Source organism: Peromyscus californicus, unplaced genomic scaffold (genome assembly GCF_007827085.1).
Source record: "Peromyscus californicus insignis strain IS unplaced genomic scaffold, ASM782708v3 Scaffold_4__1_contigs__length_199733344, whole genome shotgun sequence".
In the NCBI taxonomy this organism is placed as follows: Eukaryota; Metazoa; Chordata; class Mammalia; order Rodentia; family Cricetidae; genus Peromyscus; species Peromyscus californicus.
The window spans coordinates 61,996,576-62,113,768 of NW_026294562.1; the positions used below are offsets into that span (position 1 = coordinate 61,996,576).

General features: G+C 49.6%; 5 protein-coding genes, 1 long non-coding RNA gene and 1 other non-coding gene across 11 annotated transcripts; 3 read left to right on the forward strand and 4 right to left on the reverse strand.

Moving 5' to 3' along the window:
• Positions 1-32,874: 32,874 nt before the first annotated feature.
• Positions 32,875-58,423, reverse strand: Eps8l2 (EPS8 like 2). The gene is made up of 22 exons (XM_052762169.1): positions 58,331-58,423; positions 57,656-57,819; positions 54,553-54,676; positions 54,301-54,356; positions 53,396-53,460; positions 42,148-42,309; positions 41,463-41,612; positions 41,313-41,392; positions 41,041-41,189; positions 40,894-40,964; positions 40,624-40,750; positions 40,360-40,448; positions 40,183-40,257; positions 39,802-39,950; positions 39,573-39,705; positions 39,148-39,260; positions 36,609-36,714; positions 35,914-36,033; positions 35,590-35,662; positions 35,309-35,489; positions 35,092-35,224; positions 32,875-34,953 (listed from the first exon to the last, which is right to left on the reverse strand). The coding sequence occupies exons 3-22, from the start codon at positions 54,594-54,596 to the stop codon at positions 34,879-34,881; spliced, it is 2,151 nt and encodes a 716-aa protein (XP_052618129.1). The 5' UTR covers positions 54,597-54,676; positions 57,656-57,819; positions 58,331-58,423; the 3' UTR covers positions 32,875-34,878.
• On the reverse strand, positions 43,287-43,390 carry LOC128095736 (U6 spliceosomal RNA). Its single transcript, XR_008213348.1, has one exon. It is a non-coding gene; the product is annotated as a U6 spliceosomal RNA (small nuclear RNA).
• Positions 58,424-59,626: 1,203 nt separating the features above from the next.
• On the reverse strand, positions 59,627-67,972 carry Tmem80 (transmembrane protein 80). Its single transcript, XM_052714525.1, has 5 exons — positions 67,854-67,972; positions 63,780-63,799; positions 62,975-63,068; positions 62,800-62,892; positions 59,627-61,182 (listed from the first exon to the last, which is right to left on the reverse strand). The coding sequence occupies exons 1-5, from the start codon at positions 67,870-67,872 to the stop codon at positions 60,977-60,979; spliced, it is 432 nt and encodes a 143-aa protein (XP_052570485.1). The 5' UTR covers positions 67,873-67,972; the 3' UTR covers positions 59,627-60,976.
• A 492-nt stretch (positions 67,973-68,464) lies between these two features.
• Positions 68,465-100,278, forward strand: Deaf1 (DEAF1 transcription factor). Of its 4 annotated transcripts, none has more exons than XM_052714521.1 (13): positions 68,834-68,848; positions 71,744-71,833; positions 72,198-72,295; positions 73,202-73,331; positions 73,582-73,728; positions 74,224-74,363; positions 75,172-75,237; positions 79,566-79,692; positions 80,094-80,222; positions 80,674-80,802; positions 84,978-85,225; positions 94,295-94,384; positions 99,836-100,278. In XM_052714521.1, the coding sequence occupies exons 2-13, from the start codon at positions 71,818-71,820 to the stop codon at positions 99,938-99,940; spliced, it is 1,425 nt and encodes a 474-aa protein (XP_052570481.1). In that variant the 5' UTR covers positions 68,834-68,848; positions 71,744-71,817; the 3' UTR covers positions 99,941-100,278. The 4 variants fall into 4 exon arrangements, with proteins under 4 accessions (XP_052570479.1, XP_052570481.1, XP_052570483.1 ...); XM_052714523.1 differs by lacking the exon at positions 68,834-68,848 and adding an exon at positions 68,878-69,569; XM_052714519.1 differs by lacking the exon at positions 71,744-71,833 and having other exon boundaries at positions 68,465-68,848.
• LOC128095508 (uncharacterized) lies at positions 94,391-96,372 on the forward strand. The gene is made up of 2 exons (XR_008213257.1): positions 94,391-95,778; positions 95,880-96,372. It is a non-coding gene; the product is annotated as an uncharacterized LOC128095508 (long non-coding RNA).
• A 2,737-nt stretch (positions 100,279-103,015) lies between the features above and the next one.
• Positions 103,016-106,764, reverse strand: Drd4 (dopamine receptor D4). Its single transcript, XM_052714524.1, has 4 exons — positions 105,757-106,764; positions 104,155-104,267; positions 103,490-104,067; positions 103,016-103,311 (listed from the first exon to the last, which is right to left on the reverse strand). The coding sequence occupies exons 1-4, from the start codon at positions 106,030-106,032 to the stop codon at positions 103,109-103,111; spliced, it is 1,170 nt and encodes a 389-aa protein (XP_052570484.1). The 5' UTR covers positions 106,033-106,764; the 3' UTR covers positions 103,016-103,108.
• A 3,406-nt stretch (positions 106,765-110,170) lies between these two features.
• On the forward strand, positions 110,171-116,932 carry Sct (secretin). 2 transcript variants are annotated; one of them, XM_052714527.1, is made up of 5 exons: positions 110,171-116,190; positions 116,283-116,384; positions 116,513-116,617; positions 116,670-116,671; positions 116,722-116,932. In XM_052714527.1, exons 1-5 carry the CDS (start codon positions 116,117-116,119, stop codon positions 116,844-116,846), a joined length of 408 nt encoding a protein of 135 aa, XP_052570487.1. In that variant the 5' UTR covers positions 110,171-116,116; the 3' UTR covers positions 116,847-116,932. The 2 variants fall into 2 exon arrangements, with proteins under 2 accessions (XP_052570487.1, XP_052570486.1); XM_052714526.1 differs by lacking the exon at positions 116,670-116,671 and having other exon boundaries at positions 110,189-116,190; positions 116,738-116,932.
• Positions 116,933-117,193: the final 261 nt, after the last annotated feature.

Consider the following 117,193-nt stretch of genomic DNA (forward strand, 5'->3'; position numbering starts at 1 on the left):
AAATGGTCATTACATCTAGAAGTCAGAACAGATGTGATTTTCTGCAGAGGACCCTCACAAGATTGGGACTATTAACAGCCACTCGTGAGGGAAAGGTCATAAGACCCTCACTTGATCCTATAGCTTTTCATTCTCCCTTCTGCCTCTCCCAGCCGCATTGGTCTCAGAAGGTGCGACAGAGGTGGTTCTTAACATTTGGGTCACAACCCCCCAAGGGGATCAAATGACCTTTTCACGGGTGTTGCTTAAGACTATTGGTAAACACAGATATTTACATTAAGATTGATAACAGTAGCAAAATTATAGTTGTGAAGTAGCAACGAAAATAATTTATGGTTGGGGCTCACCACAACATGAGAAACTGTATTAAAGGGTCACAGCATTAGGAAGGTTGAGAACCACTGTGTTGGAGGGTTAGGTTAAATAAAGGGATACTCCACCGATAGAACTTTCAGGAAGTCATCACCTATGCAGGGGTTGGCTGTCCTGGAACTTGCTTTGTAGACCAGGCTGGTCTCGAACTCACAGAGATCGGCCTGCGACTGCCTCCGGAGTGCTGGGATTAAAGGCGTGCACCACCACTGCCTGGCATCATTGGGCTTTCTTACAGAGCCTATCAAAGAGGTTACTGACAAGAGTCAAACCCAAGTAGCCACACTGGAAAGTCTGCACCCCTCATGGATGATGGCTCTCCCATGGCTTGCACAGATGGAGTTCTCTCTCTAGTCCTACCTAACCTGTATACTCTAACCCCCTTTGAGACCCCAGACCTGAGGCCCGTGTAGTTAGAGAATTGTGTACAACTGGTTGGGAAGAGTGGTTGGCTATTCAGGTGAGTGTCTCATGCATGACCCTCTCCACCTCCTCCTCCTATAAAGGAACATCAGCAGTCAACAAGCATAACCAGAACTGGCAAAGATGGTGGCAGTTTGGCTCAGAGGACAGTGCTGTCAAAGAGAGATCACACAACACTTACTATCCAAATAGGCAGAACAGCAGCTACACTGAGTTTGGAAGGACCAGATGCAGTTCTTGCTGTGGGGGTGTTACCATTCCATCCTTCAGGGAAGCTCACTAAGACGAGAAGTAAACAACTCAGAATAGCTTCAGGAAGTCCCTGAAACTGAGCGGTTTTACTAGGGAGGGTAGTTTATAAGCAGTGAAGACTGTCTCTATCTCACAATCCCAGCTGCTTGGAAGAAGCAGAGGGCTAGAAGACACAAAGACCAGCAGAGCTTTCTGGAAGAGGCCCAGACCAACCAAGCCACCTGGAAAGGACATTCTTCAGCCTGTTGAGTTTCTTGCAGGCTGTGCAGTGTCCTCCAGATCCCCAGCTTTTATGTCTTATCACCCATGCCAGGGTGACTTTAGAGATATAGCTGTCTTTGAGTCATTTCTGCTTCTGTAAGGAACCACAATAAAACCGAATTGGACTTTAGAGGTATCTGTACTTTGATCTGTTATCATTTCCAAATCTGGGGTAAGTAGACATCTGTTTACATCTCTTCAGGATCAGTCTCACAAAGAGGGAAGAGGGAATGAGACATGTAACTGAACCTAAACCATCTGAGAGTGAACTCTGGAAACTGGGGAGCAATCCTGAAGAGGCGGGCCATTTTACTGTATGTAGTATGGGGCAGCATGCCTCTGTGCTGTCCAGTGGTTGCTTTAGCCCTGCCATGGATGATAAAACACTGAAGTAGAAAAAAAAGATAAGCTAGGCATGGTGGCTCATACCTGTAATCTCAATGCTTAGCAGGCTAAGGCAGGAGTATTACCACAAGTTTAAGGCCCGTCTGTGCTATATATGGATTCCTAAGCTGTTATGTGAGGACAGCAGTCTTCCTCTTTTTCTTTTTTTCTTAGTTTTCCAAGATGGTTTCTCCATGTAGCCCTGGCTGTCCTGGAACTCCCTCTGTAGACCAGGCTGGCCTCAAACTCAAAGATCTGCGTGCCTCTGCCTCCTGAGTGCTAGGATTAAAGGCTAGGTGAGCGGCCACCACCACCACCACCACCACCACCACCAGGCATGCCTTCTTAATAATGAATGGGGTCCACCACACCAATGTGAGAATGTTCCCAAACTCCTGATGGAATAGAAGATATATTACAGTCTCTAAAATAGTGTGTAAGTATGCTGGCTAGTTTTAAGTCAATTTGACACAAACTGTAGTCATTTGAGAGAAGGGAGCCTCAATTGAGGAAATGCCTCCTTAAGACTGGACTGCAGGCAAAGCTGTAGGACATTTTCTTATTGATTGATGTAGGAGGGCCCAGTCCTTTGTGGGTGGGGCTACCCTTGGGGCTCGTGGTCCTCGGTTCTATAAGAAAGCAGGCTGAGAAAGCCAGCAGGAACAAGCCAGTAAGCAGTACCCCTCCATGGCCTCTGCATCAGCTCCTACCTCCAGGTTCCAGCCCTGCTTGATGGAGTTTCTTACCTCACTGATTTTGATGATGAACTGAGGACTTGTGAGTAGAATAAACTCTTTCTTCCCCAAATTGCTTTTGGTTATGGTGTTTCATCACAGCTGTTGTAACCCTAACACAGTAAGGGCCAGAACAAGGAGCAGGCTGTGGCACTGCTTGTGTGGCCTTGGCTGTAGAACTGATAAAATACGAAACTGCGCCAGGCGGTGGTGCACACCTTTAATTGCAGCACTAGGAAGGCAGAGGCAGGAGGATCTCCGTGAGATCAGGGCCAGCCTGGTCTACAGAGTGAGATCCAGAGCAGCTAGGGCTACATGTTAGGGTCCTGGAGAAATCCCACAAAAGACCACCATCCTATTATGCAATCAGCAAGAACGATTATTATATCAGCATGCTGGGGACATCCATCCTACACAAAAGCAAGATGGCAATGACCAGAGAGAAGCTCGCAGGCTCCTTTTAAGCCCAGCTAAGGGGAGTTCCCAGGACAGTTAGGTCATCTCAGATATGATTGGCTTAAGTAAGTGGCAATCATATTAGTACATTCTAATTGGCTAGAGCTAGTCAGGGAATGGTTAAGGCTACAACTTTTCCATTTGGGGGCAGGTCTGGACAAGTCCCAGGCTTCGTCTTTATTTGGTTATTACCTTGAGCAATTGACTGTGGGGGCTGGCTCAGGCCTGGCATGCGCAATTAGGGGTGTTGAAGATGGATTGTCCTTTGTTCTTGGCTTCCTCAGAAACTGTCAGTCTCAGGAAACTGAAATTGAGGCCTGATCTCTGACAGAAGACTGAGCAACCTGTAATGGTATCTGCTCGGTCCTCTCACTACACAGTGATACTCTGTCCCCAAAAAACAAAGCAAATGAAAAAAGATATGAAACTGAGACTCAGCTGTCTGCACAGAAAGGATTCTGCTATGTAAGGCAGAAATCCTGGGGGAATGATAACGGATGCTCTCTTCCACACTAGCCACTGAGTTGGTCTGAAAGTGGGGAGGAGGAGGACGACATGAGCTGAAGGTGTTGGCTCTGCTTCATGTGAGAGGGGTGTCGCAGTGGAAAGGCAGTGCAAATGAACTCTCCTAAAGTGCTCCTCCTGGGAAGAGTTAGTGGGAAACGGAGAGAACAAGCTAGAAGTCATAGAAGAAGTCAGAGAAGACATCCCTCAGGCCCCAGGGGATTCTATGACTCAGCGTTTAGATGGGGGTCCTTAATTATGCTCGATATAGGAAACCTATAATCAGGGAATATTCTGCATCTGAAATACCTGAATTGGGGAACGCCTTCTATTTTTTTTTTTTTTTTTTTTTTTTTTTGGTCTTTCAAGACAGGGTTTCTCTATGTAGTTTTGGAGCCTGTCCTGGATTTCATTCTGTAGACCAGGCTGGCCTTGAACTCACAGAGATCTGCCTGTCTCTGCCTTCCAAGTGCTGGGATTAAAGGTGTGCACCACCACCGCCTGGCTGGGGAAAGACTCATTAAATAAGGAAAGAGGGACTGAAGAGATGGGTCAGCAGTGAAGAGCATTTACTGCTTTTGCAGAGGACCTGGGTTTGGTTGCCAGCATTCACATGGTGGTTCACAGCTGTAACTCCAGTTCCAGTTCTTCTGACCTCTGCAGGCTCCAGGCACACATGCTGCAAAAGCATTCGTACACGTAAAAATAAAATTTTAAATATTAATTAAATTTAAAATAAATTAACAAGAAGTTTTTAAGAAGCAATGAGAGAGCCTCCCACAGCTTGGCTTGTGAGTCTATGGGTGTTGGGTGGGGGGTGGGATCAGTCTGGAGGGTATTATTGGGTGAGGGGATGGGCCCATTCTGAATGCCGTGAAAGCAGGGACTGAGTGATATTTCTACTCCTCCCTCCTTGAGATAAAGGCTGCATAATCTGAGGCCATACAAGAATGATTGGTTTCTGAAGGACTGGTTTATAGACGTCATTAGGGACACTTGATCGTCACTAGCTGAGGTCCCCATGAATATCAGAGACTGAAGGACAATAGAGGGAGGATGTTACCGAGGAAATCAGGCATGGCAGTTCACCAAGCCAGAACTGGATGGTGTGCAATGCCCAAGTCACCAAGCCAGATGGAACCATGTTCAGTGGAGAGTTAAGAAAGAAGTTGACTCAGCAGGGACCTGAGGACTAGTCTGACAGAGCCCTATTGTGGGACATGATCTTTACAGAGAGGAAAAGCCCTGTTGGATTTGAATGACTTAGACAAGAATGTAAATCAGCTTTGGATGGTGCTAAAGAACTCAAGAGGAAACGAAAGGGGGAAAAGTAATAGTTACTGTGTAGGTCCAGTGAAAGCGAATGTGCGAAGATTCGTGTTGAGCTAGAGTCATAGGGCGAAAATTGACAGGAAGTCAAATGCTTGTGACCTTCCACCAAAGATGTGCTGGTGATTCCTGCAGTGCTTACTGCTTTGGAGGAAGACTTTGTTGGGTGGCTCTGTCCCAGCAGCTTTCCTAAGAGGGTGGCTAAAGTGACCTGCAGGTGAGGACCTTGAAGGACATCCAGAGGCTGTATGTCAAGGTGAAGACTTTCTGGTTCCATATTACTGTGCAGATTATTTAGACTTGAGTGAATGCTGAGGCTGTTTGGTTTGGATTGGTTCCTAGCAGCCTCCAAAAGTATCTGGGCAAGAGGGAAGGGAAGACAGACAAGGAGATAGGAGCAGATGAAAAGAACTGCGTTTGTCCTCCAGGTGGGCCATTATCTCCCCAGAATATCTTTGTTCCTTTCTCCCCCAGGCTTGGAGATTGGTGGCTCAGCCTGGGGGGGTCCTTTCAGTAGTCATGTGTGGCTCACAGTGTCCTCGACTAGAGCTTGTCAGATCTAGGGAATCTGAGTGGTTGCAGCAGGCCAGAGCATGGCCCCAGACAGAGCAGCAATAATCCACCCTGACAGATCCCTCAAAGGTAGAAAGATGCACAGTGCTCCAGCATGAGGATGCAGGATGGCTCTCAGGAAGCAATTATGTATTGCAGAGAGCTAAATAAGTAGTGTCTCACCCCCATCCCTCACCCCCCACCCCCTCCTCCACCACACACACTTTATAGCAATTGATGGGGAAAAAAAGGATCTTTTGTGCTTTATTGGCCCTTGCTCTCTCATCACTTTGAGGCAAGCAGAGCTAACAAGTAGGTGTGTCCAGCTCAGTTCTCACTCACCCCCCCTCCCACCTGTTTTTTGAGACAGGGACTCGGATGTTTCAGGCTAGCCTCAAACTTGCTGTATAGCTGAGGGTGATCTTGAACTCCTGACAGACCTGCCTCCACCTCCCAAGTGCTTGGACAAATCTGTGCTACCACACTTGGCCCTTGGTTCCCCTTTGTCGAAGGAGGCTGAGGTGCTGTGTCAGAGGGGAAGAGGAATCTTGCTGGGTGAGTCAGCCTGTCACTCAGAAACTGGCCAGGTCAGGGTTGGACTGGATAGAAGAGAGAAGTGCCTTGGGACTTTGAACCTGACCCCTTTGTTGACTCAAGGAGCCACCAGAGTCATTCCTTTCTTGTGCAGCCTACTGTGAAGGAACCTTGACACTCCCTAGAACTCTAGAAGTTGCTGGAGCAGGTGACAGATCTGGGTTTCCAAAGGTGACACTTCTGACCTCCTGCCTAAAAGAATGAAGGGGAGCTTCCTAGGTACTTAGCACATTGCCTGGCACAGATCCTGTCCCTTGGCAATCCACACTGCCTGCTACACAGTGCCAGCCACCAAAAAGATGATTCTAGAGAAGAAAGAGTTTATTCACAGGCAGCCTGTGTGGAGCTGGGAGAGCTGCTTGTTAGAGTCCTGCACGCTGTCTTCTTTGTTTTGTTTTGATTTTGTTTTTGTTTTTCCAGACAGGGTTTCTCTGTATAGCCCTGGCTGTCCTGGAACTCACCCTGTAGGGCAGGCTGACCTCAAATGCGGAGATCTGCCTGGCTCTGCCTCTCAAGTGCTGGGTTTAAAGGTGTACACCACCACCACCCAGCTGCATGTTTTCTTTTGACCTCCACATTTGCACTGTGAAGGGCCCCAAAACAGCTTGACCACACAGCTTGACCACACAGCCTAGACACAGCTTCTGTGACAGGCTTACTGGCAGGCAACACCCAGATCCAGGAAAAGCCTTAAGCTGATACCACCCAGGGATCCACCCATGGATGAGGAAGTACCTGACACCCCAAACATTCTAACCATTAGATAAGGTGGCCAAATGCCCTTGAGCCTAGCACACACCTATTTTTGTTTTACAGATACCACTAGACAATTGTCAGCCAATCAGGGTCCTGGACCCTGGGAAATCCCCTCACCCCAACCTCTGCTATGATAAAAACTCTGCCCCACCTGAGCTCAGGGCTCTCTCCTCTCACTGCTGTGTCAGACAGACAGGGGACCAAGCTCCAGAGCTTGAAATAAAGGCTCTTTGCTTTTACATGCGAGATTCAGTCTCAGTGGTGGTCTTTTGGGGGTCCCCGCGATCTGGGCATAATAGCACCATGGCACAAGCACATGCACACATGCACACACGCACGCGCACGCACGCACTACCTCTTGAAATGGGTTAGCTGGCAAGACGGCTCAGCGGGTAATGTCACTTACCATGAAGTCTGATGACCTGAGGTCAATGCCTTGGATTCACATGGCCAAAGGAAAGAATTAACTCCTTCAAGTTGTCCTCTGACTGCCCCCTCTCCTCTCTCTCTCTCTCTCTCTAAATATATGTATGGCACAGATGCCCTCTCACCATGTACACATACAAAATAAAGAAGCCATGCATTAGGGGCTGGAGAGATGGCTCAGAGGTTAAGAACACTGACTACTCTTTGAGAGAACCCGGGTTCAATTCCCAGTACACACATGGCAGCTCACAACTGTCTGTAACTCCAGTTCCATGGGACACAACACCCATGGCAAAACACCAATGCACATTAAAAAAAAAATCTCCGGACGGTGGTGGCACACGCCTTTAATCCCAGCACTTGGGAGGCAGAGGCAGGCAGATCTTTGTGAGTTCAAGGCCAGCCTGGGCTACAGAGTGAGATCCAGGAAAGGCACAAAGTTACACGGAGAAACCCTGTCTCGAAAAACAAAAACAACAACAACAACAACAAAAATTCAGGCATGGTGATGCATTTTTTTAATCCTATCACTCAGGAGACAGAGGCAGGTGGATCTCTGAGTTTGAGGCCGGCCTGGTCTACACAGTGAGTTCCAGGACAGCCAGGGCCACACAGAAAATCCTTGTCTTGAAAAACCAAAATAATAATAATAATAATAATAATAATAATAATAATAATAATAATAAATAAATCTAATAAAAAGAAAATGTAAAAAAGTTTAAACATAATAAACTGAGTCTTCAGGGAATCTCTAGTACAGTGTAGCTGGACTGGAAAATATTAAACCCTACTTAAATTGACAATGGGAAGTAGATGGGTAATATTACAAATTGACTTGTGTTGGACATCCATTTCTCATTAAGATTTATTTTATTTTATATATTTTATGTATGAGTGCTCTATCAATATGTGTACCAGCATGCCAGAGGAGGGCATCGAATCCCATGATAGATGGTTGTGAACCACTGTGGGTGCTGGGAATTGAACTCAGAACCTCTTGAAGAGCCGTCTACACTCTTAACCACTGAAGCATCTTTCCAGCTCATCTCTTTCTGATTGTCAAATAATGTGATTTGTTTATAATCTATGCAATCCTGTTTTCTTATAAGACTCTATATATGCCATTAATAACTTTGGTACATGGGGAAAGTGTTAGGTCTCAGAAACCTGGATACATGGCTAACTGAGGAGTCTATTAACATATCAGAGCAGACACTGGTCTGCTCTTGCAGCATCACTCAGTACCTGTGCCTCCTCCCAGCACTTCTCACCCCGCCCCCTACCCTAAACTTCTTCCTCCCAGGGGCTGGGCTTCCGATTTCCTTCCCCCAGACTGATCCCTATATAAATCAGCCATTTTGGTTACATTGGTCTCTAGGTCTCCTGACCTTGGCCACCTCTCTTGGTTGAGGGTCATCTCTTGCTCTCCCTCCCGTCTCTCTTCTCATGATCCTGTTTAGTTGGTTGGCCATGTTCAGCCTGGACTCTTCCTTCTGCCTGCTTCTTTTCTTGTATCTATAATAAAAATCTTCTCCATACTTTAGGAGAGGCCATATCCTCTTCCTCTTATTTCATTTTTGAGACAAGGTCTCTCTACATAACCCTAACTGTCCTCAAAGTCACTATGTAGGCCAGGCTGACCTTGGACTCAGAGATCTGTCTCTGGGCATACTGGGATTAAAGGCATGTGCTACCATGACTGGCCTGGGAAAGAATTTAAATGGTAGTGTGTTGGGGCTCAGTTGATAAAGTGCTTGGTATACAAGTATATGGATCTGAGTTGGGATCGCCAGCATCCATGTAAAAATTCCAGAACAGAGTGGGTAGAGATGGACAGATTCCTCTGTGGTCAGCACCATTCCCTAGGCAGGAGTCCTGAACTGTGGCGAAATAGAGTTGAGCCCAAGCAAGAAAGACTGCGTGTGCTTATATCTCTTTGCTTTTGGTGTGGATATGATAGTCATTTGAAATAAACCTAACAGCTATACTGTTCTCTTGGTTATTTTAACTGTAGGTATGATATACTCCTGTTTTATATCCACGTAAATGTTACATCAGATGCAGATGGTGGAGAAGAATGAGGCTAGAATGGATCATGGTGACTGATAATGTTACTACTGTTCGGGTCCTCGAGAAGTCCCATAGAAGACCACCAGTCACATATGCAATCAACAATAGCATTTAATAAAAAATTCCAGCATGCAGAGGTCAACCATCTGACACAGTGGCAAATGGTGACCCCAAGAGAAGCTCAAAGGCTCCTTTTAAGCAGGATTAGGGGAGTTCCAGCTGTGGTTAAGTGGACTTTGAAGTGATTGGGTATAGACCCTTCTGGTACAGGAATCTTCTTATGATTGGCTCATGACTTCTGGTCAGCAACTGTGGTTGCAGTGTCAGAGGTCTGTCTGCTGTGTCAGGGGTCTGTCTGTCTGCTGTGTCAGGGGTCTGTCTGTCTGCAGTGTCAGGGGTCTGTCTGTCCGCTGTGTCAGGGGTCTGTCTGTCTGCTGTGTCAGGGATCTGTCTGTCTGCAGTGTCAGGGGTCTGTCTGTCTGCTGTGTCAGGGGTCTGTCTGTCTGCTGTGTCAGGGGTCTGTCTGCTGTGTCAGGGGTCTGTCTGCAGTGTTAGGGTTCTGTCTGTCTGCAGTGTTAGGGTTCTGTTTGTCTGCAGTGTTAGGGGTCTGTCTGCTGTGTCAGGGGTCTGTGTGCTGTGTCCAGGGTCTGCTTGACTGAAAATAGCAAGAACAGTTCCTGCTTGTGGCCGGGTAGGACCTTGATTGGCTACCAGACTGGACATACTTCCTGAGGGTCTGATTGAAGCTAGACATGAGTCAGCATAGGATGGTGGGGTAATATTGGGCAGAGGTCTTAGCAAACTGGCCCCTGGAAAACCAACAAGCAAACAAAACAACTGGCCCTGTTGAGGTCAGTCCTGTCAAAAGAGGGGACAGTTGCTTCACTACCTTCCAGGAGCTTCTTCCTTAATGGCTTTTATGGTTATTTCTCGCTCCTGAAGACTGTTCTTCTGCCTTCTCAGCTTCATCTTTATGAGATCCCAGGAATGAGCGAGCCTTCCTGGTACCATTTAGCCCTTGCATGTTAAAATGTGATGCTTGGGGCCTAGCCAGGCGGTGGTGGCACACACCTTTAATCCCAGTACTCAGGAAGTAGAGACAGAAGGATCTCTGAGTTTGAAAGACAAAACAAACAAACAAAAAGTGATGCTTGGTCAACTGGGGGAACTATGAACTCAAGTTCCCGTAGGTGAGGGTTGGGGCAAGGGCTGGAATCCAATGCTTCTATTGAAAATTCTACAAGGCTGATGATCTAGTTAGATCTTTGCTTGTTTTTCTTTTTATGGAGTTTGAGACAGGCTGTCCTGGAACTCCCTATGCAGGGCCAAGGCTGGACTTGAACTCACAGAGATCTGTCTGCCTCTGCCTCCCAAATGCTAAGAATAAAGGCATGTGCCACCACATCTAGCTGATCTTTTCTTTTTTTGGTATTTCAAGACAGAGTTTCTCTGTGTAATCCTGGCTGTCCTGGAACTCACTCTGTAGACCAGGCTGGCCTCAAACTCAGAGATCCACTTGCCTCTGCCTACTGCATGCTGGGATTTAATGCTTGAGCTACCACCATGCTTAGATCTTTATGGTTTGTGGAGAGCTAGAATGTTTCAGTTCCAGAGCAGAATCATCTTGATCTTTCTTTTTTTTTTTTTTTTTTGGTTTTTCGAGACAGGGTTTCTCTGTGTAGTTTTGCGCCTTTCCTGGGACTCACTTGGTAGCCCAGGCTGGCCTCGAACTCACAGAGATCCGCCTGGCTCTGCCTCCCGAGTGCTGGGATTAAAGGCGTGCGCCACTACCGCCCGGCTTGATCTTTCTTTAGATCCCTGAATAGTCATTCATTGCCCACATGTAGGTATGACCTAACATCTTTTTTTTTAGGTTAAACCTTTTGAGTGTGTGTGTGTGTGTGTGTGTGTGTGTGTGTGCTTAAATGGTGTATGTGTGTGGCTATGTATGTGATTACCTGTCACATATGGAGGAAGAGGTTGACATCAGGATGTCTTCCTCAATGGCTTCTCTACCTTATTTTTTGAAATGAGGTCTTTCACTGAACCTAGATTTTCTTTCTGTCCCCCCCCCCCCCGCCCGCCCCTACCCCACACCCCCACCCCCGGGTAGGGTTACAGGTATAAATTGTCCTACTGACTTTTTCCATATGTGCTGCTGGAGACCTGAACTCGGGTCCTTATCCTTCAGTAGAAAGCCCTTCACCCACTGCCATCTCCCTAGCTCTGTTTGTTTTGGGGGACAGTCTCTTGCGTTTCAGTCTGGCCTAGACTTTGTAGCTGAAGATGAACTTGAACTTTTGATCCTCCTTCCTCTACTTCTGGAGTGCTGGGATTCCAAGCCTGTGCCACCACACCTAGTTTAAGGTTTACTGGAGATTAAACAAAGTGCTTGTGAATGCTGGGCAAGCACTCCACCAGCTGGGCTATAACTCCAGCCTTGGAATCTGTTCTTTCTTTACTTTTAGATTTTGTTTTTATTTGTGTGTATGTAAGCTGTGTGTGTGTGTGTGTGTGTGTGTGTGTGTTTTCATTGGTGGAATTCAGAACACCATGTCAGATCCCCCTGGAGCTGTTGTGGGGCACCTCATGTGGTGTTTGGAGCTGAAGTTGGGTCTTCTGGAAGAGCAGGAAGTGCTCTTAACTGCTGAGCCATCTCTGCAGTGACTTTTGTCCTCTGACTAGGAAGATTCCTGTAACCAATCTACCTTGGACTATATCCAGAAATCCTGAAACGCTCATATTTGGCTAGGAGTAAATTCTCTATTATTCCCTTTCACATGAGAGCTGTGTTTTTGTTTTTGTTTTTGTTTTTTTTGTTTTTTTCGAGACAGGGTTTCTCTGTGTAGCTTTGCGCCTTTCCTGGAACTCGCTTTGGAGACCAGGCTGGCCTCGAACTCACAGAGATCCGCCTGGCTCTGCCTCCCGAGTGCTGGGATTAAAGGCGTGCGCCACCACCGCCCGGCTGAGAGCTGTGTTTTATGTTACTTGTAAATGCAAGGTGAAGAGTAAATGAGGGCACCACTACCTTCATTTTGTGTTTGTCTCCTTCACCATGAGTCACCTGCTTACCTCTGCTGTCAGCCTGTAATCACTCAGGAGTCTCCTGCTGACCCATCTCATCCTCTTCAAGACAGAAGGCCCAGAGATAAGTCATTGCCAAACCCGCAGTATGGGGAGTGAGTGTACCCTTGTGTGAGTGAGTGTTGTTGACATGAGCACAGTCATGTCAAGGGCACTGATGCCTCAGTCTTCAGATGCAAGGCCTTCCCTGGGTCAGGCTCAGGAGTGGCAAGGCCTTCCTCTAGTCTGAGTAAGATGTTGACAGTGTGTGCAGAAAGTACTAGCCACAGCTTCCTCTTCCCTGATGACTGGGGCCTGAGGCTGTTCCTTTATAGATGACCCCTACAGAGCTATTAGCTAACCTCCTTCCTCCTTTGGCTGTATATAATAAATGTATTGAGTTTCTAGGCAGCTGGTGTATCTCCATCAAAGCATACAACCTACCTGATCCCAGCTTTTCTGTGTGTGTGTGTGTGTGTGCGTGTGTGTGTGTGTGTGTGTGTGTGTATGTGTGTGAAAGCATATAGCCTACCTGATCCCAGCTTCTCTCCCCCCACCCCCCTACCCCGTGTGTTTGTGTGTGTGTGTGTGTGTGTGTGTGTGTGTGTGTGTGTTGTGTCTTCATTCCTCATTGGCCATTGCACTCACCTTAGATTCCAGGAAGAGTGAAACTTGCCAAGATAGGCACCAGTTGAGAGCAATTATCCCTGAAGGCCAGGCTGCACCCTCAAGTTGAAGTGGTGGAGAACCATTTTATTCCCTTAAGCAGGACTTGTTCAGACTACCTTGCCAAGCCAGAGCTGAGAGTGATAGGCAGGACCACACAGAGACCAGGACTGCTTAATTACAAATGCTTCTTGCCCCATTTTTCTCTTCTACTTCAACCTATAGCTGCTATGGATATTGTTCTGTATAAATAAATCACTGATTGGCCAGTGGCCAGGCAGGAAGTATAGGCGGGACAAGGAGAGAGGAGAATTCTGGGAAGTGGAAGGCTGAGTGGGAGACACTGCCAGCCGCCGCCATGACAAGTAGCATGTGAAGATGCCGGTAAGCCACAAGCCATGTGGCAAGGTATAGATTTATAGAAATGAATTAATTTAAGATATAAGAACAGTTAGCAAGAAGCCTGCCACGGCCATACAGTTTGTAAGCAATATAAGTCTCTGTGTTTACTTGGTTGGGTCTGAGCGGCTGTGGGACTGGCGGGTGACAGAGATTTGTCCTGACTGTGGGCCAGGCAGGAAAACTCTAGCTACATATAGCTCTTCAGTGCCTGGAAGATAGACTTGGGGTAACTGTCCCCTTTGTGTGTTCCTCTTCCTAATGTGGTCACACTGAACATATGTCCCTCTTTTTCACCATTATTCTGTCTTTGATCTGCATATTGGGGTGCTGGCAGAACCTAGCCTCTTGGGGTTAACAAAACAGGAGCCTGTGTGTTCTGAAGATGGTTGTTATAGAATTAATATGTGAGAAATATGTGGAGTGAGAAATCACTCCACACTGAGATTAATAAGAAAAGAACTCTTTTTTTTAAAGATTTATTTATGTTCTGCCTGAATGTCTGCCTGCACACCAGAAGAGGGCACCATATCTCATTATAGGTAGTTGTGAGCCACCATGTGGTTGCTGGGAATTGAACTCAGGACTTCTGTCAATGCTCTCAACCTCTGAGCCATCTCTCTAGCCCCCAGGCATGAGCTCTTTAATAATAGCACATAACTGATTCTGGCTGGTGCACAAAAGAGAACCAGCCTGGAACAGAAAAGGTTGGTTTTTTTGTTTGGTTTGGTTTTTTGAGACAAGGTTTCTCTGTGTAGTTTTTTTTTTTTTTTTGTTTTTCGAGACAGGGTTTCTCTGTGTAGCTTTGCGCCTTTCCTGGAACTCGCTTTGGAGACCAGGCTGGCCTCGAACTCACAGAGATCCGCCTGGCTCTGCCTCCCGAGTGCTGGGATTAAAGGCGTGCGCCACCACCGCCCGGCCTCTGTGTAGTTTTGGTGCCTGTCCTGGATCTTGCTCTGTAGACCAGGCTGGGCTGGAACTCACAGAGATCTGCCTGGCTCTGCCTTTGAGCCATCTCTCCAGCTCTCATTTTGATTTTTTTTTTTTAAGACAAGATCTCACTATGTAGCTTTGGCTGTCCTGAACTCACTATATAGATGAGGTTTGCCTCAAACTCACAGAGTCCACCTGCCTCTGCCTGGGATTAAAGGTGGGCACCACCACACCCAGCTACTGGAACAGAAAGCTTTAACTATTTATATAGGCCTTAGATGTATGCATTCTACCTACACAGTCATCCTTAAGTCTCTTAGGTCCCGGCTCCAGGTCACACTTAGAACGATTTAAAGAGAGACAGGAGACTGCAAGTCTGGACACTTGGGCAGATGGGAGATTTACACAGCAAAGATATTGCCAGGATTATTTTTTAAGTACACCTGTGTTGTTCTTTTCTGGTAGTTGTTACCCAGGGCCATCTTGCCCACCTGGCAGAATTATGATTTCCTGATAATGACTCAGGGGTCTTAAAGGCAGACCAGGACTTAAATGATGGTTGTGATCCTGCCTGCCCCCTTGAGCTGCCCCTTGGAGGCATGTTCTTAGATAAGGGGATGGTTATAAGTCAGGGCTGTCTCCTTTCTTTATGGGGATGGGACATAATTGCAGGTCAGTCTTGGTGAACAAACATTAGCAGAAACTTTCTCAGCACCCTAGACTTCAATTATGGCACCAATGTTCTTCCCTACAGTTAGTTTCTAACAAGCCCGGTTAGTGTACTACTAGCTTCCAGAGGTATTGGAGGTGGCGCTCCTTTAGCAAAATTCTATTTTGTATAACTTGATAGTTTTTAATTGAGTTTAGCAGCAAACCCTCTCTCTATAGCATCAATTTTACTAATTCAAGCTTTTCTTGCCTCGGGTTAAAGGCCTTCCAGGGTGGAGTTTGTCACTCTGCTACCAAAGGTCACCGAGTCGCCTATGAAGGGGGGTGTTTTCATTCCATCTGAGATAGACAAAAGTGGCCTCCAGCTTCCTGAATCAATGTTGACAGCCATACCAAGGTATCAGTTGTCATTGTGTCCCCTGTGACAGAGGGTGACAGAGGTGTGGTCTGTGGCAACACTATCGGGAGTGAACTGCTGAGTAGGTGACCTCTAACACTGGATGAAAGTCAGCAGAGCAGAGGGCTAACCAAGGTTCCCCGTTTCAACCTGCAACTGGAGTTTGGGGGCAGAAGCGGTGGTAGCTTCAACAGGCTAGGCTTGGCCACCTATCCCAGGGCCAATTAAAGAGACAAGGGCCAGGCGGTGGTGGCACATGTTTACTCCCAGCACTCAGGAGGCAGAGGCAGGTGGATCTCTGCGTTTAAGGCCAGCCTGGTCTACAGAGCAAGTTCCAGGACAGCTAGGGCCACACAGAGAAACCCTCTCTAAAAAAAAAAAGGAGACAAGGAATTTGGTGAAAAGCAGAAAGAGGTTCATCCATGCGGCCACGTTAGGGAGAGCAGTAGAGGTATTCACTTGTTACTGAATTGATAGGATCAGAGCCTGGATCATGACAACTCTTAACAAGCTCGGCAACCAATCCTCAACAGGTTAATTAAAGAGACAAAAAAATAGTAAAAAAAGCAGAAAAAAGAGATTGATACCAAGTGGTTATGTGGGCAAGAGGGACAAAGGGGTCCAGTGACCTCCCCAATCCATCTTCAGTGTCCTGACCTGAGGTGTAGGTTTAAGTAATGGCCCAGGGGTGGTTCTGCCCATCATTGCTTTGATTCCAGTCTTTTTTGTAAGGTAGTTTGACAAGTGATTGTAAAATTTCTTTCCAGGAGATGTAAGAAATATTAAATATAAAAAAGTCTTTTTTTTTTTTTTAAGATTTATTTATTTATTATGTATACGGAAGAGGGCGCCAGATCTCATTACAGATGGTTGTCAGCCACCATGTGGGTGCTGGGAATTGAACTCAGGACCTCTGGAAGAGCAGTGGGTGCTCTTAACCTCTGAGCCATCTCTCCAGCCCTAAAAAGTCTTTTTAAACAAGATTTATTTTTATTTTTATGTGAATGTGTGTTTTGCCTGCGTACCACATGCATGCCTGGTGCCCAGGGAATCCCGAAAGGGTTTCAGATCCCTTGACAGTGGAGTTACAGACAGTTGTAAGTCAGCATGTGCTAGGAATTGAACCTGAGCCCTCTGGAAGATCAGACAGTGCTGTTAACCACTGACCCATCTTTCCAGCCCCTTAAATATGAGTCTTTTCTTTCAAATACTGTAAAACTTGTGTTTAGGACAAGGAATTCAAATCTTTTATCCCCCACTCCATCACCTTGTAAGACTTCTATGCAAATGTTTGAATCCCTTGTAAAACCTTTGTTTCCACAAAGCCCCACCCCATTCCAAGGAATTTGATGGTCTGGAGCAGAGACCCCTCCCATTCCTCCTTTATTTCCTGTGTTCCGACTCTTTTCAGACTAGCCAATCAAGGAAGACTGTGCGGTGGGATCCTAGCCATTGGGGAGAGACAGTCACCATCTGAGTTAGAATAAAAACAAAAGCACTGTGTCAGCTCTTCCAAGCACACCCTCTTGATTGAGAGTGACGTCTTCCTTCTTTCCTTTCTTTCTTCCTTTCTGTGTTTTTCCATACAGGGTTTCTTTGTGTAGCCCTGGCTGTCTTAGAACTCCCTCTGTAGACTAGGCTGGCCTTGAACTCAGAGATCCACCTGCCTCCCAAATGCACCACCACCACCACCACTGCCGCCGTTGCTGCCGCCGCCGCCGCCGCCGCCGCCGCCGCCGCCACCACCACCTGGCCAGCAACCCCAAACATTTCTGACAGAGGTAAGCTCCCTCTTCCTGGCACCTGGGCACTAGACTTTTCCTTCTCCCACCCTGGGATTCCAGGGGAAACGCCAGTCTCTTAGAACCCACTGTTTCAATAGTGAAACCGACAAAGGGGGGCGGGGCGTGGACAAGGGTCTCTTTACAGGTATGCTTTCTTTTCAGGATGGTTACACTCCATCCTCTAGTCTGTTTTCAGAGCACTGATAGGAGCTTTAGGTTTTTAATCTCTGTCACTGTCATCTATGGAGGGGACTAATCAGGTTCCTATAAGAAAGTCTGACTTGCCGGTCGGTGATGGCTCATGCCTTTAATCCCAGCACTCTGGAGACAGAGCCAGAAGGATCTCTGTGAGTTCGAGGCCAACCTGGTCTACAGAGTGAGGTCCAGGACAGGCACCAAAACTACAAAGAGAAACCTGTCTCAAAAAACAAACAACAACAAAAAACAATCTGTCTGAGGTTGAACCTCGCCATCCTGAGTAATTGCCACCCCGCACCCCATGCTTATTGCATCCTCAGGCCGACTGTTGCCTGAGAGATAGTTTCAGTCCAATCATTGAGAATTTTATCAGTCAGTTGGGTCCTGAAATCCAGAGTGACTCAGGAGGAAGCATTCAGGACAATGCCTTCCACCTGGAAGAGGGGTGGAGCATGTCCGAGACAGCATGTCAGAGACAGTCCGTGGGATTAACAAGCCCGTGCAGAGGCCAGCAGGAGTCTGAGTCAATGTTAAGGAGCCAGACACAAAATGAAGGTGGAAGTTGTAGCCAGGAGCTTTGATCTGTAAATCCCATGGCCTTAGTTTCCTTCAGTTATTTAGGAGGCCCAGGAGAGCAGGGAGGCACATGTCTGGAGGCCAGAGGTCAATTTGGAGTGTCTTTTGTATGTGATGGGGTGCAGTAAAGAATCTGCTGGCCTGACTGTCCCCTTAGGGGAAGCTTTTTATTGTAAGAGAGAGAGACTATCCAGAGACATCTGGAAGAGTCGAGCAGAGAGAAAGGGAAGTCGGTTGGTCACAGCCAGGGCTGTCTGCCAGAGAGAAAACTGAGAGCAAAGGCTAGAGAGCCGGGGGAGAGTAGCTCAGGGTAGACAAACCATGCCAGTTACATGTGTCAGATGCAAAGGGAACCCCAGGTCCCCAAACTCCAAAAGGCAGTCCAAATATCCACATGAGCTCAATTTGGGTTATAGGAAGATTTCTGGTAGTTAAATAAAAGCCAACATTCCTCAGCAACTTGTGAAACTGGTTCCCATCTACCAAAAGGAGTCATTTCCCTTACTTCTGGCAGAAGGGACATATGGCTACCCGTGGTGCCTATTAACATATCAAAGCACATGTTGGCTCCTCCCTCAGTATCACAAATACCTGTTACACATTTCTTTTCTTTTTTTTTTTTTGGTTTTGTTTTTCGAGACAGGGTTTCTCTGTGTAGCTTTGCGCCTTTCCTGTATCTTGTTCTGTAGAACAGGCTGGCCCTGTTACACCTTTCAAAGTCCATGCTAACATCTTAGCCATTCTCCCTTCCTCCCTACCCTAAACTCCCTAGGCTCATAGGCTTCCCTTCCACCCCACCCCCATCTAGTCTCTCTCTCTCTCTCTCTCTCTCTCTCTCTCTCTCTCTTTTTTTTTTTTAGTTTTTTCGAGACAGGGTTTCTCTGCATAGTTTTCCTGGATCTTGCTCTGTAGACCAGGCTGGCCTCGAACTTTCAGAGATCCGCCTGGCTCTGCCTCCTGAGTGCTGGGATTAAAGGCGTGCGCCACCACCGCCCGGCCCCTATTCTCCTTATAACCCTGCTATTTCAGCTGTGCTCTCTCTCCTCCCCCTTCTTGCTCTGCTCCTGCTTCTCTCACTGTGCTTTCTCTTTTCTCTGTCCCCTGCTGTTCTCCCCTCCCTCATAGATAACCCTGGCCATGTCCAGTCTGAGGACCATGTTCAGTCAACTGACTTTCTCTCTCTGCTCCGGACTCTTCCAAATGCCTTTGACTGTTTTTTCTCTCATATCTACAATAAAAATATTCATGTCATTAGTTTAAACAATAAGGACCAGTATTTGAGGGATTACTTTTGGGACTGATAAACCTATTTCACAAGTTCCTGAGAAATGCTGGCTTTTATCTAACCACCAGAAATCCTTCTATAGTCCAGTTTGAGTTCATTTCTAGATACAGCCTGGTCTACAGAATGAATTCTAAGACAGCCAGGACTACATAAAGAGAAACATTGCTGTGAAACAACCACAAAATGATCTGATCATTTCTTTGTTACTCTTAAAGACTTTTTGTTTTGTTTTGTTTTTCTAAACAGGGTTTCTCTGTGTAATCTTGACGGTCCTAGAACTTGCTTTGTAGACCAGGCTGGCCTCGAACACACAGAGATCTGCCTGGCTCTGCTACCTGAGTGCTGGGATTAAAGGCATGTGCCATCACTGCCTGGCTCTGAAGGCTTATTTTTTTTAAAGATTTATTTATTTATTATGTATACAGAAGAGGGTGCCAGATCTCATTACAGATGGTTGTGAGCCACCATGTGGTTGCTGGGAATTGAACTCAGGACCTCTGGAAGAGCAGTCAGTGCTCTTAACCTCTGAGCCATCTCTCCAGCCCCAAGGCTTATTTTTGACTGGACTTAGAAGTAGAAGCTCTCAGCCTACTTCTGTCTTTTCTCAATCTGTTTCTGGTGTTTTGCTTTGGTTTCCTTCATTCTCTTGATCAAGATTTTAGCATATTCTGCAGCCTCCACCATATTTTTCTTAGTCCATTTCTTCTCATTGGTATTTCCTGCAGGACATGGGGAGTAAAAGGATGCTGAGCCTTGGGTGTACTGGGAACAGGAAAAAGCACCTTGTCCTAAGTGAGAGGGCCAGGCAAATATTATGACAGGCCCCTAATGTAAGGATTCAGTCCTTAATTACATCATCAGCCTGCGATGGCGTCCCAGCCTAAAAAGCAGGTGGGCCCTCTGTGCATCCCTCTCTTTCCTTCCTGCTCCTTCCTTCTGTCTGCCCCCCTCCCTCTCTCTCTCTCCTCTCCCCCCAATAAAGCTTTAAAAAGGTAACTCTCACGTGCATACAGACAGGGCCCTGATCTTTGCCTTGTCCCTAATTCCAAAAACAATAACTTCTCATGCACCACAAGCTTTTCTCTTCCCAGTTCCCTGTTCTAACTCACTGTTCAGCCAATGATACAGGACCACCACAGAACTTAGTTCAGAGATCAACAAGTAAGAAACTGTAACAGACTTTAATAAACATCTATTACTATGAAATGCTCTTAACAATTGATCACCTGTCTCCTAGATGCTGAACTAGTAAAGGAAACAGGTGCCTTAAAATAATCTGTCTCTGATAAAGCTTAACATGTTTCAAAATCCATCTGGACAGGCTGGATCTACCAACATAAAATAGTAATGATTATTTTCTCTCTAAGTTTTTTTTCTGTGTCACCAGCATCTTGTCAAACAAAAAGTTCCCAGCCACAGCCAAGAGGGATACATGTCTCCAGAGCAAACGGATGACAAACAGCATTCCACAACACCTGTCTACCTCGGAAAACTCCCCTTCTCCATTCCCCCAGAGCCAACTGACATCCAAAAGTCAGCTGGAAGCAGTTTTTGAGAGGAACGACACCCCTAGTCCCATCTGTTAGTTATTCGGCTGCTCTGTGTTCTTACCCTGCACGGAAATGTCACGAAACACGACAGAATCCGCTAATAAGAGTTTTATTAAAGATAAAGGGACAGAGAGTGAACAGGCCTGCGGGAAACATGTGTGTAGAGAAGAAGAAGAAGGAGGAGGAGGAGGAGGAGGAGGAGGAGGAGGAGGAGGAGGAGGAGGAGGAGGAGGAGGAGGAGGAGGAGGAACCGGGAACATGGCGCCGGATTTTAAAGGCTAGGTGTGGACAGATCAACGTCACTACTACACACAATCGCGTAGATCACATGGTCACGTTGCGTGCCTCCGTAGCCAATGGAACGTCAGGGATCTTGGTCACGTGAGATGCCCACCCGGAAATGGCTATCCTGACCTGGAACTGGCTAGGCGGAAGTGTCCGTCGGGCATATGCAAACGCGCCCGACCGTGGGGGCGTGTTGTAAACCCTTCACCATCTACCTGCCTTTTTTATAATAAGTAAAAGTCTGAGATGTAAGGATTCAGTCCTTAATTATGTCATCAGCCTGCAATGGTATCCCAGCTGAAAAAGCAGGTGGGCCCTCTGTGAGTCCCTCTCTTTCCTTTCTGCTCCTTCCTTCTGTCTGTCCTCCCTCTCCCTCTCTCTCTCTCTCCTCCCAATAAAGCTCTAAAAGGTAACCATGGCCTATGATTCTTCTGACCAGCACTCTCCCCCGCCGGCATGGCTGCTGCGGGCGGCGGCCAGCCACAAGGAGCAGTGTGCCACCGTTTAACCAACACAACTCTGTTAATAACTAGGCCTCAGTTCACAAACAAAAGGCAATCGATCACCAATACCCCTGACAGTAAGGAGAAGAAGAATTGCACTTATGCCTGAGCGAACTTCCCCCGCTCCACAGGTACCTCAAAGCAATAACCAAATAAGGCTAAGGCCTGGGACTTGTCCAGACTTGCCCAAGAATGGAAAAGCTATAGCCTTAATCCACCCCTGCTAGCCCTAACCAATTAGAAATGTACTAAAGTGATTGCCACTTGCATAAGCCAATCCTAGGTAGAATGATCACACTGCTTTAGAATTCCTTTAGTTATATATAAAAGAGCCTGCAAACTTTTCTTGGGGATTATCATTTTTGCCTTTTTGTTGAATGCATGGCCCCAGCATACTGGTACCTTCTTGAGATAATAAATGCTCTTGTTGATTGTAAACATGGTTGGTGGTCTTTTTTGGGGACTTCTCCAGGACCCTAACACTGAGTACTGCCATTTTGAATTCAGGAGAGTAAAAAAAAAGTTCAAGTTCCCAGGCCCCGGTAAGCCTTGTAGCTTGGATGGAAAGGTATCCTGGCAGTTGGGAGTCAAGGAATACCACAAATTCACTATAAGTGCAGCAGCTTATAGTCCTGCCCCAGGGAAATTTTTCACCAATGCAAGTGTAACAAATGTGCTCCCACACGGGAGGGTTTCCCCAGGGAAGTTGCTACAGCTCTGCTCTGCTCTGGAGAAAAGTATTACAACTCTGCTCCACTAGGGGAATGTTTCCCCAGGGAAAGGGTTACAGTTCAGCTTTGCTCAGGCTGGGGAAAAAGTTGTTACAGCTGGGCTCTGGTCCAGCGAAAATGTCACACCACACAACAAACCTCACTCAAGAGATTTATTGGGAAGGAAAAATCCAGGAGGGTGGCTGCTTTTAGGGTGAGAAGTAGCAGCAAACTGAACAGTACAGAGCTTATATAGGGTGGTGGTGGGGGGCATACTTCTCCAGGGTGGCTTGCGATTGGTGGGCTTTTGTAGCCTCAGGGATTGGTAGGATTTCAAGCCCTGTCCTGGGGTCAAGTCAAGGTGTTTTTTCCTTGGCCCAGGTCTTGGGTCAAGTCAGGGGCAGGGCTGGCCCTTTTTAACCTACACCTGGGGAATCTGGGGACTTTCCAACAGTGGACCAACTTCCTCCTTAAACAATAGAAATAGATTGTTATGCATCTTTAGTTCTCCAAAATGTTATGGCTGTTCTTAACAATAAAAAGGAACAAATGAGGGCCTGGAGAGATGGCTCAGTGGTTAAGAGCATCTGTCTGTTCTTCCAGAGGTCCTGAGTTCAATTCCCAGCAACCACATGGTCGCTCACAACCATCTGTAATGAGATCTGGCACCCTCTTCTGGCCTGTAGGCATACATGCCAGCAGAACTCTTTACATAACAAATAAACAAACAAAACAAAATAAATGAATCTGATTGATTGGACTGAAAAGCTTACATTCTGTCTCATTTGACAGTGATGGAACACATAGGGAAAGCCCTTATCTTTGAATACTGATTGGTGGGAAAATGTAACACAGATGTTTTCGGGTTTTGTGCTTGCTGAAATGAACATTTGGGGACACAGCTCCTAAGTCTGTAGTGTTGTTCCTGACTGGTCAGTTTCTGTCATGCTATCCAGTAATAAATCTTGCTTTGTGGAACTTCTGTGTCTGCTTTGGTTAATTTGGAGCTCAGACGCACAACAGGGGCTTTGGTCCTGGGATTCTTACCTTCTTGAAGGGCTTTCGGAAAACATATTGGCAGACATCATCTTTAGAGAGATTGAAAAGCTTTCAGATTCTGCTAGCTTCTTCCAGTCCCAGCTGCCAACGCACAGTAGTTATCTGTCAGTCCAGGAGTACCCTTCTCTTGTTTTTTGTTTTTGTTTTTGTTTTTACAATAACCACATTGTGATTATTCAGACCAGCATCCACAATGCATCCCTGAACGAACTTGTGCTTTCTCTCTGCAGTTCTCCTCGGTCTATAACAAGAATGACCCTGACTCAACAGCCTTGCTCCATGGGAAAGCCTTGTTTGTGGTTCCCACCACTGAGTTAGACCACATAATCCTCCCACTCTTCAACCAGAGAGAGCATCAACGACGACTTGGAGCTTATGCTCCTTGTCCACTTTGATGGGTTTCTGATAGCCGGGGGCAAGAAGATAGTCAGCTTCATCTAGACTAAAGCCTGTCACATCGGAGGTGCCATGGGAAAGAGCTCCTTTATTAAAATTTTTATTTATTTATTTATTTTGAGATTGGGTCTTTCTTTCACTGAACTGGGACTAGTCCACATAGTTAGGCTGGCTGGCAGGGGAGCCCAGGAGTCCACCTATCTCTGCCTCCTTGGAAGTTTGCACCACCACACCAGGCTTGGTTGAAGTAGAGCGAGGAGGGGGAGATTCTGTCCCATGAGGCAGTAGATTTGATTCCTATGTGATCCATGTTACAGTCTAACTCACTGATGGTGGCCGTGTGTGTGTGTGTGTGTGTGTGTGTGTGTGTGTGTGTGTGTGTGGCTGGTTTCATATATATGGTTAATACGAGAGGGTGGAGATGCCCAGCATTCGTGAAGCTTTGGGTTTGAACCTCTGCAATGCATAAAGCCTTGCATTCTGGTACATGTGTGTAATAATACCAGCACTTGGAAGGTGAGGCAGGAGGATCAGGAATTCAAGGTTATCCTTGATGATATAGAATTCAAACAACCTAGGCTACATGAGACTCAAGGCAGGAAAGACATGGCCTTTTCTTTTCCTCTGTCTCTCTTTCATATGCTGGTCAGAACCTAATTATACTGTTTTTTTTTTCTGGTACTCTGGGCTTCCTGACTACCTCTAAAGCCTCTCTCCCAGGCATGTGACTAACCTCCTCTCCTCCACCCCTCCAGACAGCTGCTGAGGTTTGTAGCTGGCCTGCCCTGGTGTTTTTCTTTTCAACTCTAATAAAATTATTCTTGAGCTTCTGTGTGAGTTCATTTTTTTGTTTGTTTGTTCTTTGTTTTGTTTCGTTTTTGAGAGACAGGGTTTCTTTGTGTAGCCCTGGATGTCCTGGAACTTGCTCTGTAGACCAGGCTGCCCTTGAACTCACAGAGATCTGCCTGCCTCTGCCTCCTGAGTGCTGGGATTAAAGGCGTGCGCCGCCGCCGCCGCCGCCGCCGCCGCCGCCGCCGCCACCACCACCACCACCATGAGTCCATTCTTAAATTATTTTATTAATGAGACTAAGAACCACAAGAGGGAGCCCTGATTTCTCCGGTGTCATCTGGGTAAGAAAGATACCAAATGTCAACTAACCTCTTTGCTTTCAGCACACACTTATTGCACACGTGTACACACATGCACACACACAGAGACACAGGAATACCATGCATACATACACTATCAACAAAGAAAATAAAGATTTTGGCAGGGAGGATCAACAAAAAACAAATTATGTTTGATAATTCCATAATAAATTAATAATTTCTATGTTAAATGCTAAATAAAACTATTTTTTTTTTTTTTGGTTTTTCGAGACAGGGTTTCTCTGTGTAGCTTTTTTGTGCCTTTCCTGGATCTCGCTCTGTAGACCAGGCTGGCCTCGAACTCACAAAGATCCACCTGCCTCTGCCTCCCGAGTGCTGGGATTAAAGGCGTGCACCACCACCGCCCGGCTATAAAACTACTTTTAAAAGGTCTTAATTTTCAACCCTGGAATTGTTACAGGAGGGGATTGTCTCAGGGGTCTTCCATGACATGTTCTTCGTGTCTTGAGCAGAGAATTGAGCATGACGTAGAATAACTATGAAAAGTGAAAGTGTGACAGGGCAAGAAAGTGCAGCGCTTTCTGTTTGGTTGGAGCCTCAGCAAGGTCTTGTCCAGAAAGCACCATTTCTCCCTCTGTCTCTGTCTATGTCTCTGTCTCTCTCCAAACCCCTCCTGCTCAGAGAGTCTCTGAACAGAGGAAAGGCACCAAAAGTCCAGTTCGGAGATCTTGGTGACAGCTACACCTTCCTCCCCTGATGCCGCCAGCCGCCGGAGTCCCCAGCTAAGCGCTCAGCTTTTGACCACACTTGGGCACAAACCCAGCTTGTGGGGGACACGTCATCACTCCTTGCCTAATCTATACAATCTCCCTGCCTTAGTTTGGTGTGCAACTTCTTTGGCCTTGATCTCTGAGACCAGTGAACCCGCCCAGGAGTTGCTTTGCTCAATATACCTGTTGTTATGGTTTTTCAGTTTGGTTTGATCTGGGTTACTGTGTCGGAGGAGAAACTTATTGGGGTGGGGGAAGGTGGAGAAAACCTATTAGTACCTCTATCTTGTCTTCTTTCTGAGGCCATTTAGGTTTAACTAGAGTTTGAGCTCCTTGATGGAGAATCCCATGGAAAATCATTCAGCTCTATTCTAGGACCCAAGGCCAAGATGCCCCAGCCAGCTTAGTTTCTGTTAAACTGCCTGCTTGCACAAACCTCCCCATGCAGAGGCTGAGGGAGATTCCAGGACTTTTTTTTTTTTTTCTGTTAAAAGCCTCTTAGTCTAAATGCTTGGGGCTAGTTAGATTCCCAAATACCTGAGTGTAAGCCCAGCTGGCTGAGATAAAGACTTTCTTTTGTTGGTTGTTTTTTTGAGACAGGGTCTCTCTGTGTAGCCTTTGCTGTCCTGGAACTCGCTCTGTGGATCAGGCTGGCCTTGAACTCATAGTGATCCACCTGTCTCTGCCTCTGGAGTGCTCAGAATAAAGGTGTATGCCACCACTGCTGGCCTAGGAACTTACTCTTTTTTTTTTTTTTAAAGATTTATTTATTATATATACAGTGTTCTGCCTGCATGTGTCCCTGCAGGCCAGAAGAGGCACCAGATCTCATTACAGATGGTTATGAGCCATGATGTGGTTGCTGGGAATTGAACTCAGGACCTCTGGAAGAGCAGTCAGTGCTCTTAACCACTGAGCCATCTCTCCAGCCTGGAACTTACTCTTAATTACATATAGAAACCTTAACTTACAAGGACTTAACATAGGACGAACCAGGAACTGACTCTTAACTGTCTTAACTGCAAACAGAACCTTTAACCTGCAAGGTATATTGTGCCTGTTTTGGTCTCCCACCTTCCCCAGTTAATCACTAATTAAGACAATACTCTCTACAGGTTTGCTTAAAGCCCCGTAGTATGGAGGCGTTTTCTCAATCGAGGCTTCCCCCTCTCAGATAACTATCCCTTGTGTCAAGGTGACACAAGACTAGCCAGAACATGGCGTAAGGGAACTTGAGGGAACCTCTGAAGTCCTGGTGTTACTCAGAGAAGAGGAGGTTCTTTGTCTTCCAGGAAGAGATTTCTGCAGTTCTGACAATTTCTCAGACCATAGTTTCAACCTAAACCTCCAGTCAGTTCCCTGAAGATAAAGATGGACATGAGGGGGGGCGGTGGTGGCACACGTCTTTAATCCCAGCACTTGGGAGGCAGAGTCAGGTGGATCTCTGTGAGTTCGAGGCCAGCCTGGTCTCCAAAGTAAGTTCCAGGAAAGGCGCAAAGCTACACAGAGAAACCCTGTCTGATAGACATGAGGGTCTGGTCTGTTTTACTTATGATTCTTAATGTAGCCACATTGAACTAAATCTCCTTTGTTCTGCTTTCGGACTAGTACTGTCTCTCTAATTGGTGTATTTAGACCCAGTGGCCAGGCCCAGCTTGTTGGGGCCAAGGCCCTGGCTTTGACCCTAAAAACCCCAGTAACAAGGAAGCAAAACAGAGTTAAAGAGTTGTTTTGAAGTTACATTCCTTGCAAGCATACAGAGAAACTGGAGGCTTCCGGTTACTTTTGTGCAAGACCCATCTTCCTCTTCCCGCCACTGAGGCGGCCTGACTGGTAGGGCAGCCGACTTTCTGATCCTGGTTCCCCACAGGCCCAGTGTGAACTTTACCTGAGTGGGCTCTTTGAGTTTAGCTTGGTTTCCTGGGGCCCAGTGTAGGAACTTCCCCATCACTGCTCTTTTCTAACTGTGTTTACCAGAAGGAAGAGGGGTAGCCGAAGCCTGCGGCTGTAGGAAGAAAGGGAGCTTTGCAAGGAGGAAGCAGGAAGGGAGGGAGAACCAAGACTTGCTGCCTGCCTGACCTGTGTCCTCGATCACAGGTACTGCTGCAATAGGCCCTGCTCAGCCTGCATCTGTACCGTCTCCTCCAGGGCACCTTAGTCTTGAACCCTGGCTGCTAGTTAGTTGACTAGCTGGGACCTTGCCACATAGGTCAGCTGGGAGGTCACATAAGGGGTGAGCAGCCTCAGCAGTTGAGAGGATTGTCCTAGTGAGCAGGTAGGCTTGTGAGGGAGGCTGGTATCCAGCCTCAAGAGCCCAGGATGTTATCTACCTTCAGGAATGCACAGGGAACCCCATCCTGACAAGAGGTCTGACTGGGCTGAGAATGTAACTCAGTTGGTAGAAGGCTTGCTTAGCACGCAGGATGCCTGGGGCTTGAGCTTCAGAATTCACAAAAACCACGAGGACCTGAGTTCAGATCCTCAGCATCCATGTAAAAACTGGGAGAAGCAGCCAGGCATGGTGGCACATGCCTTTAATCCCAGCACTCTGAGGAGGCAGAGGCAGCTGGATTTCTGTGAGTTCAAGGCCAGACTGGTCTAGAGAGTAAGTTCCAGGACAGCCCAGGGCTGTAACACAGAGAAACCCTGTTTTGAAAAACCAAACCAAACCAAAACAAGTGAGGCATCTGTAACCAGGGCATACTCTCACCCAACAGTGGGAATACAGAGACAGGTGGATCCCAAGGGTTCACTGCCAGCCAACAACCACCGAAATCAGGTCCAGTTTTAGTGAGAGATCTGAACTCAAAAAAGTATGGTGGACAGGGCTGGGGATCCAGCACAGTGGTAGAGTGCTGGGTTAGTGTCTAGGTCTCTAACACTGTGATAAAACACTATGACCAAAAGCAATTTTGGGAGGACAGGGCTCATTTGCTTTCAGGTTATGATCCACGATCAGCTAGGTATCCAAGTTAGGGTTTCTCTTGTTGTGAAGACACACTATGACCACAATAACTGTTTGTTTGTTTTTTCCAGACAGGGTTTCTCTGTGTAACTCTGGCTGTCCTAGAACACACGTTATAGACCAGGCTGGCCTCAAGAGATCCACCTGCCTCTGCCTCTGGAGTGCTGGAATTAAAGGCATGAGACCCCACACCCTGCCACAGCAACTCTTACAAAGGAAAACAATTCATTGGGGCTGGCTTATAGTTTCAGTAGTTTAGTCCATTAGCGTCATGGCTGGAAGCATGGCAGTGTGCAGATAGACATGGTGCTAGAGAAGGAGCTGTTTTTTACAGGCAGCAGGAAGTAACAGTGACACATTGGCCAGGCTTGAGCATCTGAGACCCAAAGCCCACCCCCAAGTGATGCACTTCCTCCAGCAAGGCCACACCCACTTCAACAAAGCAACACCTCCTAATAGTGCCACTCCCTATGGACCTATGGTGGCCATTTTTATTGAAAACCACCACACTAAGGCAGGAACTAAAGAAGAAACAACTGAGGAGTGCTGCTTGATGACTTGTTCCTCATGGCTTGCTCAGCCTCCTTTCTTTCTATCTTTTTTCTTTCTTTTTCTTTTTCTCTTTCTTTTTTTTTGGTTTTTTGAGACAGAGTTTCTCTGTGTAGCTTTGGTCCCTGTCCTGGATCTCACTCTGTAGCCCAGGCTGGTCTTGAACTCACAGAGATCCGCCTGCCTCTGCCTCCCGAGTGCTGGGATTAAAGGTGTGTGCCACCACCACCTGGCTCTTCTTTCTTTTTTTAAGATTTGTTTATTTTACTTTGTATGTGAATGTTTTGCCTACATGCATATATGTATACCATGTCTATCTATGCCTGATGGATTCCTTAAAACTGGGGTCACAGATATTTGTAATCCACCGTGTGGGTGCTGGGAATCAAACCTGGGTCTTCTGCAAGAGCAACACTGTAAGGATTCTGTAAATTTGCAGCTGGGGTCTCATCTGGCGCCTTATTACATCATCAGCAGGTGACTGCGTCCCAGCCAAAAGGCCGGTTGTGCACCCCCATGCTCTCTCTCGGTCTCTGTCTCTCTCTGGACTCTCTGTGCCCCTCTCTTTCTGTTTCCTCTCCGCCAGGCCTGGCTTCTCCTGTCCTGTCCCCTCTTCTCTCTAATACAGCCCATTCTAACTCTGGTAACCGTGGCTTCTGATTCTTCCAATCGTGACTCTTCCACCGTAGACCAAACCAGCTCCGCGTTGCCGATCTAGCGCTGACCAACCAGTGCTAGCCAAACCATCGCCGTATACCATTTCAAACACGTGTTCTTTTTTTTTTTTAATAAGATTGATTGATTATGTATATAGTGTTCTGCCTGCATATATGCCTGCATGCCAGAAGAGGGCACCAGATCTTATTATAGATGGCTGTGAGCCACCATGTGGTTGCTGGGAATTGAACTCAGGACCTCTGGAAGAGCAGTCAGTGCTCTTAACCTCTGACTATCTCTCCAGCCTGCAACAAGTGTTCTTAACCCCTGACCCATCTCTGCAGCCCCTTCCCCGCTTCTTGAGACAAGATCTGACTATACAAGATCTGATGGCACCTCTCACATCAATCATTTATTAAGAAGATGTCCCACTGGGTGGTGGTGGCACACACTTAATCCCAGCACTCAGGAGACAGAGGCAGGTGATCTCTGTGAGAGCTAGCGCCAGGACAGCCAAGGCTACACAAAGAACCCTGTCTCGAAAAACCAAAAAGAAAAGAAAATGTTCCATGAGTTTGCCCACAGGTCAATCTTGTGGAACACTTGCTCAGTTGAGGTTTTCTCTTTCCAAATGACTCTGGCTCTGGTCAACTTGTCAAAAAGACTAAACGGGACACTTAGCATGCACAAAGGTCTAGGTTCAATCTCCAGTGTCACCACCCCACAAATGTAAAGATAGAAAAAAATCAATGACCTCTGGCCTCCACATGTGAGCTTACACACACACACACACACACACACACACACACACACACACACACACACACACACACTTCTCTGTTGCACTCATAGCAGGAAGATGGTTTCAAACACTTTGTTTGGGAAGTTATTGAAAGGTGTTCATTTTGTTTTTGAGGCAGTTGTGAGCTGCCATGTGGGTGCTAGGAACTGAACCCGGGTCCTCTTGAAGAACAGCCAGTGCCCTTAACCACTGAGCCATCTCGCCAGGCCCTCAGAAAGTTCTTGTTCAGAACCTGTAAGTGGACAGATGAGCAGGATTCTCTGAGTTTTGAACTCATTTTAGTTATGTGTCCATTTATGAATGAATTATGCTTCCTGTATGCCGAGTCCTAAGCAAGCATCCAAAGATCCTCTTGGGCTACACCCCAACCTTCTCCCCAGCCCCCACTAGTCCCCTTTACCTCAAACCCTGAAACACTTAAGCAGATGTCTTCCCAAAATACCAGGCATGGTGAGGTGTGCACTCCAGACCACTCAGTGTGTGACGTGTCTCTTGATGGCACTGTGAGGAGCGGTGCTCACCAAAAGAAGCTTGGGTTTTGGTTGTTTTTTGAGGCAGGGTATCACTGCAAGCCCTTGCTGGCCTCAAACTCATGGTAAACCTTCTGCTTCAGCATGCCAAGTGCTAAAATTATAGGCACGAGTCACCAGGCCTGGTAAAGGACCCTCTCTACTTTTTGCATGCTCAGACGTAGCAGCACATGGTCCCTGAAACCACAGTTCTCTCTTCTGGCTTGAGCACAGATCTTCCACTGCCTTGTCACAGGTCTCCATACTTTCTCCCAGGCACTTGACAGTTTCCCTTGACGTGTTACACCCAATATTTCTAGGGACACATTCACTTTTAGGGGGCAGGGGAGATCCTTTCCTTTTCTCCACACACAAAGCATTTTCTCAGCACCACTTTTCCCCCCAAGAGTCCCTTCCTGGGACTTGTAGGGTCACTTTGGCTAAGTGTCACTCTCCCTAGGTAACACGTACATCTTGGCGCTGGATCATGAGGGACATCTCACCATCTGCGGCAACTTTTTTTTTTTTTTTTTTGGATAGGGTTTCTCTGTGTAACAGCCCTGGAGAGAAGGTAACTATTTTATAATTCATTTTCTAAGAAGGAAGGGAAAGCCCTTTCTGAGTGGTGTGGGAAGCCCTGTGTCTTGCTTGGCTTGAGTAGCTGCAGGCGTCCATGGCCTGCGGTGGGTGGTTGGGGGTTGGCAGACCACAAAGACATGCTTGTCCCTGGACAGAGAAGGGCCTTGTTCATGGAAATATTTGCTGGTGGCGGAGCTAGGCACAGAGCAGTAGCCACCAGCAGTCCCGTACACAGAGAGAGCTTATTGGCTGAGCGGCTCGGAAACTGTCCCTGGGTTGGGGGTCTTAAGGACATTCTCCAGTCTATGGCCAGGCCCTCTTCAGCTGGGGTCCCATGGGGAGTGCCAACCTTCCCTCTCCCCAGCTGACTTGTTGGGTAGGGATCGGGGTGTAGGCGTGTTGCAATTAGGAAAGTTCCACTTGAACCCCAGCCCAGGTGACCTGGCCTCTTTGTGTCTCATTCTTGGTCTAGGCCTCTATCTTAAGTTGTGACTGAGGCCTCCCGATGCTGAGGATAGCGCTTGGGGCATGGTTATAATGTTATCCTTCATTAGCAGGCCATGAATGAGAAGACGGGGCCTGGGCTGACTCACCCTGCCTGACATGGTGGCACTTGGATCTCTATCTCATTGCCAGGCAGCTGGGTTTGGTGGTCCTTTGCTATCTTTTTTTTTTTTTAATTTTTTTTAAGGTTTATTTATTATGTATACAGTATTCTGCCTGCATGTGTCCCTGCAGGCCAGAAGAGGGCACCAGATCTCATTACAGATGGTTGTGAGCCACCATGTGGTTGCTGGGAATTGAACTCAGGACCTCTGGAAGAGCAGTCAGTGCTCTTAACCACTGAGCCATCTGTCCAGCCCCCCCTTTGCTATCTTTTTAAAACGGTCCTGAGGGTTGAGGATGTAACTCTGTTGGCATAGTGTTTGCCTCTCTGCCCAGTACCACATAAAACTGGGTACATGCCTATAATCCCAACACTTGAGAGGTAGAGGCATTAGGGAGTCAAGACCATCCTCAGCCACATCGAAGTTTGAGGTCAGATTGTGCCTCAAAAGAATTAAAAAGGAGAGCTGTCTCAGTCTTTGGGAATACTTCCTGCTGCAGAGGACCAGGGTCTGGTTTCCAGCATCCACAGCTACCCAAAACTCCATTCCAGAGGATCTGATATCCTCTCTGGCCTTTGTGGACATCAGGCACATATGTGGTGTACATACATACATATACAAGCAAACATTCATACACATAAAATAAAACAAGAAAATCTAAAAAAACATTTAAAAGTAAACATTTTTACTTTCTTTTTTTTTTGAGACAAGGTCTTACTATGTAACCCTGGCTAGCCTGGAACTTGCTGTGTAGATCAGAAATCCTCCTGCCTCTATTTCCTAATTACTGAGATTAATGGTGTGTGCCACCACACCTAGCTCTCTCTGTTTTAAAGGTTCTAGAGGTGGTGAAAGGCCCTTGAGAGAAGCAGGGACAACTCCTGAGAACCCAGCAGCCTGAGCCTACTGTCCAGTTGGGGCCAGCGCACATGGGAGTGAGGATCTGGCAGCTTCTGGGATAGGGGAGACTGCTTTATTGGTCTGGGGCCTCTTCAGCTCTCTGGCCGCAGCATTAAGTGTCTGAGAAGAGGTGCCTCAGGGAGGTGGAAGTAGAGCTAGCTGAGGAGGCAGATACAGGATCTGGAGACCCCTTACCATCTTGGAGCGAAGACTGTTGGAAAGACTGGGCCATGGACTTGTCTGAGCTGGGAGGCTGGAGGGTCTGAGAGCTGGGGGCCAAGCCTGGCTGGGTGGTGGATTAGCTGAAGAACAGAGTCTGTGCAGCTCACTCTGCACAGTACATTGAGGACTCAGATGACCCTCACCAGGATTTGGTTCGCCTGCAATATTAGAATGCAAGACAGTCCCCACCCAAACCAGGTGCAAGGTATCTAGCCCTCACCCGAGATGCATAAACAGTAGCCAGCAGATGGCACCAAAGGCCTGCTCCAAAGGTGAGTCTCTGGCCGGTTAGGCAGGTGCCTTTGAAGTGCCCCCTGATAACTTGTCAGTGGGGTCTTTCAGGCCCAAGCCCTCTTTTGACATCCCCCTCATCTCTAAACTGTGCCTCTACCTCCCCTCTGGCTCATGCTCCCGGGTCTGTTGGACTTCGCTTCTATTCAGAATGGGCTCCTTGAAAGCCAGCTGATGGAAGGCTTCAGGCCATCTAGACACCCTCTGGAGTCTCTCCCAGAAATATCCCTAGGGCTATTTTGGATGGGTGTGGAGGTGAGAGATGTCCCCTGGCATGACCACAGCACCACCTGTGAACGGGCTGCTTTCTGCTGGACAGCTCTTTGAAGGGGCATGGCCAAGCTAGGTGATACACACGAGGAATCCCAGCACAGGAGGCTGTGGGGGGATGGCTCAAAGTTCAAGGCCAATGTACTATCTCAGAAGAAAAAGAGGAGGAAGAAGAGGAGTCAGTTTGAAGACTAAGGACAGAGCACTGCTACGCCAAGAGACAGACATGTAAGTTGCTAGGAGACAACTGGTTTATTGACATAGCTGTGGAGTCCCCACTCTCATCTGTGGTTCTGAGTCTCCAGCCAGTGCTGGGAAACTCACCAGCCACCAGCACGAAGGCTGGCGGACACAGCCAGCAGAGACAGTTGTTGACCCGGGCTGTTTAGGTGGGATAGGACATCTGAAGTCAGTACCTATGTCTAGTCCATGCTTAGATCATGAAAGAGTAAAGAATACAACATACTCTATACCAGCAGGGCACCCAAGGCCTCCTGTCCCGGAGCCCCTGACCAGGCTGTTCTTGGGGTGCTAGCAGCGTGGGCAAGGGAGTGGGCAAGGTCATCAAGCTGGCCAGCTGGGAGCTCAGGCCCATCCTGCAGTTCGTGCACAGTGGATGCAGGGGCAGGAGGATGTAGAAGCAAGCAACACAAGGGAGTTGTGTGGAGTTGGGGCCCAGCATCATAAGGGACAGGAGCCTCCATGTGCACGAGGAAGGCCAGGGAAAGAGGCCTTGTCCACCTGCAGAGTGCTGGGGCCTTGGCAGCAGGTTGGGGGGCGGGGACTGGCACTGCCAGATACAGGTTTGGCTGAGGCTGGTTTGGAGAGGAGAGTATGGGTTGGGGCTGGGGCTGGGGTGGCAAAGGAGCCACCCGCAAGTGTAGCTGGGCCTGTGCACAGTACCCTGCCTGGAGACAGGTGACCCAGCTACACCCAGCCCATCTGTGTCCTTGGTATAAAATAATACACATATAAAAATAATACTCCATCATACATTAGGGTTGGGCCTGCGACAGATGCAGCCTCCCCTCTGCCTCTGGCGAAGTTTGCTGGTTGGTCTAGCTGTCCTCCGCCCTCCTCTGGTTCTTGGTATGAATCTTGTTCATAAGCACCTCCAGCTCCGACCCACTTTGCTGTTTTTAGGAAAGAGATTGGATCTCAGCCGGGAGGTGGAGGGATAGGGTGTACAGGTTAGGGCTGTTTTCTGCTTTCCCAGTGACCCCAGGAGCAGGTTCACGTGCTAATGAAGGAAGTAGGCAGGAGCCGCTCACCTCTAGGAAGGCCTTCTGAACCATGAGCTGGCTGTACACGCGACTGCCCTCTTCCCCGCACACCTTTTTCAGCTCCTCCTTGTTGAGGGAGAAGAGCTGGGGCCCGGTCAAGATTCCCAGGTTCTCCACGATCCTAGGGGCAGGTGGGCGTGAGGGCAGGGCTGTGGGCGTGGCGGTGTCCTGGCCCTGCCCCTCCGGCTGTGTACACACGGCTCACCTGCCACTGAAGGCCTTGGCTTCCAGCCAGGCTCGGACCTCGTCGGGACCTGACTGGAAGGTAAGCGGCAGGTGCACTGGCTGGCTGCGCTCCACGCGGAAGTGGCGCTGCGGCTGTGCCTTGATGTGGCTGATCTTTTTCATGAGCTCCTCATTGACCTCGTCCATATGGTGGATTAGCTCTGTGGGGCACAAGCTCTAAGCCCCTCCAGTTCTTCTCGTCTCACCAACACCCCCCCCCGCCCCGCCCCGCACTTCTGACCCCAAAATGGTTCTACTTACCTTCTTTGTTCCCTGCGAAAATTGGGGGCACTTTGTGGGTGGGACTGGCAGGACCCCAGTATTTCTGGCCAGACTGCAAAGGGTGGGGAAGAGGTGAGGGGTAAGGTGAGGGACTGTTAGGGCTTACCCAAGACCCCAGGTGTGTAGGCCAGCCCTTCCTTCCCTTGAGTAAGACCCCAGGAACCCACACCAGCCCTGGGCCCAGCTTGGGGGCAGCAGGTTTCCAGGGCTCAGGTTCAAACGTCACATTGAGACCAGCTGCACCCCTGACCTTAGGGGCTCTGACTGTGTTGGAGACAGAATGGAGCCGTGGCAGGCGATCACCTGTTCCAAGGGGGCACCCACGTCTTCCTGCCGCGCCTCAGCCAGGATGTTGCAGGGCACGTAGCCAGCCTGGCCACTGCGATTTCGCAGTTTCCACCACTGCCGGCCATCCTCCAGCACCTGCCAAGGTATCAGAATGTCCGTGAGACCCACCAACACCCGTGTGCAGACCCCTAGACATACTAGAGTCAGATGCTGGGACCCCTTGCCAGACCCTTTACAGAGGGGCAGAGAGTCCTCCAGGTGTCTCCTGAAGCCCAGCTCTTCATCCTCTGGGCACCGTCTTGGCCTAGTGGGCTACTCCACGCCTGCCTGGCCTCCCCAGTCCTGGGGATAGGGTGCCTTTTAACCTGATTCTCTGAATGTAGAACTTCCCTCATCCTGCTCCACTTTCTGTCCCTCGGTGGGTGGCCTGGATTCATGTTTGGCACAAAGAAGCTGGTCTACTGTAGTGCTCTTGGGTGGGCATGAGTGACAAGACCCTGCTGGTTTCTATTGAAAGGCCACCCACCATTGTAGACCTTCAGGGATCCCCCAGACACCAGAAGGCAGCTCAGTGACTCAGCCAGATTGTGGTGGGGGGCCAGAGAGGCCCCTGTGGGCCCAGGTCAAGAACCCTGGGAAGATGGGTGGATTACACAACCTGGTCCCAGAGTACGCCCGCCCCACTTCCCCCGGATAGCCCAAGTCCTCACCTCTAGGACCTCATCCTTGAGCACGGACAGCTCATTGGCGTTGCGTGCTGTGAAGTCATAGAGGATCTTCACATACTTGGCCATGGCTGGTGTCGGCTGGTAGCCCCTGCAGGACCAGGAAAGGTTAGGGCCCAGGGCTGGACAGGGGTCTCTTCCAGCTTCCCAGCTGCGGCTGCCTCTCGCTCTGCTGCCCAGGTTGCAGTGGAGAGAGGCTGTGCTCATTAGCTGGGAACGGAAACTGTGACACCCCAGCAGGCTGGAGGGGGCAGAACAGATTCCAAGAGGCTGGCCCAGCCCAAACCGTCTCAGGGAGTCTCTCTTGCTCTGCTCCTCAGAGGGACTAGAGACCGAGGTGTGCCTGGGGAGTGACAGGGTCACACTTTCCCAGCTGACCACAAGGTTAAGATAGTTTCAGAGTCATAGTCCCTTAGAGGCAACTATGTGTCCTCCGGAAGCCCTCCAGCATCCCTGGGGCAGGGTGGGCTCTGGCTGTTGGTTTACCCCTCAGCCAGGTCACATTCCTGGTTAGCGAGGCCCTGCTATAGGGCAATGCCCTATTCAGGAGCGCTGGAGAGGAAGGAGGACTCGGGGATTCAGGTGTGTGCCCAGTGTACTGACAGGCTGAGAATGATCCTGACATGTGGTCCTAGCAGGGACACTGTAAACAAGCTAAAGAAGGCCAAGGAAAGGGGCTTGCTTGCTGGAAATTCCTGTGGCTAGCTCTTGAAAGGGAGCCCCGGGACCACCAGGTAGACCCTGAACAGGAGTAAGAAGCAGAGGAGGGAGAGACAGGAGGGGCACCCCCGTTTCTTGGGCCTGTGTTTTATTCACTGTGAGATGTAGGATGCACAGCAGGGGAGGGGACAACCTGGGACCCTCGCTCTGTGTCCCAGCAGCACCACAGTGGGCAGCGCTTGCTAGAGCAGCTGCCGTTCAGTACGTCTGTTTCTTTTTTTCCTTTTTTAGTTCAGTAAGTTTCTAACCCTGATTTTAATTAATTGATTTTTTTTTAATTTTTATTTATTTTTTTTTTTGGTTTTTCGAGACAGGGTTTCTCTGTGTAGCTTTGCGCCTTTCCAGGATCTCGCGCTGTAGCCCAGGCTGGCCTCGAACACACAGAGATCCGCCTGGCTCTGCCTCCCGAGTGCTGGGATTAAAGGCGTGCACCACCACCGCCAGGCTAATTGATTTTTTTTGAGACAGGGTCTCACTGTTCAGTCATTGGCTGCCTGGGACTCACAGAGATCTCCTCTGAGTGCTGGGATTAAAGGTGGGCACCATTATGCCCTGGCCTTATTTAGGGGAGGGAAGAACAGGTTCTCACCATGTAGCCTAGGGTAGCTTGGGACTCTATGTAGCCCAGGTAGTTCAGGTTGGCCGTGGAGTCTGAGCAAACCTCTTGCTTCAGTCTCCCTAAGTGCTAGGAAAAGAGCCCTCACACCTGGCGTTTTTGCTATTTGTGTTTTGAGACAGGGTCTCATAAAGCAGCCTTGGCTGTCCTGGAGCTCACTATGTAGACTCAGAGATCTGCCTGCTTCTGCCTCCTGTGTGCAACACCACCCCCAGCCTCCATCCCTTTCTAACCTTGGTTGTAAAACCAGAAAGTACAGGAGGAACTGATGTGAATTAAGGTTGTAAAAGCATACGTGACTTGAAATTTTCCCTTCAATTGCATGTTACAAGGTTAAGAAGAAAATCGGCCGCTAACACAAAACAAACTCAGTGGTGTATTTGTAGGGTTTTTGTTACATAATGCTTTGTTTTTGTTACATTTGTAGGGTTTTTGTTACATAATGCTTTGCCTGGGCTCCCCGCCCCTTACAGGTTTTTTGCTTATGTATTGTAGAAGTTTCCACTTTTGTGTTTTGATGGGATTTCTGTGTGTGTGTGAGTGTGTGTGTGCTCACGTTTCTGTGTCTGTACGTTTCTTTTTGTTTGTTTGTTTGTTTGTTTGTTTTCGAGACAGGGTGTCTCTGTGTAGCTTTGCACCTTTCCTGGATCTCGCTCTGTAGCCCAGGCTGGCCTCGAACTCACAGAGATCCGCCTGGCTCTGCCTCCCGAGTGCTGGAATTAAAGGCGTGCGCCACCACCGCCCCGGCTGTATGTTTCTTAGAGACGTTTCCGATTCTGTGTTTTGATGGGATTTCTCTGTGTGTGCGCGTGTGTGTGTGTGTGTGTCTGTACGTCTCTTCTTATGCTGTTCCTTTGGCTCTCTTCTTCTGCTTGTTTGTTTGTTTTGTCCTGTTCTGGTTTGTTTGTGGGTTTTTTTTTGTTGTTTGTTGTTGTTGTGAGAGAGAGAAATAAAGGGTGTGGATTTGGGTGTGTGGGGAGGATCTGAGAGGAGTTAGGGGGGAGGAAGCCATAATCAGAATATATTAAATGAAAAATTATTTTCAGTAATAATTATATAAAAAAGAATAAAATTGGATTCCCGTTTGGAAAATAAATATTTTACACCAGAACAAGGAATTTGCCACGTGTGATGGCAAGCATACTGGCCACTTGCCACTGCATGTGGCTCTCACTCCAGGGGGCTTACCTGTTAGTATGTGGGGCGCTGCCTGGCGGTACAATGTCTTCTGGGACCGGGGTCTCAGAAGAGAGGCTGTGCTTCGGGGAGTGCCGTACAGACACTTGCCTCGCAGGGGTCAGCTGTGGAGAAAGCAGGGAGCCTGGGCTTGAAGTGGGGTACAAGCTGGACTAGAGGGACCATGATGAGTCTCAGGACCAGGGACACAGGGGAGGAGCTTGATGAATGTGTTGTGACCTAGCTGTGACCTAACACCATTGAGGACAAAGGGTCAAATACCCAGGTGAGCCAAGGTGGCCTGACATTGCAGGGGTTAAGGCAGGCTGTCCATGTTGCTTTGGGGCCGTCAGGGTGACAGCACACAGGTGGGCTGAGGAGGTGAGCTCTGGGGAGGGGTGGCCATAGGCGGGGTGGGGCTGGGCTGGAGTTCTGACCTGGTCACTGGGCACAGATGCTAGTCCCTCCACTTCCCAGGGAGCCTCCTGTAGGACGTCCAGGGGTGGTTCCCAGCCGCTGTGGAACTTGGGTACATAAAGTGGCACCTGTGGCTCCCGGGGCCACTCAGAGCTGTGGTTGGCAGTCCAGAAAGTCAGTCACATACCCTGCTGGGACCAACCCACCAGGGACCTCCATCTTAGTTCATATCTTGTCCCTTCTCCATACCGAGGCCTCATCCAGGTCTCCCCCAATGATTCCCACAGTGTCATCTCTTTGGGGACCAGGTGGCCACGCAGGAAGCTCACAGCTTCAGTGGACAGCAGAGGACTGGAGACAGAGCGCGCAATGTCTGGGCCGCCACAGGTGTTGACAATCTGGACACAGAGTGAGTTTCAGTGGGGGGCGCCCAGCCCACCAAACCTACCAGACCCAGCCTACCACCCACCTGCCACAGCTCTACAGGCTGGCCCTCAGAGAGGGACTGTGGCCTCCTGGGAACCTAGACACAGCTTGAATATGCTAAGGTGGGCACTTGTTCCCTCCGCCCCAAACCCACGGTGTGTCATTCTGTCATCCCTGATCCCACCCTGCCCCAGCCCTAGTCACCAGATCCAGAGGCCCAAAGAGGAAGTGCACCAGCTCAGCTGCACTGGGGTTTTGGATATGCTTTTGCAGCTTCGCCTGGGGGGGTGGGAAGAACAAGCAGGTGACAGACGGCATGTGCGTGTGTGAGCCTGTGTGACACCCCACCCTCACGACCAGCACAGGGCGGGGCTGACTCACCAGCAAGTTGATGGCTAGCTTGGTTTTCTGGAAACAGTCCACAAACTCTCCTTCTGACGGGGGCCGGGCTCGAAGCGTGAGGACGCCCTCTGGCAAAAGGTGGACCGCTGTGAGCCTTGGACCCCACAGAGTGGCTGGTGGGTCCAACCCCGCCTGTTGTTGGATACTGTCCCCATCCAGACTCGACTGTCCTCCAGCTCCGCGTGTGCTTGCCAGGTCTTGCCCCAGGGTTGTCCATCCCTCCCCCGTTACTCCTGCCAGTACCTGCTGGCGCCTTCTTGCCCTTCTTCTTCCCCTTCTTCCGCTGGCTCAATTGCTTGAAAGCCTCAGCCGCCTTCTGTAGCCGGGCCACAAACCATTCGATGTCGTCCAGGGCACAGTTGAGGATTTGCTGAGGTTAGAAGAGGGGCCAGGGGTCAAGCCACCGTCATCCCCACCTGCTGTGGGGACACTTTGGCAGCAGGACGAGCCAGGCCCAGTGCCAACGGGAAGCGGGCAAGGATGGCCACGAGTCTTGGAAAGCTGGGCACCCACCGTTTCCTTTTCTATTCTCCGAGCCAGCACGGCCCGTGGCTCCTCATCCTGGGATTCCCTGCGGCGATAACCTGTTGGGGGATGGCGCAGGTGCTGAAGGGCTCTCCATAAACCCCAAGGGGAGTCCCCACCCACCCCTTAGCCTACCTGGCTCACTGAATGGCACTGGCAATGGCAGGCCCACACGGTTCTTGGCCTGAGGGGAATCTCCAGCCTGTCTCTGGAAGGGAATGGGGGCCGGGCTCTGAGGAGGAGGCAGGATAGACTGCCGCTGACGGATCTTCTCCTGGTGTCCCCTAGAGGGGAGGGAAAGGCACAGCTCAGCCCGGCCACCCTGCAGCCCTCACTACCCAGGCTACTGGGCCCCAAGCGGAAGGGCGAGATCCTTCACTTTCCACACCCCCAGGGCAAGGCCCTACTTTAGGGTCTGTGGCCGTATCTTCTTCCCCAGTCGGTGGTCAGCCAGGGCACTCTCAATGTCCTCCTGCACCAGCTCCGCCTGGGGACACAGAGGTGTCAGGCCAGCTTGGCCCCCTGGCCCCCTGCCCACCCCTGGCTGCCTGCCTCACCTCCACCTCATCACAGTGGAAGAAGTGGATGTCTGGCTTGCTCTGGTCCGAGTCCTGGCACACGAGCAGCAGCACGGAGGAGTAGCGGAGCTGGTTTAGCACGGTCTGGCTGTGCTGCACGGTGGGTAGCGGGAAGTTCTCCAGCTCCTCCTGTGGGAGGGTGTATGATGGGTCAGCCGAGCCTGACAGGCCCTGGGTATGGCTGGAGGCTGCCGTCCTGAGCACAGATAACACTGTGTGCCGCTGAGGAGGGGACCCCAGCCGTGGACAGATAGTTCTGGCCCTCGTGTGTGGAATATGCTCCACAGATAGAAACACATGTGTAGCTCACAGGTACAAAACAGGAACCCAGCCCAGACTTGGCCCATAGGCAGGGACAGACACGAATGGGGATGCCCCAGAGCATAGGCCCCTGAGGCACAGCCAGGTCTGGCGTGATGCAGCCAGCCAGGCTCTTGCAGAGAACAGTGCTGCCCTGGTTGCTCAGCAACCTAGCAGATGCAGATCTAAGCCAGCCTAGGTTGCCAAAAGTGGCCTAGACTCTCAGCTAGATCCGTTTTCCCCTACCCACCCCCAGCCCCATTCCCTTCCACAGACAAGCATGGCCACACACATCTGGGTGAACTGCACGTCTGGCCCTGCCTCTGCCCATCAACTCCCGGGACCTGCTCTTGCCAACTAGTACCTGAGACTCCACGTCCAGCAGTCGCAGTGACTTGTCGTTCACCTGCAGCAGCACTTCCTGGGCCCAGACCTTTTCCTTGGAGCTCAGCTGCACCAGCTTCCGGATGGCATCATCCACTGAGGCAATAGCCTCGCTCTTGTCCATGATGAATGTGGCCAGGTGCTAAGGGAAGGGTCAGAGGTCAGTGCTGGGCACACAGCTCTTCTACTACTTAAACCCTGGGCACAAAGGAAGGCTTCAGCCATCTGGGGACCCTGAGGGAGCCACAGCTATACCTCAGGTGGGAGGAACTGCCCTTCTGCTCTGGTGTGTGTCTTTGTGGTTCATGATTGCTGACTAAAGTCCTCAAAAACTGTCAGACTGGGGCAGGAGAGATGGCTCAGTGGTTAAGAACAGTAGCTGCTCTTTCAGAAGACTGGGGTTCAGTTCTCAGCACTCACATAGCTGCTCACAACCCTCTGTAGCTCCAGTTCCAGGGGTTCTGATGCCCTCTTCTGCCCTCTACAGCCTCGAGTCACACATGTGGTGTACAGACCCATACATGCAGGCAAAACACCCATACATATGAAAAAATAATTAAACCGTTTTCCAGACTGCCTGGATATGGTGGGACATGCTTTTAATCCCGGCATTCAGGATTTAATCCCATCTGCAGAGGCAGGCAGATCTCTGTGAGGTTGAGGCCAGCCTGGTCTACACAGTAAGTTTCAGGCCACCCGCAGTAAGACCCTGCCTCAAGAAATGTACATAAACAAGCAAGCAAACAAACAAGTAAGTGACCAGACTACTGCACAGCCTTGTGCCACTCCTCTTGTGTCTCATGACACTGTGATGGAGGGACAGTGGCATTTAGGAGCCTCGGCCTTCGCCCCCACTGTCCTGGCCTCCCTTCTCTCATAGACGGCGCCTTCCTTATTGCTTTGGTTCTTATTTCTTCTGTCTTTTTGAGACAGGGGATCATTTATCCCAGGCTGGTCTCAAACTGAAACTCTGCTATGTAGCTGAGGATGACCTTGAACTCCTGATTCTCCGGCCCCGTCTCCTAAGCACTATGATTGCAGGTTTGTGCCATCATATCTGTACAAATCTGTGGTATTCAGGGTATTGAGCATCAAACCAAGGATTTGTGCATTTTTTTTTTTAATATGGAACGCTTCACGAATTTGCGTGTCATCCTTGCACAGGGGCCATGCTAATCTCTGTATCGTTCCAATTTTAGTGTATGTGCTGCTGAAGCGAGCACTTGTTTGGTTTTTGAGACAGGGTTTCTCCATGTAGTTTTGGTGCCTGTCCTGGATCTCACTCTGTAGACCAGGCTGGCCTCAAACTCACAGAGATCCGCCTGACTCTGCCTCCCAAGTGCTGGGATTAAAAGCGTGTGCCACCGCCCGACTTATAAATAGCCTTTTTTTTTTTTTTTGCTTATTTTGAGACAGGGTCTCATTTTTGCCCTGGCTAACCTGGAACTCACCAAGATCTACCTGCCTCTGCCTTCCAAGTGCTGGAATGAAAGGCGTGTGCTACCACACCCAGCTATTTTATTTGGTTTTATAGACGGGATCTCACTATGTAGCTCTGACTTTCCTGGAATTCATTATACAGACCAGGCTGGCCTTGAACTCATAGAGATCTGCCTTCTTCTGCATATGGAGCTCTGGAATTAAAGGTATACACCACTATGCCAGGACTTATTTTTTATTTGTTTCATCAGAATGAATGGAGCTTTATTAAGGCAAGTGAGAAAAAAAATCCTGATTCTAAAGGAGGAATAGTCTCTTTTTGTTTGTTTGTTTGTGTTTGTTGTTTGTTTGTTTTGACAGGGTATTGCTATGTAGTCCAGGCTGGCTTTGAACTTGTGGCAAGATTCTCTTATTTCTATCTTCTAAGTGTTTCTGGAATTACAGGCATGAGACATAACACACACACACACACACACACACACACTGTGTGTGTATATATATGTATATACACATATACACATACATAGTGTTACAGACATGTGACACAATACTATATATATACATATATATGTAGTGTACAGACATGTGACACAATACTATATATACATACACACACACACACATATATATATATATATATGCACGCATATGTAGTGTATGAGCGTTTGCCTACATGTGTGAATGTGCACCAGTGTCTGCTGCCCATGGGTTTCAGAAGAGGGCATCAGATCCCCTGGAACTAGTTAGGGATCGTTGCAAACCACCATGTGAATGCTAGGAATCAAACCCAGGTCCTATGCTCTGAGCCATCTCTCCAGTCCCTGATGTAACTTAAAAGCCTGTCTCTGCCTCCCAAGTGCTGAGATTAAAGACACGTACCACCACGCCCCGACCCAATGTAACTTTTTGACAAAGTGAACTAGATGAAGTCTGACTAAATTAAAAAAAAATGCAAACTGACACTCTTAAGAGACTATTATTTCAGGATTGAGATGGCCATTGACTTTTTCACCTATCCGACTCGCCCGTGAGCTACACTTGTGTGTTCAGACCCAGAGAAGCAGCTAGCTGCTCTCATCCTGCCCAGCCTCTCCACTGACAAACTGGTGGCATCTTGAAAAGCAAATGCTTGCATCTTCCCCTTCTGAGTCTATTGCAGGTAACCTGCACAGATGCAGTCTATTGCAGGTAACCTGCACAGATGCAGTCTATTGCAGGTGACCTGCACAGATGCAGTCTATTGCAGGTGACCTGCACAGATGCAGTCTATTGCAGGTGACCTGCACAGATGCAGTCTATTGCAGGTAACCTGATCAGATGCAGTCTATTGCAGGTACCCTGCACAGATGTAGTCTATTGCAGGTACCCTGCACAGATGCAGTCTATTGCAGGTAACCTGCACAGATGCAGTCTATTGCAGGTAACCTGCACAGATGCAGTCTATTACAGGTGACCTGCACAGATGCAGTCTATTGCAGGTGACCTGCACAGATGCAGTCTATTGCAGGTGACCTGCACAGATGCAGTCTATTGCAGGTGACCTGCACAGATGCAGTCTATTGCAGGTGACCTGCACAGATGCAGTCTATTGCAGGTAACCTGATCAGATGCAGTCTATTGCAGGTAACCTGATCAGATGCAGTCTATTGCAGGTACCCTGCACAGATGTAGTCTATTGCAGGTACCCTGTACAGATGCAGTCTATTGCAGGTAACCTGATCAGATGCAGTCTATTGCAGGTACCCTGCACAGATGTAGTCTATTGCAGGTACCCTGCACAGATGCAGTCTATTGCAGGTAACCTGCACAGATGCAGGTTTAGTTCAGGTTGGTGGCTGCAGACAGGTTCAGCAATGAGTAGCCAGTGGGATAGGAGACCAGTCTTCCATTTCTGTGAGGCAGAGGAAACACGGAAACCAAATCCAGCCACACAACTAACCAAACAAAATCATGCTGCTAGGTGATGAAACAAGACTCAGGAAACACCAGAAGACTGAATCACAGAATTCGTTGACCTTAGGGGAATGAGAGTAGAAATCAGTACTAAAAACTTCAGCAGGGCGTGGTGGGGCAAAGCTGTAATCTCAACACTTGGAAGGTACAAGACAGGAGAGCAGGGGTTCAAAGTCCTCTTCATCTATGTAGTGTTCCAGACTAGCTGGTCTGGGAGCTATGGGGCCCTGTCTCAAAAACCATCAAATAAGCCGGGCGGTGGTGGCGCACGCCTTTAATCCCAGCACTCGGGAGGCAGAGCCAGGCGGATCTCTGTGAGTTCGAGGCCAGCCTGGGCTACCAAGTGAGTCCCAGGAAAGGCGCAAAGCTACTCAGAGAAACCCTGTCTCGAAAAACCAAAAAAAAAAAAAAAAAAAAAAAAAATCAAATAAATAAATTAAAACTAAGCTGGCCATGGGGATAGATGCTAGTAATCCTCACACTTGGGAGCAGTGGGATCAGGAGTTCCAGGCCAGTTTGGGCTACAGAGTGAAACCCTGCCTCAAAAACATATGAATGAATGAATGAATGAATGAATGCATGAATGGCATTAGTAAATAACTTATGGGTCAAAAATGAAGTCACAGCCAGGCAAATGTCAGTGACTCATGCCTTTAGTCCCAGTAATCAGAAGACAGAGGGAGGTGGCGCTCTATGAATTCCAGGCCAGCCTGGTCTATGAGTTGCAGGTCAGCCAGGGATACATAGTATGACCTTGTCTTAAAAAGAAAAGAAAAGAAAAAAAAAGCCAGGCAGTGGTGGTGCATGCCTTTAATCCCAGCACTCAGGAGGTGGAGGTAGGTGGATCTTTGTGAGTTCAAGGCCAGCCTGGGCTACAGAGTGGGTTCCAGGAAAGGCTCCAAAGCTACGCAGAGAAACCCTGTCTCAACAAACAAAAAGGAAAAAAAAAAGGAAGAAAGAAAAAAGAAAAACAAAATAAAAAATGAAGCCACAAAGTCACAATGTACTTCCATATCACAATTTGTGAAATAAACTAATGTTTCAGCAAAACTTTTAGCTTTCAATGAATATACTAGTTTTTTTTTTTTTTTAAGCATTTAAGATCAATTATCTAAGCTTTTACCTTAATAAACTAGAAAAACCTGCTGGGTGTGTGGTTCAGTGGTAGAATCTTGTCTGGCATGTACAAGGCCCTGGTTTCCATCACTAGCCCTGAAACTAAACAAACAAAGCAAGCAAAACACAATAAAACAAGACCCAAAGTATATAGAAGGAAGGAAATTAAGGACAGAAATCCACAAACTAGTGAACAATCAACCAGAAAATTAAGTCAAAAATTTAATGAAGTCCAAAGTTAGCCCCTCAGCAAGGGTAATTAGAGGCAACACTGATATCCAAGCAGGACGTGGTGATGATGTATACCTGCTATCACAACACTCTGGGGGCAGAGGCAGGTGGAAGCAGGAGGGTCACTGCAAATTCAAAGCCAGCATGGTCTACATAGCAAGTTCTAGGCTAGCTAGGGCTAATTTGAAAGACTTTGCTACACACACACACAAAAAAAAAAAAAAAAAGAAAGAAAAGAAACAACTACAATAATAATAATTAAAAAACAAAAACAAACAAACAAAAAAAACAAATGAACAAATAAAAATACCCTGATGATTTTCAAAAGCCAAAAGAAAAGAAGAGACATTATTACAAATCATACAGACATGAGAATGTAACTTGTATACAAAGGAAATCTCGAAGGCCAGGCATGGTGGCGCACGCCTTTGATCCCAGCAGTCAGGAGGCCTAGGCAGGTGGATCTCTTGAGATCTGGTCTACAGTTCCAGAACAGTCAAGGCTACACAGAGAAACTCTGTCTCAAAAAGACCAAAACAAAACATGTCATGGTTATCATATAGAAAATTGAGATAAATATCTCTAAGGGACATTTGTTTAAAAAAAAAAAGTCTTCAGGGCTGGCAAACTAGCTCAGTGGTTAAGAGCACATACTGTTCTTGTAGAGGACCGGAGTCTAATTCCCAGCACTCACATCAGGAAGCTGACAGGTGCCTGGAGCTCTAGCTTCAGGGAGCCGACACCTCTCTGACCTCCTTGGGCACATACACAGACACATACACACACATGAATGTTGTGGAATATTCCTGTACACTGTGTGAAGATGTATTGCTGTGATAGGTCTAATAAAGAGCTGAATGGCCAATAGCCAGGCAGGAGGTGTAGGCAGGGCTTCAGGGCATAGAGAGAGCTCTGGGAAGAAGGCGGAGTCGCCAACCAGCCAGAGAGGAAGCAGTATGGGAAGCACAGTGTAAAGGTAACTGAGCCACATAAAAAAATATATCGGTTGGGGATGGAGAGATGGCTCAATGGTTAAGAGCACTGACTGCTCTTCCAGAGGACCTACGTTCAATTCCCAGCACCTACATGGCAGCTGACAACTGTCTGTAACTCCAAGATCTGACACCCTCACACAGACATACATGCAGGCAAAACACCAATGCACATAAAATAAAAATAAATTATTTTTAAAAATCGATTAAAAAATGTGGGTTGTTATAAAACTAGTTAGTAACAAGCCTTAGCAAAGGCTGAGCTTCCATAATTGATAATAAGTCTTCATGTTTTTTTTCTTTTTTTGTGAGCTGGCAGTCCAAAGAAAAATCCATTTACACATAAATAAATAATAAAAAATTTAAAAGTCTTCAATGAAATTTTAGCAAATCAGCCTATGAACACATCTAAAGTATCTTTTTTGTTTCTGCAGTACCAAGGATTGAATCCAGGGCCTCATGTATGCTAGGCAGCTACTCTACCACTGAACCATATCCTCAGTTCCATTAAAAATTATTTATTTCAGGGCTGGGCATGGTGGTGTACTCTTTTAATCTCAACACTCAGAAGGCAGAGGCAGGTGGATCTCTGAGTTCAAGGCCAGTCTTGTCTACATAGCAAGGTCCAGGACAGCCTGAACCTCTCTGAAAAAAACAAAATTTAATTTTTAAATTAATTAATTAGCTAATTAATTAATCCATCCATCCATTTGTTTGTTTATGTATTGTCCTGTGTGTGTGTGTGTGTGTGTGTGTGTGTGGGTGTGTGGGTGTGTTTGCCCTTCCATGTGCCATGTGCATGCAGCAGCCCATGGAGGCCAGAAGAGGGCACTAGTTCCCTTGGCGCTGAAGTTGCTAGTGCTAGTGAGCTGCCGTGTGGGCGCTGAGAATTGAACTCAGGTCCACTACAAGAACAGTAAGTGCTTTTAGCCACTGAGCCATCACTCCAGCCTCAAACCATTTTTAAAGATGTTTTAAAAATTATTTTTAATTATGTGTAGGTGTGTGTGGGTATGTGCACATGAGTGCAGGTGCCTGTGGAGGCTGGAAGCACAATTAGCTGGCCTTGAACTCCTAATCCTCCTGTTTCCACCGGCTAAGTGCTAAGAGATTATAGGCTGTGCCGCCATATTCAGCAGGCTAATACATTTTGTTTGCTTCTTCTTTTTTGTTAAGAGACAGGGTTTCTCTATATAGCCCTGGCTGTCCTGGAAATCACTATGTGGGTCAGGCTGGCTTTGAACTCCCAGAGATCTTTCTACCTCTGCCTCCCAAGTGCTGAGAACAAAGGAGTGTGCAACCGTGCCCAGCTGTTTGCTCATTTATTTATTTACCCCCCCCCAGCGCCCCCCGAGCTGAGGACCAAACCCAGGGCTTTGCACTGACTAGGCAAGTGCTCTACTACTGAGCTAAATCCCCAACCCTTATTGTTTTTTTTTTTTTGAGACAGGGATTTCTCTGTACATAGACTTGGCTGTCCTGGAACTCACTCTGTAGACCAAGCTGGCCTCTAACTCACAGGGATCCACCTGCCTCTGCCTCCTTAAACAGCAGGTAACTGGAAGGCAAAAGAACAACACTGTGGTGCAGGTTCCTTGGTGGTCACCACAGCTCTCTACTGGGCTTAAGATCCTATTAACAGGAGGGAAGTCATGCCTGGTAGGGAAAACCTGGCCATCTACCCAGGACTAGTAAAGTCGTGGATCTTGGAGGAGAAACTACAACCGCCACTTTATTACATCTGCATAATCCCTAACTACATTCTAAATATTTGTCCTTGTACCCACAGATAAGTGTAGTCCTCACCCTTCAACAAGGAAAGTTCTCTCTGCAACAAAAGAAGACCATTACAGAAAAACCACAACCAATCAAAACGCAGAGCTGTGGCACCCAGTCCCATCGACAAATCTACAAGACCACGCCCACACCTAAAGCTCAGGGAACACTGCAGAAGAGCAGGAGAGGGATTGTAAGAGCCGAGGATGGGGCGTTTGCTGTGAGACTGTCTCCTAGTAACGTCAGAAGCTACACTCAGAAAGTCTCACCAACATGACTGCCCAAACATGAACGTAACCAGGATGACACCAGTGGACATGCCGAAGAGGATGGGGGAACCCCCAGGCCTGCACCTCAATCCCTCACAGAGAACTACAGGCAACCCAGGAACACTGAGAGCAGGAGAAAAGAGCCTTCCCCAGGGAAGGGCACACTAACTGGTTATCCAGCACCAAATGGTCAGCCCTGAAAACATACATACAAGCAACATTGTATAGACTGAGCAGGTTGTATATTTAGGAGTATATATGTATATACATGTATATGTGTATATGTAACAACAATTAACGAAAAAAAGTAGCCCTGGATTTGAAAGAGAGCTAGAACAGGTAAATGGGAGGATTTGGAGGAAGCAAAGGGAAGGGGAAATGGTGTAATTATAATTTCAAAAAAATCAGCCAGGTGGTGGTGGTGGTGGTGGTGGTGGCGGCGGCGGCGGCGGCGGCGGCGGCGGCGGCGGCGGCGGCGGCGGCGGCGGCGGCGGCGGCGGCGGCGGCGGCGGCACACACCTTTAATCCCAGGACTTGGGAGGCAGAGCCAGGATGATCTCTGTGAGTTCGAGGCCAGCCTTGTCTACAGAGTGACAGGACAGCCAGGACTATACAGAGAAAGCTTGTCTTGAAAAACCAAAAAAATAGGGGTTGGGGATTTAGCTCAGTGGTAGAGTGCTTGCCTAGCAAGCGCAAGGCCCTGTGTTTGGTCCTCAGCTCTGAATAAACAAACAAACAAATAAAATAAATAATAAAATAAAAGGGGCTGGAGATATAGCTCACTTGTTGAGAGTACCTTTTGTTCTTGCAGAGGACCCTGGTTCAGTTTCCAGCACCCACATGGCAGCTCACTACTGTCTGAAACTATAGTCCCAGGGAATTTGATGCCCTCCAATGGGAGCAGACATACATTTGCTACACATACATACATACAGGCAAAATACTATAAAATAAATAAATCTAAAAAATTAAAACAACAACAAAAGTAACAAAACAAAACAAAACCAATACTATTTGTGCCAGATGTGGTGGTACATGCCTTCAATCCCAGCACAAGGAGAGTGGGGGAAGGTGGATCTCTATCAAAACCACCCTGGTCTAAATAGCAAGCTCCAGATCAATCAGGGCTAGAGAGTGAAACCCTGTCCCAAATCAAAACCAAAACCAAACAACAATGAACCCTGGCATGATGATTTATGTGATAAACATAACGTAATAACCATGGCACTAGGGGAACCTCTCACAACACCATTGGTAAACTAATGAATTTAAAAATAAATACGACGCCCACAATAAAAGCCAGAAAACACTGTTAAAAAAACCTAAAGAAATCTTCCCAGGCAGGCAGATCTCCGAGTTTGAGGCCAGCCTGGTCTACAGAGCAAGTTCTAGGACAGTCCTGGCTGTTACACAGAGAATCTTGTCTTGAAAAATGAAAAAAATTAAAGATGCCTTAATAAATGGAGAAACATCCCATATCTGTGGATGGGAACACAAAATATTGTTAAGATGCCAGTTCTCCTTAACCGATTAACAGATTTGACTCAATACCAATCAAATGCTAGCAATGTGCTTATTTATTTAGAGACAGGGTCTCAAAAAATAAAATAATAAAGCTGATCATGAGCCTAGATGCAAAAGAGTACTCTACCATGAAAACACAGGAAGGGTTCTTCATTGTTAGACAAGAGCTCTTGGGAGATTAATCAATAACCAGAAAAGAAAAATGGGCATATAACTAGATGTCTCCAAAATCAAATATGTCTGCTCACCAAAAGACCATGACACACTTTCGTTAACAAATTACCTAATGGAGGAAGATTTTTTTTTTTTTAAGACAAGGTCTCTCTATGTAAGCCGGGCAGTCTTGGAACTCTCTGTGTAGATCAGTCATGTCTTGAACTCACAGAAATCCAACTGCCTCTGCCTCTGCCTCTGCCTCTGCCTCCCAAGTGCTGGGATTAAAGGCATGTGCCACTATGCTCAGCTTAGAGGAAGTTATTTCTAATCTACATGTCTAACCATATGCACCAATATTTCTATAAAGCCAAGGCACCCCTGTATACCTGAAGCAGGGCAGTGGTAGGGGAAAGCCTGGATTGGACCGTGGAAGAGATGATTGGAAAGTCTTCTCACACTCTGTACATGGTTTTCTTAAAATAAGTTCATGAAGCAATGAACAAAGGTGGTTGGTTGTGAACTACAGCATCTCCCTTTTAGGACAATAGTCTTCAAAAAGACAAGTGTTGGGGATGCAAGACGGATCAGCATTGCTAGGAGTTAGGGTTGGGTGGCACTGAACACGAGGAGGTGTGGAGAAGTCTAGGAGTGGTGGAACTGTTCTATGTCCCACTGTGATGGCAACAGAACTGTGTCCCCCCTTAATTTATTATAAAAAAAAAAATTCAAAAGAAGCAAGCACAACTTCAGTGCCCCCCCTACTGTTTTTCAGCCATCAGAGAGGGGCAGAAAAACCTTAATGACACCCCTGCTCCACTGGCCTCTGAGCAGGCAGGAAAGGTCCCCACAACAGCTAGGCAGAGTTAAGCAGTATGGACCGAAGTCCAGGAGCCAGCCTGGATGCTCCAGGTAGTTCCACACCAAGGAGGGCAAAGTTCCACTTCTGAGAAAGGTGGCACACTGTCTGCAGAGGAAGAGGCCAGAAGCGACCCTCTGTGCCTCCATGTCCTGTCCTGGGACACGGAGTTGCTGCGCTCACCATGTCACGGCCCATTGGCCCAGGTGGGTGATCAGCAGGACTGAGGAGCCATGGGGATTCCTGACGGCTCTTGTGGTCCATGCTACAGACAAGGAGGCAAGGTCCTGAGGACAGCAACCTGCCTCACATTGGGGTACAGGTCTTGTGTGGGGTGAGCCAGCAATACAGGGGACCCACTGCCAGTGCTGGCTACTCTGGGGCTCCCCTTCTTTCTTCTGTTATCCTTCATGATCTTACAAGCGCAGGCTATGGCTAGGAAGCCAGCCCGCTCCCAGGCCCGGGAAGGACATTTTAAAAGTTCTTGAATTCTTGGGGCAAATGAAAAGTGATGAGGAGAAGGGCCACTCAAGCTGGCAGCTGGTCAAAGGGCACAGGTTATGTCTAGACTCGGCAGTACCATCCAGGCTCCCTGTGGCACTCAATAAAGGGTGTCTTTGTTCCAACACGTTCCTCCCAGTGCAGTTCCTTGTTTTGGGGCCAAGATGACAACTTCCTTCCATGGTCTTTTCTGAGCTACACAGTGACATGGGTGGTGTGGGCCACAGTCACCAACTTCTGGAGCAGGCTCCACTATGAACTCCCTCAGCCTTAAGGAAAGCTGTGTCCCCACACTGGCTGGGTCCAAGACCAGCAGAGGCAGTCCTTGGCTCTCCCTTCCCACTTTTCCCCGAGCCTCAGTTTCTCTACCTGTCCCAGGAACAAAGGGAAGAGGGGGAGTTTCCTGATCCTCACCTGGACATGGTACTGCGACGTCTCATGCATGATGACGTTAGAGTTGGAGTACTTCTTCCTCTGCTCTGGATGGAGAGACAGATGTCATGCACCCCAAAGAGTAGGGCCCAGTCTAGTGGGACTTGACCCCCAGGAGCCACAGAGGAGAACTGAGATGAGGGTGCTGCTCTCTGAACCCCTCCCAGCCATTAGGGAGGATGCAGGCTGGAAAGTAGCACTGAGGCTCCTGTGGGGACAAGGGGGACCCACAGGAGGCCCTCTGGCTTGGCCCCATGACAGGCCCCCCTGGGGACCTGAGGCTTCAGAAGACAGAGACTTATTCAGAGTGTGTTGGGGGGGGGGGGGCGGGCAGCGTCTCACTGAGGGTTTGTTTGGGTGTAGGCAGGAAACTCAGTCTTATGTAATGGAGGCTGTCCACTTCCCTAGGGAAGGAGTCCAGGCCAGGGCTTCCCTATCCTACAAGCCACCATCGGAATACGGCCCACTATCTGGAGCTCTTGCTTTCCAGGCCTCCTTCTAGTATCTAGCATCCAGCATCCAGAGGCACAAATGAGGGGCATGGCTGGGCAGAAGGAGCCTGGTCCCCTGGAGCAGATACCTGGCAGCTGGGTCCCATCTGACCCCACCTACTCGATCGGGTTGCAGGGCTGCACAGGAGAATCAATATTAATGCCCCTTGAATTATTCGTAAAGGCCTCTCCCCTTACAGCATAGCAGAGAGCGTTCAGTGGCCGGGGAGTTTTGCAGATAGACATCCAAAGTTCTCAGTGGATTAGGGTCCAAAGGCCTCCTCTGGGCACTTGGAACGACCCAAGGCTAGAGCTCAGCCTTGGGCCAAGCAGAGATGAATCACCATGGTCACATTCATCTTCCTTAAGTCCATACTATCCTTAAACTTCACTCACCAAACAAGTCCTTTGCGCTCATCTTGGGCATACCATCAGACCGGCCAAGGCTGCCGCTGGAGGGGGAGAGGCAGGTGAGGGCAAGGCTCACAGCACACACACAACACACATACACACAACACAAACACATACATATAACTGCCTGTAACTCCAGCTCCAGGAGTTTCAATACTCCCTTCTAGTCTCTGTGTGAAAACACACACACACACACACACACCCGGAGTACTTGAGGGGAGGTAGGACAACACTTACTTGGCAGCTCCTGGGCAGCAGCTCATGGACGCTGACTGGCTCATGGTGTCCCCAGTGGTGGCCAGTGTCAAGGACGACAGACCTCAGTCTGGCTGGAGTCTAGAGCCCAGTTCCTGGCTTCCACCTAAGGACAAAGGAGCCCAGCTGACACTTTCTCCTGGCCAGGCAGGCTATGCCTGGGTCTCCTTTCTTATTCCTGGTCCAGGAACTAGAACCTTTGTGCCTGGCAGGACTCCTCAGGGGATCCCCAGGATCAGACCCATGCTGTTGCTGGTGGCCTCAGACCTTTGATTCTCTGCAGGGATGCTCCTAGAAGCTGTCAGGGAGGCTTTGAAGGACAGATAGGCTAGGGGAGGGGTACTTTGAGGAGAGAGGACAGCTCCTTCAAAAACCCTGAGGAGCCGGGGCCGGCAATGACACACGCCTTTAATCCCAGCACTCCTCGGGAGGCAGAGCCAGGAGGATCTCTGTGAGTTGGAGGCCAGTCTGGTCTACAGAGCAGAGATCCAGGACAGGCACCAAAGCTACACGGAGAAACCCTGTCCTGAAAAAACAAACACACAAACAAACAAAACCCCCGAGGAAGTGAGAGGATAGCAGGGGAGGGTAAGGCTGGAGACCCAGGAGGGCAAGTATAGAGGGACCCCACTGCTCCTTCTCTACCCTAGGCTTCACTCCAAGAGACCCCTACATATACATGTGGACATGCCCACCAGAGACAGCTCCTCCAGATCCAGCAAGGAGCTGCCAGCTCTTGGGTGACCCTGGAGTGGGTGGTTGTAGGGCAGAAGTTTTGGGGTGGTTGGCCTCCTCAGTACAAATCCAGGTGACCACATGCAAGGCCCCTCCATGATAGACTTCTCAGCCCTGACCTCTCCGAACTACATTTTGGGGAAACTGAGGCATGACCATCAGTATGAGCAAACTTTCCTTATATCCTAGACCTGGACCCTTCTCTGAACATAACAGAAGCTGGTGGCCTGGGCAAGCCTGACATCAAAAGGGCTGGAGGAACCTTCAGTGATAGGCTGCCTTCATGCCCCTGGAGAGACAGGTAGACAGCATTTCTGGCTGTCCTTCTGGGGCTCCATGGTCAGCTCTCCCTGAGGTCTTGGGTCCACTTGGGTCCACATACAGTCTACCTCTGTCCGATGTTATCAGCAAGGCCACCATCTCTTTTAGCTTTAGGATGTGAGTATGCTAGGGTAAGGCCACCAGCCAGGATGCTGGTATGAAGGCTCAGGTGCTAGGCCTGTATTCTAGTACTTTCTGGTTTGACCAGGTCTTGAGGGGTGGGCCCCCAGGAGGTGAGGACTGTAGGCCTTAGCTATTACATTGACCAGCTCTCCTGCTGTACTCCTACCCACACCCCAGGTCCTGGCTTGTGAGAAGAGGCTGGGCCAGATTTCTAGGTCCACCTATCCATGGAGAATGTCCGGAATGCTCATGACCTCAGTAGGTGAGTTCTAGTGTTTGCTTAATGGGATTCCTGGCTAGCTCAGCCAAGGGCACCAAGCACGTGGGGCCAGGAATACACACACCAGGGCAAAACAAACTGCTAGAGACCCAGGCCTGAAGGCACACAGACTCTGAACAGGCTCGGACACGCAGCCCTGCCCTTGGGGGAATCTAGGCCAGGACCTTAGGCCTAGGTAGGAGGGATGACACCAGGCTACCTCTAGCCTGCAAAAGGCTCACTCCCAGGAGGCGTCTACAGCTGAAGGGGGGTGGGTGAGGGGTAGGAAATCTTCATAATCCACTGCTGGTGAAGACGGAACACCCAGGCCCAGTAGGTGTTTTACTGATTTACTGTAGGCATTTTCCGGGTTGAAGGGAGGCCCAGCATGCTGGAGTGTTTGGTAGGTTCTGCAGTGGAAGGGGAGGAGGCCCTGGCAGGGCAAGGAGGGCGGAAGAACTGGCTCCAAGTTCAAATTCCAGCTCGACATGCTGAGTGACCTTGGGGAGGGGTCAGCTTAGTCACCTGGGCTCTTGGCTGTCCTCGTGGGAGCTGGGTGTGGCTCTGGAATGGGATGGGGGAGCCCCTTGGGTCCTGGCTGGGTCCTACTCTGGGAACAAAGTTCAGGAATCATCAGCGGGGAGCAACAGAGGCTGAGATAAACTGGAAAGCTATTGGTGGGAGGGGATGCGTGCACCAGGAGAGATCCAGGCAGGCAGGGTGGGAGTGACGGGCCGACCCGTCCCGGTTAACAGACAGGTCTAGTAGAGGTCTAGGACAAGGAGGACCACGGTCTAGGGTGGGAGGGGCCCCAGCAGTGCCCTGCCTCCCTCAACAGCCAAGGAAGGCTGCACAGGGGAGACAGCAGAGATGATCTGTGGACGTGCCTTCCCCTTCACTGCCTTGGGATACCTTCTTGTAGGAGCACAGACTTGTCAGTCCCAGGGACCTTGGGCAGCCAAGCTGTGCATGTCCATAGGCCCTCCCACTGGCTGATCCCCCATCACCATAGGATCTACTTCTAGCTTCTCCCCGCTACCCCCAAGACTCCACACCCCAACTTTGACCTGGAGACTGACCCAGCCTGATGTTTTCCTGGCTCTGGGTTGCTTTTGGGCTCAGGGAGGCAGGAAAAGCCAACCTTCAGGCACTGGGTGGTATACGCACTCTAGAGTCAGACCCCGAAGGGGGTCCTGCCTGCTGGATGGAATGAAGGGCCTCCCGTCCTCACCACCTCTCCTGTCAACTGCCAGGTTCCCCTCATCCGCCCCAGGGCTGGGAGGGGGCCGGGACCAGGGCGAGTGAGTCACACACCACTGGCTTAAAAATATCATTGAACACTGGCCGCCGCCCGCTGGACCGACCGGGCCTCAGCCAAGCGGTTCTTGGGCTAAAAGTCCAAGGGAGACTCAGGCCCAGCCTCTCTCCCAAGTTCCTACGCCCCACCCGCAGCCCCCAAACCCAGACTTAGCTGTCCCCAGAGTCCTGCGATCCAGATCATCCCAAACCTCACACTCAGGTGTCCTCAGCTGGGTTGCCCTCCAAACCCAACGCCCGACCCAGAGTCTCGGGCCAGAGATCCACATCCCATGACCACTCTGGGAAACTGAGACCCAGCTTGGCAAACTCCTTGGCTGAAGCGCTCACCTGTATGCTCCGGCAGCCAGCGCCTGCGCCTGGCTAGTCTCCTAGGTCAGTTTGTCTGCCCGGCCGTCTGTCAGAGCCTCAGCGGCAGTGGAGCTCCCTCTCCCCGGACAGGCGGGACCTCTGCTGGGCCGGATAGGCCGGGGCGGGGCTGTGAGAGGAGGAACCTGAGCGACAGGTTACCGAGTCACCCGGGAGTGGGCACCCGGGAGGCTGAAGGAAGGGGGCGGGCCTGGGGCACCACTCCCCCCACCCTCCTCCCGCACAGCACAGTTCCGCCTCCCTCGCCTCCATCTGTCCTCCCAGCGGTCCCCAAAGCACCTGGGGCCCCTTCGCAGCTGGGCCTGAAGTGCAGGGTGCGGCCCTAGCTGCTCTAACTGGCTAAGCTGCAGCAGCAGGTGGGGACGTGGACCGGCCTGCAGGGGCAGTACTGGATGGAGCTTATGAGGGTTGCAGCTTTCACCCAAGCCCTATCAGGTGCCCTCCACCCCCAAGTTGCACTGGGACAGAGCTCTTCAGTGGTTCAGTCTGGGGTCTGGGATATTGGGTTCAAGGCTTTGAGTCTGAGAGCTATTAGCTCCTGGGTGGGGGCCTCTCCCTCCTTCACATATAGGAACTCCTCTAAAGTCTGTCCAGCTGGAGCATCCCCTGAGGGATGGGCTATTTATGGAGAGTTACCTGTCCCACCATGTTGACTTCCAGAATACCCTGCCCACTCTGCTGACAGCTCGGGCCAAGATTGGGTGAATTTAGAGCAGTCAACTGGCCGGCTAGGAGGAAACAAATGGAGTTATGGCCCACTAGCCAAGGGTACTGCCCTTATGTGAACAAGGGACCCTAAGGCCCCGGCTATTGTTCCCGGAGTTGGGACAGAGGAAATGGGTGCTGCCAGGAAGTCAGGGGCCCAGGCTACAGTCCCAGAAGGCAGGGCCCTGGCATGTTTGTCCTGAGCGGGCAGTCAGCACTTCCTAGGGCATTGAGTGCTCTGCTCCGTACATAGGGCCAGCAGCACGGACCCACCTGACACACTCTGTCTGAGACACCACAGGTAAGCTGAGTGGCAGAGGTGGACTTGGTCCTCCAGGCCCAGCTCCTGATGAACCCCACAGAGGCTTCCTGGTTCCCAACCCTTACTGCTGACCTCACAGAACTGGCCCAATCTTGCTCTGCCTGTGACCTTGCCCTGGCCCAGAAAGCAGGGGTCAAGTGTTCAGCTGTGTAAAGGGAGGGGCAGGTGCATGTGCTGGCCCTGACATTCCTGGGCAGAGCTGGGAAAGGGTAGTGTGGGAAACATGTAAGGCAGCTGAGGTGGGGCTCCCTAGAGCTGCTACCAGTGTCCACTGACTTTGTTGTGAGGTAGCCCAAGCTGCTGGTTGTAGCTGATGTCCACTCTGGGCCACCTGAAATACCACCTCCATGTGGCCAGTAAGAGTAGAGGTGTTAAAGGCTTGAAACTCTGGCTTACCATGTGGGAAGGTGACAAGTTGCCTTCCCAACTGAGGTCCTGACTTGATCTGCAGGGAGTGGCTGAGCCCCCCAGATCCACTAGCCTTAGCCCATTCTGCATTACCCAGACTATACCTGCTTGAGCTACAGGGCCAGTGGGGAGGGAAGTGCCCCTAGGCTTTCTAGATCACTGGTCCTGCCCAAGCCTGCCTGTGGGACAGAGAGAGCATGTCTCCAGGCCATCCTGGTATTTACCATGGTCTCTGGGAGATAAGGGTTAAAGGAAACCAGCCAAAGACCCACGAGCATAGAAGGTTCCCTGGTCCCAGAGAAGGTTCTGGATGGCCCGGCAACCTACCACTCTCAACACACTCCACAAGGAGCTTCTCGATAGTTCCTGGGGTAGAGAGAAGAAGGGAGAAGGTACAGGGCAGGTCCCAGGACAGAGCTGAGAAGAGGCACCAGGATGCGCTCCTCTCTACTGGACCCTGGGGGAAGGTAGGTGGTTATAATGAAGCCAAACTCACGACAGCATAACTACTTATTTATTGTTTAAAAGAGAAACTGGATGATTAGACATAGTGTCCCAAACAGACAACACGTAACAGAAACAAATGAAAGAATCTGTTTTTAAAAAACTGCTTAAATACTTCTTAAGAAAAAGTGGGCTAGGGATAGAAGAGCAGGAGATGAGACGGAACTCACGTGGCACTCGACAGAAGCTACAGTTTAAGGGACTGGGACAGACTCCTAGACTAAAAGCTGTTCTTCCATTCTGTCTCTGTCCCCTACAAACCACCCTCCACCCCTCCACCCCACCAAAAGTAGCTGAGGTAAACATCACATACACAGTTCTCTGGCCTGTTTATTTAAAAAAAAACTTATTTATTTTTATTTTATGTGCATTGGTGTTTTGCCTGCATGTATGCCTGTGTGAGGATGTCAAATCCACTGGAACTGGAATTATAGACAGATGTGAGCTGCCAAGTAGGTGCTGGGAATTGAACCTGGGTCTTCTGGAAGAGCAGCCAGTGCTCTTAACTGCTAAGCCATCTCTTCAGCCCCACCCCCTACTTTTGCTTTTGTGGGTTTGTTTTTTTGTTTTTTTTTTTAAGACAAGGTCTCACTATGCAACCCTGGCTGACCTGCAATTCACTATGTAGACCAGGGTGTCTTTGAATTTACAAAGACAGGCTTGCCTTTGCCTCCTGGGTGCTGAGATTAAAGGTGTTTGTGTGGCACCACACCTGGTATATACTTGCTTTTGTTTCCTTTTGGAAACTAGAGAGTTTTATTCAGTGCTGGCCTTATGGGGAGCCAAATTGGGGGGACACTGGAACACAGGACCTGCCATCCTGCAGCTCCAGAGTGATCCCAGGCCTGAACTAAGGCCTGGAAACTGTACAGGCGGTTCTCAGAACAAGAAGCAGGGCCAGTGTGGGAAGCACGGAAGTCAGTCATTCCTTTGAGAAAACCCATGGTGACAGAGCAACAGAGCCAAGTCCTTCTGCCAGGATGCTGCTGTCTGGGGCTGAGAGAGGGTGGTGCTCTGGGCTGCCCTCAGATGTTGACTTCCTGAAGGGCTTTGCCTTCCACTGGCCTGGCAATCACTGGTGGTCCTGCTGCTACAGCCAGGACCCCAGCCCCATGACATGAGGACATCTTGGGATTGACTACTGTCCGTGATGGCCAACTTCAACATCTAGGCTCCTAAGTTTGTCCCTCCCTGGTTCCCATACCTCTCTCACTAAAAAAAGATTTATAAATCATTTACATCCATCTACAGACAATCAATAAAAAAAGATATCCTTTGTGTCTGGGAGCAAAGGAGTTGACTAGAAGCTGAGGAGCACTGCTCTGTAGGTTATCCTGGTCTGTCTACCTGATGAAGTCAGCAATGACCACCACTTGCAAGCCAGTCTCCAGCCCATGCAGCACCAGGAGAATGGTGCTGAGGACCGAGTCCATCCACAGTACCAAGGTCTGCCAGAGCAGGAAGTGAACAGAAAGGAGGCCACTGAGTGCTGTGAATGCCAGGCTGGCAGCCAGTGGCACTTCAGCCTCGGTCAGGTTGCCTTTCGTGCCTGGAAAAGAGCAGAGATGAGAGTGAGGCGGGGCCACAGGACACCCCACCAGCTGCCCAGCTCCAGGTGCTGTGCTCGCGAAGGGTCACGAAGTCACAGAATTCGGGAGAACTGCCCTCTCAGGCCACTCCACGTCAGCAACGGGTCAACCTCAGATTCTGTACTCTTGAGACACACACAGTGTGGTTTTAAAACTGTGGGCATTTGCCACCTTTTTCTAAATCCAAGTGGGATCAAAAGGATTTTGTTTAAAATATCTAAAAATATTTTACTCTGGGCTAAGGCAAGTTGGTTCTGGAAAATTTCATGAATACTTATGAAAAACATTACAAACAAATGGGTCAGTCATGGAAAATGCCAACTTGGAGCTGCCAATAGCTGACCAGCTGCCAGAGGTGCCTGAGCGTCTGCTGACCCCAGCTGCTGGGGGAATCTGAAGGTTCGCAGACCCTAACCCTGGGTGTCTGATTACGCTGATTCTAGTGGTGGGGAGTGCTTAAGGGCTTGCTGAAGGCCAAGTGCTTGGAGAGGTCCAATGCTGACAGCCCCCTACAGGGCACTGTAAAGGGTTGGCCTGACTCTTTATTGATGTGGTGACAGTCTCTGCACCCCATGGGCAGCACTGCCTACTAAGAAAACTGTACAAACTCTATCCAGCACAGTCCATGGCAGCAGACACTGGGGCTCTGTCTAAGATGAGCAGAGAGGATACTTGCCACTCCCAGCAGAGGGGGAGGGAAGGTACCAGATCCAATCAAAAGAGAGGGATCAGACCCTGACAGTGCCATGTACCTGGATGAGGCGCCTTATTTACACATGTCTGTGACTGAGTATAGGAAAGAGCAGGGGCAGAGCTAGGGACCTAGACATGTGCCCATCATTGCAGCCAGCTCTGGGAGGAAGAACCCTAACCCTTATCTAAATGAACTGTGTGACTTGGAAAAAAAGGAAGGGATGGGGATACAGTGCTTGTCTAGCACTCGTGAGCCCTGGGTTTGAGCCTACCAATGCATAAAAACTGGACATGCTAATGCATGCCTACAATTTCAACACTCAGGAGGAAGAGACAGAAGGATCAGGAGTTCAAGGCCAGCCTTAGTTACATAAGACTGTCTTAATAAATAAGTAAATAAATACATGAATAAATAAATAAAATAAAGAGGCAACTGGCTAAGAGTGACCTCAAGGTGGGACCTGATGTGACAGAGTGGGCTGGGGAGGCAGGGTCCCCTGTCTTTGCAGGGATCTGGCAAACACTCCAGACTCCCTCTCTACCAGACTTTCTCCCTGACTGCTGAAAGCAATAGGGATGAGGGCAGTTGAGGGGAGCACTGTGGAGCCCTATTTTAGGCTGGGCTTCTGGTCTGAGGACAGCTGCAGTATATACATCCTTCCAGACAGGAAGATGTCACCTGTCTATTCTTGGAGCATAGCTTCTGAACAAATGCTTAATACTTAATGACTCCATAGGTGACTCTGCAAAGCACCTGGTAAAGCTGCCTGAATGAAAATGTCTCCAAGACCCACACTATAAAACGATTAATATTTAAAGGTTCAGAAAGTCTGAAAGAACACCTATGGGATCACAAGCATTTTATGGTTTCACAGCCAACTCACCTAGGTATAGCCGAGCTACTTCGAGAATCCCCATCAGAAGCAAGAGGACCAGATCCAGGACCAGATAGTTACAAGGATAGCTGAAAACCTGACCTAGGAACACACACGCAGCCAGAACTCAGATCAGCGAATTAGGGGCACAATTTCTTTGATGGGCCTGGCACTCAGAACTTACTTTTATATGCAATCATCAGGAATGTAGCTAGGAAGTACAGGGCATAGTACAGCCCACTGACGTGAAACAGCATCTGAAGAGGAACTGACGAGAGCTGGTAAGCCATCAAGGATCCTTAAGCTCACCAATAGAGTACACCTACTCAGATGGCCAAGCAGAGAGGCCTATCCTGCCACCCACAGCTGCAAATCAGCAGGTCTGGGTAAGTTCCAACAGGGCACCTACAGATGGTCAGGGAACCCAGCCACTGGCTCCTGCCTACCTGGGGCTTCTACTGCTACATGGGCTCCTGGAGTGCTCACCTGAGGGCACCTAGTGGTCACAAGAGTGATGCTGTACCCCTCCCACCCTGGTAGGGCATGGCCTAAGTACCCCAGTTATCAGCAGATGCAGGCAGGACAGAGGGTGTTCTTCATTCTGATTTGTGTCACGAGTCACAAAGAGGGTCCTTCTCATTTTCTTTAGAGAAAATGTATTACTTAGCCATTCAAAGTAATAGGTTTCACCTCCTGCCATGCTGGTTTGGTTGGTGGCAGGCAAGTGGCCAATCCCTATAACATACCAGGCCTGTGAAGGGAACAGGGCTGAGCTGGTGAGTGACAGAGCCAGCACACCAGGGAATACCTCTCCCTCTTACAAGTTACTAATCAGAATTTAAGGGAAAAAAAAATGGGGTGGGTGGGAGGAGAATGAAAGGCACAAAAAGGCAGAGAGCTGAGTGTGTCAGGCCAGCTAATCACTGTGGTACTGCCATTAAAGGGGCTATGCTTGGTCAAGGCCTTGGGAAGCAGCAGCAGCAGGATACCACCTTGAAGGAGCCTCTCCCTGGAAGACAAAGGATTGCCAGTAAGACATCAACAGCAACATGACAGTCATTTAGTTCTCTGATTCCATGTTTATAAATGGGGTGAACAATGGCCACAGCTAGGTTCCTGTATCACCTCTACACCCATGCTTCCTAGGACATTGCTTTCTGATAGAATTTTATTCACTTCTCCAAAACTAACTGTCTAGGGGGAGGGGGGGGTTCTTTTTAAAGCATCCATGTAGTTATGCTGCCTCTTAGAACATCTCATGTTCCATGTAGGTGTTATTCTCCTTCATCTTGTGAGAGTCAGCTCTAGGGTGTAATGGAACCTCCCTTGTGTCTCTGAGTCTGAAGTTTTGTACTTGAAAACCTGCCTGGCCCATCCCTAGATGGAATGTGACCTGGGTCAGGCTGCCTGTCTGTAGTCTCACACTGGCTGCACACTCATGCTGTGCACGTCTCTACATGTGTATGCACACCATAAAAACTCCGAATTTGGCCAAAACCTCCTATAAAAGAAGCTGCCTTCTGAGCAGACAGCAGCGCCTGAACCCAAGCTGTGCACATCTTCTGCTCTGTCTTCTGTGCTCCCTGCGGTTGCAGCAGAAAAGGAAGCAGTGCTTTGTGAGATTCCGTGGGTCACTCGACTTTGAAGGCCAGCGTGAAGCTGCCTACTCTGGAGAGGTGGACTCTTGCATGGGCGAGTCATCAACTGGTAAACACAGGACATTAGTAACAGCCTTTGGACAGCCTCCTGGCGGGCACACGTGTGGGAGCAGGAAGCCAAGTGTGACTGGAGTGGCATCATGTTTCCACAGGGCGCTCTAGTAAACCTGATCTGTTCTTTTCCAGGTCCCAGCTAAACTAGGCTACCTAGATACCTGTCATTATTTGGGTTGGTTTTACGTCAGTTGAGGTTTTTCTTCCCTTTGAATCTTTTCTTAAATTTTTACAATTTCCCCCTTTAGTTTTACATGTATGGGTGTTTTGCCTGTATGTCTGTCTGTGCACCTCATGCATGATGTGCCAGCAGTGGCCAGAAGAGGGTGTCAGATTCCCTGGGACTGGAGTTACAGATGGCTGTGAGTTGCCACATGGGTTCTGGGAATCGAACCTGAATCCTCTGAAAGAGCAACCTGTGCTCTTAACAGCTGAGTCATCTCTCCAGCCCCCCTTTGGATCCTTTTTTTTCTTTTTTCTTTTTTTTCCCCCCAAGACAGGGTTTCTCTGTGTAGTTTTGATGCCTGTCCTGGATCTCACTCTGTAGACCTCACAGAGATCCGCCTGGTTCTGCCTCCCAGTGCTGGGATTAAAGGCATGTACCACCACCGCCGCCCCACCCTTTGGATCGTTTTATAACACGTAGTATCAGGGCTGGGATGTATGTAAAAGACACTTGTCTAGCATGCAAAAGTCCTGGGCCCAATCCCCAACAATGGTACACGCCCCCCCCAAAAGGTAGCAGAAACATTTAAATTGTATCTGCTGCCATTTATTGTTAAAGATCAAAATTGTGAGACTTGAGAAAAATACTATATAGGGAGGGGGCTGGAGAGATGGTTTAGCTGGTAAAAGCACACACTGTTCCTATGGAAGACCCAAGTTTGGTTCCCAGCATCCACATCAGGCAGCCACAAATGTCTATAACTTTAGCTCCAGGAAATCTAATGCCTTCTGGCTTCTGTGGGCATCATGCACTCAAGCGTTCCTGTTCACATGCATATAATAAAACATTTAAAAAAAATACTGTATAAAACCCTCAAATGGCATAATATTTATTTATTTTCAGAGACAGGGTCTCACCATGTAGCCCCAGCTTTTCCAAAACTCCCTATGGAGACTAAGCTGACCTCAAACTCAGAGATTTGCCTGCCTCTGCCTCCCGAGTGATCGAATTAAAGGTGTGCTCCACTATGCCCAGCTTAAATGGCATTTTAAAATAACTGATTAATTAATTAAAATAATTCTAACACTTTCAAACCTACAGGAGTTCATCTGACTGAATTGCTGTCTGACTTTTGGGACTTAACACTGTTTCTTTTTCAATGATTTTTGGTAATCACAGTGTGGCTAGCAACAGATACACCGTGGGAGTAAAAGAATAAGTGTTTTCTTGGTGTGACAAAGTCTCTTCTGGTAGGAACTATTTCTTTCTTTTGGAACAAGGTCTCCAGCCCAGGCTGACCTTGAATTTGTACTCCTGCCTCAGTCTACCAAGTGCTGGGACTATACTCTTTTTTTTTGTTTTGTTTTAATTTGAGACAGGACATCACTAAGCAGCTCTGACCTGTCTGGCCTGGAACTCAAGGCCATCTTCCTGACTCAGCCTCTCAACTGATAGATGAGTGGAGTAGGCCAACAGCCCAGCCTGGAAACTGGGCCTTTTATGTGACTTAATCCCAAGACCACTTTCTCTATAGGAATTTTCTATAGGAACTTCTTTTTACTCTAAATATGCACACAACAATAGCACTTCCAAGTCTGTGGCAGATACTAAATGAAGCAGTATGGCAGTAAGTGCCAGGCAGCCTAGGCTGCCCGTGTAGTAAATCACATTTCTGAAACGTGTTCCATTAAGGAACATTTGGGAGAATGGATGGATGGATGGACAAGCACAGGTCTGAGCTGGCTGTGACCACCTTCTGACTCACACCGCTGGCACCTGGCCCTGTCTGCCCACACATCACCTGGGTCATTGGGCATGGGACTCCGGCCACGGTGAAATGTGGGCTACAGCAGCTTCTGGCTGCCCAGGACTCAAGTAAGCCACAGGGGCATGAGTGTGTGTGAATATACAGGTGTGCATTCACCCAGGGTAAGCTGACACTGTATCATGGTTGTGTCTGGTGTGTGCCAGAGGTACCTTAGGTATGCCATGGATGTACTAGGGAGAACTATAGGTGTGCTTAGGGTGAGCTGCATGCGTGCTATGAATATCTTGATTATGTCCCAGCGCGTGCTTTGAATAAATCTGTAGTGAGCTGCAGGTGTGTCATGGTGTATCCCAGGGCAAACAGCAGGTGTGTTATGGCTATAATTGGTAAAAGAATCCCACCAAAAGCCGAGGCCCTAAAACTTAGCTCAAAGTTCCAGGAAGCCAGCTATTTGGTATTGCAGAGGAAAAGCAGCTGGTGCTGACTCCAGACACATAGAGTCCAGAAGAAAAGCAGTTGACCCCTACCCTAGATACTGCATGGTTGTAAAAAGAGACAACAGACCCTGAAGTTCCAAAACCAGTTTGTCTAAGGAAAAGAGCTAACTTACCTATTATGCACTTAACAAGCACCCCTTCCCTACCTAGCCTTAGCTACAAAAAACCCAGCCTAAAGCTCATAATCTGTTGTCTTGAACTCTGGTCATTGAGTGATTGGATCCCGTGTCCTGATCATCATGTGGCCAGGACATGATAGTCATGTCTCTGACACAAGCCTGCTCTAGCTGTTTGAGACAGTCTAAATCATCATCTTTTATTTCTTCTCACAAACTTAATTCTTACTTATCCTTACACCTGGGGTGAGCGGCAGCTCTGCCAGGGGTGAGCTGAAAATGTGCTATGGTCGTGTTCCGAGTAACTTCAGTATGCAAGTCCGGTATGCCAAGGGTGTAGCGCTTGGTGAGAAACGGGTGTGTCAAGTGTGTGCACCGGGTGAGCAGCGGGTATGCTCAGGATGAGCCACAAGCATGCCACGCGGGTCAGTTTTAGTGAGCTATGGTTGTGTGCTTCGGTAGTGTACCCTGGGTGAGCCGCCGGTGGGTCCTGGGTGCACAGGCGTTGGTTGTATGGTTGTATACGGGGGTCCCCCATTGTGTATGTCAGGTATGTCACTGGTGTACAGAGATGAACTTCAGGGAAACCGCCGGATCCCCGAAGTGCCCCAAGCTCACACCCAACCGGAAGACATGCCCCTCCCCCCAACTCCGCCGCAGAAATCCGTACTAGTGGGCTTCAGCCACCAGGGTCCGGAATTGCGAGGGGACAATTAGAGGAGTTGCGGAGCTAGCCCAAATGGCCTCTCATCGCGACAGCACGACCACACTGTCCCGGCGCCCGTATAGCCCCGCCCGCCTCACCTGGCCGCACGGCCGCCATTTTGCCGCTGGGTCCGCCACAATCCCAGCAGCCTCTTGGCCGCACCCTCCCGCCATCTTCGCTCCTCCCGCCGCGCGGTGCTGCGGGCGGCCGACGGCGGCCGACCGCGGCCGAGGCCCGATTCTCCCGTCCGGCAACACTCGGGAGCTTTCGGACAGGAGGAGGCGGGCACTGAGGCTCCGGAGAATCCTGCTCGGAGACGTTCGGCGGAGTTCGGCTAGGCCTCGTGTGGGCTCGGCTTCCGCCGCCGCCAGAGGGGGTTGGAAAAGTCCAGTGGCGCCAGGGTCTGTCGGCGAACCTAAACTTCGTTGGAAGCCAGCGAGAAACTGCCTAGAGCCGACCAGCCCTATCGGCCGGTAACCACAATCAGATGAGCCTGCTAGGCACCGAGGAAGAAACGCTCGTAAGCTTCCGTGGAGCTTCGGAACCATTCGTACTGACTCGACTCTTCGCTTCGGGAAACTTCGGAGCTTCTCGGTTCCACACTCGGGAAATCGGCTCGGCTCGGCGGACGGCTTCGGCTCGGCTCGGCGGGCGTCAGACAGCCTCTTCGGTCGCTGCTCGGGCGGTGGCTTCGGGCGGCCTCGGCCCAACTCGGGCGGCCTCTTCGGGCCCCGCTTCGGGCTCGGCGCTTGGCGCTTCGGGCGGTCCCGGACGGCGCCTTCGGGCGGACTCGGTGGAGTCCGTATGGAGGACTCGGACTCGGCGGCAAAACAGCTGGGCCTGGCCGAGGCGGCAGCGGTGGCGGCCGCGGCCGCTGTGGCGGCGGCGGCCGCGGCCGCAGCAGAAAGCGAGGCGGAGGAACCGGTGTTAAGCAGAGACGAGGACTCGGAGGAGGACGCGGACTCCGAGGCGGAGCGCGAGACGCGGCGGGTCACGGCTGTGGCGGTGATGGCGGCCGAATCTGGGCACATGGATATGGGTACCGAGGCTCTGCCCAGCCCCGATGAGGCCGCCGCCGCTGCCGCCTTCGCAGGCAAGTGCGCCCGCCGGCCTCGCGCCTCACCGGGTTCCCGCGTACAAGCCCTGAGCACATGCACCACGTACAGGCCGCTTCCCATATGCTTTATGCATCTGTCATGCACATCTGTCTCACAGGAAAGGCTCTCTTCCACCTGTCCTGCACATCTGCCCAGCACCTGCCCTGCCAGTGCACCTCACAATGTCCTACACACCTGCCCTGCCTCTGTCCATGCACCTTACACCTGCCCCTGCACATCACACCTGCTCTATACACATGCTCTGCACCTGCCTATGCACTTCACACCTGCCCATGCACCTCATAATGCCCTGACACCTACTTGCACCTGCCCATGCACTTCATAATGCCTTGCACACTTGCTCTATCCCTGCCCTGCATCTCACAATGCCCTGCATACACATCTTGCACACTCCACTAGCTTGGCTCAGCACTGTATACATATATGTTCCCTTGTGTGAATGTGCCTCTCTGCTCTTTTTGTTTTGTTTTGTTTTTACCCTTTTGGAACTTTCTCAGTACCTACTACCTGCCTTGTCCTCTCTTGCTTCCTGGGAGCTGATAGCGCAGATGGGTCAGATGTGAATTTTGTTCTGAAGGTGCTCCAGGTTTGGTCAGCGGCATTACTTCTGGTAGACCTGTCTGCCCCAAAGGCCAGTTCAAGTGTGACCTGAGCCCAGGGCCAGGAGTGTCCTCCAAGGCAGGCAGCTTTTCAAAGGTAATGATGCAGATCAGCCTTGCTTTGTAGTGACATTAGAATCTCCTTGTGCTAGGTCTTCTAAGTCTGCCTTTTCCTATGCAGATATTCCCTCCTTCTCCATTATTTAGTTTTCTGTTTTGCTTCTTCTGGTTTCTTGACACATAGAGTACCCTAATTTTCATGTTTTGTGACAAATGGAGCCTTGAGCTGAGCTGCATCACCCTGTACAGGTGATGCCACACCATACTACCTCTTACAGTCCCACCATATCCCCCAACCTTTGACCTTCCTGAGTGTTGAGCTCCCTACCAATTGGAACTCCTGAATGTCTTATACTTGTACATTTGAATCTTTGGAAGACCATCGTTTTCCTATGCTTTTTGTATTGTTAGGTGCTTTCCAATCTGAAGCTCTGCAGGTTTGACATTGGGATTCTGCTCAGGGTACATCAGAGCTGAGGCGCATCAACTCTGGGTATTTGTTCAGAGCAGTAGGAGGAGAAGCCTTGGTTCTGCTTGTCAACCTGAAGTCTAGATCCCGTCACGGAAGTGAGGGAGGCTTCCTGAAGCTTTTCCTTTTTTAAGATAATATTTTTGTTTTTATGTGTGTATGTGGATATGTGTATGTGATGGCAGTTGCCTGTGGAAGTTAGAGGTATCAGATTCCTCCTGGAGCTGGAGTTAAAACATGGTTGTGAGCACCCAGCATGGGTGATGAGAATTGAACCTGGGTCCTCTGAAAGTACAGTATGCATTCAACATCTAAGCCATCTCTCTGGTCCCTTCCTGGAGGGTTTTTTTTTTTAAAGTTAATTTCAGCTGGGCTGTGGTGGTGCATGCCTTTAATTCCAGCATTCAGGAGGCAGAGGCAGGTGGATCTCTGTGAGTTCAAAGCCAGCCTGGCTTACAGAGCTAGTTTCAGGATGTCCTGGATTACACAAAGAAACCCTGTCTCAGAAAAAAATAAGCAAACAAATTAAGTTAATTCATTTAAAGTATGTGGCTGCATGTATATTTGTGGGCCTGTGCCTAGAGTTACAGACAGTTGTAAGCTACCATGTGCGTGCTAGGAGTTGAACCCGGGTCCTTTGGAAGAGCAGCCAGTGCTCTTAACTGCTGAGCCGTTTGTCTGGTTCCTTCTCTGGAATTTGTTTGTTTGTTTCAAGACAGGGTTTCTCTGTATAGCCCTGGCTGTCCTGGAACTCTGTAGACCAGGGTGGGCTTGAATTCAGAGATCTGCCCACCCATATTTCCCAAGTGCTGGACTTACAGGTGTGCACTACCACCACCTGGCTTTTCTTGGAGCTTTCTTTTCTTTTTTGTTTTTCGAGACAGGGTTTCTCTGTGTAGCTTTGCACCTTTTCTGGCACTCACTCTGTAGCCCAGGCTGGCCTCGAACTCACAGAGATCCACCTGGCTCTGCCTCCCGAGTGCTGGGATTAAAGGGGTGCGCCACCACGGCCCGGCTTCTTGGAGCTGTTGATGCTCCTTTTTGTCCTGTGAACTCTGGGTTGATAGTGGGATTGGGGGCTATGAAGTTTTTGTCCTCTTTGCACATATTTTTCTGAGTTCAGGAAAGAAATAAGATGTTGTCTATGGTGACATCAGAGAATTGCAACTGTGCGCGTGCGTGTGTGTGTGTGTGTGTGTGTGTGTGTGTGTGTGTGTGTGCGTGTGTGTGTGTGTGCGTGTGTGTGGTGTGTGTCAGAATTTTAGTTGTATATTTATGTACAGAACATTCCTACTTTTTTGTTGTAAGTTTTTGAAGTCAGATGATGTCCAGGTGGCTCAGTGCTAGCTGAGTTGACGATTTAGGTGTGTCCATGCATGGACTGGCAATGAGCTAGACAGGTACAGGGGTGCAGGTTGGTCAGGGCTGGGTTATTGGGGCTGGCAGGACTCCAGGTGGCATCTTTGGTTACTTCCCATATGCCAGAGGCTTCCCTGGGTATTGGGCATTTTAGAATGCTGGGTGCCAGAGGGAACCTCTTATAGAGATGGGGAAGGGCAACTGCAAAGGATACATAGTGGCAGGCAGCAGGATACAGAAGAACCTGTGTGATTGGAAGTCTCAGGGCCATGACACATCTTTGTGGAGCTGCTCTGTGAAGTTAACTGCTGATAGACCTGTCTGCCCCAAGGAGGCAAGTTCATGTTGCAGGCGTGGCTGTGGCAGGTTCACGTGTTTTTCAGGAGGAAGAGTTTCTGGGGAAGGATGGCATGGAGATCTCAGACAGTGGACACAAGACTGTAGGATGGCCTGAGCTATGGCAGTGGAGAGGGGTGAGGCTGGACTGGAGTTTGCCATGTCTTGATCGTCAAGGAGGTGTCCCAGGCCTATGAGACTTGCAGCTTCTTTGCAAAGGGAGAAAGGCCAGTGGTGAAGTGGGGATGGGAGGTCATGGTGGATATTTTTGTTGCATGTGAAAAGCTTTGGTGGGGAAGGGTAGCTATCCCCCTCTTCTGGGAGAAGCAAGTACTTTAGACTGGACTCCAGGAGATGTCAGCTGAGCATCCATAGAAGTATTAACATGTCTGGGAGGAGTGCATATACCCATGTGGGGTACTTTAAAGCTCACACAATCTTTGCCTTTTGTGCTCTTCCTTCATCATGTGTGAAGTTGTGTTCTGTCCCATTCTGTTGTAGAAGTGACCACAGTGACCGTGGCAAACGTGGGGTCCTCTGCAGATAACGTCTTTACGACCTCAGTGGCAAACGCAGCATCGATATCAGGACATGTCCTGGTAAGCTGTTCTTGGGTGTGGTTCAGGGTGCTTGGCAACTGTCCACAGAGCCTTTGACTTCTGCACAGCCCACGAGGGTAGTCCTCATTCTCAAGACCCTCTCAGGGTTTCGATGTGGGTGAGCACCTGCTGTTCTGGGAGCCATGGGGGGCCTGTGTGCCTCCCTGTGCTCTGAGGAGCCTCAGGGCTGGGCTAGGTAAGGCAGAAGACCCAATTTGAGCTAGGACATTCTCCTCACCTTAGGTCACCACCATGAAAGGTGCTGTGTACACCTAGAAAGGCAGGGATCTCTGAGGAGCCCTTAGACTGTGGTCAGGCTATCCTTCATGCCAACTGGCCTTACAGCTTGTGTTCACCAGACTCCGGCTGCTCTCAGCCCCTAACAGAGCTTCTTAGTGCCTGGCTTTGCTTGCACTCCATTGAGCTCTGTAGACACACGAAGAGTCACTGTATCTGACCTCTCTGCTCCTTTCTCCGAGGCCCACAATCCATTAGTCCTTTCTTCATATTCACTCCTGTAGCCATTAGCATCCAAGATGCTTTCAGTAGCACCTGGGTCCACAGTCAGAGACTTCCTGTGGTCTGTCACACCATTCTGCTTTCTGTACGAAGCCTTCAGACACGGCATTGTCTTCTTAGAGAGACAGACTTGCTCAGTGTCCGGAAAGGAACTGTGAATATGAACACTTCAGCTTTGACAGGTGTGCCGACACTTAGCAGCCTTTGTGCTTTTCTTGGTTCTGTCTTGTGTGCCTTGGAGATGCCTGTGGAGAGGATGTGTGGGCCGAGGTAAACATCCTATCTTGCTGATAAGTGGTGAGAGCCTCGCAGTAGGGCCACATTCCACTGGGTCAAGTAATCAGCCTCTGGCCACCCTAGAGCTGACAAGAGTGTCTTTCCTTCTAGTCTGGTAGGACAGCCCTGCAGATCGGGGACAGCCTGAACACTGAGAAAGCCACGCTAATAGTTGTCCACACAGATGGGAGCATTGTGGAGACCACTGGGCTGAAGGGCCCAGCAGCACCTCTCACCCCAGGTACCCGCAGCACCTGACCCCAGGCCTTCTTTTTGGTTCTCCTTAGTGGTAAATCTGAAAACAAAATCGATGTTTGTGGAAAGGGCAGAAGTTTCCAGGCGAGAAGAGATGCTGCCTACAGTTGAAGGGTGGCACCACCCTTCAGGGCTGTCCTCTCTGTACCTGTGCGGGGCTTTGTGGTTGGGGATGGAACATGCTGGGCTGTTCTGGTCACTCTGTGCTCTAATCCTCATAGCTTCTCTTTGCCCAGGTCCTCAGTCCCCTCCTACCCCACTGGCACCTGGTCAGGAGAAAGGTGGCACCAAGTACAACTGGGACCCTTCCGTGTATGACAGTGAGTTGCCCGTGCGCTGTCGGAACATCAGTGGCACTCTCTACAAGAGCAGGCTCGGCTCAGGTGAGGCAGCACTTGGCTACCACCATTCCATGTTCAGACTTGGTTCTTGGTGTTCTTTGGCCCTCTTAGTAAACTGGGGCCAAGCAAGTCTGTCATGTAAATACGTTAGAAGAAATGGATCCCCAGTCACTAGAGCCTAGGCCGTGGCGGGCACAAGGCAAGGACAGACCTAAGGACAAGTCATAGTTGATCCTAAACGGGAGAGAGGAGAGGCAGAGCTCAACCATATTCCCCAGTCATCTCAGACGCCTCAGGTGACAGAGGATTCCTGAAGTGGGCTGATGCTTGTTGGGGACCAGTGAAGCTTGCAGTGGCCGTGGAGTGTCGATTTGATATGACTTGCCAGGCAGCCTCTTGGGTGACCAGAGGGAAGGTGAGATTAGAGGCCAGGCAGGGCAGAGAAAGAAAAAAGGCAGGAGAAGGAACTGATGTCAGCAAGACATAATCGAGCAACGGGCCTTGAGGAATTCTAAAGACCAGCCCACTTCGTTCCAGGTGGGCGGGGTCGGTGTATCAAGCAGGGAGAGAACTGGTACAGTCCAACTGAGTTTGAGGCCATGGCCGGAAGAGCCAGCAGCAAGGACTGGAAGAGAAGCATCCGCTATGCGGGCAGACCCCTGCAGTGCCTCATCCAGGTATGCGTTGGGACCCGCCAGCTTTAAGATGAGCAGTAGGAAGTGCCCAGAACATGGCACCAGACAGGGTCTGATGACATGTACTCACTGTCTGACCAGAGCGGTTTATCTGCTCTCAGGATGTTCTTGGGCGTGCGCTGGGTGTGTGCTGGCATTGACTCAGAATTGCTGTGGGGAGCAGATGGGGTAGCAGGAGGCACAGAAAAGAGAAACATCAGACCCGTGAGAATAAAGGTAGAGGAAGTCAGATTGGTAGCACCCAGCCACACCTGCCTCCCTTTTGCTCCATTTTCCTTACCAGGAAGAAAGAAAATATTTTTTTCTTTACTTTTTTATTTTATGTGTATGAGTGTTTTGTCTGCGTGTGTGTCTGTGTACTACATGCATGGTACATGTGATGTCAGATCCCCTGGGACTGGGATTACAGACAATTGTGAGCAGCCATTGGGTGCTTGGACTTGAACCTTGGTCTTCTACAAGAGCAATTACTCTTAACCACTACACCCACTCCCTAGCCCAAGGAAGAAGACTTGATTCTTGCTCCAGGTCAGCTCCTGGCTATGGCTAGTCAATGTCTATGGAGTCTCATCCCTAGGAAGAGAGAATAAAGCCTACCAGCAGTGGCGCAGACTAGACAAGAAGTTTCCAGAAGTGACTGTATTTATGCTCAGATTTTTGTCTTGGTGGTGGGGGTGCAGTCTAGCACTGAACAACTCCTGGTAGTGGCAGATTCCTTCATTCTGTATTTCTGTCTCTATAATCCTATATTTATACCTCTGTGATATCTCTGGCACCTTCTATGTTTCAGGATGGTATTTTGAACCCCCACGCTGCCTCCTGTACCTGCGCTGCCTGTTGTGACGACATGACTCTCGTAAGTCACTAGGTGTTGTGTGCCTCCTGCCTGTGGAAGCTCTGGCCCTCCTTTTCTCAGGCGTTTTCATCTCTGAAGGCTGCTGCCTTCACTGGGGAGAAGGTGCTGTAGGAAGTTCAGGACACCGAATGGGAAAGCTTTATGGAGCCACGTGATCCCAAAGCAGCATCTCCTTTGAAAGAGGTTCTAGTGCACATGCCTGCGGCACTCTGCTCCGTGCTTTCAACCTTGGTCATAGTATTCACCAGCCAGGCCTGCTAGCATCAACTTAAATTCCAGCTACTAGTGAGGCTGGCGCAGGAGGACTGACAGTTCAAGACCTGCCCGGGTTACAGATTGAGTTCAAAGCCAACCTGGGCAAATTAGTGAAACTCTTGAAATAAAAACTAAAAGCCGGGCGGTGGTGGTGCATACCTTGAATCCAGCACCAAGGATTAAAAACTAGAAAGAAGGTGGGGATATAGCTCAGTGATGGAACACTTACCTGGCATGTGAGGGGTCCTAGATTAATCCCCAACAAGGAAACAAAACCCCCACCTTATCATGGATAGATCTTTTGTTTGTTTGTTGGTTTGTTGGTTTGTTTGTTTGTTTTTTGAGACAGGGTTTCTCTGTGTAGCTTTGAAGCCTGTCCTGGAACTTGCTTTGTAGACCAGGCTGGCTTCGAACTCACAGAGATCCACCTGCCTCTGCCTCCCGAGTGCTGGGATTAAAGGCGTGTGCCACCACCACCCGTCGGATAGATCTTTTAATGTCCTTGAAATAGCTCCTGATTCTAAATTCTTTTTTTTTTTTTTTAATTCTTTTTTCTTTTTTTGAGAAGGTTTCTTTGTGTAGCCCTGGCTGTCCTGGAATTTACTCTGAAGACCAGGCTGGCCTTGAACTCAGAGATCTACCTACCTCTGCCTCCTGAGTGCTGGGATTATAGGCGTGCGCCACCACTGCCTGGCTCTCGCCTTTAAATACCAAGTATATTTAAACTTTTTGTTTATTTGTTTGTTTTTGAGACAGACTCTATAGAGTCTGGCTGCCCTGGAACTCACTATGTAGACCAGGCAGGCCTCAAACTCAGAGATCTTCCCGCCTCTGCCTCCTGAGTGCTGGGATTAAAGGGTTTGCCATCATGCCCAGTTTGTCTAATTTTAATGTGATTCTACTATAAGAAAGTTTAGTGAAAATAATATAACTTTTTTTTTGTTTTGTTTTTTGTTTTTTGTTTTTTCGAGACAGGGTTTCTCTGTGTAGCTTTGCGCCTTTCCTGGGACTCACTTGGTAGCCCAGGCAGGCCTCGAACTCACAGAGATCCACCTGCCTCTGCCTCCCGAGTGCTGGGATTAAAGGCATGCGCCACCACCGCCCGGTGTGAAAATAATATAACTTTAAACATCATTAAAAACCCAAAAAACGAATGGCTGAGACTGTCAGAGATCCTGTGGAATCACAGAGCAGCATGAGGGGATTAGTCTTTCAAGAGCCTCGGAACACAAGTCTGAAATTGCCAAGCCCATACCATGGGCTTGTAAGAGTTCTATGTTGCTGTGGTAATTAGTACAGTGTGTGAGCAGGATCTGAGATCTCTTGGGAACTGACCAGAGTCCAGCTGCCAACCCCAAGTTTCCAACATGTGGTGCTGAACCATTGGATGTTCCTGGGCAAGGAATGAGCTTTGACCCAGACTACACTATGGATAAAAGTGAATTCAGATTGTAGCAAAGATCTGAACATGAGATCAAGGCTGTGACATTTAGAAGGTAACACATGACACTCTCCTTGTGACATAGTCTTAGACGCAGAGTTTCTAAGACATGGAACCAAGCTGCAGTCTTTAAATACCACTCAGCAGACTGGACTCTGTCAGATTTTAAGCTCCGGCTTCCACTAGGGGAGCGGTTCTCAACCTGTGGGTCACAGCCCTCTTTGGGGGGTGTTGTTGAATGATCCTTTCACAGGGGTCGCATATCAGGTGTCCGGCATATCAGATATTTACATTATGACTCATCACACTTTTATGAGCAAAATTCCAGTCATGAAGTAGCAATGAAATAATTTTATGATTGGGTGTCACCACAGCGTGAGGTACTGTGTTAGAGGGTGGCAGCATTAGGAAGGTTGAGAACTACTGCACTAGGGGATGTGAGGTGCTCCACTAGACTGTCCCCCAAAGAGTAAGCAGTGAAAACTGTGGAAGACAACTACTTGACATCTCTGGAGATTGTCCCCAGGGCCCCCAGGGCAGTAAACACCTAAGTAAAGTACCAAGTCCAAAGGAAAGAACAAGAGGCAGGGCCAGGTCTCCTCCTCCAGCTCAGATTGAAGGAGGCTCCTCTCAAGTTTGGTCGTTCCCCCTGAGCTCCCTAACAAGGGATAGGTTACCTCACAGTAGGAGTAGACTATAGCCTTGCTCACCTGACAGCTATGGGTTACAGTGACTTTCCAACCGTGCTAGGGTGAGACCCCTTACCTCAGCCCTGTATCGGGCTGGCTGGGCCTGTTGCTTGGCATCTTCAGCTCAGCTTGTTTCTAGGGCTAGTTTCCAAATTGTGATGGGCCCTGCCTTAATCCCTGTGCACACAGCAGGACTGCCATTCTGATAGTGTGAACTGTGACTCCTTTAATGAACTGACTTTGTTTTAGAGCGACTATAGGGATGTCTAAAGTTAAGAATATTCTGGGAACAGTGGGAAGACTAGTAGCCACATCAGAGCAAGATGCTGCCGTGCATCAGCTAGAGAGAATCAAGAAAAGTAACAGCCAAGAAAAGCCTGCTCATGCCTGGCAGTTGGTGGCGCACGCCTGTAATCCCAGCACTCAGGAGGCAGAGGCAGGTGGATCTCTGTGAGTTCGAGGCCAGCCTGGTCTACAGAGCTAGTCTAGGACAGGCTCCAAAGCTACAGAGAAACCCTGTCTCAAAAAAAAAAAAAAAAAAAAAAAAAAAAAAAAAATCAAGAAATCAAAAAATAAAATAAAACTCCAGGTTAAAAAAAAGAAGAAGAAAAGAAAAGCCTGCTCAGATTAAGAGCAGATTACAGAGGTTTACCTTTGAAGAGCCATAGATTCACCTGCTCAGATAATGGCAATTTACATGGCAGGGATTTGTCAGGAACTCTGGAACCTACTGTAGCTCTGCCTGTAGGCACCAGCTTAGCAGAGGAGCCAACAGAGGCAGCCAGTCAGAGGCCTACTCTTATCTGAGGTAACCGCACACCCAGGCTGAGCTCTCAGAGACCACTACACCCTGCAGGGGGTGCTTCATCCAGACAACATGGCCTCCAACAAACAGGAGAGCAAAAAGCCAGGTATAGTGGGTGTCAATACCCACTGTGGCCACAGTGTGTCGCCTGTAAGGTCTGGTTCGCAACCAAACTAAGACCTGGGGATGAGCAAGAAACAGACCACACAACACAACAGCAAACTCCAGGAGAGGTGGGCAGGAGAGGTGCGGGAGAGGTGCAGGTGCAGAAGCCAAAGAGCCACGCGAAGAAGGAGGGGAGGGCTGGGCTGTAACTCAGGTGGTAGAGTGTTCGCCTGGCATGCACAAAGCCTTGCACCACATAAATTACACACGTGTGATGGCCGCACTCACCAGGTGGAGGCATGTGATGTGCTGGGTAATTGTTGTTAACAAACCCAGAAGAGTGACTCTCACTTGAGGAATTACCTCGGCCAGATTGTCTTGTGCACATGTCTCTAAGGATTTTTTTTTTTTTTTTTTTTTCAAGACAGGGTTTCTCTGTGTAGCTTTGGAACCTGTCCTGGAACTCGCTTTGTAGACCAGGCTGGCCTCGAACTCACAGAGATCCACCTGCCTCTGCCTGCCAAGTGCTGTGATTAAAGGCTTGTGCCACTACTCCTGGCCCTGAGCTTTTTAATTCTGACATAGGGTCTCACACTGTAACCCAGGCTGGACTTGAACTCATGACCTCTTGAACATCATCTTGCCTCTGCCTCTTGGTTGCTGAGATTATAGACCATGCCAACTTGCCAGTGCTTCTTCCGTGTGTCTGCAGACAGCGCTGAGTGACTCTCCTCGCTGCTGCTGACTTTTATTTCAGGCTGTGGTTTTCCTTGTTCTCCTTTACTTGGTCCCACTTCCTTTCTTCTAAGAATCCAAAGCTCCAGATGTTGAGGACGTACGTGTTCTTGCTTGGCAGCTGTGCTGCTCATCTATTTCTTCTGAAAATGTCTTCTCTGCCATTTTGAGGGCTGTGGGGAGCCGGGGTGGTGGTGGTGTGGGGGGCTTCTGCTCTCTGCAGTGCTGATAGACTAACCCCATAAGGCGTGGGAAGCAGGCACCATAAACCCTTGGTCAGCTTTACTTTCTTCCCCAGAGTGGCCCAGTCAGGCTCTTCGTCCCTTACAAAAGGCGCAAGAAAGAGAATGAACTGCCCACAACTCCAGTTAAGAAGGATTCCCCCAAGAACATCACACTGCTTCCTGCCACGGCGGCCACCACCTGTGAGTACTAGCAGAGCAGAGCAGTGCTTTGCTGAGGTGTGGGCCTGTTTTTCTGCCTTAGCCCAGTGGAGGGATTCTCATTTCTTAGTCTGATGAAGTCTTTCCCTTTGATTCAAACTGCAAAGTATGTTAAAGTTAATTGACATTTTATTTTCTGGCTGGAGCACAGTCAGACTCAGCAGTGTAGCTAGAGGCCTGAGTCCTGCCCGGTCTGGCTCTCTCCTCCACGTGCCAAGGTCATGGGCTTCCTAGAGTCATACCATGTGTGGGGTATGCCACTGTATATGCTTTGGCCCAGCTCCTGGGATCTCTCTGAAGCCTGCACCTTTGCAAAGAGCAGTGCATGCTTCGGGCCCAGGGCCTGGCCTGGCCATGAGTAAAATGCCTTTTGCCTTTTCCAGTCACTGTGACACCCTCAGGACAGATCACTACCTCTGGAGCACTAACCTTTGACCGAGCATCCACTGTAGAGGCTACTGCTGTTATCTCTGAGAGCCCAGCCCAAGGTGATGTCTTTGCGGGAGCGACAGGTAAGTTGTCTCAGTATCTGCCTGATATGTCCAAACATCTATGGCAGTCTGTTGCCTGGCTTCTCGGCAAGGGCCTTGAGCAAGGCTAGATCTTGTTGGGAGCCTGGTGGGTATTGGAGAAATAGCACTGTGACCAACACACAGAGATACATAGCATTTGTAGACGTTGCTTTAGGCTGACACCAGCCACTAGAAACAATCCCATGTGTACTTTTAAATATTCTAAGAGTCATGTTAGCAAAGTACGTGATGATATCTTTTGTAATAAATTTTATTTCATCAACCACCCAAATCCCAGTGTGTCAATCAATTCAAAGTACACAATCCAGGTACTCAGCAGCCTCTCAGGGCTGGTATCTCTGCATTGAGAATGCAACTGTGGACACATGGAATTAATTCTGCTGTGCCAATAGCAAAGTGCTGAGGCTGTCTGCCTCTTTCTCACTAACAGTGCAAGAGGCAGGTGTGCAGCCCCCCTGCAGGGTTGGCCATCCTGAACCCCACTATCCTGGCTATCAGGACAGCTGTCAGATTGCCCCATTTCCAGAAGCTGCATTGCCAACATCACATCCCAAAATCGGTGAGTATAAAAGAATTCATGTGTATGCAAGCTGTTGTCCTCAGAATCGTGGTTTGGCTTGATTTTTATTCTTTGTAGTGCTGCGGCTGGAACCCAGTGTCTCATACATGCTAGGCAAATGCTCTACTTCTGACCCATGCCCCAGTCACAGAATTGCTTCCTGTGAGTGAAATAAGGCTTGTGCTAATGTGTTTGTTTTTTCTCTTGAAGTGCTGGGTTAGGCTAGCAAGGTTCAGGCTTCTGCCCGTGTTTGTAAATAAAGTTTTATTGGACACAACCATGTTGTTCACTTATGTGTAAGGCTTCTTTTGTATCGGGCTACTTCCACAGAGACTGAAATGACCTAATATTGCTATTGTCAGGTTTACCCCAATAGAAATGTGTGAGCAGACTATCTCCTTGCCTTGACAAACCATGGAATTGGATCAAGCTGTGTCTCGTGTGAGGGACTCTCTTAGTTAGGGTTTCTATTTAATAAAGAGACACCATGACCACAGCAACTCTTATAAGGGAAACATTTAATTGGGGTGGCTTACAGTTCAGAGGTTCAGTTATTATTGTCATGGTGGAAAGCAAGGCAGCATGCAGGCAGACATGATGCTGGAGCTGAGCATCCTCACATCTCAATCCAAAGACAACAGGAAGTGGGCATAGCTTGAGCATATATGAGACCTCAAAGCCCGCCACCACAGTGACACACTTCCTCCAACAAGACCACACCCACTCTACGAAAGCTACACCATCTAATAGTGTATTCCCTTTGGGGGCCATTTTCTTTCACACCACCACAGGGACTGTGCCAGTATCTGTGTCCTTGTAGCTGAGAGCAGATATGACCCTCTTTGTGTGGGCAGTTTGACCTTGAGTTTTCACTTAGCAGCACATTTTGGGCAAATTTCTGTCAGTACACTTTTTTTTTGTTTTGTTTTGTTTTTGGTTTTTCGAGACAGGGTTTCTCTGTGTAGTTGTGCGCCTTTCCTGGAACTCACTTTGTAGCCCATGCTGGCCTCGAACTCACAGAGATCCTCCTGCCTCTGCCTCCCGAGTGCTGGGATTAAAGGCGTGCGCCGCCGCCGCCGCCGCCGCCGCCGCCGCCGCCGCCGCCGCCACCACCACCACCACCACCGCCCGGCCTGTCAGTACACTTTTTAAAGGTCCATACTATGGATAAAATATTACCTGAACCTTCTCCTGCTGATGAACATTTGTTTTTTATATTTGTCAGGTTCTCCAGCATGAGAAACTTGTCTATAAGAGCATAAAATAAAATAAAATCCCTTCCCCTCTCCTGCTTGCTTCATTATCTTCCTTCCCACCTCCCACCTCAAGACAGGGTTTCCCTGTGCAACAACCCTGGCTGTCCTGACACCAGTAGACTCTGTAGACCAGGCTGGCCTTGATCGCACAGAGATCCGCCTGCCTCTGCCTCCTGAGTGCTGGGATTAAAGGCATGCGCCACAGGCCTGTGCCTGGTTCACATTATCTTCCCTTCTGTCTGTCTGAACCCTTCCATCCTGAAGACACACTCGGACTCCACTTCTTCCAACAGGGTTCAGCCTCCTCCCTTGTCCCTGCTGCAGGCTGGACCCTTTGCTGCCCTGGGGGGATTATGTCCTTTACTGCTCATCTGGCACTCAGCTTGCAGGAGAACACATATTTTATAACATTAAAATGATTTTTTGGGGGACTGGGCAGTGGTGGCACATGTCTTTAATCCTGGCACTTAGGAGGCATAGGCAAGCAGATCTCTATGGGTTCAAGGCCAACCTGGTCCACAGAGCCAGGTCCAGAATAGCCAAGGCTACACAGAGAAACCCTGTCTCAAACAAAACAAAACAAACAAAAATTTGAAAATGACCTCAGATATTCAAAAAAAGTTATAAATAAAATACGAAGAGCTTTATCCCCTAAATATTTAAGAGTAGTTGCAGTCTTCATACAACATGCTTCAGTGTTTTGTTTTTTTCCTACGCGCGCACACACACACACACACACACACACACACACACACACACACACACACAGAGAGAGGAGAGAGAAGATGGTATGGCCAGGCAGTGATGGCCCATACCTTTAATCCAGCACCTGTCTGGAAAAACCAAAAACGAAAAAAGATTGAAACTCAAGACTTCAGTAAGCAAGCACTCACTGGTCACCCGTGAGCCAGTGACTGGTGGCCCCAGTGACTTGCTTCCTGAACTTTGTCCCCTGACACTCGGCCTCTCGTCTGCCTTGTTGGAGGTTACCAACAGCTGTCATGTAGAATGTCCCTTACCCTGACTCTGTGACGTTGACTCATGTGGCATGGGTTGGTGTGTCTTTGTCAATGATGGTACAGACCTGGGATAGACCATGGACTGCTGTGTCTTCTGAGCCCTGTCCTCTTCTTGCTCAGGGTAACCGTGGCACCTGAGTGAGGTAGGGAAGTCTCATGGGAGGTTCCTGAGTCCACAGAGGTCTACAAAGCCTCATCATGTTTTGCACAAGCTTGGACATAGGGCTTCCTGTTTTAATCTGTGGGTCATGATTGCTGCTTTTCTGATTTCTGCTCATCCTCCGAGATGGGAGCCCTGTAGGAGGGAACAGGAACCCCATAGGTGGTCTCTGTGTTGACTTGCCCCTCATCGCAGGAACTTTCTTATTTTCTGCCTTAACCCGACAGCTGAGGTTCATCCGAAGTTCCTTCTCATCTCTCTCTCTCTTTCATTCTTTTTGTGTGGGGGGAAGGTGTACCTTTTTGTTGTTTTGAAATAGGGTCTGGATAGCTCTGGCTGGCATGATCTGGGACTTGCTGGCTTCGAACTCCCAGAGATCCACCTGCCTCTTCTGAGTGCTGGAGTTAAAGGCATGTACCACCCTACCTATCGTGTGTTTTGCACACATTTGTGTGTATGTGAGTATGGACATATGACTCCTTTGGTGCACTAGAGCAAGTGTACGTGGAGGTCAGAGACCAACCTCGGGTATGAGTCCTCATCTTCCACCGTATCTGGCAGAAGGTCTCTTGTTTTTCCTCTGCCCATGCCAGGCTAGCTCGCATTCCAGAGTGGAATCTCGTGCTTTAACCTCGCATTTCACCGTAGGCATGCTGGGATTGCAGAGGTGCACTGTCACATCTAGCTTTTACAGGGTTCCTGGGATTTGAACTCAGGTTTTTGTGCTTGTGCTGCAAGTGTTTTCCTCACTGAGCAATCTTGCCAGCCCGCATTCTCCTCACCTTTCAGAAGCCAGTGGTGTATGTGGCCTAAGTCACAGTGGCCGTGAACCGTTGAGTGCTGGCCTTGTGATGACGGTGTGCCTTATCCAGTTCACAGTGGGGACTGGAAAGAGGCTTTGTGCAGTAGAAACAGCATCCTGCAGAAGCCCTGTCACGTGGGGTGTTCACGGCTGTTAGGGTGTGTCTATTCCAGTGCACTCAGTAGACTAAGGTAGAAAGGGCTTGCATCTACACACACGTGTCTACTCTAGACCTACCTGCAGGGTGAGTTCACAGTGTCTAGTGAGTATAAAATCACAGTATGACTGCTCCCTTCTGTTTATCCTGGTGGCCTTCTTCTCCAGGCATGACAATCATGACTCCCACTGTCCTTAATAAGGCCCACATTGACTGCAGACCCCAGAGAGACTTTCCAGATGAGCCTTGGTTTTCCTGCGTGTGGGGCTGGTTGAGTCTCCATTCCCTGTCCTTGGTGTGCTTTTCCTGTGGCTGTTTCCTTCCGTGTCTCACGGCTGCCCCTTCTCTGGGTGCCTTGCCTGCCATTTATCTCTCTCTTGGGCTGTAGGTCTCATGATGTGAGTGATCAGCCCTTGAGGAAGACTTTTGGCTGATAACATTAGACATGTGGGGATGTGAACAAGGAGTAGGGACAGGACCTTTTCACCTTTTCCTTTCAGTTTGTCCCCTCGCCACCTGCTCTCCTCACACCTGAGTGAGGCTGTATGAAGCTTGAAGTCACTAACCTCTTTTTTTTCTTTTTTTCCGAGACAGGGTTTCTCTGTAGTTTTGGTGCCTTTCCTGGATCTCGATCTGTAGACCAGGCTGGCCTCGAACTCACAGAGATCCGCCTGGCTCTGCCTCCTGAATGTTGGGATTAAAGGCGTGCACCACCACCACCACCACCACCACCACCGCCCGGCGTCACTAACCTCTTGTTTGTCCCACATTCTACCTCTAGTCCTGACATCCCTGCCTGCCTTGGCTGTGCCACCCTCCACCCCCACCAAAGCTGTCTCTCCCACCGTGGTCAGTGGGCTGGAGATGTCAGACCAGCGGAGCTGGCTGTACCTGGAAGAGATGGTCAACTCCTTGCTCAGCACAGCCCAGCAGCTGAAGACGCTGTTTGAACAAGCCAAGCAGGCGAGCTCTTGCAGGGAGGCCGCTGTGACACAGGCGAGAATGCATGTTGACGCCGAGCGGAAAGAGGTAACGTGAGCTTACACTGTAGCTGTGTCATTATCCTCCCCTGGCCCTGGGATAGCGTGATTCCTGGGCTGGCCCACGAAGCTCGCTGCCCCACTGTTCCTGGGAAGGGAGATCCGGAAAATAATAAGTAGTAGACACTGATAGAACATTTGTGTAAGGTTAGTGTATTTCAGCAGGGAAGACAGTTTTATATATACCAACCGTTAGTTTTGAATGGTATTCATAGGTGGTATTCATAGATGTTTCTACATTCAGGCTATCTTTATGTAGTAAGACATGTCTCATAGTTTAACTTTGGAAAAGTGTCATTTGGTGTGGCTCTGATGCATAGCACAGTTGGCCATCTGCTTTGCAATGACCTGCCTCCTGTGGGCCATGGAGGGTTGTGTGACCTTGTGACCACCATGTTTTCCTGCAGCTTCCTCTACCACAAATGCCCGATGCATCCCTCGCATCATTTTCCCAAAGATAAATGACTATTAACATTTTCTGTGTACTTTGGACTTTTTTTTTTTTTTTTGGTTTTTCGAGACAGGGTTTCTCTGTGTAGCTTTGCGCCTTTCCTGGAACTCACTTGGTAGTCCAGGCTGGCCTCGAACTCACAGAGATCCGCCTGGCTCTGCCTCCCGAGTGCTGGGATTAAAGGCGTGCGCCACCACCGCCCGGCGGACTTTTTTTTTTTTAATCAAGGCAAAATTCAACCACAGGATACAAATGCCTGTATCCTGTGCAGGCTGCCCGAGCTTTGGCAAACATTATCACACTGAAGACGCCCACCCCAGTGGCTCCCAGTGTCATCCCCTGGTCTTCCCACCCCTTCCACCCGCCCAATTTCCACTGCAGAGGTCAGTACCGACCTGTGGCGCTCCACCCCAGTGTAGAGACCGAGCTGTGTGCCCTTCCTGTCTTGTTTCTTTCTCTCAGCACAACACTTGTGGGTTTCAAGGTTCATTTTCCTTCAGTTATTCTAGCAGCAATCGTGGGAAAGACTTTCCTTTCCCCATTCACAGATCTGCTGAAAACTAGTAGGTCAGCTTTCACACTTAACCTAGATCACTTAGAAATAGGTGTAACTCTCGAATAGCTGAGGAGTTTCTGTATTTCTTATGGCAGTTGGCTCTGGAGAATGTTCTCTGTGAGATTTTAGCAATTTTTTTTTTAAAAATATCTATTTTGTGTTGGTTTTGTTTTTGAGACAGAGTCTCTCTGTATAGCCCTGGCTAGCCTGGAACTCACAGAGCTCCACCTGCCTCTGCCTCCTGAGTGCTGAGTGATGAATACTGGGATTAAAAGTTGCACTACCACACCCACCTTGGTGTTTTGAGACAGGGTGTCATGTAGCCCAGGCTAGACTTTAATTTGTTATGTAAATGAGGTTGGCCTCAAACTTGGGGTCCTCCTCCCTCTAACCCCCAAGTACTAGGATTATAGGCATAAGCCATCATGCCTGATGTGGTTTTTATTTGTTGGTTTTGGTTTTTTCAAGACAGGCTTCTCTTTGTAGCCCTGGCTGTCTTGGAACTCACTTTGTAGACCAGGCTGGCCTCGAACTCACTGAGATCCGCCTGCCTCTGCCTCCCGGGGGCTGGGATTAAAGGCGTGTGCCGCTCTCCTACCTAGCTGTTTGTTTTTTGAGGCAGGATCTTCCTATTTTGCCCAGACTAGCCATCTCATGATCCTCCTGCCTCAGTCTCCTCTTGTTGATTTTCAGGAATGTGCCGCCTTATCCTGCTTAAGAGCTTTAGGATTCATTTTGTGCTGCAGCGTGTGCTCTTGTTTTGATGAGTGTTGCTATGTAGTTGATAATGGCTTAATTCCATTGGCTTTGTTTCAGTGTTTTGTAGCATTATTAGGCCACAATAATTTGGCACTATTTAAATCTTTAGGCTTTCTTTTGGCCTGAGGAGCTCCATGGGCACTGCATACATGTGGTGAGCCCACATACCTGAAATTAAAACACTCATACACATGGAATTTTAAAAATATATTAACAAAAAGAACCTACTAGCCATCAGTTGGCTAAGGTGGATGGGCTTGTGTTGAACCTGGGTACGTTAGGAACAGGCCTTGACTGCTGGTTCATGGCCAGAGTCACATGCCTGGTGGGACCAAACCAGAGGGAAGTGAAGAGCCCTGTCACCATCTGCTCCTGGGTACAGCCCAGCAGATATGATGACAGCTTTGATGAATGTGCTGGCCCCAGCAGCTGGTCCCTGAACTCTTGTGAAATGGCGGATTCTAAACTAGAACTCAGATCCTTTGAGGACCAGCCTTGTTAGCACCTCAGTAGGCATGAACTCAAAATCCTACAAGGAAGGCTCTACACAGGGATCCTTGAATGTACAGAATGGGAGGGGAGGGACTCAGGTCAACAGTTAAGGTGGCTTCCTTTTTAACTGCAGAAAGTGCGAATTTTCTTGAGCGATTGGCTGAAACACTAACACCTAAACACACCAGCTGGCGTTAAAATGAGTTTGCATTCCCTGGGCCCGTAGTGTCTGAAAAAACACTCCCATGCCATCCAATTTTTATTTGCAAGTAGTCTTGATCATGGCGTAGGAAATGGAGGTTCAGAGGGCAAACAATGCTTGCGTGTGAGTGGAAAGACCATGTTGGGACCCTTTCCATTTGGGGTGTGTGGACTAAGACAAGCTGAGAAGCCTCACTGAGGGGCTTTCAGGACAGAGTGCAGCATTAACACAGCTGGAGGGGTCCTAAGACTGCCAGCTTTCACATTTTATTTGGAATTTTAAAAGAAATCAAATTTAGCCTAGCTGAAGCAAGTTATTATAGGATTTTGTATGTATGTGTGCCAGTTTTAACAATGAGAGATTTTCATGTGTGTGTCTGTAATTAGATCTGCAGAGACTAACCAGGGCAGAGAAGAGGATGCCCTTGCCTGTCAAGGGCACTGTGTCCAACAGAAGCCAAGCTGGCTGAGTAGCCTCGGGGTCTTATATCAACCACTGCATCCAAGAGCCCTTGCTCACTTGCTGAGCAGCAGTTCAAAGGTACAGGTGCCGGAGTGGCCCCGGTGAAGGCCCATCTGCTCAGACTCTGATGAGGGAGGGCTGTTCTTGCCTTCTCCGGAATGAACTTAACATCCACTAGAGTAAGACCGTCCCAGAGCAGGAGCATGGTCCTCCACTCTTGTCTTCCTGGCTGCTGACCAGATGCCAGTGCTCATCTCTGAGTCCCCCACGAAGCTCCTGTCTGTACAGCCGTGGGACAACCTGGAACTGTTGGCCTCAGCCTCGGGAAGGAGCTGTCCATAGGGCTGGGTGGTGAGAAGTTAGTGCTCACACCTGCCCAGGGCATAGAAAGGCACAGACAAGAGGCTCGGTGTGGTGGTGGTGCACACCTTTAATCCCAACAGGGAATGAGTTGAAGGCAAGCCTGGGCTACATAGCAAGTTCAGGCCAGACAGGCTACCGTAGTTAGAATGCTTGGCTTTCTCCCACACAGCCAGATCAGCCAGCCATGGCCCGCTCCAGGGACTTGCTCTTGCTTCCAAGTAGATGCTGTTAATCCAAGCCCTTGGTCTGTGTCTGCTGGCAGTCCTGCTTCCTGATGAACCTTGCGCATTTGCGGCTTTCCTCGTATTTCAGTTGCTTTGTCTAGGAAACAGCACACCTATCCTGGGTGTGCTCACTTGTTGAGGCCTCCCCGTGAGCCGCAGACACACACACACACACACACACACACACACACACACCCCTCCTTAGGAGATGCTCCCTCCATCAGTGGTGCCAAGGGAGGCTGCTCAAGACTCCTTTTTCATAGCCAGCACCTGCAGTGACCAACCATTGTAGGAACAACCTCTAGGCTTCTATCCATTCAGGGTGAATGTCCACCTGGCCATTCATCCATCCGTCTGTGAGAGCCTCTAGCCTGGCCTGCATGGTGTAAGTTGGGTGGTTCCCTATTTCAGCCAGCACACAGCTGTCCTGCTTGCAATTTGCAGGCTTCAGGCATGTGTGTGTGGGCCAGGCTCTGGCAGGTTCTTCAGGCATGTGTGTGGACCAGGCTCTGGCAGGTTCTTCAGGCATGTGTGTGGACCAGGCTCTGGCAGGTTCTTCGGGCATGTGTGTGGACCAGGCTCTGGCAGGTTCTTCGGGCATGTGTGTGGCCCGGGCTCTGGCAGGTTCTTCGGGCATGTGTGTGGCCCGGGCTCTGGCAGGTTCTTCGGGCATGTGTGTGGCCCAGGCTCTGGCAGGTTCTTCGGGCATGTGTGTGGACCAGGCTCTGGCAGGTTCTTCCAGTGCCCAGGTGCCCGCCACTGCTTCCTCTCATCCTCTGTGTAACCTCTGGAGGCCAACCCTGCAGAAGTAGAGCTGCTACCTTAAAGGGACAGGCCACGGTGCTGGAAAAGGAGCCTTTGGAATTCTGCCTGCATGTGTCTGAAAGGAAGACTGTCCTCTACCCAGGTCTGACCCCATATTACACTGCATACATACTGCAGGTGCTCAGAGAGGGGTGCAGGGTCCCTTTTGTGTTCTCTGAGGACAATTGGAAGTGCTCCTCCTGAGATTCACCATGCTGCCTGCAGCTTCAGAGGTGCCCCTGCAGGCATGTTTCTGACAGACACTGACCGTGGAAACCACCCTGAGAATCAGTGCACAGGCCTAAGATTCCAGATACTGACCACTCATCTGTGCCTTGTCTTCACTGCCTAGCTCATGTGTATCCAGCACTGAAGATGTCCATCAAACAGAGCTTAGATGGGACACATTGTGGACGGTCATCCCAGTACTGCTGCTTTCTGACCAGGGCCATGGATAGTCCGAGAAACCCATGTGCACAGCTGTGGCTGTTGGCTGTAATCCGTCTTTTTTTTTAAGATTTGTTTAAAAAAGAAAAAAAAAAAAAAAAAAGCCAAGCGGTGGTGGCGCACGCCTTTAATCCCAGCACTCGGGAGGCAGAGCCAGGTGGATCTCTGTGAGTTCGAGGCCAGCCTGGTCTACAGAGCGAGATCCAGGAAAGGCACAAAGCTACACAGAGAAACCCTGTCTCGAAAAAACAAAACAAAAAAGGTTTGTTTATTTACTATGTATACAGTGTTCTGCCTTCATGTCAGGAGAGGGCACCATATCTAATTACAGATGGTTGTGAGCCATCATGTGGTTGCTGGGAATTGAACTCAGGACCTTTGGAAGAGCAGCCAGTGCTCCTAACCTGAGCTATCTCTCCAGCTCGGCTATCGTCTGTCTCGACCAACAGTCTCTACACACTCCTTTCTGGGCCTAGGGGCCAAGCACCATGAAGACTGGTCCTCAGTGTCTCATTCGTACTTCACTCCCACTTGGTGGCATGGGGGCTCTTACACAAGTGCACACACACCTTTCTTTCTTGATTGCTAGCCTAGGCTGGTCTGGAACTTGCAGTCCCCCAGCATCTGCCGCCCCAGGGCTGGGACTGTCTGTCTGTATCTTCTATGCTTTTAATAGACTAGAAAAATGAGACTGTGGCAGTAGCTACATGTCTGTCTTCTACACGTTTCTCCTGCAACTTCACCAGCAAGCACAGACACAGAAGAAGCACAAGCGCTTGACTGCTGAAGATGGATTGGATTTAACAGGCGGTCTATAAACTGCTAGTGAAGGAGGCAGGATTAGGATGGAGGAGAGGTACTTCACTGCATCTTTGCTTCCCTTGTCCCACCGAGAGGGGTCGTTCAGAAACAGGAGAGGCCAGATGGACCTGCACTGGGTGCTGTGAACAGATGTATCTGAGGATCTGAGCAGAAACAAGGCTGGTCAGAGGTCCGAGGGCCACATGAAGACTGGAACTGGAGGAAATGGCTTCACTTTCTCTGGGCTATCATCTCTGGGCATAGTTCTCAGTTGTAAGATCTTGGGGTCATGACGTGAGAAACCAAGATCCTTACTTTATAATAAGAGTACAGGAAAGTTGGGTGGCGGTGATGCACGCCTTTAATCCCAGCACTCGGGAGGCAGAGCCAGGTGGATCTCTGTGAGTTCGAGGCCAGCTTGGGCTACCAAGGGAGTTCCAGGAAAGGCGCAAAGCTACACAGAGAAACCCTGTCTCAAAAAACCAAAAAAAAAAAAAAAAAAAAAAAAGTGAGATTATATAAAGATGCTTGCTGCCGGATCTGATGACCTGGGTTTGATCCCTAGATCATATATAGACCATGTCATATATGCTCAAACACACACATAAAAATAAATGTAATAAAGAACTGAATACCTTCAAAGAAGAAGTCGAGAACAAAGACAGGTGGATTTCTGAGTTTGAGGCAAGCCTGGTCTATAAAATGAGTTCCAGGCTAGCTACACCTAGTTGTTTAGGGACAAGGCATTGAACCACCCCAGACATGTGCAGCTCCCAAGTTCAAGTTAGACTTAAAGGTCATTTGCAAAACCAATGGCAAGTACATTATTGAGATTATTCTTTGAGTGATTCAGGATTATTGAACATTTTATAGGTAATTTTTTCATCTTATTGCTCGGATCTTTTGTGAGAAATTGCTCAGTTACCTGTGATGTGCACTTTGTATAATTTAGAAATGAGTGACTCCTAGAGTAGTGGGTGGCGTAGCTGCTTGTTGTACATATTCTTGCCACACTGTAAGTTGACACTGAACCTGGTCTGTTGCTGTGCCCATGGACAGTTCATGGCCCTTCTGAGACACAGGGCCTAGGTACCCATTCTTTCGGAGGCAGAGGCCAAGGACTCCTCGTGCCTGTTAGCAGTTGTTATGCTTGCTGCCGGGGCCGTGATGCCCTCGAGACTCCAGCCTCATATCTGGGCCTGCTCTTTGGACCACATGCCCCACAGTGAGTCCTGTGGCCTCTGCACTGAGGATCACTGTGGTGACCTGCTGAGGCCCATTCATGGAAAGCCACTCCCTGGTTCGGAGGCTTTCCGTAGCCTTCTAGGAAGCTCAGAAAGGGCTTTTTCAGGTCACTCTGGCAGCAGAGATGGGTGTCCCTGGAGTGTATGTGCACCTCTGCTGGCATGGAGAAAGGTTGTTTCTGATAAAAAAAAAAAAAAAAAGATGATCTTGGGGTCATTTCCATTTTTTTCAGAAAAGCTGCAGAATTAGGGGGCTGGAGAGATGGCTCAGAGGTTAAGAGCACTGACTGCTCTTCCAGAGGTCCTGAGTTCAATTCCCAGCAACCACATGGTGGCTCACAACCATCTGTAACGAGATCTGGTGCCCTCTTCTGGCCTGCAGGCACACATGCTGTATACATAATAAATAAATCTTTAAAAAAAAAAAAAAAAAAAAAAAGTGAAGGTCTCTGAGATCCATGGGAGACTTCCTTCTGGTCCTTATCCAGCTCTTTCTCTCCTCAGAGCCTTCACATAAAAAAAAAAAAAAAAAAAAAAAAAAAAAAAAAAAAGCTGCAGAATTAGTACAGAGGGTCCCTGTGACCATCACAGGCTGTCCTCCATGAGCATGTCAATCCCGTAGCCCCTTGTCCTGCCTCTGATCACAACTGCCAGCTCCACAGTGACTTTCATTGTCACTGCCTTTTTTGTTTTTATGCTCAGGGCTGTCTGGGGCACACAAGCTACCCCAGCACGAGGAGGGGAGGGGTGTCTGCCCCAGCTGCGTAGGCCTGGCTGCTCTCCTGTTCTCTGAAGAGTCTGGCAGCTCATCTGGACTGTTCAGGCGGGCTCTTCTCACAGTGGAACCGACAGGTGGCTTCCGTAAGAGGAACGTGTTCTATCTTACCACATCCCTGTGTTCAGTGCCGTCCTTGCAGCCTGGACCGGGGTGTCTGCCATTGTCTGTTCTTCTCTCTCTGCAGACCTGGTCACTGAGCAAGTTCACTTGGGGCTCTCCCGAACAGAGTAGCCATAGACTCTTCAGACCCATTTATCTCCCACACTGCTGATCTTTCTGGTCACATATTTCCAGCAGGGTGAATGCGCTGAAGTTTTGAGATCTCTGGCTGTGGCCTGTGCTGTCTTCTTAGTTTCCATGTGTCTGGATCCTCACCCCTCCCTGCTGGTGTCTTCCTAGACTCTGACCTACCAACTCTGTCTATGTGGTTATGGACTTTTTTTTTTTTTTTTTTTTTTTTTTTTTTTTGTAGTATTTAGTCATTCAAGGTGGAGGCAGGGTTTGGAAACTTGGTTCAGTGCTAGTGAGTTCAGCTGAGTCACCCAGGATTTCTAAAGGGAATGAGGTAGCTGACGATTCACAAGTGGGAAGGTGGTCACAGTGAAGATCACAGAAGAAAGCTGAAATTCAGAACAAGAGTCTACAAGGAACTGTTGTGTTTCCAGCATACCCACAAAAACTGTGGTCAAGCTGGCCTGGGTAGCATTGTGAGCCCAGCAGTCACATCTGTATATTGTGTATGTTGGTCAAAGCAGGCTGCTGCCCATTGCCCTACCAGCATAGATCCCTCCATTCTGTGTGACCCAGCAACACACACGGGCACCCCTTCCCAACCCTGTAGCCCAGTCTCAGGTTTTCTGGTTCCTTCCATCCTGGAAAGTGTTCGTTGATAGCAATCTTGCAGTTGCCAAATGCCATACATAATCACTTATTCCACAAAAATCAGTCATTGAGAGGTTGTGTTCAGCACCTCAGTTCATTAACTGTCCTCCCCTAATGTAGCTTAAAAAAATACACCAAATGTCAGGCGATCAGTGCTGTTTCAGTGAAATGACTCTGAACAGCAGTATGGGGGAAGCCTTGGCCACCACCGGGGGTACTAGGACCTAAACTCCATAGTTGATACACTCGAGGCCACTCAAGAGACCCTGATGTGCCCAGTGCTGGCATGGCTGCATGTTTGCGGGCTGGGCCCTCGAGCACTCAGGAAGTGTGCCCAGGGTTGAGAACTTCCCCCAACCAGGCTTTCTGTACTCACATGGCTGAAAGGGAGTCTCCTTGGAGTTTGGAAACTGACATTCTGGCACCTGGTTCAGGGCAAACTCAGATAAAGGGGGAGGCCAGTTCTGGACAACCGAAGAGCACTGGGACGGACACATTCCATAAGGCTGTGCCCGGTGTTCCTTTAGTCTCGGGTTCCTGCCCCGGAGCCTGGCACCTGCTGTGACACTGACATGTGTTTGTCCTTCTTGCAGCAATCCTGTGTCAACTGCGGCCGGGAGGCCATGAGTGAGTGTACCGGATGCCACAAGGTCAACTACTGCTCCACATTCTGCCAGCGCAAGGTACCGTGCCTGCTTACATGCCTGCATTGCCTCAGCCTTTTCTTCCCGTCCAGTGTCCTGTACAGGGGCCTAGACAGGTGGACTCGCTCCAAGTCCCTATGGGCCAGAAGGCTGGCTTCAGGGCTGTGGTCCATCTAGAATGTCTTGGGCAGAGGCTGCCTGGAGCTGCCTGCTGGACGCTCTGCAGAAGGCCCAAGTCTCCTCGAATCCCCTTTCTGCAGGCTTCCAACTGGATCTGTGGGATGAGAAGGCACGTGTGTGTCTGTGTGCCTATGGTGAGACCTGCTACACTGGTAGGGAGTCAGTGTTCTGAGGGTGCCTCATCATGTTCTATTCCAGCAGGCCTCACAGAGCATTGTAAGAATCGTGGTTCACGGTGGCTTTGTTTATATTATTTAACCATTGGCTCTGAGAACATTAAAGAGAGTTTTTCCTTTTTTTCTTTGAGACGGGCTTTCATGTATTTCAGGCTAGCCTAGAACGCCATATGTAGTCAAGAATGACCTTAAATTAGGCAGGCATTCTACCCCCTGAGACACATCTCCAGCCCCAGCCCCAGTCACCTGGAGTCTGTGGCACTGGTTCTGGGGATGCCGAGGAGTAGCCTTAGGCCCTTGGGTGGGTCTAGGTGTGTGAATAGGGAAGCAGACCTGTCTCAGACACGCTCAGTAGCCACTGCAGGTTCAAGCTGTGTCGGCAGACAGAACCTTCCATAAGAGCCCATGGCCTGGCACCTTGCCGAAACTTGGCAGGCTAACAAAATGTGGATATGGGAAGATAGTCATGAAGGGCAGCTTATGAAGTAGACATGTGTCCCCCACCCTGACGTCCACAAGGAAAGTGTGATGTTCTCACCCTGGTGGACTCCTGGCAGTCCCATGTGGCCCTGGTGAGCACACAGGAGCCATTGCCTCTAGGGTTTAAAGGGAAGCTAGGGCCTATGTTCTCTGGTCATCTCTGTAGCTGCACTTGTCTCCAGGACGCCAGAGATTTGGGGAGCAAAACCGGAAGTTCATCTTCTGAACTCTACTAACAAGCTTTTGCACTGAGAAAAGTTCAGCTAGGTTGTTCCACTGGTACTTGGGGATGCTGGGACATGAGCCAGGGCCACTGGAAGAGAGATCATAGTGTACAGGTAACCAAGGAGCCTCACTGTAGCACAGATTCTAATTGGTCTTATTAGTAAAAACCTGGAGTCAGATATCAGAGTAAATGCTGAAAAATCAGAGAAGTAGAACAGCCAGCCTCAAGTTCTTACCTTGGCCGAAAGGGCGCCTGACCTCCTGTCTCCACACTGCCTTATATTCCTGTCTCCACACAGCCATATCACTTCCTGTCTCCACGTCCCTAGTGCTGAGATTAAAGGCATGAGATCCCAAGTGCTGGGATCAAAGGTGTGAGCCACCACTGCCTGGCTCTGTGTAGCCCAGTGTGGCCTTGAACTCACAGAGATCTGTTTGCCTCTGCTTCTGCCTCCCGAGTGCTGGGATTAAAGGTGTGTGCCACCACTGCCTGGCCTCTATGGCTAACTAGTGGCTTAACTGTGCACTCTGATCTTCAGGCAAGCTTTATTTGTTAGATCACAAAACATCACCACACCTCACTCCCAGCCGGAAGCTTCCGGAAGTGCTGGCACAGGCTCAATAGAGAACTTGTCACAGTGCGGGCTTCTGTCTCAGCCCTCACTTCGTGTTCTGGGAGCTTTGATTCTCGGAACAGTATGGAAGAGAGATTCCACTTCTTGGAGCCACCATGCTGAGTCAGCCTGCTTTTTATGCTGAGTCAGCCTGCTTTTTTTTCCCCCCTCTTTCTTTCTTTCTTTTTTTTTTTTTTTAGAGCGAGGAGAGGGTTTCTCTGTGTAGGAGCTCTCTTTATAGACCAGGCTGGCCTCGAACCCACAGAAATCGGCCCGCCTCTGACTTCCGAGTGCTGGGATTTCAGCCTCTTTTTGATGTCCTGTATCAATAAAGACAAATGCTCCAGCTTTCTTTTTTCTTTTGCTTTGTTTTGTTTTGGGTAGGACAGCACTTCTCTGTGTAGCCCTGCAGAAATCCACCTGCCTCTGTCTCCCGAGTGCTGGGATAAAGGCGTGTGCAACTTCTTCATTTGAAATGATATAAAATGAAGGTAGGGGACTAGAGAGATGGCTCAGTGGTTAAGAGTACTCTGTTGCAGAAAACCTGGGTTCAATTTCTAGCACCCACGTGATGACTCACAACCATCTTAGTTCCAATACCAGGGCATCTGACACCCTCTTCTGCCCTCTGTGAACACCAGGCACAAACATAGTACACAGACATCTGTGCAGGCAAAACACCCCTACACATAAAATAAGAATAATAAATAAATCTTTTGTTGTTGTTGTTGTTGTTTGTTTTTGAGACAGGGTTTCTCTATGTAGCTTTGGAGCATATCCTGGAACTTGATCTGTAGACCAGGCTGGCCTCAAACTCATAGAGATCCGCCTGGTTCTGCCTCCCGAGTGCTGGGATTAAAGGAATGCGCAACCACCGCCACCCAGCAATAAATCTTTTCTTAAAAAGTGAATGTCCCTATCCATAATTCTCATATTGGCTTCAAAGGGAACACTAGCAGGGATCTGAAGGAACAGAAGCCAGAGGCCACTTTGAACAAGTGGTAACTTGTGAAAGAGGTAACTTCCTCACCTATTTCAACTAGGCACCTGAAAAGTAGGCTGTTTTTGGCTTTCTTGTGCGCTAGATAACAGTCATAGCCTGTTTTGCTTTTAACTTATACAGTGTTTATTTTTTCAAACCCCATGTGAGCTGTATGTCAGGACATCTTTAATCGGTCCTGATTTACATGCCGTAAAATTCCCCTGGTTTATATTCATACAGCCAGTGAAGTTTAGAGAGTTACAATAACCCAGTGCATTTTCAAACATCCCGTGAAAGAATCCCTGGTGCTCCCCGACCCTGCTGCCTCCCTTGCTCCCAGGCCCTGGTGTGGATAATCAACTTTGCATGTGTGCATTGCTTGTTCTAGACCTTTCATAGTGAAAGATGCACAGCTGGTGCCCCTTACCAGTGCAGCCGGCTCCTTGGCTCACTGGCGGTTGTTGTGGTCTACGGGGGGGCTGAAGGCAGGCCTGTGCGTGTTCAGTGTTCTGCCACTGAGCTGTACTCGGTTTTTTTTGTCCTTTGGTTTGTTTTTAATTACGTTTATTTATTTAGTATCCCTATGGGGGCACATGCCATGGCACACACATGGATATCAGAACAACCTGAAGGAGTTGGTTCTTCTCCTCTTCTGTATGTAGATCCTGGAGACTGAATTCAGATCATCATGCTGGACAGCAAGTGACCTTTTCTACTAAGTCATCTCAAAGCGCCCCCTTCCAGTTTCTGTTTTGTTTTTGTTTTGGGGTTTTTTGTTTGTTTTTTTGTTTTTGTTTTTGTTTCGAGACAGGGTTTCTCTATGTAGTTTTGGTGCCTGTCCTAGATCTTGCTCTGTAGACCAGGCTGGCCTCGAACTCACAGAGATCCTCCTGGCTCTGCCTCCTGAGTGCTGGGATTAAAGGAATGCGCCACCACTGCGGGCTTGTTTTTTCTTTTTTGATACAAGTTTTAATATGTCTCCCAGGCTGGCCTTTAACTTGTGACCCTTCTTGCCATAACATCCCAAGTGCTGAGGGATTCCATTCCTAGACTGACATCTTAACTTTTGAAAAGCAGTGTTAATTTTAAAGTTTTAGTTATGCTGGGCTTGGCATACACAGGAAAGAATGTGTGTAAATCTGCAGACTGTGCACAAGAGCATGCAGGCACCTGCAGGAGCCGCAGGGTACCTTGAAGTATCAGCTGAGGGTTAGGAATGGCTTGTGCCCTCAGCACACACATGCTGCACGTTGCCCACATGACATGACCTGTCTCCAGGAACTCTAGAGCGAAGGTGTGTCTGTTTCCCACCGTAGTGCCAGGCTATTTTGCTTCAATGCTGTGAAGAATCTGAAATGTCCATACAGGAAGGCTTCTCTGAGAAAGTTTTGTCAAGCATTAGCACCTGCTTTCTTGGTCAGAGCTGAGCGTTTTCAAACAGTGAAGTAGTTTTTGTTGTTGTTGGGATTTTGTTTGTTTGTTTGTTTAGTTTTTGAGAGAGTTTCTCTGTGAAAGTGCTGACTGTCCTGGACCAAGCTGGCCTCGAACTCACGGAGATCCACCTGCCTCTGCCTCCCGAGTGCTGGGACTAAAGGTGTACACCACCACCACCTGGCCTCAAACAATGAAGTTTGAAAGAATAGTTTATATTTGTTTGTTTGTTTGTCTGTTTTATTCAGAATTTGAGGTTTCAAGAATCAGTCTTGCTGGGTGGTGGTGGCACATGCCTTTATTCCTTCCCAACAATCAGGAGGCAGAGGCAGATAGATATCTGTGAGTTCAAGGCCAGCCTGGTCTACAAAGCAAGTTCCAGGACATTCAAGACAGAGAAAAGAAACCCTGTCTCGATAAACCAAAAAAAAAGAATCAGTCTTGGATATTTGCCCAAAGACCTGGATGGAGGCCTGCTTGTTGCTTCAGGTGGACACTGGCATGTGCCTTGGGCTTCCTCATCCATGAATGACCCCTTCATTCACTTCACAGAAGAAAGCATCTAGATTTCCCTGGGGAACTGGCCAGGGTCCACAGCTCCAAGGCACCATGCCCGTTCATACCAGTTACGGGCAACGGTGTCTCGTTGTGTAGTGCTGCCAGGGTCTGGTGGCTGTCTGGGCCTCATGTACACTTTGCTCACCCACACTGCTACAGCTATGGGATTTTATTACTTGGGACAGTTTTTTGTTATAAACATAAGGCAGGCCTTTCCTGAGATGACCTTTCACCTTCAGGATGTGCTTGTTTCTGCTCTCCTGTGTGTGTGTGTGTGTGTGTGTGTGTGTGTGTGTGTATACAGATAGTATCATCTTCACAGTTATAAATACCATGGTGGGTGGCAATATCACATATAAATTTATTTATTTGTTTGTTTATACTGTTAGCCTAGGCTGGTCTCGAACTTGTGGCTATCCTCATGTTTCAGCCTCCCACGTGCTGAGATTACAGGCATGAACCACTGTGTCCAACTTTTCATTTAAATTCTAACAGCAGCAGGGTATGGTGGCCCACACCTTTAATCCTAGCACTAGGGACATAGAGGCAGGAGGATCTCTATGAGTTTGAGGCCAGCCTGCTCTACATGGTGAGTTCCAGGATAGCCAGAGCCTAATAATAGAGAGATCCTGTCTCAAAACAAAACAGTTCTAACAACAGCAAATACATGGATGTGTAAACATATTCAGTCTTGTTATCCTCATGTATCTGAACGTTCCCTTACTCCGACAGCTCACAGCCACCTCATGGTGAAGTCCAGGGCCCATCCACAGGTGATATGTTGCTCTGTACCACAGTGGGTCTCTGTGGTCCTTCCTGCTAACATGGGTGTCCTACCTTCCAGGACTGGAAAGACCATCAGCACGTCTGTGGCCAGTCAACATCTGTCACTGTCCAGGCTGATGAAGTCCATGTTGAAGAAAGTGTAATAGAAAAAGTTGCTGTTTGAGCCAAGCCTCTCCCTGCTCCACTGCGAGGCCATCACAGGCTTAGGCCCTCTGATGACTATGGGGGCTGCTGAGAAGTGAGGCCATGGGAAACTTGCCGGACAAGTTACTAACAAACAGACTATGTATGCCCTTTGAAAGGAACTCCTGCCAGAGACCAAGGAATGCTGGTGGGTTTCAGAACGGGGGCCCTCTGCCACAGCCCAGGGCCCTTGACCTATTGCGGTGCTCTTTCATCCCTGGATCACGAGTGTCCCATTACCCGTGGGGGTCCCCTACGCCACGTGTACATATCTGTTTTATCTGTTAATAAAGTTGTAAATAAAGCCCCCATCCCCCACCTGGATGGTGCCATTACAAAGCCCACTTTATATTCCAATGGCCAGAGGGTTCCTGCCATGTCCCGATTGTGTGAGTGTGGGCTGTGCACTTCCCTGTGTCCTGCTGTGGTGATACAGGCCTGCAGCAATCCTCTTCTTGAGCTACTTTCACGGCCTTCACAGCCAAGGAGGTCTCAACCTATCTTTCTCTATTGGAAATGGTTTCAGGAGAACCTGAGACTGCTTAGCAAGGTTTGCCTCCATATCCTCTCAGCTCTGCTTGTGTCCAGGTAGAGTCATGAGCAGCTAAAGGACTCCCATGAATCTCCAGGGCATCATGTTTGATGCACATTGAAATACCTGGCCTATGACCAGGGCTTCTGCATGCAAAGGCCTGGTTGTCTTGTTTTTCTCCACTCTTGCTTCTCATCACCCAGGACCATCCTAGACACCGTCCCTGGGAGCAGGTAAGGGAGTGGAGACCTTTGGGGGAGACTCATACTTAGGAACTGGACTTGGCTGATTTGGGAATGAGACCTGGTGTTCCTACTGACAAAGAACACTGTTAAGAGAAGCATATTCTGGAAGCCTCTCATTTTTCAGAAATGCCCTCCAACTCATAAAAGTCAGGGGCCTGAGGCTCCCCTGCACCATGTAGGGGATATGCAGACTTAGCTAGGGTCTAGAGGAGTGCCTTCAAGTTTAGGATGAACTTATAGACTTACCAATTCTTACACCTACTTCTAAAACAGTTCCTATGAGATACACACCAGCTTTACACCTTGGTATGTATAAGAATATCATCCCTATCCCCTGCACTGAACCAAGAATGGTTCCTCCTACCAGAAGGCCCTTTCTGCACCCAGCAGATCCCTGAGGTCCCTCAATGTGAACTACAGGGATAGTTGAGGGTGGGACATGTATATAAATAAGGAGATCCCAATTCTCTGGGGTCCCCACCTTCTCCCCAAGGCTTATCAGTGAGCCAGCCTCACCTGGAGGCTTCAGGCCTGGGGCCCTTCCCATTGAGTAAGGTCTTCATGACCACCCTGTTTATTTCTGCCGGAATCAAGCCTATGCCTTGCCCTTCTTCCGGGAAGTGCTTTCTGGTGACCGAGTAGCTCTCAGCTCTAACCAGCCACCAAGGCCATGCAGAGTAGGCTGAGGCTACACAGCACAGCTCAGTTTGCACACTGACAGCTTGGCAAAGTCATCGCACCCAAGAGTTACCCAAACAAGAAAATGGCCAGCCACTGCTAACCACAGGACAGCTGACAGGGGGCAGCCAGGATGTCTACCCCCAAGGAGTGGCACTGTGAAAGTCCCAGAACACCAAGATGGTTTTGAGAGGGTGACCGTTAAAGAGCAGTGGAATTGATTCAATTTATTCTTTCCCTTTCCTCTAAGGAAGACACTCAAAGGGTCTCAGGACATGGGCACTTAGGGTTCAGTTCCCCAAGCTGCATCAAGCTTCCAGTGACTTCTGCCCCACTCACTTGAGTTTCAGCCGTACATTTTTTTTTTTTTTTTTTTTTTTTTTTTTTTGGTTTTTCGAGACAGGGTTTCTCTGTGTAGCTTTGCGCCTGTCCTGGAACTCACTTGGTAGTCCAGGCTGGCCTTGAACTCACAGAGATCCGCCTGGCTCTGCCTCCCGAGTGCTGGGATTAAAGGCGTGCGCCACCACCGCCCGGCTCAGCCGTACATTTTTATCTGCAGAACTTTTCAGTGGGAGTCAGCAAAGGGCAGGCACATTTGGTATCCTAGGGTCTCCAGGGGTAAAACTTAAGGGAGCCCCAATTCCACTAATGTTAGACAGTGTGTGGACAAATATGAACCCATTACTCCATTGACACACACACACACACACACACACAAACACACACACACACCCCGCCCCCAGGAGCTTGCTAGTCCTGAGAGATCAACAGAGGCCAGCAGGGAGCACTGAGCCGCCAGAGACCAGTGAGGCCATAGCACCCTCAGTCCTGGGGAATTGCTTCTTACCCAACAAGGACTGTTTTAACTGCTGTAGATCTCATAGCTTGTCATTTCTCAATACTGAGAACAGAGTGTGACATTTTGTGCCTGTTGCTGTTGGTGTGGAACCCCAATCTAAAAACCACCTCAGCAGTCCTGACTTACATCTCTCCCATGACAGGAGGGGGTAGTGTTAGGGTGAGCTGTCCCTGCCAGGAGTCATCTCTTCTTGATGGAATGGGCCCTGGCCAAAGAGTGCAGGAGCTGCTTGGGTCCCTCAGTCTCTTGAACCCTGCTGCTGGACCACCCATGGGGTAAAGATAGCCTGTGTGGGCCTGAGTGGGAGGGCGCCTTAGTGAAACTGCGAGATTTGGGTATCTCCTGGTGAGAGGCTGGCAGGAAGCTATGTGTACTGTACTCAAGAAAGCTCCCCAAATGGTGCCCCGACCCCTTCAATAACAGCAGAGCCCTTCCTGCCTCGCTCTTCAAGGAGCAAGAGCTGCCCTGGACAGGATCCAGGACCCAGCTGCCCGCCCGGGCCCGGGAAATTCCTCTAGTTCCTCTCCCAGCTAGTCACTTGGTCACTTTACATGTTGAGGTTAAACTAAGCCAACTGAAGTTCTTCCACCTTTCCTGGGACAGAAGAGACCAGAAGCCTCCTAGAACTAAGCCGGCAACATCCTCAAAGGCAGAAGGAATTAGCCAGGTCCCAACATCCATGCAAAAACAAAACCCCTCCTCTTTCCTTGCTGCTCCCCGACCCCCAGCCTTCGTAAATGATTAGGAAATAATTAGTTTAATCAGGCGAATGAGCGCCAGCGAACTCCGCACACAGGCTTGGATCTGCTTGACTTCAGGACACCAGTGACCTTTTCAGCAGCGGAGACAGAGAGACTTGCGGAAGACCCTGCGGAACTCGGCGTTGAAGACGGTGTAGATGATGGGGTTGAGGGCACTGTTGACATAGCCTAGCCAGGTGACGGCACTGACCAGGCGAGGGGGCACGAAACAAGCCGGACACAGCGCCCGCGTGATGTGCACCACGAAGAAAGGCGTCCAACACATCAGGAAGGCCCCTGGGGGTGGGCGACGTGAGCCTGTACTGTTGCACTCGAGGTCCCTCACCCGGGACTCCCCACCCACCTTTCACCCTTTCAATCTAGACCTCTCCCACCTCCCGCCTCGCGGAGCCCGGGACCCCTCCACCTGGGACCCCTCTCTACAACCAGCTCTTGCCCCAGGGCAGGAACCCACCGACTACCACCGGCAGGACTCTCATTGCCTTGCGCTCCCTTCCGGTGATCTTCCCCCTCGTTCTGCGGGAAGGCGGCGCTGGCGCTGGCGCTTGCGGGAGCACCGCATCGGGGAGCGGACACTCCGGGCCGCAGAGTCCCTGAGAGAGATCTGGCTCAGGCGGGCTGGAGCCGCTGGGGCCCTGCAGGAGGCTGGGTGAGGGGGGCAGACAGTCTGGGAAGAAGGGGCCCGGAGGAGCACTGTCGGACACTGGCGGGCCGGGGCCGCTGGGTCTGCGCGGTGCGCGGCTGTGCAGCTTGGTGTGCCGGGCTGCCTCCCAGCGCCGCAGGCCGCGAAAAGTGGCCCAGTAAAGCAGTAGCATGAGCGGACAGGGCAGGAAGAAGGAGCAAACGGACGAGTAGACCACGTAGTCGCGGTCCTCCAGGCGGCACACGGCTGGATCGCGGCCGGGCACATCGTTGAGGCCGCACAGCACTGGCGCAGCCACCGCGGCGGACAGCACCCATGTGGCAGCGATGAGCAGCAGCTGGCGCTGGCCCTGACGGTTGTAGTGGAGCGGCACCGTCACAGCCACGAACCTAGAGGGACACAGGCATGGTGAAGGCGCCGAGTTGGGCAGGTGACTGGGAGATGGGGGTGGGAGGGGGGTCGTCTGGGATACCCACCTGTCCACGCTGATGGCGCACAGGTTGAAGATGGAGGCAGTGCATAACATGACATCCATGGCCATGAGGGTGTCACAGAGGCGGGGGCTCAGCAGCCACACGCCACCCTGGACCTAGGCACGCAGAGGTTGCAGAAAAGAAGCACAAGACCTGATCTTTCAGCCGCTGACTTTCTGACCCCCATTCTTGTTGGGGCGTGGGGGAGGCAATGGCTGTGTACTAGAGGGGATTGGGGGGCATACAAGCCCAATGTGATCCTGAGACAGTGGGAGACGCTTGTGTTAGAGGAGACAGAGGGGGCAGACAGACCTGCCTCTTGACTCAGGTCTCCTTTGCTTAGGTGAGAAGCTTGGGGAAGACCCAAGGGGGATTGATACCATCTGCTGGAGGGGAGGAGCCCTTAGGGGGATAGGCCTGACCCTCTGCCCACTAAACACAAATCCTACCCACCTCCAAGACTCAGCTACGAGTTATCCTGCCTGCTTCAACTGTCACTGTTGTGGGACTTTGGATGGGCCCCTTCACTTGCTGGACGGTATACACATGACAATTGTTCTGAGGACAGATGTGTTCTAAAAGTACAAAGACTTCATAGGGCTCTCTGTGAATCTGCATAGAGTATTCTTCTTCAAGGGCAAAGGAGCATACAGCCATCTCAACCCACCCATCCCCAAATCCCTTCATACTGATTTGGGACGATTAGGAGCTTAAGAATCATCACAGTGACGTCAGTCCCTCGGGGAGGACCTGGGGTCAAGCGTGGCTGCTGGCCTCTGCCCTAACTCCAGAATTCAGTGTCTTCCTTAGAAATCCCATGCAGGCCACCACCTCCCCCCAAGTCCAGGCCACTATGTCCCCATTCCTGTCCTAAGCAGCTTTTCTCTGGCCAAACCTCGTACAGAGAGAAGAGTTGGCACCACAGCAGACACACCTAAGAACCAGACCTGGTCTGGGGTGACTCTGTCCTGGAGTCTCCAAAAAGTTCTGAACCCTTAGGTGCTCCTAGGTTCACTGTCCCGCCCAGATCTCTCTGACTACACCGTTCACCGCTCCAAGCTCCTGGCAGTTGAGTGGCTACAGGCTTTGGGCTTCTTCCACAGGGTGAGCTGGCACAGGCTGGCAAAGTCTGTCTATCTCTCTCTCTCTCTGGGGGGGGGGGGTTGTGTCCCTAAAAGGCAGTGGTCGACAGCAGAGATGTGTGTCTGCACACTTGCCTGTCGGTCTACCTGGCTTTTGGCAGGGGTTAGGGGTACAGTATTTCTGGAGTGGGACCCGAGACTTCAATGGGAAAGACAGTATCTGAGATCCTTGGTTCCAGGGACACAAGCCCTCTCTGGGTCAGCAGATCACAGAGAATAGGAAGGGATCCAGAGAATTGTAGGGTGACCCGACAGACGCAAAACTGGCGCTGGATTCTGGAAAGCGGGAGACGGTGAGCAGTCAGGAGTGAGGAGACCTGGAGTCCCTGCAAACGCCATGCTCAAGGTTGCTGAAGGTCCAGGCAGCTGAACCACTCTGGGGCCCGGGGAGGGGAAGGGGAGGAGGGGCGGAGGGGAGCGGAGCAGAGGCGCCGAGGTGGGGAAAGAGCTCATGGAGGCTCACCTCGGAGTAGACAAAGGGTGGCAGTACTAGTATTGCGAGGAGGAGGTCAGCGGCCGCCAGGCTCAAGATGAAGTAGTTGGTGGGTGTCTGCAGGGTGCGCTCGGAGGCCACGCTCACGCAGACGAGCGAGTTCCCCGCCAACACCATGCTGATGAGCAGCACGCCCCCCACCAGCGCCGCCGCGCCCGCGCCCCCAAGCCCGGCGTCAGTCCCCAGGGACTCTGGCCCACGCCCGGCCAACAGCCCCTCGTCGTGGACCGCGTCGGCGTTCCCCATGGCGCGACAGCTGAATGCGCTCCGGCTGGGTGCTGAGCCCTGGGATTTGCAGTCGGGAGCTGCTCGGAGTCCCGCCCCCAGCACTCCCAGCCCCGCCCCGCCCGGGCTTGGATTTCTGCACTCTAGGAAACTGACTGAAGAAGGAATGCTTGATTTCAACAGACGAGAATTGAGCGAAATGACTGGCAAAAACAGGCCCAGCAGCGGCTGGTGTTTTGTGTGATCCGGGCTAATTTGTGCTTCGAAAAACCTACGCGGAGGGCAGGTTGGCTGGACCAGACTCGCCAGAGCCAGCCAACAAGCCAGGAGACGCTTAGGACCTTTCAGGCCACCAAATGACCTGTCGGGAGCGCCTCTCCAAGAAGTCTTGGAGAACACGGCGGAACCTATACTCCTGCATTGGTTCAGTGTCCTTCCAACGTAGGAAGACAGCCGTTCTGGATTCTGCAACAGGCTATGGGCGGCTCATCTCTTTCTCCGACGGTTCTGGGACTGCCCCCTTACCCTTAGGTTTAGCAATACTGAACAAACTGGCACATCGAGCTCACTCTCCATCCGACACTCACACATGGACCCATGTGCAGCAACGCTCTGACCCAGGCCGTGGCTGACCCTGCATTTCTTACTAGCTCTCTTCCCAACTCTCTGGTGTTGTCATCTCCATCAGTCACTGGATCATGGTCAAAACGACACCAGGCCACCTCCCAGGCCCAGACTAACTTTTTCTTTCTTCTTTCTTTCTTTCTTTCTTTCTTTCTTTCTTTCTTTCTTTCTTTCTTTCTTTCTTTCTTTCTTTCTTTCTTTCTTTCTTTCTGTGTATGTGGTGTGTGTGTGTGTGTGTGTGTGTGTGTGTGTGTGTGTGTGTGTGTGTGTGAGAGAGAGAGAGAGAGAGAGAGAGAGAGAGAGAGAGAGAGAGAGGCAGGGTTTCTCTGTGTAGTCCTGGCTGTCTTAGAACTCGCTCTGCAGATCAGGTTACCACCAAACTCAGAGATCCTCCAGTTTCTGCTTTGGCCTCGGAGTGCTGGAATTAGGTGGGCCACCACACCTACTTCAGCCTTAACCCTTAACCATCCTCGGTGGGCAACTGAGTGGTTGCCCCAGTTCCCACTTTTAGGACCCACTTGACCCAACTTCCTTGCCTTTGAGATTGTGTGGACCACTGGCTACCTGTGACATCTGACAAGGAATATCTGAGCTAAGAGCGCTCTCACACCAGGCTCGCTCTCTCTCTCTCCTTCCCCTGACCACATCTGGAGGCCACACTTTTCACCCTGTGCCAACATTGGACTACAGGAATCTAGGCTGGAACAGAGCAGGACAGGCAGAGATAACACTCTAGAATCATGGCAGCAAGGCCAGTCCCTGAAAGACTGTGAGTTCATGCAGTGAAAGCATATGGCGACTGTGTTGATGAAAGAATTTTTGTGTATGGGCTTCGGAAGACTGAGAGACATTTCCTGGAATCTTGTGACGGAAGGGCTATCCCTCAAGTGGATGTGGACTAAACACTCCCTGACTAATATACATCCCTCTGGCAGGAAGGCAGAGAGCTGCTGGGTGTGTGGCATGCTGCAGGGGGTTCTTTCAGGGCAAAAGGAGCTGAATTCAACATATTAAGGGAATTGGTCCAGCCCTCTAAGAACACATACAGATTGCTCGTGCTTTTGGGCATCTGAGTATACCCTGCCTAGAGCACCTAAATCCCTCTAACGCATCCTTGGCTGGTTGATCATAGGGGGCAGATAGACTCTTCTCCCTATTGAAGCCTTCAACAGGGGTGCTTGGTACCAGTAACACAAAAATAGGACCTGAGTCGAGCCTCAGAATCTACGATGGAAAAATGTTGTCTTCTAGATTCTACACAAGTTCTGTGGCATTTGTTTGCTCATATTCACATGTGTGTGCATATGCACTTGAGGATGCACATACTACTAATAATAATATGAAAAATGAACAATTTTCCCCACAACAACTTGTTAGGGTGTGGCAGCAAACTGGGGAAGCTGAGGCAGGAGAACTCTTGGGAGTTTAAGTCTAGTCTGGACTACAAAGTGAGATGCTGTCTCAAAAAACAAAACAAAAAACCTGGGTGTGGGAGTGCACACTGGCAATCTGGGCACGGGGCAAGTGTAGCTAGGATTAGCTCAAAGTCATTCGTGGATACATAACTGGTTTGAAGCTAACTTGGGCTCCCCAGGAGACCCTGTCAAAAAAACAAAACAAAACTAAAAAATTTCAAATGAATTGTGTGTGTGTGCGTTCATGTGTGTGTGCATGGTGTGTGTGCATGTTGAGGCCAGAGGGTCAGCATCAGATGTCTCCCTAATTGCTTTCCACCACATCTTTTGAGGAAGGGTCTTTTCTTGAGCCTGGAGCTTCCTGAATAGGAGAAAATGGCTGGCCAGCAAACTCCAGGCCCCTCCTGGCTCCACATCCCGCCTAGGATTACGAATATGCTGCAGTGTCCTGCAGTGCCCCTTGGCTTTTTCAGTGGGTTCTTGGGATCGAACTCAGATTCGCACACTGGGGTGACAAGCACTTGTCTGACTGAGCTATCTCCCGGGGCCAGGCTGACCTCAAAGTTGTTGAATTTCTGATCCTCCTGTCCTTGCTTCCTGAGTCCTGGGTTGCAGATGTCTGCACCATCAGCCTCTGGTGCTGAAGACTGGACTTGGCTTTGTGTGTGCTAGGCAAGCACTGGACCAGCTCAGCCACATTCCTAGACCTAAGTCAGACTTAAATGTAAAACTTAAAGCGAAAAGCTCTAGAAGAAAGGATGGGAGAAAACCTTTGTGACCTGGGACCAGACAAACGAGGAAGGAAGTGAGGTGAATACTGTCAAAATTAAAACCTCCTGGCCACAGGACAGAAGGCAATATTACCAAGATATATGTCCACCAAGTATCGTGTATAGATAGCAATTACAAAACAGAGTCTTGCCCGGGTGGTGGCAATGCGTGCCTTTAAATCCCAGCACTCGGGAGACAGAGGCAGGTGGATCTCTGTGAGTTCAAGGCCAGCCTGGTCTACAGAAAGTTCCAGGATAGCCAGGGCTACACAGAGAAACCCTCTCTCGAAAAATAAAGAAGAACAATATGAAGTCTTTATAAAACATACAGAGAACTCTCAAAATTCAACAATGACCACAGAAAGAAAAATCTTTATAAAAATCCCCCTTTGAATGTAAATGCAGAAATTCTCAGCAAAGGCTGGTTAAGAGCACTGGCTGGCCGGGCAGTGGTGGTGCACGCCTTTAATGCCAACACTCGGGAGGCAGAGCCAGGTGGATCTTTGTGAGTTCGAGGCCAGCCTGGTCTACAGAGCGAGTTCCAGGAAAGGCGCAAAGCTACACAGAGAAACCCATCTGAAAAAAAAAAAAGAAAGAAAAAAAGAAAAAGAAAAAAGAGCATTGGCTGTTCTTCCAGAGGATTCGGGTTCAATTCCCAGCACCCACATGGCAGCACCAAACTGTAACTCCAGTTTCAGGGGATCCAATACCCTCCTCTGGCCTCTGAAGGCACCTGTAGTACACATACATACATGCAGGTAAAACACTCATACACATAAAATAAAAATAGACACGTCTTTAAAAAAAATTCTCAGCAAAATCCCACTGCAATTTTTAAGGATTATGCACCATGACCCAGGAGGATTTTTCCCAGGACTGAAAGAATTCTATCGATGAAACACAACCAATATAACACTCCATATTAATAGAACAAAGAAAGCCCCCACAGGGGCTCAAGTCCCATTTTATTAATTAAACACAGACATGATGTGACCCTTGTCATCTCAACTGAATTAGAAAAAGCGTTTTGCAAAAATCTACCACCCTAAACTGGGTGTGGTGACACACACCTTTGAGTCCAGCATTCAGGAGGCAGAGGCAGGAGGATTATAAGTCTAAGGGCAGCCTGGGCTGCACAGGAAGACCCTGTCTCAAATCACTAAGGGCTGGGAATGTGACTCACTGGTAAAGTACTTATCTAGCATGTCCAATGCCTTGGCCCTGGGTCAACATGGGGGAATGGAGAGGACAATGTGAAACGTTTTCTTACTCATTAGGACAAGATAAATGATGGAAATAAGTGGGGAGGTGGGGGACCGGTGGGGGCTGGGAAGAGGCCTAGGATGGGGTGTCTGGGGAGATGGCTAAGTGGGTAAAGGGCTGCTGCACAAATGTGAGGAGCAGAACTTAACTTTAGAGTCCCAGAAACCTCGTAAATATACAGTGAGTGGCTGTAACTCCAGCCATGGGAAACAGAGACGGGGCAAGCGGTCCAGTGAGAATAGTCGTACTGGCAAGCTCTGGTTGACTGAAAGACCCTGCCTCAGTGAATGAGGCAGAAGGGTGATCAAGGTTAATTCCTAACACCAACCTCAGGCCTCCAACTACAAGCACCCACATGCATACACACTCATACATGTGTTCAGACACATCAAACATGCATATATACTTGCACACCATACACACATGCACATACACATGGCCTATAATGCAACAACCCCTTGGAGTTGTAATTTATCCAGACTGGGACAGGCCGAGCCAGCAACCTGAGAGTCCCAACCATCATTATTTCATGTCGGAAGACCAAGGACAGCAGTTCGAGAGGCAGAGACAGTTGAATCTCTGAGTTCGAGGACGGCCTAGTCTACAGAGCTAGTTCCAGGACAGCCAGGGCTACACAGAGAAACCTTGTCTCAAAAAAGGCAAAAAGAAAAATAAGAAGAAAAAAGAAAAGGGTGACACCAATGTCATCACTCTTGTCCCTAAAGAGCAGCACACCCGTGACAACCCTTAACCAGAAGCTAGGTTCTGGTCAGCCTTGCAGTCTATCCTCATGCATATGAACATGATAAGCATTGGGGGAAAGGCATGGATGTGGAAAACATAGGTGTGACCTTCCTGACAACCGGGCGTATGCGTTCTGTGGACTGGTGGACTTGATGTACCAGGGCCTGGCTCCCCCTGTGCTCCAAGCTGTTCTGAAGTGGACAAGAGTTGATGTAAACCGCAGACAGAAAGCATCCCTGGGATTGCTGGCCTCAGGAAGGACACTGAGTTGGTGACTAGGGACCGTGAGGCTTCATAAGCCCATATGAGAGATGCCCATCTTCATCTGTAGGAAAGACCAGAAGCTACATTTGGTTAAGAGAATCCAGTTGAACGGCTAGTTTTCGGGTGATGTGCAAGTTCCCAACAGCTGTCACTGCCACCTGTGGACTTCCGACTGCTTCATGGCTGTGTGGCCCTTGCACATCACTAGACACTGCTGGCCAGTGTGAGGGTTTTGTGCCATTCAGACCACGGGCACTGACCATCTCCAGTGCTGCTGAACCGTTATAACTCCAACAACATGGCCCAGAGCGTACTCTGCCTCAGCCTGGGCTCCCTTCCTTGGCAGCACAGAGCTTTGGCAGACCATTCATAAGAAGTCTCCCACAAGGTGGACCCACCACTTAGCCTGTCCTTTACTTTTTCAGATGAGGTCGGATATGTAGCCCAAGCTGGTCTTGGACTTGCAGAGATCTTATTCCTGTCTCTCAGGTTCTGTGTTTACAGGCATCAGGTCACCACACCTGGCCACCTGGCCCTTCTTGAGGGGTGCATTGAGGTGGCAGTTATTTTTCTGCATCTTTGCTGTGCCCCAGGAAGCTAATTGCTAGGAGCATCTGTGTGCCTTCCTGGGCAAGGCTCTTCGGGGAGCACAGACCTCACCTCTACTCCCCATCCTTGCAGGCCTCAGATTCCAGCGCCTGCTGAGAACTATTCTGTCATCAGCTGCTGCCAAATACCAGCTGGAAGGAGAAACATTTGGGGAAGGTGATTAGTCCCTCTGGTAATCAGGCCAGCCTGTCAGGAACATGGAAGAAAACAGTCGAGGCATCCCTCTCTCCACTTCTTGCTGGTGTTTGTTTTTGTTTTGAGACAGTCTCTCTGTGTAGCCCTAGCTGAAACTCTCTACACAGACCAGGCTGGCCTTGATCTCACAGAGACTCACATGCCTGTCTCCTGAGTGCTGGGATTAAAAGCGTGTACCACCATGCCAGGCCACAGTAGGTTCCTTTTTGGTTTTGTTTGCGTGGTTGGTTGGTTTTTCAAGACAGGGTCTCTTTTTGTAGCTCTGGCTGGCATCAAACTCACAGAGACCCTCCTGTCTCTGCCTCCCAGTCTAATGCCTCCAATCTGCTGGGATTAGAAGCATAGGCCATCACGCTCAGCTCTCAGGGTCCTTCTTAAGTCCTTTCTAAACACAGCCTCAACCGGCTCTGTCACCCTTCTCTGACCTCAGGCTGTAATGGCCCTTGCAGGGCGGTCCCCATTGTCCTACTGCCTCCCCCTGGCCTGACTATCTTCCCGATGAGGCCCTGTGCACATCAGGATGCCTGGCTGGCAGAGGACTCCCTCCTGCCTACCACTGTTCTTGCAGGTCACTGCTCCCCAGCCACCTGTCTTCTTCCTCCTGCTATTTACTCAGGGATTTGATTCTAGCGTAATTTCTATGGTTCCATTGGTCAGGACTGCCAGAGGATTTCCCCCCCTGCAGTCCTGAGTACTGAACCCTCGTGACACTGGGCAAGCACTGTACCACTGAGCTGTGTCTGTGGCTCTAACACACCACACACACACACATACACACACACACACACAGAGGCACACACACACATGCACACACACACATTTATAGCAGCTTTATTTATAGTTGCCTGAACTTGGAAACAACGCAAATGTCCTTCACTGGGTGAGTGGATAAACACACTAGTCCATTCAGACAGTGGAACATTTGCTAAGCCCTAGAAAGAATTGAGCTACTGAGCCATGAAAAGACTCAAAGGAGATGTAAATGATTATTGCCAAATGAAAGAAGCCAGTGTGGGAATGGCAAGGTGGCTCGGTGGGTAAAGGCCCTTGCTGTCAAGCCTGCCTTGAGTTTGATTCCTGGAACCCACAAGGAGGAAGGAGAAAGCCAGCTCCTAAAAGCTGCCCTCTCACTTCCATGTTACCCACCCACCTACCCAACCACACAAACAAGCTAATGTAGTCTTTAAAATTTAGAAGCCTCGGGGCGGCAGTGGCACATGCCTTTAATCCCTGCACTAGGGAGGCAGAGCCAGGTGGATCTCTCTGAGTTCCAGGCCAGCCTGGTCTACAGAGCAAGATCCAGGACAGGCACCAAAACTACACGGAGAAATCCTGTCTCGAAATCAAAAAAACAAAACAAAATAGACAAACAAACAAAAATTTAGAAGCCGTTGTGAAAAGGATACAACCTATACTTCCAGCCCTGACGCTCTGGAACAGGCACCACCACCAGCATCAGTGAAAAGATCAGGAGTCTGAGGGCAGGGGGAAGAAGGCTCCACAAGGAACTTTCAGGGCTATGACTCTTTTTGATATGTGGTGTTGGATCCACGCAGTTTACATTGTCCAAGAATGTACAACCCCCAAAGTGGCCCCTGGTGAGAACTGCAGGCCTTGATGATACTGCTCTGTTGACCATGGTTCACACTGAGTGGTGGGTGGTGGCAGAGGCAGATTGATCTCTGTGAGTTTGAGGCCAGCCTGGACTACAGAGCTAAGCCTGGACTATAGAACAAGTGCCAGCCAGGACGCCCAGGCAGGGCTACACAAAGAAACTGTGACAAATGAACCGCTTTAGTGCCAGAGTGTTTTGTTTACTTTCTTTGTTGGTTTGTTTTTTTGGGACAGGGTTTCTCTGTGTAACAACCCTGGCTGTCCTAGAACTCGCTTTGTAGACCAGGTTGGCCTCAAACTCACAGAGATCCGCCTGCCTCTGTCTCCCAAGTGCTGGGATTAAAGGCGTGTGCCACCACGGCCCGGCACTTTTGTTTACTTTTAAGGGTCTCGTCATGTAGCCCTTTGGGCTTGAAGCTTGCTTGCACTCTTCCCACCTCTGACTCCCCAAAGCTAAGGTATAAGTGTGTTACTAGTGCGCCCCCCCTTTTTGTTGCTGTTTCTTTCCAGACAGTGTTCCTCTGTGTAGCTCTGACTCACTTTGTCCATCAGACTGACCTCAAACTTAGAGATCTGTCTGTACCTGTTTCCTAAGTGTTGAGATCTGGCTGCTTCCTTCCACCCTTTTTAATAGCTGGGCAGTGTCAGCGCACGCCTTTAATCTCAGAACTCAGGAGGCAGAGGCAGGCAAATCTCTGAGTTCGAGGCCAGCCTGATCTACAGAGTGAATTCCAGGATAGTCAGGGCTACACAGAGAAACCCTGTCTGGAGAAAAAAAAGTGTGTTGTTTGTTTCTGTGTGTACTTGTGTGCCTGTGGGGAGTATGACCGCAGTGCTTGTAGAGGCTAGAAGGCATCAGCTCCCCTGGAGCTGGAGTTACAGGCAGTTGAGAGCCACCCTGTGTGGGTGTGGGAGCTGAACTGAGGTCCTCTGCAAGAGCAGTATGCTCTCTTAACCACAGTTCCAATACCTCCCTCCTACTCCCCACTTCTTAACAAAAGGGGATTCTGGGTGGAAGGAGTATGTGAGGGGCATTGGGGAACTGAATGCCATGCTTTCGGTTCAGTTTTTCTGTAAACTGAAAACGTCTCTAAAAAACAAAAAAAGTCTACTAACCGTTTTTAAAGTCTCGTGTGGAGGGCTGGGGGTGGAGAGCTCATTTAACCGAGTGCCAGCCTGGCATGTGTGAAGCCCTAAGTTCCATTCTTAGCACCGCATAAAACCAGGCATGGTGCTGCACACCCACAATACCGGAACTCCAGGAACACTGTCAGGAAGAGCTGAAGTTCAAGGCTATCCTAAACAATGTAACAAATTCTCGAGGCCAGCCTGGGCTGCATAAGACCTTGTCTCAAAGATTCAAAGCAAAGAACTCCAAAGCTCAAAACCTAATCCCTCCCCTCAAAATACAAGCAGAGCTGGTGGACTTGGTGGTCCCTGATTTCAATCTCTGCTTTTGAGAGGCTAAGGCAAGAAGATTGCTGAGGATTCCAGGCCAACATGGGCTATATAGTGAGTTCAAAGGCAGCCTGAGCTATATACAAGGTCTCCAAAAACCAAACCAAACCAAAACATTCCCAATAACAACAACAACACAAAAAAAAAAAAAAACCCACATGATTTTTACTCAAGAGCTAGTTCATAACAGTTTGCTAGGTTTGTAATTTGATTTGTTTGTTGGTTTGTTTTTTGAGACAGGGTTTCTCTGTGTAGCCTTGGCTGTCCTGGAACTCGCTCTGTAGACCAGGCTGGCCTCGAACTCACAGAGATCCACTTTCCTCTGTCTCCTGTAATTTGATTTTAAGGATTGTCTTTTCATCTTGGGTTTCAGCGCTGGGTTGAACCATGCTAGACAAGTGTTCTAGCACTAAGGTCCCCCACTCCAGGGATGAGGTTTTTGCAAGCCTATTTTCATCAATCCCCACCCAGAACTCCTCCTCCCCATTCTCCTACAACCTCTAAGGCCTGCTTTTTGCTTGTTCTAACCCATCTCTACCTCCTGCTTCCAACATGAATAGGCTGTTTTCTCCCATCCAAAAATGCAACCTCAGGGCCTAAGAGGATTCCCATCTTTGCTTTGGGTGCTGGGCTGCCCTTTCAGGCAGTACGCTGCATCCGTTTGTTTCCCCATGCCCTGGCTTCTCCAGGATCTAGGACTCTGGTCTCTTTTCCCTGTCAGTTGTCCACTGGGCCCTCCTAGGCTTCTCAAGACACCCACAGGCCCTTCCCAAGAAGAGTGCTCCAAGGTCTTGGTCTAGGCTGGGCGCCAGTACGAACTGAGGCTCGAGAGGCCTCGCAGTGCTATTCCCTCCGCCTGTTCTGAACCGCCAAACCCTGTTCACTGCCCCTGGTCCCAGATGGAGGTGTCCAGTTCGCTACCTAGTAGCTACTCCCCCCGCCCAGCCAGCTGAGGGGCGCCAACGCGGCGGTGGGGACAGGAGGTGGCCGGACGACAGCTGGGGGGGCGGCCCTGACCTTCCCGCAATCAATGGGGCGCGGCCGGCCGCGCGGAGCCAGGGCGGTGCTGGAGCCCCCCGGGGCAGCTATAAAGCAGGGGCGCGGGGCTCAGGCTGCAGCTGCAGCGCTCAGCACACACGGAACCCGACCATGCCCACCCCACCGCTACTGCTGCTGCTGCTGCTGCTGCTCGCTGGCTCGGCCGCACTCCCTGCGCCCCCCAGGTGAGCTGGGTCAGGGGGATCCACTACAGCACAGCCACGCCCACAGGCCCACACTGTCGTACTCTGACCCTCCTCGCCCCGCCCCTCCCCAGGATCCCAAGACACTCAGACGGGACGTTCACCAGCGAGCTCAGTCGCCTGCAGGACAGCGCCAGGCTGCAGCGCCTGCTGCAGGGTCTTGTGGGGAAGCGCAGGTGAGCAGGTGTAGGTAGAACTCTCCAGACTTGCTGGTATGGGACAGGCCTGGTATGGTCCCCTATCAGCAACCCGCTGCATCCCAGTACTACCACTAATTCTAATTTGGGTTGGGGGTGGGGGGCAGTGAGCAGGACACAGAAAATATCCCAGAGAACAGCCTGGCACGGTCCAAGCCCTCAGAGGACCAGCTCTGCTTGCTGTGGTCGAACACTCAGGCCCTACAGAATTGGTGAGCACTCCATCCTCAGCTGGACTCCTAAAGTACCCTTCCTGTTCCCGAGCCATGTGGGTACACACATGCATTCTGATGGTCAGTCCTAGTCCCCTAATCACCTACCTCCCTCCACAGGCTGCTCCCCAGGCTTCCCCTGGATGGGTCCTGGTCTCCCTGGCTGCCTCCTGGACCAAAGCCTGCTGTTGAAGTCTCGGAGTGGACTGAAGCAACCAGGCAGCCCTGATGAGGGAGGAAGGGGAGTCTCCAGGAGCTGGCTGGAGCTAGGGTTTGGTTGTCCTTGGTATCAATAAAGAAGGAATTTAGACCCTGGTCTTTTAGCTCATGGTGTGTGATGTCTGATAAAAAAAACAAGACAGTTCTTGCTCAGTGAGCCTGGCAGGTGTGGACATGTCCATCCGCCCTCATTCAATGGCTAGGACCACACCCAGTTGCTCTTTGAACCTGGGAGGTCAGCTAGGATATTTCTTCCTTATCTCTGGCATCAACTGGACTCCTCTTTTCCCAGCCTGCCCTGTGGTCCACTTAGCAAAATTTCCAGGGATCAGAGATCCCAGCCCTTGTCCAGCCGTG

Coding starts and splice junctions, on each gene's coding strand:
- Sct (XM_052714527.1), top strand. CDS start 116,117: ATGCCCACCCCACCGCTACTGCTGCTGCTGCTGCTGCTGCTCGCTGGC. Junction 116,191..116,282: donor GCACTCCCTGCGCCCCCCAG/GTGAGCTGGGTC, acceptor GCCCCTCCCCAG/GATCCCAAGACACTCAGACG. Junction 116,385..116,512: donor GGTCTTGTGGGGAAGCGCAG/GTGAGCAGGTGT, acceptor GGTGGGGGGCAG/TGAGCAGGACACAGAAAATA.
- Drd4 (XM_052714524.1), bottom strand. CDS start 106,032: ATGGGGAACGCCGACGCGGTCCACGACGAGGGGCTGTTGGCCGGGCGT. Junction 104,068..104,154: donor TGCGCCATCAGCGTGGACAG/GTGGGTATCCCA, acceptor GTGTCCCTCTAG/GTTCGTGGCTGTGACGGTGC. Junction 103,312..103,489: donor AGTCCTGCCGGTGGTAGTCG/GTGGGTTCCTGC, acceptor GCCCACCCCCAG/GGGCCTTCCTGATGTGTTGG.
- Eps8l2 (XM_052762169.1), bottom strand. CDS start 54,596: ATGAGCCAGTCAGCGTCCATGAGCTGCTGCCCAGGAGCTGCCAA. Junction 40,965..41,040: donor AGTGCCATTCAGTGAGCCAG/GTAGGCTAAGGG, acceptor ATCCCCCAACAG/GTTATCGCCGCAGGGAATCC. Junction 36,715..39,147: donor AGCGCCCCACATACTAACAG/GTAAGCCCCCTG, acceptor CTGGTCCTGCAG/GGGCTACCAGCCGACACCAG.
- Tmem80 (XM_052714525.1), bottom strand. Junction 63,069..63,779: donor GGAGAGGCTCCTTCAAGGTG/GTATCCTGCTGC, acceptor ATGGCTTACCAG/CTCTCGTCAGTTCCTCTTCA. Junction 62,893..62,974: donor CCTGATGATTGCATATAAAA/GTAAGTTCTGAG, acceptor GTGTGTTCCTAG/GTCAGGTTTTCAGCTATCCT.
- Deaf1 (XM_052714519.1), top strand. CDS start 68,560: ATGGAGGACTCGGACTCGGCGGCAAAACAGCTGGGCCTGGCCGAGGCG. Junction 72,296..73,201: donor CGATATCAGGACATGTCCTG/GTAAGCTGTTCT, acceptor CTTTCCTTCTAG/TCTGGTAGGACAGCCCTGCA. Junction 75,238..79,565: donor GTTGTGACGACATGACTCTC/GTAAGTCACTAG, acceptor TTTCTTCCCCAG/AGTGGCCCAGTCAGGCTCTT.